The sequence below is a fragment of the Loxodonta africana genome, chromosome 2 (genome assembly GCF_030014295.1).
Source record: "Loxodonta africana isolate mLoxAfr1 chromosome 2, mLoxAfr1.hap2, whole genome shotgun sequence".
Taxonomy (NCBI): domain Eukaryota; kingdom Metazoa; phylum Chordata; class Mammalia; order Proboscidea; family Elephantidae; genus Loxodonta; species Loxodonta africana.
The window spans coordinates 131,846,465-131,990,643 of record NC_087343.1 but is presented as its reverse complement, the minus strand read 5'-3'; the positions used below and the strand labels follow the sequence as shown (position 1 = coordinate 131,990,643).

The following is a 144,179-nucleotide window of genomic DNA, read 5'->3' as shown; positions in this document are numbered from 1 at the left end:
AGATTCCTCATGAGCACAATTAAGTGTGCTGGAATTCCCATTCTCTGCAATGTTATCCATAATTTTTTATTATCCACACAGTTGAATGCCTTAGCATAGTCAATAAAACACAGGTAAACATCTTCCTGGTATTCTCTGCTTTCAGCCAGGATCCATTTGGCATCAGCAGCGATATCCCTGGTTCCATGTCCTCTTCTAAATCTGGCTTGAATTTCCGGCAGTTCTCTGTTGATGTACTGCTGCAGCCACTTTTGAGTGATCTTCAGCAAAATTGTGCTTGCATGTATTATTAATGATAATATAGTTCAATAATTTTCACATTTGGTTGGATCACCTTTCTTGGGAATAGGCATAAAAATCAATCTCTTCCAGTCGGTTGGCCAGGTAGCTATCTTCCAAATTTCTTGGCATAGATGAGCGAGCACTTCAAGCGCTGCATCTGTTTGTGAAGGTATTGGCGAAAAACAAGCCTCCGGGAATTGATGGAATACCAACTGAGATATTCCAACAAACAGATGCAGCACTGGAAGTGCTCACTAATCTATGTATGGATGCAGTATAATGGGCTCCTTTCACCAAGGCTGATCTGAATGTCTCACGTGGCAGCAATAGAGATCAACTATGAGTCCTTGGATTTGTTCTATTTATTGAGGAGACCAACTAGGCACTTGAATGGCAAGTTGTTTTGAACAAATCCCCTCCACCCAGCATAGACCAAAGATTGATATGTATTCCAGGTACAGGTTTTCCTTCTCTGTCAGCAGTTCCTCAAGCCAGCACCACTATCCAACAACTCACAGAGTGTCTCTTTTTTAATAACATAGAATCCCACTTAACCTCATCTCGAACCTCCCAAATTATAAGCCTAGGTAGGAAAGGCATTAGGTCTGTCACGAACACCATTGTGTCTCCTGTGTCTGGCAGAATTCTAGGTGGTATGTAGGTATTTAATTGATTATTAACTAAAGAAAAAAAGAAAGGAGGCTGAACAAGATCTATCTTCAAGATTATTTAAAAGTACATATCTTGCTCTTCTTCATGAACTAACAATTTATTCCCTTGAGTGATAAACCCACCAAAACTTTCAGGTGTTATTTTTTCAAGAATGTACAAAATAAAAATAGTGAATTTACTGAAAATTGTCAGATATACAAGGTATAGCAGCAGAGTTTTAACATTAAAGAGGGAAGGAAGAAGTTGACTGTGAAGGAATTTCTCTTTAAGGGAGAAAAAACACAAATGGGCTTTAATCTCATCTTCTTGATTACATAATTCTCAGATGAATAATTCATAAAAGTGTGAGCTGATGTTAAGTTTGAGTAAAGACTGAAGTTTAGGTATGTCATAATGGAGCATACTATGAGGTATCATTAGTTTTTAATTTAAAAAAAAAGCTACATAGGAAGGAATTATACTCTATTTAAGCAAAACCGTGTGTACCCTTAAATCATTTTGCTATACACAGAAATTCAAGGAATTGAAGTTGATGAGCAGAATCTTCAGTTATAGCAATTTTTAAAGACAGTGTCAATGGTTCTCAAAGAGAAATAAAATTAGAGCAATATAATCTCTGTTCTTTTAAATTCTATGATAAAACTAGTTTTTATTAGTGGTATGCTATAACTAGCATTTTTCTTGTAGGTCTGCAAACCTTCAAAAGCCACATTACTGCACCTCCACAGATCAGGATGTCTGCATGACATGGTCAAGATGGCTGAAAATGGAGACACGTGTGGACAGAGGGGCAATGCACATACTGAGAGGTAAATTGATCTGAAACCCCATTTGTAAATTGATTGTTTGGTATATTGTTGTTAGGTGCCACGGAGTCGGTTCCGACTCATAGCGACCTTATGCACAATAGAAGGAAACACTGCCCGGTCCTGAGCCATCCTTACGATTGTTGTTATGCTTGAGGTCATTGTTGCAGCCACTGTGTCAATCCACTTCCCCCACGTGTCTGTCAGTTTGTCATACTGTGGGAGCTTGCGTGTTGCTGTGATGCTGGAAGCTATGCCACCGGTATTCAGATACCAGCAGGGTCACCCATGGAGGACAAGTTTCAGCTGAGCTTCCAGACTAAGACTGACTAGGAAGAAGGACCCAGCAGTCTACTTCTGAAAAGCATTAGCCAGTGAAAACCTTATGAATAGCAGCGGAACATTAGTTGGTATAGAGGTTTATAAAAGCAGAGCTGTCTAAACAGAGGCAAGTACGTAAACTATAAAAGAGAATATACTAAAGACATTTCCGGTAAAAACAGTATAAATGGATATTGTTGTAACACCTCCAGCTAGTTGGTGCTCTAATTCCACTACATCTATGAGCTCCCTCCTGAGAGTCTTATTTTCCTTCTTATTTAGCCTAAATCCTACAATGCATCAATTCTACCACTCTTCAGCTCTCTGTCCCTTGGTCACATCCACCTAACAAAATCTCAGCCTGGATGAATCTTTCTTGCTGCATTGTCTGTTCCTACACCAAGGTTGCTGAGTGTTGCTGGGAAAAAAAAAAAAAAAATCATGTGACTGGGTAGATTGTTGTGAGTGCAATTTCATGTCCATTAACATCAAACAGGGATTAAGGCTACCAGATTTCCTCCACAGTTTCCTTATTTATCTCACTGACCCTCCTTATAGTGGCTATTTCAGACAGTCTTCATTCTCTCCAAATCCCCATACCATCTCCTTCCTCCTCACTCTGAGCAGGGAACTTTGCCTTCTAATTTACACAGATTTTAGAAGCTGTGTAGGAAGACTGAAGTGAGGAGGGAAGATGGGCAAGACGATTCCCTCAAGTTTCTTTGCCCAATCTGTAAAGTCATATCTTCATCCCCAATCTCCTTTCATTCCTACCCAACCATTTCATGGAAGAAATCCCCCCTATGCATTTACTGATGGTGGGATAAGAACAGGGCTGTTTGGCAATTTGTATTAGTAATTAAAATGTTCTTGTTCTTTGACCCAGCCATTATACTTTTAGAAAAGCATTCCAAGAATAACAGGGCAAATATAGTTATTGTGGTGGGTCTCCTTAAGAGTAAAAATGGAAAGCTTTCTGTGTGTTTGCACATAAGGAATTGGTTAAATATATCCTACGATGGAATACTATGAAGACCGTGAAGACTACGATACTATGAAGTTGCTCTCTGTTACTAACATGCAGAGATATCTATCCATGGCATATTTTTTAAAGGTGAAAAGATCTGCTTGCATAGTAGTATTTATAGTATAATTTCCTTTTTATTAATAGATACATTAATAGAATTATGGGTTCATTTAAAAAGCTTAGAAGAATAAATGATTTTTTAAAGTAACTATCTCGGGTTAAGGTTGAACAGAGGTAATTTCAGATTCTAATTTATATATTTTTGAATTATTTGAATTTTCTAAAGGCTGTAGTGTTAAATTCATGATCAAAATAAAAAGATATATTCAGTTTTAAATGCCAAAGGTTAAACCTACTCCAAGGATATTGTGGTCTTCCTCAGCAATATGTTACAATTATGCCCTTTCTGAATTCACTATCTCATCCTACCTTCATAACCTAGCATCTTGAATTGATTGCATACACTCATTGTCTCTATGTCTTCACTGCTCTTTCATTTAACAGCCACAGTGACCTGCCTCAAAGACCTCTTGTGGATTTATCCAATAGACAATTTTCTATTGTTCTCTTATTTGAACTTTATGTAGTATTTGCCACTCTTAACTGTTCCTTCCTTGAATTTGTCTTCTCTGGTAAATTGCATGACACCTCAATCTTTTGGTTTCCTTCTACCATTACTGCTACTCTGTATCATTACCTTTTAGGAATTCTTTTCATCTGCCTGCCAGTTAAATTAATTCCATCTTCAGCCTACATTCTTTTATCTTGGAGGAGAACAAAATGGGTCAAGAATTTATTATACAGTTGGGCAAAACCTGGACTTGACTCTTGACTCTGTCACGTGCTTATTAGGAGACCCATGGAAAGCAGCTTAATTACTTTGGCCTTTATTTTCCCTTCAATAAAACAAGGAAACAATATTTTTCTTTTAAGGTTGATGTGAACATTAAGGCACTGTATATAAAGCAATATACAACCATGAATGCCACATAATAAATATTTAATAACTGGTAGCTGCAATTACTCTGATTTTATCATCTCTCTTGGGGTATATTCTATTCTTCAACTATGACATATAAATGACCAACTCTTTTTTTTTCTCCACTGTCAAATTCTCTCCAGAAATCTAATCTAGACTATTGGATATTTCTACTCGCTATCACACAGTAATCAAAATCAACATCCAAATTTAATCTCAGTTAGTTCCCTGCCATTTCTCCCAAAAATCTGTTTCCCCCTGAGAATGGATGGCATCAGAGCCACTCAGTTCTCCCAGATGGAAAACTCAGAGATACCTTTAACATCACCATTTCATCTCTTTACATATCTAGTCACTAAATCCCACTGATCTTTCCTCCAAATATTTTTAGAATTTATCAACTCTTGCATTTTCATACTGTCACTACTTTACTTTGTGACATTATCATGCCTTACCTCAGTAAGAGCAAGTGGTACTTAATTGATCTTCCTGACTCATTTTTTACATTTTTCTTTCTCCTTCTTGCTTTCATCATCTACTCCCACACTGTAGCTAATAATCATTTTTATGTGCTTAAAACATTTCCATGACTCTCCTACATTTTGGCCTCATCTGTCACCACCACCATTACAGGCTCCTCACTGCCATCCCCAATCTGTGCTTCATGCATATTGAACATAGCTAAATTTCTCTAACGAAGTGTGTATGTCCAACTGTAACATACTGCTTTCACTCTTCATTCTGCTCCCGGACTTCTTCCCTGATCAAATTGCACTTATCCTTCAGATATAACCTCCTCCGAAGCTGTATCTTTCTCCAAGTCTTAGCTGGTCCCCCACCGAAACTCCCAACTCATTTGCTTCCGTAGCAACTGACACACCTCTATCACAGCACTATCACAGGAAATGTAATTTCCTGTTTTCAGGTCTGTCTCTTTCTCTGGACCAGTATTTCCCAATTCATGTCTGTTTCTCCTCTGAACCAATTTCTCAAACAAATATGAAATGGCATCACCTAGGATGATTACTAACTGTCGATATTCCTGGGTCCTACTTCCAGTTACATGTTGCAAAGGGATCATACACCTTCATCTTTTCTTCCTTCACAAGGCCCAATAAAAGGCTGATATAAGAATTAAAAAATGGAATTATTACATGATTAGCTCACAAGGACAGAAGGACTATAGAGAATAAAATGGAAGGTGAGTTTATTTCAATCAGTTTGGGAAAGATGGGAAATAAATGGTAGAGTAATAGCTATCTTAACAGAGTGGAAAATTTTAAAATTGTAGGTACCCGCAGAGGGGGATGCACCATAACTGAGCCAATTTGTTCAAAAAAGCTGCCTGATAAGTTAAGAATTTTGATGTACCAGCTTATTGCATAAGACTGGCCTAAAAAAAGAAGAGCATTTGAAAACTTGCATACAAAGCAGTTGAATAACACAGGCTATATGGTCTCTACGAGTCAGAATCAACTTGATGGCAACAGGTTTGGTTTTCGGTTTTTTTTTAACTCCACTTGCAACCAGACAAGCACCAAGTCTTCCTTCTCACACCCCATACATTCTTCTTAGATGGTATAATTAGACTCTGGAGACATTGAAAATGGGAGACTCAAGGTTCAGAAACCTCATGTACTTAAGAGAGAGCTTTTGGCATGGGCTGAAAATAGAGGTTAAATAAAAATCTGCATATTATACTGTGAAAGCCTCAACCAATTTCCCTCACTGTGTTCTCAGAATGCCTGGACCAAGGCATATATCAGCTGCCATGATTGCCTTCCAGTCAAGATACAAGAATTTTTATTTCTACCAAAAAATTTAAGGGCCTCATTTTCTTTCTGATATTCAAGTTATGGCCATAGGAAGGGTGGCTCACTACTTGATCACCACACAGGGATGCCCCACAGCCCACAAGTCCCATTCACATACAAATATCTTCAAATCCTCTCTTAGGTATAAATGCCTACCAAAGATCTACATATATTCGAAGGAAGACTTCGACAGAACAGAGAAACCAAAACAGAGTTAGAGAACCCAGAGAAAACAATGCAAGACACAGGAGAATTTTTTGTTTTTTACAAAAGCTATATTTATTATCCTTAAGGAGTTAGAAGAGAAATGCATTTATGAAACAATAGTATCAAAACCAAAGACAAAATAGAATTTTATGATTCAGACTTCAACAGCATCACAGATGCTGGTAGATAGTAGAACGGTGCTTACCAAATTGTGAGAGAAAATGGTTTTCAACCTAGAATGTTATATCAAGCCATACTTTCAATCAAGTGGTAAGGCAGAACAAAGGTGCTTTCAAACATACAAGGACTTCTTTCTCAGGAAGAAATATGCTTCAGTAAAATAAGTTTATAAACCAAGAAAGGGAATATCCTGCCAACCAGGACTCAGAGTATGCAATTCAAGAGTGGTACAGGGCTGTCTCAGAAAGCACAGCATTTAGTGGACGCCATGTCCAGACTAGACAGCACCTATCAGCAACAACATGCCCAGACTGAAGCCAAAAGAGAGGGTACTGTGGGATGTAGGTCTTTTTAGCTAAAAATTGAAATTCCTACATTTTCTGAAAATATGGAAAAATTATTTCTAGTGTTTGATGGATCTGAAAAAGAATTTTGAAATATGAGTGACAGGAATACAGAAGCTATACAAATTAAAGAAAAAAGTCAACTATGAACTATACAGAGAACTGACATTTGTACAGTAAGGAAATATATATATATATATATAGTATACTAGTTACATCAATATTTTTATAGGCATATAAAATAAGCTGTTATTCTTCATTTAACTAAAATTTCTTACATATTAACATTAGAAGTTGGAGAGAGGCAATGAGGCTGTGTTGGTTTAAGAGAGCTATAGCTTCAATCAAAAGAGCAAGAAATCAACAGATCCTGTCCAAGACTGGTAGATTAAGAAACAGTAATATAAAACTGTTATTTATAAATTGTTGTTGTTAGGTGCCATCCAGGTGGTTCAACAGAATGAAACATTGCCCAGTTCAGTGCCATACTCACAATCTTTACTATGTATGAGCCCATTATTATAGCCACTGTGTCCATTCATCTCACTGAGGGTCACCCTCTCTTTCACTGACCCTTGACTTTACCAAGCATGATGTCCTTCTGTAGGGACTAGTCCCTCCTGATAACAAGTTCAAAGTACATGAGACAAGTCTCGCCATCCTTGCCTCTAAGAAGTAGTCTGTCTGTACTTCTTTCAAGACAGACTTTTTTGTTCTTCTGGCAGGCCATGGTACAGTCAATATTCTTCACAAATTCCATAACTTAAAAGCATCAATTCTTCTTTGGTCTTCCTAATTCATTGTCCAGCTTTTGCAATAGGTGATTGAAAATAACAAGGTTTGGGTCAGGCACAACCTCAAAGTGATATCTTTGCTTTTTAACACTAAGAGGTCTTTTGCAGTAGGTTTTTCCAATGCAATATATCATTTGATATCTTGACTGCCGCTTCCATGGGCATTGATTGTTGATCCAAGTAAAATGAAATCCTTGACAACTTCAATATTTTTTCCATTTATCATGATGTTGCTTATTGTTCCAGTTGTGAGGGTTTTTTTGTTCTTTATGTTGAGGTATAATCCATACTGAAGGCTGTAGTCTTTGATCTTCATCAATAAGTGCTTCAAGTCCTCTTCACTTTCAGTAAGCAAGGTTGTGCCATCTGCATAATGCAGGTTGTTAACAAGCCTTCCTCCAATCCTGATGCCGGATTATTCTTCATATATGCCAGCATCTGGGATTATTTGCTCAGCATAAAGATTGAATAAGCATGGGGAGAAAGGATACAGCCCTGCTGCCCACTTTTCCTAATTTTAAACCATGCAGTATCCCCTTGTTCTGTTCAAGGGTTTCTCATGACCACAGTTAAGTGTTCTGGAACTCCCATTCTTTGCATGTTATCCATAATTTGTTATGATATACACAGTCAAATCCCTTTGCATAGTCGATGAAACACAGGTAAACATCTTTCTGATATTCTCTGCTTTCAGCCAAGATCTATCTGACATCAGCAATAATATCCCTCATTCCATGTCCTCTTCTTAATCTGGCTTAAATTTCTGACAGTTACCTGTCAATGTACAGCCACAAAGGTTTTTGAATTATCTCCAGTAAAATTTTACTTGTGTGTGATATTAACGGTATTGTTCCATAATATCCCCATTCTGTTGGATCACCTTTTCTTTGGAATGAGCGTGAATATGGATGTCTTCCAGTCAGTTGGCCAGATATCTGTCTTGCAAATTTCTTGGCATAGACAAGTAAGCACCTCCAGCTCTGTATCCATTTATTGAAACATCTGAATTGATATTCTGTCAATTCCTGGAACGTTGTTTTTTTTCCAATGCCTTCAGTGCAACTTGGACTTCTTCCTTCAGTACCATAGGTTCGTGATCATATACTATCTCTTAAAATGGCTGAATGTGGACAAATTCTTTTGTGTCCAGTGATTCTTGTATTCCTTCATCTTCTTTTGATGCTTTCTCTGTCATTCAGTATTTTGTCTATAGAATCCTTCAAAATTGCAACTCGTGGCTTGAATTTTTTCTTCAGTTTTTCAGCTTCAAAAGTTCTGAGCATGTTCTTCTCTTTTGATTTTCTGACTCCAGGTCTTTGCAGATTTCATTATAATATTTTGTCTTCTTGAGCTGCCTTTTGAAATCTGTTCAGCTTTTTTACTTCATTATTTCCTCTATTCATTTTAGCTACTCTACATTGAAGAGCAGGTTTCAGATTCTCTTCTAATGTCCAATTTGGTCTTTTCTTTCTTTCCTGCCTTTTTAATGACCTTTTGCTTTCTTCATGTATGATGTCCTTGATGTCATTCTACAACTTGTCTGGCCTTCAGTCATTAGTATTTTATGTGTCAAACCTGTTCTTGAGATGGTCTCCAAACTTAGGTGGGATATACTTAAGGTTGTATGTTGGTTCTTATAGACTTGCTTTTTCTTCAGCTTCAACCTAAACTTGTATATGAGCAATTGATAATCTGTTCTGCGGTCAGCTCTTGGCCTTGTTTTGACTGATGATATTGAGCTTTCCCATTGTCTCTTTCCATGGATGTAGTCAGTTTGATTCCTGTGTATTCCATCTGTGAGATCCAAGTATATAGTAGCTGTTTATTTTGCTGATAAATGGTACTGGCAATGAATAAGTTGTTGGACTTGCAAAATTCTATCATGCAATCTGTAGCGGTGTTTCTATCACCCAGGGTATATTTTCCAGCTACCCATCTTTCTTCTTTGTTTCCAACTTTTACAGTCCAGTCACCAGTAATTATCAATGCATCTTGATTGCATGTTTGATCAATTTCAGACTGACTAAATGGTTAAAACCCCTTCAATTTCTTCATCTTTGGCATTAGTGGTTGGTGCATAAATCTGAATAACAGTCAAATTAACTGGTCTTCCTTGTAGGCATATGGATATTATCCTATCACTGACAGCATTGTACTTCAGGATAGACCTTGGAATGTTCTTTTTGACAATGACTGTACATCATTCCTCTTCAATTTGTCATTCCTGGCACAGTAGACCATATGATTGTGCAAATCAAAATGGCCAATATCAGTCTATTTCAGTGCACTAATGCCTAGTATATCAATCTTTATGCGTTCCATTTCATTTTTGATGACTTCTAACTTTCCTAGATTGATACTTCATACATTCCACATTCTGAGTATTAATGGACATTTGCAGTTGTTTCTTCTCATTTTGAGTCGTGCCACATCAGCAAATGAAGTTCCCGAAAGCTTTTCTCCAACTGCTTCATTAAGGTTGACACTACTTTGGGGAGATAGCTCTTCCCCAGTTGCATTTTGAGTGCTTTATAATCTGAGAAGCCCATCTTACAACAATATACCAGAAAATGTTCCAGTGCTATTCATAAGGTTTTCACTGGAAGATTGTTCTAGAAGTAGATTCCCAGGTCCTTCTTCCTAACCTGTCTTAGTCTGGAAGCTCAGCCTAACCCTATCCACCATGGGTGGCCCTGCTGGTATTTGAATATTGGTAGCATAGCTTCCAGCATCGCAGCAACACACAAGCCACCACAGTAGGACAAACTGATAGAGGAGTGGTGGTATTTATCAATTTCGAGTTAAAATTCAGAAGAAACAGCTAAACGAGATGAAAGTAGCTACTCCTGGTCACCAAATCTGGGGGATAGGGGATGAAGGGTCTGGGAATTGCTATTATTTAATAGAATAATGTAAGCAATATTTGACATCTTAAGCTATATATCCTATTAATTAAAGACAAAAATTAACCAAATAAGTGGGTGGGTGAAAATGTAACACACTGTTTCTATTGCAATCCAGTATTCTGAATGATATGCCATTAAAACCCACAAATCAAACCAGAAAATGCTAACATAAACTGTTGTTTTTCAGTGTCATCAGTTCTCCGTATATTGCAAGAGACCTGGGGAAGATCAAATAACCAAATGGATTTACTTCCCACATGTTTCCTTTGACTCATGCCATTTCCCCTACTGGACATATCCTGAGCCTCAAACTCACCATGTCCTTATTCTCTTCTCCTTCAAGGATAAGTTATAATATCTGTGTCTCCACAAAGCTCTCCCTGAACTTTTCTCTCTTTTCTTGAACTTTTATAACTCTTTTTAAAAAATTTACTTGGAATTTTTCTCATATTACCTTATGAGACAATTATTTGTCTATATATTTCTCGAAGTAGGAATTATCAACTAAATAAATGCATATTATAAAATACATCTATAGAACACTTCACAGATGTGAAGATGAGGTGGGTTTTGTTTACTTTTATTAATTTGCATGTGAAAACCGTTAGACTTACTATGAATTACAAAATCCATCTCTAATCTATAATTCCAATAAACATCAGATCACCAGTTCTTTCTAGCTGCATGAGAGAGTAAAAAGAGAATAAAACTTTTATAGGCAAAAAGTTGGGTTCAAATCTTAATTTATCATCCACTCATGAAAATCATTGACTATTAGCTTTAATAACTGAAAACTGGTAATACAGGATAATAGGTGATGGAGTACAGTTCTACTCTGAACACGGTATTGCCGCGATTCAGCATCCACTTGACAAGAACTGTTTGGTATCCTATCACTAGATTGTTGGGAAGAATAAATTAGATCTGTGAAGTACCTAGAACACAGGAGATATTAGAGTAAATATTAGTTAATTTCCTTTAGTATTTTATAAGCAAAAGAAGAATACATAGAAAAAAGCCAGCTTAAATAAAAACCACTTAGTCATAGCATTATAGTGGAATTTAGAGATTATCTAGTCTCACACTGTATTTGTTAGGACTCCTTGTTTGAATGCAACAGAAACTAGCTAAAACAAGCTGTATAAAAAGTAAAACAAAGGTAAGAAAAATGTATAATTCATTCCAAAAATATTCACTGAGCACCTCTATTAGCCAGGCACTGTGCAAGGCTGTGGAATACCACAGTAATAAGACAGACATATTCTTTGTGTTAAGGTAATTTATAATCGGAATCTCAAAGGAAACGAAGGTCATGTTCCCAGCAGGCCTAAGTATGGGCTTAGAAGCAGCATTGAAAAGGCACCTGGAACCCTGGTGACATGTCCTATTTCTCATCTCTCCTCTGTGTGTATCTTCTTTATTCTTAGTTCTCTCTGCAGATCAAATTTCTATTTTGCAATATATATCATAGGATATAAACATTCCACACCTTATTAACAGCTATCTATGGATTTCCTCTCTCAGTCTTTCTCACCTTTACGCTTTCTCTCTCTCAACAGCAGGTCCCTTGCAGCTAGAACCTGATAGGCTTAGCCTGAGTCAGAAATGAACTTCCACTCCAATTGCTCATAAAAATGGGAGGCATGGTTATGGTACATAATTGAGTGCAGTTCCACTCCTGTGATTTTTAGATCGATAGCATAAAAGAGGAAAGAGTTCTTTTTGGGCTGGACAGGCAAAACCACATGATTTTGAGAAAAGAATTTGAATCCCAAAATGGCAAGTAGCTTGCTCAAGCTCATACAATTTGAGAGCAGTGGTGCCAGGGCTGGGACTCCCATTCTTTGACTCCTAATTCAGACCTCTTTCCATTCTGCTAGAGTCAGAGCACAGTATGCCACCCTGCTGAATATTTACTGCTATTAATTAAACCCTAGCCTGATAATAAGTATTAGGTTAGATGTAAAAGAATTATAAAACATAGTACATATTCAGATATAGCTGTTTGCCCGGCATTGTAGTTTGTCTCTTTCACATGTTTTATCAAAAAGTTTACCATTTCCTGGGTGATATTCAGGGCCAAATTAGGTAAAACCAAGAGAATGTAATTAAAGTTAGTATTTATAGCATGTACTTTACTACTAGAAGAATAATATAAAAGGAAAAATTATCGTGAACCAAAATAATTGTAATTAGCTTAAGTGAAAGGGTAAATTTTGATCTGAGTTTAGAAGTGTTGATAAGATTAATCTAGTGGTAGAGGAGAGTAAGGGCAACCTGGACAAAGGAATCTTGAACAATGGTGCAAAGAGGGGCATGGGTTCTATGGTAAAGGAAATTGTTGGAATTATAATTGTATACAGCATGGAGAGTCTGTCAGAATTTTTTGGCTTAAAGGTACCAGAATTTAAATGAAGGAAATAGGTCACACACATACACCCACATACACACATTACACACACACATACAAAGCTTTAGATTTCTGTGTGTTTAGTTAAACCCTATTGCATTCAAGTTATGACGACATGTGCTTTTGCCAGCTCCTTGTGGTTTTCCTGAAATTTTGTACAGACTAAAAGCTCAAAGTTTTCCGAAAGCACCAAAATGTTATTGGAAACATATGGCAATACAAATGGCAGGAGCCGCAAAGCGTGTTACCCTTTTCCATCTATTTATGCATTAAAAATAGCAGAAACTGATTTTCAGACAAAGCAATAATCCTTACCATGAAAGCAAAAAGGAGTAAGCAGATCCTTATATGCCAGCTGTGTAAATTATTACTGTGTTAGATAGACCTTCAGTCTTGGACAAGAGGGAAAAATCAATATTAATCCACTCATACTTGTAATGGAAGGATGTGGTCATAGAAAGTATTACTGGCTAGTGCCAGATCACGGTCTGAATTTGAAGACAGATGCTATACGTTTGCTATGGAAACAATAGAGCGTTAACATTGTATTTGATACGGAAAAATCAATCACAGCGTTACCAGCTAGAAACTGCTCCACTCTGAGGCAAGAATACCAAGTACCTCAAGCAGTTGTTAAATGGAAGAGGCTTCATAATTATTTAATCACCTGAGAGGCCAAACCAATTAAAATGTCATCTGTCAGTACTTTCTCCAGGATTTGTTTTCAGGAGTAATAAATGTTTTCTCAACATCTATTGTCTTAACTTAAGTGATGACAATAGAGAAATAAAAACAATCAGGATCAGATGCATGTTTTCCAGCAGGAAGTGGATAGAAAATGCCAAAGTTCCTTCAGGCATTTTTCTGGAATCTATCAGGTAAAAGTAAGGGCTCAGGGGGGTTGGCAGTATGGATCTGAGTCATCGAATAACTAGAGAGTAGGAAGCCTTTGGGTTTCAGGAAGCTGGTATGAATTCATTTCTATCTGTTACCACACACATGTGGTGATATGATACTCCCCTGGAAGGATTCAGACATTTAATTCCCAATGGCTCATGGAGAAGCCTCTGAGCATTTTCAGTGTGACTGGAAAATGGGTGGTTTAAGTAGGGCAAGGCGGGCCCTTAGGTTGAATGCCTTCCCAAGGACTCTGAACTTAAAATTTCAGAGGCAAAGCAGGGCCTTCTAAGATTTTAAAGCAAGGAAATAATATAAAAAATATATATTTTTTAGAAAAATAGCCTTGATGGTGATATGAATAATGAATTATAGAGGGAAGATTCTAGAAACAGGAACCATGTAGAAGATCATAGCAATTTGCAAGGAGTTTGACTTTATGCAAGGGAGTTAGTATGAAGAGGCAAAGGTAAAATTGGGAGTAGGGAACATAATAAACTAGAAAAAATTCATGCAGGTAAGAGAGCAAGGAATTGAAATGACTTTGAGGGTTTTTTTGTGGGCTTTGTTTATAGCAAAGTCTTTACACATTTGGAGAGGCACAATAATGAGAATCATTGCAAACAAATCCTACATTTTAGGGATTCAAAGTTAGCTCTAATAATGCACACTGATGAGCTAAAATATAATAAAAACAAAAACCAAACCCAGTGCCGTCGAGTTGATTCTGACTCATAGCGATCCTATACATACTAAGGAAAAAAAGTGGTTAGGTTCATTTACATTTTGTTTTGAATTCCTGCTCAAGCATTAACTTGCCTTCAGATCTTAGATATATTATTTAACATGACTGAGCTACATTCCTTCATCAATTTAAAAAATAGAAAAATAATATTTGATATCATTATTGTGAATCTGAATGACATAATTAATCATATGAATCGTATTGAGGTAGAAGTTAAATACATAGTAGTATTACAATACTATATTATCAAACTCTCCAATTAGAAAAGTAAGCAAGGTGTTGAATGTAGTTTTTTTAAAAATAATATATGATTTAAAAATCTTCTATATATCAATTTATTTATTTTTGTATCTTCTTAAAAAAATTTTTTTATTGTACTTTAGATAAACGTTTGCAGAACAAACTAGTTTTTCATTAAACAGTTAGTACACATATTGTTTTATGACTTTGGTTAGCAACCCCATGGCATTTCAACACTCTCCCTTATAAGCCTTGGGTTCCCTATCGCCAGCTTTCCTGTCCCCTCTTGCCTTCTAGTCCTTGCCCCTGGGCTGGTGTACCCCTTTAGTCTCATTTTTTTTTTTTTTTAATTTTTATTGTGCTTTAAATGAAAGTTTACAACTCAAGTTGGTCTCTCACACAAAAACTTATATACACCTTACTATATGCTCCCATTTATTCTCCCCTAATAAGACCCCCACTAAGTCCCTCCACTCTCTCTTTTTGTGTCCATTTCGTCACCTTCTACCCCCCTCTACCCTCTTATCTCCCCTCCAGGCAGGAGATGCCAACATAGTCTCAAGTGTCCACCTGGTCCAAGAAGCTCACTCCTCACCAGCATCTCTCTCCATCCCCTTCTCCAATCCAATCCCTGTCTGAAGAGTTGGCTTTGGAATGGTTCCTGTCTTAAGCCAACAGAAGGTCTGGGGGCCATGACCACCGGGATCCTTCCAGTCTCAGTCAGACCATTAAGTCTGGTCTTTTGATGAGAAGCTGGGGTGTGCATCCCACTACTCTCCTGCTCCCTCAGGGGATCTCTGCTGTGTTCTCTGTCAGGGCAGTCATCAGTTGTAGCCAGGCACCATCCAGTCTCAGGCTGATGTAGTCTCTAGTTTATGTGGCCCTTTCTCTTGGGCTCGTAATTATCTTGTGTCCTTGGTGTTCTTCATTCTCCTTTGGTACAGGTGGGTTGACACCAATTGATGCATCTTAGATGGCCGCTTGCTAGCGTTGAAGATACCAGATGCCACTCTCCCAAGCGGGATATAGAATGTTTTCTTAAGAGATTTTATTATGCCAATTGACTTAGAAGTCCCCTGAAACCATGGTCCCCAAACCCCCTCCCCTGCTATACTGGCTTTCAAAGTATTCAGTTTATTCAGGAAACTTCTTTACTTTTGGTTTAGTCCAGTTGTGCTGAACTCGCCTGTATTGTATGCTGTCTTTTCCTTCCCCTAAAGTAGTTCTTATACACCCTCCCTCCCTCCACACTCTCGTAACCATCAAAGAATATTTTCTCCTCTGTTTAACTATTTCCCAAGTTCTTATAATAGTGGTCTTATACAATATTTGTCCTTTTGCAATTGACTAATTTCACTCAGCACAAAGCCTTCCAGATTCCTCCATGTTATGAAATGTTTTATAGATTCATCACTGTTCTTAACATGCTCAGTTTTCCATTGTGTGAATATACCATACTTTATTTATCCATTCATCTGTTGATGTGTACCTTGGTTGCTTCCATCTATTTGCTATTGTAAACAGTGCTGCAATGAACATGGGTGTGCATATATTTGTTCCTGTAAAGGCTCTTATTTCTCTAGGATATATTCCTAGGAGTGGGATTGCTGGATCGTATGGTAGTTCTATTTCTAGCTTTTGAAGGAACTGCCAAATCAATTTTCAAAGTGGTTGTACCATTTAACGTTCCCACCAGCAGTGTATAAATGGTCCAATCTCTCCACAGCCTCTCTAACATTTATTATTTTGTGCTTTTTTGGATTAATGCCAGCCTTGTTGGAGTGAGATAGAATCTCATTGAAGTTTTGATTTGCATTTCTCTAATGGTTAATGATTGTGAGCATCTCCTCATGTATCTGTTAGCTACTTGAATATCTTCCTTAGCGAACTGTCCGTTCATATCTTTTGCCCATTTTTTAGTTGGGTTATTTGTCTTTTTGCAGTTGAGTTTTTGCAGTATCATGTAGATGTTAGAGATTAGGCGCTGATCAGAAACGTCGTAGCTAAAAACTTTTTCCCAGTCTGTAGGTAGTCTTTTTACTCTTTTGGTGAAATCTTTGAGTGAGCATAGGTGTTTGATTTGATTTTTAGGAGCTCCCAGTTATCTAGTTTTTCTTCTGCATTGTTAGTAATGTTTTGTATACTGTTTATGCCATGTATTAGGGCTCCTAACATTGTCCCTATTTTTTCTTCCATGATCTTTATCGTTTTAGATTTTATATTTAGGTCCTTGATCTATTTTGAGCCAGTTTTTGTGCATGGAGTGAGGTATGTGTCTTGTTTCATTTTTTTGCAGATGGATATCCAGTTATGCCAGCACCATTTGTTAAAAAGACTGTCTTTTCCCCATTTAACTCCTACGGGGGCTTTGTCAAATATCAACTGCTCATATGTGGATGGATTTATGTCTGGATTCTCCATTCTGTTCCACTGGTCTATGTATCTGTTGTTGTACCAATACCAGGCTGTTTTGACTACTGTGACGGTATAATAGGTTCTAAAATCAGGTAAAGTAAGGCCTCCCACTTTGTTCTTTTTTTTTTCAGTAATGCTTTACTTATCAGGGGCCTCTTTCCCTTCCATATGAAGCTGGTGATTTGTTTCTCCATCTCATTAAAAAGCGTCATTGGAATATGGATCAGAATTGCATTAAATCTATAGATTGCTTTTGGTAGAATACGCTTTTTTATAATATCAAGTCTTCCTATCCATGAGCAAGGTATGTTTTTCTACTTACATAGGTCTCTTTTGGTGTCTTGCAGAAGTGTGTTGTAGTTTTCTTTGTATAAGTCTTTTGCATCTCTGTTAGGATTTATTCCTAAGTATTTTTTTTCTTGGGGGCTACTGTAAATACTATTGATTTCGTGATTTCCTCTTCAATGTTCTTTTTGTTGGTGTAGAGAAATCCAACTGATTTTTTTATGTTTATCGTATATCCTGAAACGCTGCTGAACTCTTCTGTTAGTTTCAGTAGTTTTCTTGAGGATTCCTTAGGGTTTCCTGTGTATAAGATCATGTTATCTGCAAATAGAGATACTTTTACTTCTTCCTTGCCAATCTGGATGCCCTTTATTTCTTTATCTAGTCTAATTGCTCTGGCTAGGACCTCCAACACAATGTTGAATAAGAGCAGTGATAAAGGGCACTCTTGTCTGGTTCCCAATTTGAAGGCGAATGCTTTCAGGCCTTGTCCATTTAGGATGATGTTGGCTTTGTATAAATGCCCTTTATTATGTTGAGGAATTTTCCTTCTATTCCTATTTTGCTGAGAGTTTTTATCATGAATGGGTACTGAACTTTGTCAAATGCCTTTTCTGCATCAATTGATAAAATCATGTGATTCTTGCCTTTGTTTTATTTATGTGATGGATGCCATTAATTGTTTTCCTAGTGTTGAACCATCCCTGCATACCTGGTATGAATCCCACTTGGTCTTGGAGGGTTATTTTTTTGATATGTTGTTGAACTCTATTGGCTAGAATTTTATTGAGGATTTTTGCATCTAAGTTCATGAGGGATACAGGTCTGTAATTTTCTTTTTTTGTAGTGTCTTTTTTTTTTTTTGGTATCGGGGATATGCTGGCTTCATAGAATGAGTTTGGAGTATTCTGTCCTTTTCTATGCTCTAAAATACCTTTAGCAGTAGTGGTGTTAACTCTTCTCTGAAAGTTTGGTGGAACTCTGCAGTGAAGACATCCAGGCCAGGGTTTTTTTATTGTTGTTGGGAATTTTTTGATTATCTTTTCAACCTCTTCTTTTGTTATGGGTCTATTTAGTTGTTCTACATCTGTTTGTATTAGTTTAGGTAGGTAGTGTGTTTCTAGGAATTCATCCCTTTCTTTTAGGTTTTCAAATTTGTTAGAGCACAATTTTTCATAGTAATCTGATATGATTCTTTTAATTTCAGTTGGGTCTGTTGTAGTATCACCCATCTCATTTCTTATTCGGGTTATTTGCTTCCTCTTCCATTTTTGTTTTGTCAGTTTGATCAATGGCTTATCAATTTTGTTGATTTTTTTCAAAGAACCAGCTTTTGGTCTTGTTAATTCTTTCAATTGTTTTTCTGTTTTTGTTTTTTTATTTCATTTAGTTCTGCTCTTATTTTTATTATTGTTTTCTTTCTGGTAACTGAGGGTTTCTTTTGTTGCTCTCTTTCTTTTTATTCAAGTTGTAGGGATAATTCTTTCATTTTGGACCTTTCTTCTTTTTGGATGTATACATTTATTGATATAAATTGACCTGTGAGCACTGCTTTCGCTGTGTCCCAAAGGTTCTGATAGGAAGTGTTTTCATTCTCATTGGATTTTATGAATTTCTTTATTCCATCCTTAATGTCTTCTATAATCGAGTCTTTTTGAGAAGGGTATTGTTCAGTTTCCAAGTGTTTGATTTCTTTTCCTTGCTTTTTCTGTAATTGATTTCTACTTTTATGGCCTTATGGTCAAAGATGCTTTGTAATATTTCAATGTTTTGGATTCTGCTTAGGCTTGCTTTATGACCTAATATGTGGTCTATTCTAGAGGATGTTCCATGTGCACTAGAAAAGAAAGTATACATGGTTGCTGTTGAGTGTACTGTTCTGTATATGTCTATGAGGTCATGTTGGTTGATTGTGGCATTTACATCTTCCATGTCTTTATTGAGCTTTTTTCTGGATATCCTGTCCTTCACTGAAAGTGGTGTGTTGAAGTCTCCTACTATTATTGTGGAGCTGTCTATCTCACTTTTCAATGCTGATAGAGTTTGTTTCATGTACCTTGGAGCCCTGTCATTGGGTGCATAAATATTTAATATGGCTATATCTTCTTGGTGTATTGTCCCTTTAATCATTATATAGTGTCCTTCCTATCCTTTATGATGGATTTAACTTTAAAGTCTATTTTGTTGGAAATTAATATTGCCACTCTTGCTCTTTTGTTGTTGTTGTTGTTTGCTTGATTTTTTTTTTTTTTTCCATCCTTTGAGTTTTAGTTTGTTTGTGTCTCTAAGTCTAAGGTGTGTCTCTTGTGGGCAGCATATAGACAGATCTTTTTTTTTTTTAATCCATTCTGCCACTCTCTGTCTCTTTATTGGTGCATTTAGTCCATTTACATTCAGCAAAATTATGGATAGATATGAATTTAGTGCTATCATTTTGACGTTTTGTGTGTGTGTGTCTTGTTGACAGTTTCTTTTTCCCACTTAATTTTATGTGCTGAATAGATTATCTTTATATACTGTTCTTTCCTCATATTCATTGCTGTCGATTTTGTTTCTGCTGAGTCTCTATTTTTATCTTGTATTTTATTTTGATGTGTAGGATAGTTTGTCTCCTTTGTGGTTACCTCATTATTTACCCCTATTTTTCTAAATTTAAACCTAACTTATTTCTTTGTATTGCCTTGTCTTCCTCACCATATGGAAGATCTATAACTACATTTCTTAGTCCCTCTTTATTGTTTTAATGTTGTCTTCTTTTACATAATAACATTGCTGTTTCCCTCTTTTGAGTGTTTTTTTAATCTTGATTTATTTTTGTGACTTCCCTGTGTGGGTTGACTTCTGATTGCTCTGCACCATGTTCTAGTCTTGGGTTGATACCTGATATTATTGATTTTCTACCCAAAGAACTCCCTTTAATATTTCTTGTAGTTTTGGCTTGGTTTTTTCAAATTCCCTAAACTTCTGTTTATCTGGAAATGTCCTAATTTCACCTTTATTTTTGAGAGACAGTTTTGCTGGATAGATGTTTCTTGGTTGGAAATTGTTTTCCTTAAATTTTTTATATAAGTCATCCCATTGCCTTCTTGCCTGCATGGTTTCTGCTGAGTAGTCTGAGCTTATTCTTATTGACTCTCCTTTGTGGTGACTTTTCATGTATCCGTCGCTGCTCTTAAAATTCTCTCTTTATCTTTGGTTTTGGCAAGTTTGATTATAATATGTCTTGGTGACTTCCTTTTGACAGCCACCTTATGTGGAGTTCGATGAGCATCTTGGATAGATATCTTCTCATCTTTCACGATATCAGGGAAGTTTTCTGCCAACAAATCTTCAACAATTTTCTCTGTATTTTCTGTTATCCCTCCCTGTTCCGGTACCACAATCACTCGTAGGTTATTTCCCTTGATAGAGTCTCAGATGATTCTTAAAGTTTCTTCATTTTTTAAAATTCTTTTATCTGACTTTTTTTCAAATATATTGGTCCCAAGTGCTTTATCTTTAAGTTCAGAAATTCTGCCTTCCTCTTCCTCAGTGCTGCTCCTCTAACTTTCTATTGAGTTGTCTACTTCTGTAATTTTATCGTTAATCTTCTAAATTTCTGATTGCTGTCTGTCTTTGGATTTTTCCAGCTTATTAAATATTTTATTATCTTCCTGAATAATCTTTTTAATTTCTTCAGTTGCTTTACTATGTGTTCCTTGGCTTGTTCTGAGTATTGCTTCATTTCCTTCCTGATGTTTTGAAGGGTTCTGTATATTAACTCTTTGTATTTTGCCTCTGGTCGTTCCAGGAATGCACTTTCATCTAGAAGATCACTTGATTCTTTGTTCTGAGAGCTTGTGGAGGCAATCGTGGTCCGTTTCTTTATGTGACTTGCTATTGACTGTTGTCTCTGATCGATCTATAATTTATTGTACTAGTTTATTTTATGTTTGCTTACTGTGTTGTAGTTTCTTGCTTTGTTTTGTTTTGATATGCCCAAATGGTTTGCTTGAGTGAGCTCGCTTGATTGTTTTCACCTTTGGAGCTCTGACGTCCTGTCCCCAGATCACTAGAGCTGTTATCAGTTATATCAGTCTAGGAGTCCATTCACTTTTCTTGTATGAATTCAGCTCAGGTGTCCAGGTAGCTGATCATCATGTGTATGGTACAGGTTCTGTCCTACAGTCTTAGAGCAATGGGGTGATTGGTGTTGGTACTGGTATCTGGTTGCAGCAGTCGGTCACACTTTGAATAAGGCAGGGGGATGAGAATCGTCCCCCAAGTGTCTCTGAGGAAATCGTGTCCCTGATCCCTAGAGTGTACAGGTGGGTAACTTCTGAATACAGACCATGGGCACCCAATATTTTTGGTCGTAAGGACTGGGAGGTACCAGTTATCCTTGGATCCCTGTCGCAGGTGGCTGGGTGACCTCAGTGGAGCCACTAGTCCTTAGGCCTCTGATGTGGATAGGTGAGGACCCTGTTTAATAGGCAAAGCAATGTCAAACATCAAACACCCACCTCTCCTCCACACAGCTGAAATATTTGGATCTTTGCCAAGTGCCTATTCTCCTGAAATAGGCCCACACAGGTCCATGCAGGGGGGAAAAGTACTCAAAGCCCACAGACCATTTATTCCTTGACAGGAGCTGCTTCTGTCCTGAGCTCTTCTGATTAGTGGAGCTGGCAAATTATCTTTTCCCCCAGTTGCAAATTTATTCCTTCTCCAAGGCTGGGCAGGATGGCTCTAGGTGCTCAACAGGGCCTGTCTCAGCTGCAGGGAAATCAGACTCTGAAGCTGGCTTGGGAGCGGGGTGGGAGGGGTTGTGGTAAAATACACGCAAGTACTTAGCTTTTGATGAGAGTGCCATTCTTCTCTGGTTCTGGAGGTGTGAGTAGGTTGTGTGGGTGATTGCTTCTTTCTGAGGAAACTATGGCCAAACACTAATACCAGCCTGCCACCACTCCTGGGAATGGTGCCTGAGGGCTCCCTACAATTCAAGTCTAGTAACTCCTCTCTGCTTTCTCAACCATCTCTTCCTCCCCCGGCCCCTTGGTTCATTTTCTAAGCTTGCCTTTGATGTTCAGGGCTCCTAGTTTGTCATAAATATACTCGTTTCACTTGTTTTTTTGGGTCTTTGTTGTAAAAGGGCTTGCCAGAAACATCTGTCTATTCTACCATCTTAGCTCCACCTCCAAGAATTTATTTTAAATAGAATGATTTTGACCACTTAATTAAAAAAAAATTTTTTCTCCTGAAAGAGTTGCACAAAATACAAAAAAAAAAAAAAATCTTAGCAGCTATTTTCAGCAGGATATAGTTTGAAAATGGAACTGTCTTACTTTGTATGGAATTCTTTACAGTATATAATATGAGGTCCAGGTTTTCTATGCCAGCTAAATGACTTGTCTTAATATCTGGATACTCGTGAGGCCTTACAGAATCAACTAGACCCTAAAATTCAAGAATGTTCAATAATGCTCAGTAATCACAGAAAAGTTTCTTATGTAACCTCCCTTATCTCTTGCTCACTCCCTAGAGTTTGCAAAAAAATCAAATAAAAGGAAAATGTGTTTCCCCTCTATCCATTTACCTCCCTCTACTTTGTAGGTCTCTGACCTGGAAACTTCTTTGGCCATGATTAAGCAGTTTTTTCTCATAGTTGAAAGAATAGCTATGAGTTACCACAAGTGGCGTAAGAAACAAATTTAATAACTATTCTTCAGTTACCTCTCTTGGTCACTCTCTCTCTCTGTCCCTTTTCCTAATTCTGATTTTTGTCCTAAATCGACTTGACTCAGAAGGAGTGTTCTGTGCTCCACAAAATACTTTCAGCTCTGTGTCTCAGTCTAGGCCCACAACTGCTGCAGGATTCTTCCTATACCGAAGATGTATAGGCCTGCAACCTTATATTTGAAAAGAAAGGTTCTTCTAAATTAAATACTCCTGGTGCAGTGCTTAAGAACTTAGCTGCTAACCAAAAGGTCAGCAGTTCAAATTCACCAGCCACTCCTTGGAAACCCTGTAGGGGCAGTTCTACTCTGTCCTATAAGGTCAGTATGAGTCAGAATTGACTACACGGCAGTGTGTTTGGTTTTTTTGGTGAATCTCTTAAGAAGCCCCTGTAGTGCAGTGGTTAAAGAGCTCATCTGCTAACTGAAAGCTGTTCTGTGGGAGACAAATGAGGCAGACTGCTTCTGTACAGATTACAGTCTTGAAAACCCCATGGGGCAGATCTACTCTGTCCTATTAGGTCTCTATGAGTCGAAATCGACTTAATGGCAGTGGGTTTGAGTTTCAGGCAATCACTTACATAAAATACTTCCTCCTCAACTTTCTTACAAATACAGATATACTTAAACCATTTCTTACCATGGAACATAATAGGGAATTCATGTGAGGATTTTAATACTTTATCTACTAAAATCTAACATACCTAATCAAGTAGAGTTTGTAAAAATTAATTTGACTCTTCCCAAGTCCACCTAGAGCTACGCTAGCATATAAATATCACAGAGTAAACAGTTATAGTGCTGGTCCATGCATCGTAAACTGCCTGACACATGGTGCTATGTAGAACTCAAAAAACTCCTCTTTGACTCAATGGGCTGATTAGTGACTATTATTTTGCTATGAAAGCAATTAATTATTAGAAGAGTAGTGAAATAATTGATGTAGATAAATAATCCTGTGTATTTACCCTTCTTGCTTGAAATTCCTTGTCTATAAAACAGAGGCAACAATACCTGTCTCAAGGGTTATTATGAGATTAAATTATATAAGACATATCAAGTGAATGGGATAACATTTGGCACATACTTAATAAATATTAACTTTTATTATTGTCTAGATCAATACTGTCCAATAGATAATGTGAGCCATATATGTAATTTTAAAATTTCTAGTAACTACATAAAAAAAGTAAACAGGTGAAATCAGTGTTAATAAAATGTTTACCAATATATCAAAGATATTATTATATCAACATGGAATCAAGATAAAAATTTATTAATGAGGTATTTTGCATCCTCTTCCTCATAGTCTGAAAAATCCAGTATCTATTTTATACGTATAACTGCACATCTTAATTAGTACTGGCCTCATTTCACAAGCTCAATTGTACACATGGCTAATGGTTACCGATTTAGATAGCACAGAGCCTAGATACTCATTAAGTTTTTCTGGGAGTGATATGTAAGGCTTGGAGAGTCAGTGTCTTTTACAAGGGTACAAAAAAACCTCAAGAAAAGGAAGAAGAAAATATGCTCCAGGAAACGTATCAGTACCAGGGTTCTGATCTTAATAAATACTGTGTTTCAAATAAGTGAAGGGATAATAATTTCTGAATTTAGAAAAATTAACAGTACATTTTTAATATCACTTAAAAGAAATGTTGGAAGGCTTTGCTTGTTTAAAAAAAAAAAAGTATATTTTGAAATTGGTAAACATACATAGAATTCCAGAGTAAACTTGTTCTCCAAACCAAAAAAACTAAACCCATTGCCATCAAGTCAATTCTGACTCATAGTGACCCTATAGGACAGAGTAGAACTGCTCCATAGGATTTCCAAGGAATGCCTGGTGGATTCGAACTGCCAACCTTTTTGGTTAGCAGCTGCAGCACTTACCCACTATGCCACCAGAGGGGCAAAAAAAGACTGACATGGTATTCAAACTGTTCTTAAAATATTGTAAAGTATATTCTCAGTTCTCACTGTACTAAAAGCACAAAAGCTCTCCTAGGGGACATCGAAGACCTGCCAGCTCAATGCACTCTCTTAGGCAGTTAAAAAAAAAAAAAAAAAAAGCACTCTTCACACTCTCTTCCCCACTACACATAAGCTGACTTCTCAAGCTCTTTACATGCTTTATTTACTATTCATTTTCATCCTTGGGAGAGAAACTTGAAATATTTATTCACAGGATGTTATTCTTTTAAAATGCTTTCCTAAGCCAAGGATTTGGTAAATGGCAAAAAGAAACGTGTTTGCAGCACTTAGTGTAATTATTATCCCTGAAATTGCATTTTAAGATATTCTAATAATTAAAGCAGTTTTCTGCAAAACCGGGCAAAGACGTAAGGGACTATAGAGTCTCAAACATCCAGGGCTGTGGGGTTGTGTGTGTACACATGCTTAATTCTTACATAAAGCCCAACAACATTAATCACATCTGTAAAATGATAAACAAAACGACAGCTCTCGCTCTGCAGTCCACTGTACAAGGAAGCCGTCTCTGACCATAACCTGCCTCTGTGAGCAAACAACTGACAGGCAGTGGTCCTTTTGTCAGATTCTGACAAGTGAATCAATAAAAAGACACAGCAAAAGTTCAATCAGAACAGACACCACTAATACGGCTGGCCTTTTGGGACCCACAGAAGCGTGGAACTGCTTTTCCATGTTAATTTCTCTTCACTACCCCTTGGGGTTATCACCTCCTCTGGCCCCTGTTAATTAAAAACTGCCTCCTACTAAAGTTCCTTGGCAGGCATTTCCCTTGTGTCAGCCGGTTCTGCTGACTGCTAAGAGAAGAAATGGAGGAAAGTAGTGTTCAGATGCTCAGAATGTCATGATGGCAAAACTTTGCTCCTGTCCTTCAAAACACTGTATAGAATCACATTGTTTGTTTCTTCCCCCATGGAGTCTTTTATGCTATAATTGTGAACTTACAAAAGACAGAAACAAAAAACACAAACAATTAAAGACAACAATATATCAGAGACAAACAGCGAAATTACTTTAGCTAGGTAGGCGAATTGGTAGGTAGCCTTGGCACACTGTTTTTTGGCGTAGTTATATTTTGGAATTTTTGATTTTAGGGAATGTTAACCATATATACATTTGTATTTGCTAATTATTTGCTAATTCAGTCTAGCACCCAGTTTGTGCATTCTTTCTTTTCCCATAGCTAATTGGCTAATCTCCAATCAATATCAGGATTGACTTTAAGGACCAGTTTAGTTTGGGTCTGTGCCTTTAAGAAGAAAGGTTTAGACTTAAAAATGGTGACTAGGTAATTTCGGCCATGTTAGTGACAAACTTTAATTACCTGTATGGCTAAGCGTTGAGATTATTTCAAATCAGTTATTTGATTAAACAAGCTTTTATTTATTTTATACTAACAACACGACAGTACGTTCAAGCAATACATGAGTACATATAGTAATAACTAAATGTCTCTGGGTTCGCCAAGACCATCCTAACTCCTGTCCCATTGTTATCTATTAATGAGTATCTTTTAGATTTGTTCATTTACATATACATATAAAAATATATGATATTGTTTTGTTACTTATTACATGTATTATTAAATCATAATATATATATTTTTCTACTTACTTTTCCACTTAATAATATGTCTGCCATTCGTTTGCATGTAGATTTATCTTACTCTGTTCAACCGCTAATTAGTATTTCATAATATGTAGTCACAAAAAGGAGCCCTGGTGGTGTAGTGGTTAAGTGTTCAGCTGCTAATCAAAAGGTCAGCAGTGCGAATCTACCAGCCAGTCCTTGGAAACCCTGTGGAGCAGTTGTAGTCCATCCTATACGGTCGTTGTGAGTTGGAGTCAACTCGACAGCAATAGGCTTTTTTTTTTTTTTAATTCACAACAAACAGCCCTGGTGCACCTCAGCTAATAAATGAGAGTTTTGTTTTTCAAACCCACCAGCCACTATCTATGCAGCAGTCAGCTTCCATGAAGATTATAGCCTTGGAAACTCTATGGGGCAGTTCTGCTCTGTTCTATACCGTCACTATGAGTTGGAATCCACTTGACAGGAATGGGTTTTTGGGTATTCACAAAAAATCAGTTAACATACATGTAAGTTTCCTTTTATTTTTCACATTACGAAGAATTCTTCAATAAAATATTTATTCATATCTCTTTATATGCAATTCCAAGTATTTTTTTCCAAAGATGGAATTGCTAGGCAGAAATATATGTATTTTAATATTTGATTAATATGTAAAAGCGTTCTGCAAAATGGTTTTACCAATTCTACTTCAACTAACAGTGTATGAGGTCATCTACTATCTCATATACTCTCCAGAACTGTGTATTATCATATCATTCATTTTAATAGTTTGCTCTTTGGGATTTGTAGGACTTTACTTAGGATCTGTACTATATAATCTCAGCCTATAATCTCTGCCATACGTATAGACTTCTATTATGCTATTGATGTTTTTTGTTATTGATATTTAGAATTAAATCACATCCTCTCCACTGAACAACACAATTCATGCTGTTTGCTCATCCTTGTAATCAACCTCTATTCTAGAATCACCTTGGATTTTCATCCCAGCTTGTTATTAAGTTTCCATTAGTTATCAATGTTTATTTAAATTTATTTATGTATTTTTTTTTTAATTTGCCACTCTTCTTTGACTTCCCTTCCCTGAATTATTATTTTCATTATTTTATTAAGTTTTTGGTTACGATATCTTTCATAATGTTTTCTAGGGAGGGATTATGAGTGGTAAACTTATTGAGTCCCTGGAAATCCAAAAAAAGATTTTGTTTTAATCTCACAATTGAGTGTTTATCAGACTAGGTATAGAATATTGACTAAAGATACTTTTCTAGAATTTATTTTATGCTACTCATTGTTTTCTATTACACAATGTTGTAGAAACACTTGATGTCATGTGATTGTTTGTAGGTAAGCTTTATTTCCCTTTGTCATTTTTCTGAAAGCATTTAGGATTTTTTTGTTTATACACAGAGTTCCAGGATATGTCTTTTTTTTTTTTTATGCATTTTGCTAACACACCAAGTGAGTCCATTCAGTTGAAGGCACATGTGTTCCTTTATTTTGTACATTTTTTTATTTTTTTTTACTTTGGTTATTTTTCCTTTTCAACTTACTGTTTTCTTCTTTTAGAACTACTGTTACAATGATCCGATCTCTTACAGTTTCGATCTTTTTGCCTGTTTGTGCATATTTTGGAAGAGTTCCTTGACTTTATCTTCCAGGTTATTAATACAGTTTTTAGTGATATCAAATATTTTATTTAGTACTGTTGGGTTATATTTGCAATCATGTTGTTTTTCTTAGAACTCTTACTATTCTTTAACTTTCTCTTCTTTTTCACAAGTTCCTGTTCTTGCTTTTGAATAGTATGTATCCTCTCAAAGTTTTCTGAGTATAATTACTAGAATTTTTTTTTTTTTTTTGTCCCTTGAATTATATCTCTTTCCTCCTAAGTAATATGATCTCATTGTTTATCTTGGTGCTTCCCTTTTGTGCTGTGGATTTCCTCAAATAACTTGGTCATACCTTCCTATTTTGAAAGAAGATTAAGTCTGGCTTATATACATAGCTGGTATGGATTTTCTCTGCAGTTGTGTAAGGTTTATTTCTCCAGGTTGCCTGGGTTATGAGCGGAATGGTTCCTTGCAAATGACTTAAAAGTGGTGTGACTTACTGATTGCTAGAATTCACTTTAGAGTTTGGAGTCCTAAAGCAAACAAACAGTTTTTCTCCCCAGTAGCCAAGAAGGGGAGAGCTTTCCTCTGGGAGTGGAGATGTTCAGTGCATTTTGCTTTTGAAAAGAATTGCCTGTCTTTTTTTCCCGTCAGGTCTATATTCATGCTCCTGAGTTCCCTCAGACTCTGCTTGGCTGGTCTCACAGGCCCTGACCTGGTCCTAGGCACTGATCCCAAGGGGAAATCACATCTTATAGGGCGAGGTTCTCAAATTTCAGCCTGGGGTCAAATGTACAAAGTCAGATTGGAGATGTGGCTTACGCATAGTTTTCCCCATGCTTTGAACAGATTTAAATAATTTATCATTCTGACAATTGTTCTAGAGTGATCTAGAAAATCCTCTCCGAGAAAAGAACCCTTGGGCAGAGATTTGAATGAAGTGAGAGAATGCAGTTATAGAGATCTGAAGGAGGAGCATTCCAGCAGAAGGAACAGCCTGCCAAGGACGAGAGACAGGAGTGAACTTCTCATGTTTGAGGAAGAGCAAGAAAACCATGTGGTTAGAGTGGACTCGGGAGAGCAGGAGCAGATGGGGTTACAGAGATCAGCAGCGGCCAAATCACATAGAGCCAAAAATAACTGAGTAGTTAGAGACTGAGTAGTTAGGGAGGCGTCTCTGGTCTCAGGCAATTCTGTCCTTCATGGCCTCCAGGGAGATAGCTTGTCCCTGCCTTCAACTATTCCTTCTCTGGAGTATCTCAGCTAGACCAGTACACAATGACAGGCTCGAACACCAGCACTCAAATGCACTGCTAATTATCTGAGACAGAGCCATGCCCACATGTCCTCCTTGTCTCTACTCTGGGAACCTTTTCTTCAAATCTTGGGGAGCAGCTAGGCATTTGTTTCTCCTTTCTCTCTGGTAGCCATGGGTGGTTTGTCTTATGTAATTTATACCCCACTGAAGGAAAGGAAAATTTAGTGGTCATCTCAGGCCTACTCGGCCTAGAGGCCCTTTGCCTTCTGCCTTCTGCTGAAGCCTGCCATAAGTGCTGCTGGGTACTAGGTGAGTTTGAGTCCTGCCAGGGGTATGGTTAGAAAGCAGGACGTGAGTACTTTTGCCCTCAGTCTCAAACGCAGTAAAGATAACCACTTTTACTCAAATCACCCCCTCCCCCACCGCCAGGATTCCAACTCTAAGAGGGAGAAGAGTGGGGACGTCTCAAAGGCTCTCAGCTCTGCAAGATCCTGATGTTCACCCCTGCAGTGCTTTCTCCTAACACCTCATCTAATTCTTATTTCATTCCAGAAGTGGAAAAAATGGAATGTTTTCATGTCCTATTCTAATTCATTCCAACTTTATGTTTGGTTTTTATAAACTTTATGCTCTTAGAACACCAGACTTTGGTTCTTAATATTAGACATGATTATTTTGTATAATCCCAAATTTTTTTTTTTTTCAAATTGGTGGCTTTTATGACTGCTGAAGAATGTAGACTTCAAGAATTTTTCTTGTTTTCTCCTGCTACACTTCAAAAAAAAAAAAAAAAGAGAGAGAGAGAAAGAAGGAAAGAAAGAAAGAAAACTTCCCTAAAATTAAAAGGTGGCCAATGACAGATTTGTTTTCAGCTATGCCAGTACTTTGCCTAAAAATATAAGTAGGTAGGGCATAGTGTCACTGGGGCAGAAGATATGGAAAAATTAAACAACACATGACTTAATAGACTAAACATTAGCTAGCTCTGTGTGTAAACTGGAACCCTGGTGGCGTAGTGGTTAGGTGCTATGGCTGCTAACCAAAGGGTCAGCAGTTCGAATCTGTCAGGCGCTCCTTGGAAACTCTATGGGGCAGTCCTACTCTGTCCTATAGGGTCGCTATGAGTCGGACTCGACAGCACTGGGTTTGGTTTTTTTTTTTTTTGGTTTTATGTGTAAACTATCCAGTGAGTATTTTCTCCCTTAAATGGATAGAAAGATTGGCAGATTGATATGTGACTAGAATGGTAGATCGATATGTAGATAGATAAATATAGAAACACAGGGAGCCAGATAACAATCGAAATGGCAAAGGGAAGAAGGAAGGGGAGAAAACTCACTTTTCTTCTTTAACCATTTATCTCCACAACAATGCTAGTGAATAGTTATCATTATACTTACGTCTCAGCTGAAAATTGATGTTCAGAGATATTAAACAACTTGCTCAGAGTCACACAGGAAATAGATGATACAGCTAAGATCAAAGCCACTGTCTTTCTCTGTTTGCCACATTATGGTATGCATCAGATTAAACCGTGTTTATTGACTACTCAGGACAATTTTTCAAACGATGAGGGAATTTAGAAAAAAATAATATAATTTTCCTTTATAAAATTTATCAGTAGGAAGACATCTGAATATTATTAAATACTTGCCTGTTTATATCAGTCAAAATGGGATATTTGGTCCCAGTATACATAAACCTTTATCATAAGACTTGTTTGTTTTATGCCTAAGTAAGCAAAAATACCTTTAATGAATTAGAGAGCTCTCATGTAGCATTGTCCTCAGCACTTGACCTGTCATCCAAATGATGCTTTACTGGACAAATGTGAACTTGGTGGGTATTAGTGGCCAAGCAAGCTGGTGTTGGGAATCAGTGTCAAGAAATTGGGTTGAGGCTCAGTGTCTTCCCCAAAAGAGTATGGTGTCCTAAGAACTACAGGAATTAGGAGAGACAAGTCTTTGAATTAGAGTCTGGGTTGACCAAATGCAAAGTCCAAATCCAAAGTGCAGGAACAATGCTGGAAATAGGAATTAGATCTGAGCTAGAGATAGGCAGAAACTAGATTGAAAGCTTGGTAACTCCAAAGAAGCGGCTCCGGGTAGAGTGACTATAGGTCCTGATTTCATATTTTTTGCCCATTATCTTGGTATAATTATTAGTGGTTCCCCTTTCACATTCAAAAGTGTCCTGGTTTAGGGGCAAAATATATGGTCACCTTCCCTTTGGTGATGACCAGAAGCTATTTTGGAGCATCTGCAAATACTCTAATATTGTGGTAACAGGCTGAGTAGGAAAGCTCATTGACATGACTTAAGGTGCATGGCCATGTTGGATTCCCAGATAATATTAAAATTGATTACTGGGATAGGAGTGAAAACAGGTATAAAATAACATGATTAATTGCATTTGTAATATAGAAATCTGTGGGAGAAAGATGTGGCAACTTGTTTCTGTAAAGTTAGAAGTTAGCATTGGACACCCTATGGGGCAGTTCTACTCTACCATAAGGTCACTATGAGTCGGAATCGACAGGACAGCGAGGGTTTTAATATAGAAGTTGGGTTGCTCTGTAGTCCATTCCTATTCAGTATCTCTGTCATTTATTAAATAATTTGTACCAACAGCTGTCTGCCATGCCAAATTAAATGATCTTTAAGGTCAGTGCTATGGCTTATTCACTTTTGTATCCACAATTCCTAAGTCCCTAGGTAGCTCAAAGAGTTTGTGCCCAACTATTATCCTGAAGGTTGGCAGTTTGAACCCACTCAGCAGTTTGGCATAAGAAAATACCTGGCAACATGCTTCTATTAAGATTACAGCAAAGAAAATCCTACTGAGCAGCCCTACTTCATAACACACAGGATGGGCATGAGTCAGAATTGCATCGATGACAACTAACAACAGCAACTGAAAACACCATGGCTTGGGTCAGGCGCCACCTAGTCCGTGAAGTGACATCTTTGTTTTTTAACACTTTGAAGAGATCTTTTGGAGCAGGCTTTCCCAATGCAGTATGTCATTTGATTTCTTGACTGATGCTTCTATGGGTGTTGACTGTCGATTCAACTAAACTGAAATCCTTGACAACTTCAGTCTTTTCTCCATTTATTGTGATGTTGGTTATCACTCCAGTTGTGAGGATTTTTGTTTTCTTTATGTTGAGGTGTAATCCATGCTGTAGGCTGTGGTCTTTGATCTTCATCAGTAAGTGCTTCAAGTCCTCTTCATTTTCAGCAAGGAAGGTCATATCATCTACATAACTTAGGTCGTTAATGAGTCTTTCTCCTATCCTGACACCATGTTCTCCATTTGGTCCAGCTTCTTGGATTATTTGCTCAGCATATGGATTGAATACGTATGGTGAAAGGATACAATTCTGATGCACGCCTTTCCTGATTTCAAACCATGCAGCATCCCCTTGTCCTGCTGAAACAGCTGCTTCTTAGTCCATGTACAGGTTCCTCATGAGCATGGTTAAGTGTTCTGGAATTCCCGTTCTTAGCAACGTTATCCATAATTTGTCACAATCCATACAATCGAATAGTAAAATTCTTCTGAAGATAATTAAAAAACTGTTGCAGCAGTACATGGACAAGGAACTTCCGTAAATTCAAGTTAGATTCAGAAGAGGACTTGGAACAAGGGACATTATCACTGATGTCAGATAGATCTTAGCTGAAAGCAGAGAATGAGTCATTACTTTCCTTTATTGCAATCTATTTGTTTTTTTTTTTATGTGTATATGTTTAGTTAACCAATCACTCAACAACAACGAAAACCAAAAACTATAATTTTCTCACTCATAATGTATCATCTCAAAGGCTCACTGTTGTTGTTGTTAAGTGCCATCCAGTAGGTTCTGACTCATACCAACTCTATGTACAACAATAGGAAACACTGCCTGGTCCTGTTCCATCCTCACTATCATTGCTATATTTGAGCCCATTATTGCAGCCACTGTTTCAGTTCATCTCGTTTGGGGCTTTCTACCTCTTTTCCATTGACCCTCTATTTGCCAAGCATGGTGTCCTTCTCCAGGGACTGGTCCTTCCTGATAATATGCCCAAAATAAGTGAGACAAAATCTCACCATCCTCTCTTCTAAGGAGCATTCTAGTTGTACTTCTGAGACAGATTTGTTTGTTCTTTTGACAGTCCATGGATATACAATATTCTTCACCAATACCATAATTCAAATGCAAAGGGCTTAATTTTATGTAAAAGTATATGAAAGATTTGATTCCAAAACATACATTTATAGAAAATAAAAATAATGAACTTAGAGTTAAAGAATAGTTATAACCACTGTATATGGATTTCAATGTGGATTATGCTTACCTAGTATAATTTTATCTTCTCTAGCATTTGATCAGGAAACAAACAAAAACTTCAGTAGGCTGTTGTTGTTAGGTGCCATTGAGTCAGTTCCAAGTCATAGTGACCCTATGCACAACAGAATGGAACACTGCCTGGTCCTGCACCATTCTCACAATAGTTGTTATGCTTGAGCCCATTTTTGCAGCCACTGTGTCAATCCATTTCACTGAGGGTCTTCATCTTTTTCGTTGACCCTCTACTTTACCAAGCATGATGCCCTTCTCCAGGCACTGATCCCTCCTGACAACATGTCCAAAGTATGTGAGATGTAATCTCGCCATTCTTGCTTCTAAGGAGCATTCTGGTTGTAATTCTTCCAAAACAGATTTGTTCATTCTTTTGGCAGTCCATGGTATATTCAATGTTCTTTACCAACACAACAATTCAAGGCATCAGTTCTTTGATCTTCCTAACTCATGGCCCAGTTTTTGCATGCAAAAGGAGGCTAGAGGCTATGAAAACTTGAAAAATATTTTATCCCCAATACCTTCCTTCTGCTAACCATTAATACACAATAAATGACCTCTTCACACTATAAAATCCTAGAGGCTTTGCATTATGTCTATAGATCTGTGTTCATATCCTAGATATCTAGCATGGGTCACTCAATGACCCTTGTTGATTAATAGCATTTTTTTTAGCATATATTCAATTAGATTTCAATAACTCTGGATCCAGCAGCCAATTCAGTGTATTTTAATGAGTGTCCAGTCAATTTAGTAAAATTAAGCAATCAGTTAAATGCCAGTCAATTCACATACTCACTTATCTGGTAAATGTTCTTCTAGCCCTGGTGTATTCCTGGATCCCTGATAGACATAGTTGATACTCAATTATTAATCTAGTTGGAAAGCTTCTGAGGAAACCTACCTTTCTAGAAAACACATTTTCAAGTACATCTTGATGCAGTTGTATTTAATACTTCCAGGCATAAAAAATGTAACATCCCAATTTCATTAAAGAAATCGTACCTAAATTTCTCTTTGTTTTAAATATAGAATTGCAATCTTCTAAGTGTTTAATGAAGATCTGAAAATCAAAGATTAAAAGGAAACACATTCAGAAACAACATATCAGAGAGACCAAATCAAATCTTGGGTGTTATACTTCATTTCACCCCAAGAACAGTAATTTTTGACATGAACAAATGTATAAAAGGCTATTTTTTATCAGAAAGCCTCTACAACAGGAAAGTAAAGCACATTGTTTAACCTTTCTGTGTTTAGAATTAATATAATGGCAAACAGAAATGTGTTTTCTTTGCTAAAGTTTCGTATTTTCAGGCAGATGGAAAAACAAAATTCATTTGTCCTCCTATGACAACTAGCTTCTTTGTCTAATTTCCGTTTGTTTCTTTGGCAGCTAAAACACCTTGAAACTACCTTCTCCAGCATGGAAGAATGATTTTTTTTTTTTCCTACCTCTAGCTGTCAGAGTGATTAGAATTTTAATTAGCAAAGTACACTGTGGGGAGGAAAATGACTGAACACACACACACACACACACACACACACATACACACAAGATTCTCAATTGAAGGAAAAACAAAGGGGCAGCCCAAGCTGCCTCACAGTTTGTTTGTTACATCAGTGATTCTCCTCCGTCCTGGATTCTCTGTGACTTAGCACACTGCTGCCCTTTAACCACACCAGCTCTGGGCAACCAGGGCACTATTAAATGTTATTCTTAGTTGTCACTCAGAGTAAAGCAAGCCCCTTAAAGCATCTGAGCTATGAGCAGCTCTATCTAATGCCACTCTCTCTTAACCTCCATGGCCCTCTCTCAGTGGCCTACTGCAGGTCACAAGCCCAACCACAAAAGGCGGAGTCCACCAAGTATTCAAATTAATGAACCCTGTTACTTATGTTGGCGATGACACTCCTCAAGTTTCAGAGGCTCTCTTTCATATGGAGTGTGAGGCACAGCAGGAGTCTTTCACTGAGGAGGCACTTAAATATGAAAAATAAATGAATTGTTAAATGTGCCCTTAATTGGTTCGTTAGGAGTCAGAATATTTCTGAAAAATCCTAGACAAGCCAAAGCAGACTAAATTTGTATTACAATAGCTATACCTATGTGTGTATCTGTGTATCTATCTTACTGCAATAGTAATATATATGTAATGTTATATCCATATATATTACACCCAATTCAAGTAACCTTAGGCAAAGTAGTATTATAGAATTAGTTATGGAAGGCCAAAGAATATCAGGGCCAAGTGTGTGGCTTTAAAGTCACTGTATCAAGCTTTGATCCTGGCCCTGTCAGTGCTGGCTGTGTGAATTTGGGAAGTTCTTTAAACCCTCTGTGTTTAAACTCTCTAAAGGGGCAAACATAAAATATATGTCTCATGAAGGCATTGTAAAGGTTGACTGAGACAATGGACATAAAGTCCCTAACACAGTGTCTAGCACACAGCACCCTGAATATCCAGTTAGGTAAGAAGTGTGCACAAATAACTAGCAATAGATTATAAATGATGTGATAACTGCCATACAAGGATATAGGGGTATCAATTATTTTTAGTGGATAGTTTGAAGCTGACTTTATGGAAGTTGCTTTTAAATTGAGCTGTGAAATAGAGGAAAGATTTTGATGGGCATAAATGGGATCTGATAATTTCAGAAATTAAGTAAAACAAAAAAAGGGCAGAGCATAACTTGAAGGTGATGAGTAATCTAAGAAAGCGCAGAGATTATTAGAACCCTAGTGCAAGAGAAATTTGGTACAGTAGGTTGGAATGTGAATGTGGCATACCCTCACTTCCATGCCGAGTGAATGGAACTGTAGCCTATGGGTAACAGGTTGCTATAGAATGTTTTTGAGGAAGGGAATGACATGAATAGTCCTCTGATATCAATGTGTATTATGGACAAAAGGCAGGAAAAACCAGTTAGTCATCATAATGAGGGGAAAATGGAGCTCTGATACTGGTAACTGACATGAAAAGGAGGATATTGATGGGGTGGGAGAATAATGTTTAGAAAAACAGGTCTTGGCATGACATTGAGTGATGGGGCAAGGGAGAAGGGAAGTCAATGAGAACTCTAACATTGCAAGCCTGGGAGAATCGAAAAAATGTGATGCCGTTTGTGTATACGGGGGTTATTGTGGTTTTCAGAACAAAGAAAGAAGGTTTGAAGTAAAAAAACACGAGTTTTTTGAGCTCACAGTCACAGAATGGAGTAATATCAGAATAATTTGATGAATATTGTTCCAACCAAGCTGCTGCCAAGCAGGATACAAGCTCTGCTTTGAGACTTTAATTAGTCTGCTCTTGCACTTAAATTCCATTTATTAAATTCATTTTTTAATTGATTACTAAGGACCACTCAAAGCATGGGGACTTAATTTTCAAGCTGCCTACTGTGTAATATTTAGTTATTTAAGATAAAACTAAGCCATTAGTATTCCTTTTACTAAACTTGTCATTCGAAATGGTGGAATTGGTTTGTATATTCACATTAGAACTAATTTGGAATCGCTGTATTTTAGAGATACTGAAGGCTATTGCAAAATACTATATATTTATTCTTTATCACAGAAAATTGAGTTAAAAATACACGTGTTACAGGCAAAAGACAAATTCACAACTGCCACAACTGCCATTTTCAAACTATTATGGTAACAAGTGATTTAAATTCCATTTTAGATACAATTTGTGTTTCAGTCAAAGTTAAAGTCGAAAGAGTTAAAACCAGAATGCTTTCAACAAATGGGTGGTTGTCCAAGCTCTAGTAAATGTGCTAGTGGTGTAACAAATTGGTTTGCTGACCTTTTGTCTCGTAACATAACGCATGACATATTTGCAATTTATGGAAATCAATCCATAGAGGATTTTTAGTTTCATGTAATTATAGACCAGTGAAAGATCTAAATAAAGGTGAAGGAAATGTCTTTAGGAAAGTAATGGTACACTGTTGATAAAAACCAAAAAGCAAAGTTCAAAGCACTGATCCATGCAATGCATCTTTAAATACTGGTAAGAGGGCAATAATTATAGTTAAACTCTGTTACCAGCTGTGTTTTACTGCACACGCTTTAAGGCACCATTGAAACTGTAACCCTACACTCAGGAAGGTAGTGGGGAAATCACAAGACCAAATCTATTGCCTACCTACAAATTGCAATCGTGCAAGGCAATGTTCATTTGCTTTACTTAAGTGCTAATTTTAACAGGTAGTTACCAACTGAATCAGACTATCTCTTTTTAGCAGTGGGCCCAGTCTCCACCTGACTAAACAGTGTGAGCTCTGCTTTCAGCAGATCTCAGTTCAAACCTGCCTCTGGGACATCACAAAAGTACCAGTTGGACAAGCAACTCAAATTCTCTACACACACATCAAGATTGTCTTGAGGATTAAATTCGATAGTGTATAATGCTTAGAATAGAGAATGATGCCTACTAAGCTCTACGTTAGCATGTTTACCATTATTATCTTAGAGGGAGAAATAGAGAAGAAATTCCTCTCTCTAGGTCTCTCCTCGTTTCTATCTCCCACTGAATAAAATTTGCCCCACAAGAAGTTAACTCCCCTGTACTTCTAGGTTGGTGACCCAGGCAATAATGCAATCTCTAGAAAAGCCAGATTTTGTGCCCACCAGTGTGGCTAAATAGTCATGCTGTACTTCTGGTTCCTCAAAAATATCAGGCTGTCTCTTGCTTCTAGAACACCACATATATTGCTCCTTAGATCTAGAAAACTCCTCCTTTTCTTTGCTTGGCTAACACCTATTCATACTCTACATCTCAGCCTAGACAGTGCTTTTTCCAGGAAGCCTTCCGTGGTGTCAACAGTCAATACTAGATAGTCCTTTTATGGTTGCCTGGGCACTTGCTCCTTCCCCTTCCTTTAGACCCACCAATCTTCACTGGAATTGCCTATTGTTTTTCCTATATTCCCCTTAATGAGCTCTTGCAGTACAGGCACCTTGTCTGTTTTGTTTACTGCTATATCCCTAGCATCTACCACATTTCCCAGCACACACATAGAAGGAACTCAATAGAAACTTGTAGACTGCCTGTTTTGCAGAATCATCGTGACTATTAAATGTTAGTAAAATGTCTGCCACAGCTCAACATGTATTAGGTGCTCATGTCTCCTCTCCTAATCCCAGAGCTTTGTAGGTGGTTTGGCACAAAGTATCTTCATTTTCTAGTAGTTATTCTCAAGAATTTTTTTTCCTGCCAGCAGGAAGAAGGCAAAACGAGTGGTTAAAAGAAGAAGAGAGAGAAAGAGAGAGGGGGAGGAAGGGAGGAAGGAAAAAAGGAAGGAATGAAGGGTAGGTGAGTAGGCCAGGAAAGTATCACCAAGAAATAATCAACATTCATACCTGATTATGAGTACTTCCCAAGAAAAATATCAGGGACATCTAAGTTTAAAGGTGCTGGGGCCTTAGGGTTTCTTTCAAGAAAATTAGAGTCCCATGATCTTTCTAAGGTTATCTCTTCAAGATAGTATATTCACACTGGATATTGGCAGACAGTTTAATAAAGAGACTATTAATAAAGGTGTTGCAGGTTGTGGAGGCAAAAACAGTGAAAATTCCTGGTCCCAGCAATTGTGAGAAGTCATTTATCTACCCTATCTATCAATGGACAAGAGGAGAAAGCAGTTACACAAACCTGAGGTGAATAGCAATATAGAGAGCACCACATGATGGTAACTGCAGTCTTTAGCAAAGGAATGTTGCCAACATCCACAACCCAGCAAGGAACAACCTGAAAGAATAAATACCCTCACTTAATTTTCATTCCACAAGCCAATCATCAGCCCATAGTCCATTAGCCAACTTGTAGCCAGGCTACAAGGGAACCTGTTGATACAGTCCATGAAGATCTACCTCCCAGAGCAAAAAATAGGGTGGCAAATGGTGGAATGCAGATTAGGAGGGGCAAGCAGAGAATCTACACAGCTTGTAAATCTTATAATGCTTCCTTTACTTCCTGTCCAACTCTCAAAGATTACAACAGATAATTCATCTGGTATGAAAATTTTATGTCACACAGGTATCTAAAATATTTCTCTTGAGAATAACAGGATTCCTCTCAGGTAACATCCACCATGATTTCACAGACTTGCCTCTTGACATTGATCTCAGTATTCTAGGTATATATGACACTTGATGATGTTGTCATTTTCAGTGTTAGGGAATGATGTTTTACCAATAAATATTACTACTGAAGAAAGGCAAATGTGCCATTAGCTCCTCATCTTTGCCAGTAATGGAGAAGTTTATCAACTCCCAGCAGAGAAGCTGGATCTGTGTAGATCTGACATGCTAAAAAGGGCCAGTAGATTTCTAGACATAAGCCAGGCAGGGGAGTCTGGTTAGTCACAAACTAAATAGCAAATAAATGTTTAACAATGGTTGGAAGGGATTCCATGCCAGGATGTTGATACAGAAATGGATATTCATTTAGTAGAAAATTCCTTGAACAGGTTTGCATACGTTCTTCCTGATAAAAAGTGGTTTCAAATTTTGGTGGAAGCTAGGTGGAAACTGTTAATGACAAGGCAGATAATAAATTGCTGGAAAGACAGAAAATTTTAAGACAAATGAGTGATATCAGCCTTGCTTTCTTTTATCCCCAGTTGTCTTGGACATTGCTAGTTCTAACACATATTTCTCAGTGGGGGAAATAGATGTGGACTCCAAATTAGACAGACTCTGAAGCATCGTCTGAGCATACCAATTAGGAAGAATGGGATAAGCCCACATGGAAATACAGAAAAATACCATTGGTTTGCTTTTCTGAGAAGACAGAAAATCTTTACAATTTTGAGTGTATAGGTGGGAAAGAAATGTGAAGAATTCAAATTTATGCATTTCGTCTCAATATATAGCACAAGTTTTTGAATTCTGGCAGCATATTAGAATCACCAGGAGAACTTTTAAAAATGCCCATGTCCTGGCTCAACCTCCACAGATCTTGATGTGATTGGTCTCATGTAGGATCAGGCACTGGTTTTGGTTTTGTTTTTTTAAGTTTTCCAGGTGATTCTCATGTGCATTCATGGTTGCAAACCACTATACGCAGGAATGGGATTCTGTCAAGGTCATCAGACTGTTTGTTAGGTATTTGTTACAAAGACACTGCAGAAGGCAGAGCTACTCAGTAAGCAAGAGTCACACGAAGACTTGAAAGGTTTTTAAATGGGGGAATTCTGCAAAAGTTTTGCAATGATTTATAAAAGGTAATAGAGGATAATGTTTAAGATCTTGGACTTTGGAATTAGAATGATTTGACTTTGACCTTCATCTCTGCTATTTAGTAGCTCTAAAAATTGATACAGTAATATCTGCCTTATGGAGTATCTGTGAGGTTGTACATGAGTGTTAGGTGAAGCCATGCATGTAAATCAGCCACCGTCTAGCAATTGCTCAGTAAGGGACAAAGTTCTTTTTCGGGCCTAACCATGCTCTAAGTCCAGTTCCTTTATCATACTCCAAGCCTGGTTCCTTTACAAAGATACCTATGTAATCCTGACAGCCACCTAAAAGAGAAAACCCAAAATAAACAGAGGAATTTAGTAATAGAACTGAGAAGTAAAATTTGTGATCAGACAGAAGATTACAGCTGAAATCAAGTTATCGTTTTCATGGTGTGCTCATTTATTCAAAAGTAAATTTAGTCTTCAGCTTACAAATTCCTTAAACATCCCTCTTTGGTATAGAATGAATTTTACAGAGAGAAAGAAATTAAGAGATTTTATGCCAATCCCAAAGTGCTAAAATGAGACCAACTTGAAATAAATCCAAGAGAAATATAAACCTCATAAAGTATTGAAAGATTATCCCTGATCTCATTTTCACAACCTGAGAAGGAGTTCAAGAAACCCTAAAGAACAACTTTTTCCAAAGAAAAACACTCATGTTATAGCTCTCCTTCCACAAACTAAATCCAAAGAGGCGGGGTTTAACTTTATTAAAACTCTCAGCCTCATGGAACTGGTTGCATAGAACTTGAGCCCTGCATATATTGTGAACGATCTTAGTTATATCAATAAAAGATCTCTCGGGCCACCATCTTTTAAATTTTACAGCTGGAGTGAGAGGTGTGCTAGCCGTTTTCCCAGCTTCTAGAAATCTTTCCTTACAGAGCAGTCTCTGTAAAACCCATCTGTTTGCTTCAGTTTCCCCCTGCTCTCTGCCTCACGTGGGAGTACTTGCAAATAGAGCGCCTGGAGGGATCAACACAGAGTTTTCTAAAGCAAACATAACACAAGTGCTATTCATGGGTTACACACTCCACAGCTGTAATATGAAATGTGTAGGAGCAGCCCCTAATGGCATTCAAATCATGTACTAACAGTTCTCAAGTGTCAGGTGTTTTTCATTTTATAGCTGGGGGAAGAGATATTCACGTGCTGATTTCCTACACTGAACAGCTTTGTAACCCCTGCAGAGTGAAGGCGCACTGTGTTTCTGAGTCTCTATTATGTCAGATGAATGCCACAGTTAGAGGCCGGAAAGGACATGTGATCCCAGTTCAGATTTTTTTCTTCCAGCCGTCTCTAAGGATTTCAGTGGCATGGATTTTGTGTGTGTGCATGGGACTGAAAACTCCTAGAGCATGTATCAATGTTAAACTTCACATAAAAGGCTGCAGACACATATTTTTCTATCTGGGTATAATTTAATACTTCTGTACACACTTTGATCTTATTGAAGGTTTGCATTTCCAAAATGGCCTCTTACGGTGCCCCAGATGGCTGCCTGTCAAACCCAAGCATCAAGCTAACTATAAATAATGTGGGTTCTTGCTGGAACAATGAGGTTCACATTATACATGCCAAGGAAATTAAGATACATTTTATTTATTTAAATAGCTTTTTTTTTTCTATAAATGTGATGGTCATAGGATATAACACAGAATGTTTTAACATATTTAAGAACATCAAAAGGTACATTTATTATATATATTGTATCAATAATTTCAATTAGAATGAAGGAGTGTGAAGCTATGTATCTGGAGTTGGGCATTCACCATTATATTATCTAAATATTTGGGGTTCTATAAGATTGAAAACATATTTTATCAAATACTTTTTCCATTACATTTTCACTGTGTATTTCAAGGCTGTTCAGTCCATTTGTTCCAAATTCATTTATATTAACCTCATTAAGACACTGCTTTGTAAATAAAAAATCCTGGCATGTAAGAAGACTTATGGTCCCTTTAAAGGCACTTATTTTAATTTCAGAAGGCAATTGGAACTTTAGGTTAAAAAAGAGCTTCCTTCCATGTTGAATTTTGAACATCTCCTTTAAGGAGAAATAAACAAAATTCCTTGTTGTCTGAACACAAAATGTAGATATGTTCTACTTCATATTCAATTACACATGAAAGAAATAAAACAGTTTAAAAGATTTTGAAAAACTGCCGAGCCAAGTATGTAAAATGTGGCTACGTAGGGGTGCTATGTCCACAATTTCAGTTAAAAATTATTTATTCAGATGGCAGTAAGTACACACTTCCCAAGGCAAATGAAACACTTCGCTGGTGATTTTTTTTTTTAATACTTAAAGTCTCTGTTTGCTGCCCTCGTTGTCTAGGCCCAAGCAAACTCAATCTCTGAGGAGTAGCCTGGAGAAACACATACTAAATAACCAACAACTGTGTTTGCAAACAACTACATAACACTTGCATTTTATAAACAGCTCCAGTGAAAAGGTAGTAAAAATCTGAACCACAGGAAAAAGTAATATGTAATCTGGTTTAGCTGTCATTGCATAGCTAAAATCCATATTCTGTGAAAAAAGAGTAAATTTGGTAAGGACTGGCATAGAACGTTCTCGATATTTTAATAATAACATGGATGCCATGATAATAATACACAGTTAAGGGTTCTCTTCACTCCCCCTGTCCCCATTCCAGGCCCACTCACACCTCCCCCCGGCCCCGCCACACACCCCCAGGAATTGAGAGGATATCTGACGTAGTAGTCTCCCGGCTCTGCCTCTTTTTAGCTTTATGATCTTAGGTAAATTAACTAACTCCCAGAACTGTGTCCTCAAACATAAGCATAATGAAGATACATACCTACATTTGCCACCTTGTTATAAGAAATTGACATACTGCATACAATGTATCTATCACAAAATAGTTGAAGAAATAAACACTAGCTATTACAATTTTATTACGATTATGAACTAAGTAACTTTTCCCTCCAACAGTTACACTATAAATAACCACAGAACAGATCAGAGAGGAGATAGAGTGGCCTTAGAGTTCACTTCAAAGGGGATGAATTTTATTCAGCATGAATTTTTCAGGAGGAAACGTGGCTAGGAAAAGCAGCAAGGGATGAGGGAGAAGACTGACTCAATGGAGCTTTTGAGTCCTTAGACCATCAGAGAATTCTAGTCAAGATTTGCTTGCATTATGTATACTAATATTTGCATTGCCATTTATCCATGTATTATATTTTTTTAATGTGCAATCGACCATGAATAATTTCCATCACTACCTCCTACCACCAAAATTTTCAATGTGCTTTCTAAAGAAAAATCCTGATTTAACAACCCTTACCAGGACTATTATGTAAGTGTAGAACTATATAGTATATTAGAGATAATATAATAACTAGGTTCCAAGAAAATTCACAGGAGGCTGCAACAGGGGGTGAGAAGAAGACAAAATTAAGGTGTGGGAAGTCCATGATTTTCCTACTCCACCTAGTCAGAGTAACATTTTTTAATATATTGTTGTTTGTGTAAGGGGACTATGTTTAATAAATTGCTTATTCTGTATATAAAAAAAGGAGTTTCAAAACCGTCAGCCGAGTACCACCTTTCATGCTACAGATGCTTAAACTGACCCTAGAGGTTGGGTGGTATCCCCAAGTTCCTGACAGCAAGTGGCAGACTCGCTACGATTCTGGTTTCTTGATCTGGATTTGGTCAACTTTTCTTTATACTACGCCATCTCCTTGCCTCTTCTTTCCATATGAGAGGAAATATCTATATTTCTCTTAATAGCATCAAAATTATTTTTCCAGGCATCTATGCTTAAAATCTGAATTTCAAGCCGATAATGAAAGTTTTCTATCATTTCTAAGGAGTGGCCTATTTTTACCCTAAAGTTAAGGGTGAAACCAAAAATAGCACCTCTTAGAACCTGCTTGTATTCTATTGTATTCTCTAAGAGGCATTATTAGTTCTCCCACCTCTTTCCTTCCCTCAGACTTGTAGATACAAAAACAGTATGGGATTCAAGAAGCAAGTTGATACTTGCTGGGTTTTCCGCTGGCTTACATGATCTTAGCCAAAGAAAGAGCTCCTTTCAGAGGAAGGGTATTTTAAAATATTTCACAAGGGGGTGGATTTAAAGAAATGGTATTTATTGCCTTGCAGATTTGGAGGCTAGGAGTTCAAATTCAGGGTGTTGGTGCAGGGCTAGACTCTCTCTTTGTGGACTCACAGGAAAGATCCTTGTCTTTTCCCATTTCTGTAGCCCTAGAGTTTCTTAGCATCCTTGGCTGCTTGTAGATGCATCTTCATAAGGCTTCTTTCTTCCCTTCTGTGTCTGTGTCTATTCTGCTCTTTTTATAAGACATGGCTAGGAAGGGATTAGGTCTAGGACCTGCTCCAATATGAACTCATTAACATAATAGAAGAAAACCCCTATTTCCAAACAGGATCATATTCACAGATACAGGGATTAGGGCTTCAACATAACTTTTTGGAGGAAACAATTCAATCCATAATAGAGGACCATGTCCAAGAAACCCTAGGCTCATAGTGGGCACTTCTGAGGATCATACATGAAGCATATATCCATTTAATTAGGAGGAAAAAGTAGGATAGCCAGTAACTTCCACTACTGGTCCCAGATGTCAGACCCTCTGTCCAGGGTCGGTGTCTTATTCATTATATATGTCACTTGAGCCCCCCTCCCACCTGTTGTCTCTTTTCTCTGAATTCCTTGAACTAAAAAATAGTTCTTTCATACACTTTGGATTTTCCTTGGGCACCATCTCAGTTTCCAACTTATGTTTCAACTCACAACTCATTTAACTAGTGACCTGACTTTAATAGCTCAGAGATGACATTATATTTTCTTTTCTTATGCACATATATTATCTCAATTCTTACAACAGTCCTGCTAAATGGGGATTATTATTACCATTTCTACTAAATGAGGAAATAGAATCCTAGCAAAGCCAAGCAGCTTGACCAAGGATACATTGTTAGAAGGATATTGCACCAGGATTTTAAAATGTTTAGAAAGAGATCCCTACTTTATATTCTTTGCTCATTTATTAACCCATGCTAACAGATAATATTCCCACAGTTCCCCTGAAAGAGGTATGAAGGGGAACTTTGGCAGAAGAGGATCTCTTCCCAAACCCTTGTTGCTGTTGTTGTTGTTGTTAGGTGCTGCCTAGTCAGTTTTGACTCACAGGGACCCTATGTACAACAGAATGAAACACTGCCCAGTCCTGAGCCATCCTCACAATTGTTGCCATGTTTGAGCCCATTGTTTCAGTCACTGTGTCAATTCATCTCGTTGAGGGTCTTCCCCTTTTTCGCTGACCCTCTACCTTACCAAGCATGATGTCCTTCTCCAGCAACTCCTGATATCATGTCCAAAGTCTGTAAAACAAAGTCTCACTATCCTTGCTTTCAAGGAGAACTCTGGCTGTACTTATTCCAAGACAGAGTTGTTCGTTGTCCAGGGAGTCCATCGTATATTCAATATTCTTTGCCAATACCATACTCCAAAGGCATCAATTCTTCTTCCGTCTTTCTCATTCATTGTCCAGCTTTTGCATGTGTATGAGGTGATTGAAAACACCATGTATATGAGGCAATTGGGTCAGGCACACCTTAGTCCTCAAAATGACTTCTTTGCTTTTCAACATTTTAAAGAGATCTTTTGCAGCAAATTTGCCCAATGCAATATGTCGTTTGATTTCTTGACTGCTGCTGCCAAGGGCATTGATCCAAGTAAAATGAAATCCTTGGCAACTTCAATATTTTCTGTTTATCATGATGTTGCTAATTGGTCCAGTTGTGAGGATCTTTGATTTCTTTATTTTGAAGCGTAATCCATACTGAAGGCTATGGTTTTTTATCTTTATCAGTAAGTGCTTCAAGTCCTCTACACTTTCGGCAAGCAAGGTCATGTCATTTGTATATCACAGATGGTCAATGGATCCTCCTCCAATCCTGACCCCCCACTCTTCTTCACATAGTCCAGCTTCTCAGATTATATGCTCAGCATATAGATTGAATAAATGTGGTGAAAGGATACAACTCTGACACACGTTTCCTGACTTTAAACCATGTAGTATCTGCTAGTTCTGTTCGAACGACTGTTTTTTGGTCTAAGCATAGGTTCCTCATGAGCACAATTAAGTGTTCTAGAATTCTCATTCTTCACAATGTTATCCATAATTTCTTATGATCCACACAGTTGAATGTTTTTGCATAGTCAATAAGATACAGGTAAACATCTTTCTGATATTCTCTGCTTTCAGCCAGGATCCATCTAACATCAGCAATGATATCCGTTGTTCCATGTCCTCTGAATCTGGCTTGAATTTCTGGCAGAGTTCCCTGTCGATATACTGCTGTAGCCATTTTTGAATGATCTTTAACAAAATTTTGCTTGCATGTGATATTAATGATATTGTTCCATAATTTCCACATTCAGTTGGGTCACCTTTCTTGGGAATAGGGATAAATATGGATCTCTTCTAGTCAGTGGACCAAGTAGCTGTCTTACAAATTTCTTGGCATAGATGAGTGAGCACTTCCAGCACTGCATCCATTTATGGAAAAATCACAATTGATATTCCATCAATTCCTGGGCTTTGTTTTTCGCCAATGCCTTCAGTGCAGCTTCACCTCTTCCTACAGTCCTTTAAAATTGCATCTTGAGGCTTAAGTTTTTTCTGCAGTTCTTTCAACTTGAGAAATGCCAAGCATGTTCTTCCCTTTTGGCTTTCTAACTGCAGGTCTTTGTACATTGCCTTATAATACTTTGTCTTCCGGAGCAACACTTTGAAATCTTCTGTTTAGCTCTTTTACATTATCATTTCTTCTGTTTGCTTTAGCTACTCAATGTTTAAGACCAAGTTTCAGAGTTTCTTCTGACATTCATTTCGGTCTTTTCTTTCTTTCCTGCCTTTTTAACGACCTTTTGCTTTCTTCGTGTGTGATGTGCTTGATGTCATTCCACAATCCATCTGGTCTTTGGTCATTAGTGTTCAAAGCATCAAATCTATTATTGAGATGGTCCCCAAATTAAGGCAGGATATACTCAAGGTTGTATTTTGGTTCTCATGGACAATGCCAAACCCTTACTTTTACTTTTTACCTTGTGTCATTTACACAGTGTAATAAACATTTATCATTATTTTTTACTTTCTGGTTATGAAGTTGTATGTTCGTTTCAATGTTTGAGGAGCTCTTCTTCTTATAAAACTTGGTGGAGGCTGCCACCAAGGAACTGAAAATAGACATCCACAACTTCCTTTGAAGCTCTGGCAAGTGACCCAGGATCCACAAATCAGAGGCATACACTCTGGATTTTGATCTGCAAGCTCATATAGTGACAACTTGCCTTTAGAAGTAATGGCTGTAGCAGTGGCAGGATGATGGGGCTCCTGGGTCAGAAGTATGAAGTGTTAAGTGAAGCATCTAGTTCTCTGAGGTAAGCCCATAGCTGCCTCAACAGACTACTTCTGGGTTGATGTTCTGGACATTCTTCCCAGGTGTTTAAGCTCTATCCTGGTTTTTTGGTTCTTCTGGTCAGGGACGAATTACCCAATAAATAAGGTATGCATGAGCTTACTTGTGCTTACTTGTTAATCTGTAGTGCATAATTTCACTGTTCTTTACCACATCAAAGATGTTGTTATTACGTTATTATACAAATTATTAGATGTTGTTATATAAATTATTATTGTTGCTACTGTTGTGTGCTGAGTCAATTCTGACTCATAGCAACCCTACAGAACAGAGTAAAACTGTCCCATAGGGTATCCTAGGCTGAAATCTTTATGGGAGCAGAACACCAGGTCTTTTTTCCCATGGAGCCACTGGAGGGTTTGAACCTCCAACCTTTTGGCTAGCAGCCAAGCACTTACCCATTGCACCACCAGGATTCCTTGAATTATTATTACCATTTTACTATCGAGGAAATAGAGTCCTAGAGATGCCAAGTGGCTTGCCCAAACTTACATTGTCAGAAGGCTATTGAGCCAGGATTTGAAAACGAATCCATCTGAATCCGTTCTTCTCTACTACATTATTTCCCTAGATTAGTAGTTGGTAAAACTGGATTTCCTTTCACAAGTCTTTCCTTTAGAAGATACAAAAATAAATCTGATAGGGGCAGGACCCTATCCATCACCTAGAACAATGCCATATGTGTGAACGAGAAAATAATGAATCAAAGATGATTATTGTTTTAACATTTTAGTTGTCAAATTAATTATATATGCCTACAGCTTCCATTCCTTTTTAGTTGTTTCTAGAGCACCTAACACAATCATATGTTCCTTTTAATAAATAATTGAGTATGTATGTATAATAATGCCAGTATCTATTACTTTATAGTTATTAGACTAGACCAAATATAAAGTAGCAAGTACTGTAAAGTACTTTGTGTATTAAAATGACACTCAAAGTAAAAATAATTATTGAGCAAACACCTGATATTTGGAGTGAATTAAAAAGTGCAAGTAAATCAAGTAAGTTGTATATTTTATTTAATAGTTTTGGTTTATGTTAGCATAAATAAAGCTCTAAGGACTGGGAATTAGTATCTTGAACTTATTTAGCTTATATTTAATATTTATTTTAGATCATGGCTCAGGAATAATTTGTATCTAAAAGGGTTTAGAAAAATTAGAAAGTCTAGAAAATTAAATCAGAGAGGATTAAAAATTGAAAAATTCTTTACAGGAGCTGATTTTGGCTTTCTAGAGGGAAAGACAGCTATAGAATCACTTAGTAAGTGACTTCAAATAAAAAAACCTTTATTAAGTGACAGGCATTGGTCTCTTCAGAGCACTCACCAAGGCAAAACAGACTTGACTGGCAGCAAGTGAAAGCCTGGCTAGTGAGAAAAGTAACGCCTCTTCTCCAAGTTAAGGAAGGGCAAGTAATAGCAAGATGTTATGGAATAAATTATGTCCCCAAAAAGAGAAGACATGTTGAAGTCCTAGCTCCTGTTACCTATAAGCATACCTTGTTTGGAAATAGGGTCTTTGAAGATGTTATCAGTCAAGTTAACGTGAAGTTACATCAAAACAGGGTGAGTTCTAATCTAATATAAATAGTGTTCTTATAAAACAGGAGAGACACAGAGTCAGACACAAGGGAAGAGGGCCATGTGAAGATGGAAGCAGAAATGGATGTATGCTGCCGTTGCAAGTCAAGGAACTCCCAGGGCTACCAAACCTGGGGGGAAAGAATCTTCCATAGAGCCTTCAGAGAAAGCATGACCGTGTGGCACCCTGGATTTGGACTCCTAGCTTCCAGAACTGTGAGACAATAACCTTGTGCTCTTAAAGTCAACCAATTTGTGGTACTTTCTTATGGCAACCCTAGGAAACTAAAATGGAGTCCCTGGCAGGTGCAAACAGCTCAGTGCTTGGCTACTAACCAAAAGATTTAGAGGTTTGAATCCACCCAGAGGTGCTTGGAAGAAAGGTCTATCTTATCCCAAAAGATCCTGGTCATTGAAAACCCTATGGAGCATAGTTCCACTCTGAAACACATGAGGTTGCCATGAGTCAGAATCTACTCAATAACAACTGGTTATGAAACTAAGACACCAGGGTAAACTGCAGTCAGCTTTTGGCCCCCATGCACATTGGTGCCACAATCTCCCAGGTTTCTATCTGTCTCTGGTAGAATTCAAAAATTAATGTAGTCTTCTTGGGTGTCCTGCTATTTCAAATATCCATGTTAATCTCCATTCTACACATTCTACACACTTGGAGGTCTTAATCTGTAACCACTTCTAGCAAGTCCTGATTTGGGATTGGCCCTAGGTGTTGCTTCTGGAAAGTTGTGTTTTTTTTTTGCTTTTTTTTTTTTTGCCGTTACTGTTCGCGTTGATAGCACTCCTTCAGTCTCACTGATGATGTTTCTTACTCCTTACATTGCAGTCATTGCTACTCTCACAGAGGCGAGGACATGTTCTTTCCCCAGCTTTTACTGGGATCTTCAAAGAGTCCTTATATCTTTTTTCTGACAGTATCCTCTAGTGAGTCTCCGTTTCTTTCAGATGCTTTCCTGAAACTGAGATAATTAATTATTAAAAGCCAAGCAGTGTTGTAAGACAGAAAAGAGAACATTTAATAAGTCTTTAACTCTTCACTACATTAGGATAATTTACATACCTACTCAGAAGACTCACTGTTCTACACTTTTTGATAGTCTTCAGCTGTAGTTTCTAAGTCTTATTTATCAATCCTCTCAGGTTGCCTATTATTTGATTTTGTTAGAAAGAATAATTGTTCAGTTTTACATAGTTTTCAAAATGATATGCAAGGCTACCTCCTGCCAACTTCAGATAAAACTTTTTAACAATGTAGTTCATATGACTTTACTACCTTGGGCCACAAAACAAAATCATTTTCTTCTTTTCCTTTTTAATAGGGTGTACTATCCATTGAGCCTATCGTGGAATGCGATTTTCTCTGGCAGGGTCTCACATCCTACAACCCAGTGTTCCCAGTGTATTTATTATACTGGTTAACACCTGATTAGAGCTAGACCCAGCCAACACCAGGGCTGATTGTGTTGGGACTCGAGTACCATTTGCTGCAGAAGCATGGCCATTCCAGTTTTCAATTTGTGATAAAATCAGGGTGTGGGCTTCATAGACTAACTGCTGGGTGGTTGGATGACCCTGGACAATTGTCTTAGCCCTTTCTGTTTGCCACAGCAGTTCTACTTGCCAACCCCCTCCTCCCCACTCCCTGTCCTGGGAAACTGACCTTTATTCAAGATGTGTGCTTTGACTTCCTGCTGGGATTAGCCAATGGAGAGCCCAGGAAGAATAGCAGAGGATGGGAAGAGAGTAAAGTCAGGATATTTATTTCCCTTCTGCCTCCCTACAATGAGGTTGCCTTGGTACGCTGAGTCTTTTCACTCATAAGGTACCCTTTCTTTGGTAACAGCTCCCTTCTCTTTGGTAACAGCTCTCTTTCAGTTATTTTGGCTCCAGGTCACTGCACTATCCTTTGTGCTTGCTCTACTCCCAATTTAAACCAGTTACTGTGGAGTTAATTCTGACTCATAGCAAGGACACATGTATCAGAGTAGAACTGTTTTCAGTGGGTGATTTCTCAGAATTAGACCACCAGGCCCTATTTCTGAGGCACCTCTGGGTGGACTAGAACCTACAACCTTTCAGTTAGCAGCCATGCATATTAACAATTTGTACCACTGTCCCTGGGTCAAAGTTCAGTGAGGGTTAGTTATTGAGGTGGAGGAAGACTGGAGCATGCCCCACAATCTTCACCTTTCTCTGCTGTTAAAGCAAACAGTCCTGCAGGCTGATTCCATCCCTCTGAGGCAGAGTCAAACCTTTGCTGCTTGGTCTGGAAACAATTTCTCTGTATACAGTGGAAAAGGAATAGGATTCTCCTTTCCAGTATTATTCTCAATTATGGTTACCTAAGTTTTTTTTTAAGGCCAATATAGGCCCTTATTTTTACTTTCTAGCACAATGATTCTTTCCAAAGATACACACTGTCCAAACATGTCTGATTCAGAGGAGGCTTCTAGCATCAGTTGTATGATGTGTCCGAAAACAACCCAATCTCATGTGTGGCTAGTGATATTGGCCCCAGACCATCATTTAGGCTCTCTCTTTGCCCATGGTGTTTTCTGGAGTGGGTGAGAGAGCTATTTATCCCTGCCAACTGACCTCATTTGGAAAGAAGTGAATTCATTAGGAAGGCTCTAATCACTATAAAAAAACAACAAAAAGTGAAGCAGTGTGTGATTCCCTTTTCAACTAGTGGCTTCCGGGCTCTCCATGCAGTTTTCCCGTTGGTTCCCCGACAACCTGGGAAATGGGTGTGGCCACTCTAGGACAACTGGTGCTTTAGAATTACATAAGTGAAAGGACCATGTCAATAACTCTTTCTGGTACCAGAAGGCCCTCCAAGGCTGTCTGTAGTTGTTTCTAAGGATAGACGTAGACAAGACTGGCAACTCTTGAGAGGTAGTTTCTCTGCCCTTCAGCCAAAAAAAAAAAACAAGTAACTTCCCCTTCATCAGGCGTCCCACTACACTACAATTATAAGGCTGATTAACACTGAAGCTGGCTACAAACTGTGGAATCACCTTCCCACTAGATATTTGAAAATGTAACAGAAAACCATTCATCTTCGAGGGTTAGCTATTGGTATGCCTGGAGGTGAGGGCTTGGACCAAATGACCTCTTGGCCTTTCTTGTCCTATGATATTAAATGGCCAAAGCCTGGAGGAATACAAAATAGTTCTAACTCCAATCCTGTATTAATCAGCATGTGGCAAAAATGCTTATGCCTGCTAATGAGATGACAGAGGCGATATTGCACAAACTGTCACAGTGAAAGCATCCCTGCCTGGCACCTATGTCCTTGGGCACTTGTCCAATCACCATGTGAACAGCAGTGACAGAGCAAGACTGTGGCTTTGGAGATGGGATTCATGTGCATAAAACCCCCTCGCTAACACGATTACTTCCACTCACTGAAACACTGAAACACTACTTCCTGCTAAACACACTAACAAGGAAAATTCCAGTCTGCGTAGAAATAACATTAGAAAATAAGAAACAGCTTCTGTAGCCATATAAGAGCTCCTTTATAATAGCCCAGAGAAAAAGAAATTAATGCTCATGCCATCTCTTCCCTGGAGTGTTCTGTGACTTACGAAGCCTGGGCTAGGAGTTAAAAAATATTGCATATTAAATCTTGCTGAACATTAGGAATGAAGTAATGGAAACAGAGTGCTATATCTTATATCTATAATTTCCTTTCATAGAATTCTGTCTTATCGTTTTAGGGAGAAAGGGCAGGACAATCCCATAATGAAACTATTTATTACACCATTCTATTTTCATAACATCCTTGTTCTCCTTGCCTTCTACATAAATGAAAACTAAATAAAATGCTAGTTAAAATATATATTTTGATTTAATATATAAACAGATGAGACCATTCAATTCAATGAAGTAGGATGGAGCATTAACCTTTAGAGAGCAAGGGTTCATGACTAAGGATTGATGGAGTGATTCTGTGTTTTATCAAATCACTTAAGTCAAAATGGAGTGTAAGTTAATTGGCTATTGCAAAGCAGTGAAAAGACAGTTTCAGGGTTTAAAAAGCATCCGTTTCCATTACCATCAATGTGATAAGTAAAAAGCCATTTTACATTGTTTCTACACGCTTTTATTGTATGGAAAGGGAAATGCATTATATCATGTCAAGGTAGATGGGATTTTTTCCAGCATCGCTTCTTTGCAAAAAATTTACAATTTGAAGTAAACATTTCAAAAAAAAACTTTTAACTGTAATAAATCATATAGGCGGCATAATACTTCTCTACCTTCTAATCACAAGTTTGTAAGAAAAATAAAATTAAAGCAGACAAAATTGCAGTCAGGCATCCAAAAAATAAGAAAACATAAGGAAAAAAAATAATTATTTACTATCTGTAATAAAGAAGGCAAACTGATTTCTTTTATTAAAGCAATTTTAAAAATTTACTAAATAAGTATTATCAATACAGGCAGTGCTCAGGTTATGAATATCCAACTTGAGGACAACTTGTACTTAAGAATGGACTGCCATAAAGCCTATTATATTAAAAATTTGAGTTAAATGCAATGTTTTGCAATAATGAACCCACACATAGTGACGATCAGGAAAAACATTGTGCGGTTTGAAAGTGTTTAAGTTTTTCATATGCATTAGAAAGGTAAAATGTATACTATATACTAAGGCAAACAATTGGTGAATTGATACTAAATAAGAACCATATGTACCTGTTCCAACTTACCCACAAATATGACTTAAAGACAAACTTAGGAATGGATCACATCCAAAACCCAGGACTGCCTGCATAATGAAAAATAATACAGTACGAAAGGCCTTAGAGTGCAAGAGTATTCTCTTTCACATGCCCATCCCCCAGGCAACCAGTCTCCCTAACTACAGTCAACTAGTCTCACCAGTTGTTTTTTTGTTTGTTTACAAATATATATTATATGCATATTCAAACATATGTGTGTGTTTTTCCACAAATGGAAGGATAATATACACCTGTTTATACTTTGCTGTTTTTTTTTTCATGAATAATACATCTAGGAGATTGTTCTCAAGCAGCACACGTGTGCCTGCATGCAAAGACACATATATATCTACCTCATTTTTTAATAGTCTCATAACATCCCCTTTATTAATGTACCACTATTTAACCAGTCTTCTGCTGAAAGGCATTTTATTTGTTTTCACTGTATTACTCTTATAAGCAGCACTGCAATAAATTTATGTAACTATGTCAGGTCTATTTGTAGAAATAAATTCATATACTAAAATCCTAGGTGTGGAATTGCAAAATCAAAAGTTTATGGATATAAAAGGTAGAACTAGCCGATGAATGAATAAACAACTGATGAATGGATAAACAAATGTGGTATATACATGAAATGGAATATTACTTGGTGGTGCAGTGGTTAAGAGCTTGGCTGCTAACCAAAAGGTCAACAGTTTGAATCCACCAGCCACTCCTTGGAAACCCTACAGGGCAGTTCTGCTTTGTCCTATAGTGTCAGGACTATGAGTCAGAATTGACTCGATGGCATCAGGTCTGGTTTTTTTGGGTAGAGAGGAACAAAATCTTGATTCATGCCACAACGTGGATAAGCCTAGAAAATATTAAGTCACAAAATTACAAATGCTGTATGATCTTATATGAAACAAGGAAATATTTAGAACCCATACATTATCAGTGGTTACCAGAGGTGGGAGGGAGGGCTAAAAGGCAGTTTTTGCTTAGGGTGCATGGAGTGCATATTAATAGTGGCAGAATAATTAGAGAAAGGATAGCAGGAACGGCGTGGGGGCAGAACTTGAAGAATATAATCAGTTAATCAGTATTTCTGAATTGTACCTGTAGAAATTGTTGGGTTGTCGTATGTTTTATTGTGCATATTTTCACCACAATTTATAAAAGTATAAAAGATTATGGACTTTATTTACTTTGATAAAAATGGAAAGATTCCCCATAGATGAAGGGATTTTTGATAGATATTAACAAATTATTATCTAACTAAAAAAAAAAAGTTGCTGTCGAGTTGATTCTGACTCATAGTGACCCTATAGGACAGAGAACTGTCCTGTAGGGTTTCCAGGGAGGGGGTGGTGGATTTGAACTGCGGACCTTTTGGTTAGCAGCCAAGCTCTCAACCATTGGCCACCAGGGCTCCACTATCTAATTAAGTTACACCAATTTATACTCTTTCCAGCAGTGAATAAAAGACCCTATTTGTTCCACTCTTACCAATCTTGTGCATCTGTTATTCAGGGAATATTGAGTGCTTGCTCTGTGCCAGGTCCTTTGTTAGGTACTGGAAGTATTGAGGGAATGATAGATACAACATCCCCGATGTCATGAAGATTATATATTCTTCGTTTTATTTGAAAAGAACCAGGCTGAAAATTAAATAAGCAATAATTTTCAGATACTAGAAAGCAGGGTAAGGAAATAGAGAGTCATAGGGTAGAGGGATTCTAGAAAGGATATTCACGGAAGGCCTTTCTGGGAAGGTGACATATGAGCAGAGGCTGAAAGAAGGAGGCCCAATGGTCTATGGAAACTGTGATCCCTGTGGAGGAAAAATAAGTAAAATGGTCTGGAGGTTCCTTGCTGGGTGTGTTCAGAAAAAACACAGGAAGGCCAGCCTGGCTAGAGCAGAGAAGGAGCTGGAAAAGTGGAAGGATAGGGTGTCCCAGAGGCAGGTATGAGCCGATCAAATAGGACTTTGTAAGCAATGGGAAGGGTTTACATCCTCCTTACACTGAAGGGAGATCCTCATCAGCCATATTGGCCTTTGCAAATTTGACAGGTTTAAAAAAAAAATCTTACCTCATTTTAAATGTTCAATTATTTAACTATGAGTAAAAATGAACAGCTTTTAGTATATTTACAAAGACTTTATTTTTTTTTCTCTAAATTATTTCACGTCCTTTGCCAATTTTTAAGTGTTGTTGGCTCTTTTTTGTATACCGAGGAAATTGGATCTTTCAGTGTCATTATTATTCCAATTTGTCTATTGACTTTTTAATGTGTGTAATGTGTTTTTAATTTGTTATATATTCACATGTACCCCGGTGTTCCTTTATCCTTTCTAAGTTTTGTGACTTTTACACTCTGGTTCAAAAAATTATGCCCTATCTTTTCTTCTATGGCTTAATTTTTATGTTTAAATGTAATATATCCTGAATTTATTTTAATCTACCCAAGAAGGTAAGAAATATGTTGTTTTTTTAATTTCTCCAACTGCTTTATCGTGTGTTCCTTGGCTTGTTCTGCATATTGCCTGATTTCCTTCCTGATGTCTTGAAGTGTTCTGTATATTAATCTTTTGTATTCTGCCTCTGGTAATTCCAGGAATGCACTTTCATCTAGAAGATCACTTGATTCTTTGTTCTGAGAGCTTGTGGAGGCGATCATGGTCTGTTTCTTTATGTGATTTGATATTGACTGTAGTCTCCAAGCCACTATAAGTTATTGTATTAGTTTATTTTATGTTTGCTTACTGTGTCGTACCTTCTTGCTTTGTTTTGTTTTGATATGCCCAAATGGGTCTCTTGAGTGAGCTCGCTTGATTGTTTTCACCTTTGGAGCTCTGACATCCTGTCCCCAGCTGGCTAGAGCTGTTATCAGGTATATCAGTCTAGGAGTCCATTCATTTTTCTTGTATGAATTCAGCTCAGGTGTCCAGGTAGCTGATCATCAAGTATGTGGTACAGGCCCTGTTCTACAGTCTTAGAGGGGCAGGGGTGATTGGTATAGGTACCGGTATCTGGTTGCAGCAGGGTGTCATGCTCTGAACAAGGCAGGGGGCTGAGAATCATCCCCCAAGTGTCTCTGAGGAAAGCATGTCCCTGTTCCCTAGAGCGTACAGGTGGATAGGTTCGGCAGATGGACCATGGACACCCAATGTTTTTGGTTGTAAGGATTGGGAGGTACTAATTATCCTTGGACCCCTGTCATGGGTGGCTGGGTGACCTGAGTGGAGCCACCAGACCTTAGGACCCTGATGTGGGTAGGTGAAGGTCCTGTTTAATAGGCAAAGCAATGTCAAACATCAAACACCTACCTCTCCACCGCAGAGCTGAAATGGTTTTAGTCTGCCAACAAGGGCCTATTCTCCTGAAATAGGCCCACACAGGTCCATGCAGAGGGGAAAGTTACTCAAATTCCACAGACCGTTTATGCCTGGACAGGAGCTGCTTCTGTCCTGAGCTCCCCCGGTTAGTGGAGCTGGCAAATTATCTTCTCCCCCAATAGCAAATTTATTCCATCTCCAAGGCTGAGAGGATAGCTCTAGGTGCTCAACAGGGCCTATCTCAGACCCAGGGAAATCAGCTGCTGAAGCCAACTTGGGGGCAGGAGCACGGTAAAATATACACAAGTACTTAGCTTTTGCCGAGAGTGCCATTCTTCTCTGGTTCCGGAGTTGTGAGTAGGCTGCGTGCTGGCTGCTTCTCCCTGAGGAAACTGCGGTCGAACGCTAGTACCAGCCTGTGGCAGCCACTCCCGGGAATGGTGCCTGAGGGCTCCCGGCAATTCAGGTCTGGTAACTCCTCTCTGCTTCTGAACTGTCTCTTCCTCCCCCTGCCCCTTGATTTGTTTTCTAAGCTTGCCTTTGATGTTCAGGGCTCCTAGCTTGTCGTAAATATACTCTTTTCACTTGTTTTCTCGGGTCTTTGTTGTAAGAAGGCTCGCTGGAAGCAGCTGTCTATTCTGCCATCTTGGCCCTGCCTCCCAGAAATATGTTACTTTTTTTTATTTCAGGTTTCGAACCAAATGTTCCAGCAGGCAGTGTTAAAAAAAAAAAAAAAAGGAAAAAAAATTAATAAAGCACTCAATTTTTCTTACTGAATTGAAAGGGGAAATGTGTCCCCTGAATCTGACAAGCATGATGCTAGTTTTTGATTTAAGACACATTCTTTTTATCTTAATATTGGAGCATGTGTTCCCGTTTTATTGAGTTTTTTTTATGAAGGAATTTGATTTTTGATGACGTTATTTTCTTGTATCTCTTTTCCCTATTAACATGGTGACTAGTTAATATAATTCATCATATTCAGCCTCAAAAGATCCCATTTGGCCAAGGTATACTAATTTTCAGTGAAAATTTTGTTTACAGTTTTCTTATTCTACATTTGTACTCATGAGTTAAATGAGTTTAGTCTGGAGTTTTCTTTTACCTTCCTGTTTTTTGTCAATTTAATAATGATGTTGTGGTATTTCATAAAAAGAAAGTTTTATTTCATAAGTAAATAAAACTTGATTTCTCTCTCAATGATATAGAATGTTTTAAGAGTTTTTAAGTTTTCTATATATAAAATGCTCTGTAGAATTCACCTGGAAACCATATGAATTAACTTTTACTACATAAGTGGTTCTCAGACTTTGGCATGAGTCAGCATCTTGCAAGAGGTGTTAAACAGAGTTTTGTTTTAAGAAGTTTGGGGTAGAACACAAGAATTTGCATTGTTAGTATGCTCCCAGGTGATGCTGATGCTACTGGTCCCAACACCACACTTTGAGAAGTTATGTTGCAATAACAAACAACCCCAAAATACAAGTGGTTACAACAACAAAGTTTTGTTTTCTTGGTCACAATTCATGTTGGCTATGGATTAGCTGATATCCTCTGGCTCTACTCTATGTGTCTTCTCCAGCCCTGGATCCAGACTTCCAAATTCTCATGGCATCAGAAAAGAAGAAAGGCAAAATTATGCCATGATTCCTACAGCTTCTACTCAAAAATTGACTATCCCCATTCTACTCTCGTTGCATGGACCAAAACAAGTCACATGCTTTATGTCAATGGAGTTGGAGAAGGAGAGAAAGTAATTGGTGACAATAGTACAAACGATCACAGACACCACATGAGAGATTAACTCCTTGGCAACTTTTCTTTAATAGCATGATGGGTACGCTTGACTTTTTTTTTCTTTGTCTTCTGCTCCTAGAAAAGTAGTCTATTTAATTCTCTGATTCCATCTTTTTTGCACAATATTGAGCAAAATATTTTCTCATTTATTGAGTCAGAATTAAGTTCCACTGCATATAACAAAAGAAAGTAATAACATCATTAAATAAAATAGAAGATTACAGATTAAAAGTTTACAAACATGCTCAAATGAGGTAATTTTTTAATTTTCTTTGTTAAATTTTAAAGGTGAGCAGTCAGGGACTTATATAATGACTCTGCTATATTTTTATGGACCAGGCTTACTCCAGCTCATAATTCTTCCATTCTTTGGTTGTGGCTCTTATTCTCATGGATTAAGGTAGTGGCTAGAGCTCCAACCACCATCATCCAGGCAGCATGATGCAAGAAAGAATCACTGGGATTTGGGAACCCACCGGTTGTTTTTAAGTAAAGTTCCTAACAGCTACAACATGATAATTCCACTTAACATCTTATGGGCCAGAATTTAGCCACATGGCTAAAGCCAGCTGTAAGGAAGGAGGCACTAAAGCTTTCTGGGTGCCCTTGTGCCTAGCTAAAAATTTAAGCTTTTATTACTAAAGAAGAAGGAAATGACAGATATTGGGCATAATAAATCTGGGTCTGTGTTACATCTAATTTCTCCAGAAGCAGAGGTAATTGTCTACTCTTATTATTTTTTAAATTATACTGTTTCTTTCTTTTTTTTTTTATTTTTCATTTCTTTAAGATTAAGTTATTCATTTTGCAAAGAGCTAACTTTGGAGCTCTTCATTGGTTACACTCTTATTCTGTTTTCTGATATATTTATTTCTAACTTAGTGATACTATTTTATTCAGATAAGAGTCCCTTACATATAGTTATCTTTTTTCTATTTTTGTGTTAGGTGCTAACTTCATTGTCACTCTTTTAAATTTAATAATATAAGAATTTGAGCTATGAATTTTCCTCTGGTCACTGAATTAGCTGTATCCTTTATAAAGATGTATTTATCACTGAATTAACTGTACCCTATAAAGATAAATATATATAAATATATGTTTATAAAAAAAATTTTTTTTAGTTAATTCAGTAATCAGAGGAAAATTCATAGCCTCAAATTTTTATATTATTAAATTGAAAAAGAGTGACAATGAATTTAGCACTTAACATAAAAATAGAAAAAAATCAACCAACTAAATGTAAGAGACTCTTATCTGAATAAAATAGTATCTTCAGAGCCCTGGTGGCACAGTGGTTAAGAGACATGGCTGTTAACCAAAAGGTTGGCAGTTCAAATCCACCAGCCATTCCTTGGAAATGGCTGTCCTATAGGGTTGCTATAAGTCAGAATCGACTTGATATCAACGAGTTTTATAAATATGTATAAAGATTTCATAATCATTTTCCAAATAAGAATTCCCAATAATGTTTTTTTCCTTTAACAATAAGTTTTTTATTCATTAGAAAAAACAAATTTTCAGTTTTATATATATCATCCCTAGCTTTCATGTTCAATTGTGGATTTGTTTATAACCTAATATATCATCAGCTTTGAAAATGATACACAGGCAGTTGGATACCTTTATATTACTCCTTTGAGGCTAATATTGTAACCATGTGAATTAGAACCAACTTTTTAATTCTGTAATTTGTGTCCTATACATCCCTACTTACCTGATATGATAAGTTGTTTTCAGTAATTTAATGATTTTACTACTACATTTCTTTTCTGTACTACAAAGCCAAAAAAACCTGTTGCTGTCGATTTCGACTCAGAGTAGAGGACAGAGTAGAACTGCCTCACAGGGTTTCTAAGGAACAGATGGTGGATTCAAACTGCCAACCTTTTGGTTAGCAGCTAAACGCTTAACCACTGTGTCACCAGGGCTCCTTTCTGAACTGTAGTAGATCAATTTTCTTCTCCATCTCATGTCTCTTTATATCTCTCTCAAATCTTTGTATTTTTTTTCATTCAGTTTTTGGTTCCAGAGTGTATGTTTCCTTTAATGTCTTGGATTTTATGGAGAATACTCTGTTTCTGGTGTGTACCTGCGTAATGGCATAATCTTATTCTTGCTCCGCCTTTTGTATGCCATATCCCTTTCCTCATCTTTTCTTCCAGTATCTTTGCATAGGTCGCTTGCTGGCTGTCCAATCATTTTTTTAATAAGGAGAGTTCTTCCTGGCACATCTATATTCAACAGTGTAATATTAAGCGGGTATGGGAGTTATTACGGATTGAATTGTGTCACCCAAAATTACATGAATTCCTGGCCCCTGTGCCTCTGGATGTGATGCTGTTTGGAAATAGAGTTTTTCTTTCATTGTGTTAATAAGGTCATACCACCTAGAGTGGATCCTAACCTAATCACTTCTGAGTTTTAAAAAGACCAGAATAGACACACAACAGGGGAAGACAGATACCATGTAAGAATCATCTGCAAGAAAAGGAACACCAAGGAACCAAAGAACCCCCAGGGATACCAACAAGGAAGGACTCAACACAGCTGAGACCCTGATTTGAGCTTTTAGCCTCCAGAACTACGAGGAAATAAATTTCTGTTTTTTAAAGCTACCCACTTGTGGTATTTGTGTTATAGCAGCACTAGATAATTAAGACAGAAAAGCTGGCCTGAGCAAGAAGCCAACTCAAGTAACAGGCAGCTTGAGTTTGCTTCCTTTAGGAATTTTCTCATCAACATTTTGCCTAGGGGCATAAATTTCTTTCAGCCTGAAGACAGATCTGTAGGATTCATAGTAATGAGCTTAATACAGAAGTGTGTGTTGTTGTTTGTATGTGTGTGTGCATCTTGATTTAGCCATTACTCATCCTTCAAACTGAGCAAGATCAGTAGTCTCAGGGCTGCTTGTCACCACTTTTTTCCTCCTTTTAATAGTAGTAGGAGTTTATGCCATGACATCTGTTTGTTACTTTCCTCATCCCCAACTTCCTTATGACTCTATCTTGTCCAATAGGATTAGGGAGCCTCCTGCTTCTATTCTTCATGCCTAAACATTGTTGTTCTAAGACTGGGTTTTAGACTTTTCCTCTTAGGATGTGCGCCCAAATCTGGGGAATTTTTGTTCCAAAGAAAATCTGCGGAGACAGCTATCCAGTCAGTGTTTCCTACGATCAATCCAATTACTATAACGCATTTTCTTCACATATTGCTGTTTGAAGGAGACCTGGTGGTGCAGTGGTTAAGCATTTGGCTGCTAACTGAAAGGTGGTGGTTTGAACCCACCAGCCACTCTGAGGGAGAAAGATATGGCAGTCTGCTGCCATAAAGATTATAGCCCTGGAAACCCTGTGGACAATTCTACTTTGACCTATAGGGTCACCATGAGTCAGAGTCAAGTCGAGGGCAATGGGCCTGGGGTGTGGTTTGAGATTATAAGTTGTTCCTACTTTCCTTGGAGATTGATTTACCTTTTCTGTTTCTCAATCTTTTGTAACTGGGGTTAGCTTCACAGAGAAGGATGGTTGGGGCAAAGATAATTTTACCCTGCCTTCTTAGACAGGGAGTCCTGCGTATTTTTTCCTTAACTGAAACCCACTATACAGAGAAGAAAAATGGAGGAGCCACGTTTCTATATGGCAGTAGGCATATTATTCATTTAGATATACAGAAATACATAACATAGTAAATGAGAAAAGGGGTATGGTATACTTTAGTGTGAAGGCAAATCCTGAAGTAATTTGACAAATTAATGACAAATACCTCAATGTGGAAAATAGACTAATTGGTTTTTTTAGTTTGTTCTTCTTGTGAGGAATTTCACTACAATTGAAGATAAGGACGTATATTATTATTATACTGTAATACCTCCAAAGATACTTAAGCAAATCTAGTATTCATATATTCAGTCCTGGTCAAAATTTCACAGCTATTTAGGACTTCAGATAGATTCAATTAGGGATAAGGAGCTTCCTTAAACTACATTTCCATTTCATTTAAATACATCTGATTCTTTAGACAAGTCACCTGATTTGTTTTCACTGTGATATCACTGTTATCATTTGTGATAGTAGGTCTTGTAAGGAGTGAAAAGGAATATATAACCATTTTTATCAGAGCATGGATAGATAATTCACAAATGTAGCCCCTATGATTATTAATAGGAATTTAAATAGTCGTGACTAAGGTAAAAACTGTATCTCTCTGTTTCTGAACTCAAAATCATACACACACACACATATATACACACACACACAACACAATTATGATGAACAACATCATTATAATCCAAGGAAAGCTTACTGGGGTGTTGCGTTTTTTTTCTTTAGCAAATATGTCTGCAATTTCAAAAGAGAAAAGATCTTGCTTTAACTAAATTATTAATGTTATAATAATCTATCATTAGAATCAATAACTGCTTTATTATTCATAGGGCACATAGTGCTAAAATGGACCCTCTCTGAAATAAATTTAGTGCTTTGTCACAATACAATATGATTTTACACTATTGCTAATGTGCACAAAGCATTCAAATATAGAATATCGGCATGTCAGAGATTTATGACAAATGTGAGGAGAAGATGAATCTAGGTTAAGATTTCATGTTACTTGGTTGAGGTCAAAAAAATCAATACTATTCATAATGTATCTTTCACCCACAGTCTTAAATGAAAAACCTTCTGAGCATGGAGACACTTTTATTTATCCTTCAGTCTTAGTGGTAGAAATATTCTAGAATTGGGGTTAGAAGAGCAAAAAATGAAAACTAATTGGCAGTATAGTAATTTAATCACACTTTTGTAATTTTTTTTTTTGGTAATATACAGTGACTTAGGACCAGATAACTGGATAAAAATTCAGTGTGTTTTCTTCACTCTGATTCTCACTGTTTCTGTAGGTTTGTTAAAGTTTAAAATCTAAGAGGTACAATAATATAGGTAATCTAAGAGGTACGATGATATATATTCACACCTCTCTTCTCCACTTTGGCTTTTATGGATTTTATCACACGTGAAATAGCCAGCAACTGCATTTTGATTTATTTTATTAATTTACTGTTTCCTACTTCTATCAATACAGCATAGTTCTGAGGTATATAATGATACAGTGTTTGATTCTTCTAATTCTTTTCACCCCTAATGATTAGAGTAGACTAAATGTTGGTGTCCAGTTCCCTTGCAGCGAGTGGTTTAGGGATGGGCAAGACACTGGTGCTGGCCAATAATATACAAAGGGAAGTCTGTTAGGAGCTCTTTGAAAAGGATTCCTCCTTCTTATAAAGGAGACACGGAAGAAAGAATAGAAAGCCACTTTTTCTCAGTATTTCATTCAGTGATTCAGGAAACTGCTGGGGCCATCTTGCAGCCCTGACTGAAGTCAGAGAATGGATGCAGAGTTAAAGGATGAAAGAACCTGATTTTGTCATGAAATTGTCATCAGACAAACCTGGAAACACCTTACTTTGAATTACTTTTATTAAAGATAAATTTTTATTTTAAGGTGGTTCGAGATGCAGTTGTATGTTGCAGTCAAAAATATCCTAAGTGATGCTATCAGTGGTTATTAGGAATTAACGGTCATCTTCATAGTTTTCTTCATGTGAGCACATTACAGTCTACAAATGTTTTATCAATGGAATTAAAATGGCTAATGAGCCTGATTACAAATAACTGACTCTATTCTAGCTCAGACAAATAATAGTAGCCCTGAGTTGTAGGTTTGATCTATTGTTAATTATTTTTATCTCTGAAAGGTATTCAAGTGTTGGAATAATTACAAACAACTCTTTTTATATATCATTTGGTCCTGAACAACAGCTATCCTTATGTTCTTTCAATAAATATTGACGCAGTGCCTAGTGGGGTAGGTAGACACATAAAACTGGGGTAAGTGACATGAAAGGCAGATGCTACCTAGCTTAGCCTGGAGGAAGAGGAGATATCAGGGAAGGTTTTCCAAAAGACAGATGTGATGCCTGAGTTGTATTGCTAAAAATGATTAGTCATTAGCCACATGAAAGGAGGCAGTGGGAGAATATAAAGAAAAAAAAGGGAAAGCAGAGCAATAAAAATAGCGAAGTGTACGTGTGAGAATTATGAGTCCAGGAAGTGGAACAAGGAGTGACAATAGATGAGGCTAAATACAGCAGCACAATATAGAGGTTAAAAACAAGGACATTGGAGTTACAGAGTTCTGCGTGTCAATCACTCAGTCAACCAATACTTTCCAAGCTCAGTGATATGTCTTGTCTCTAATAAGCATTAGTGGTACAGCAGTAATCTTTACCTCTTTGCCTTCCTGGAGCATACATTCTAGACAAAAGGTGATAACAAAACAAAACAAATGGGCATGTAAAAAAGGACTGTAAGTTATAATGTGTATTGTGGAGAAAACAAAGGGCTGAGGTAGGAATTAACAAGTATCCTCTTTAGATAGAGCGGTCAGGGTGGACTTTCTAGGGAGGTGACAGTTAGGCTGAACTTAAAAGTTGACAAGGACCCAGCATTCTAAGGAATGAGAGAAAGAGCTTTGTCAGTCACTCCAAAGACCTTCCACATTCTCTATCTAGTCACAACCCCTACTCTCTTCACAAAAGTAAAGCCACTTTCTAAGCCTTTTTACCAGTTGCCCTTGAGTTGGCTCTGACTCATGGTAACCCCATGTGTGTCAGAAAATAACTGTGCTCCATTGAGTTTTCAATGGCTGATTTTTAAGAAGTAGATCACCAGGCACCTTTCTTCCAAGGTGCCTCTGGGTAGGCTCCAGCCTCTAACCTTTTGATTGGCAGCCAAGCGCTTAACTGTTTGCACCACCCAGGGACTTCTCAAACATTTATACTAACTGTTTTCTTATATCACCCGTGTGTACCCTAAGCACTATAGTGTAATTTTTCCCGTTTCTTTTTGTTTTATATGACTCTTAAGTGTCCTTTAATGTATAGCCTCACCCTCAATCTATTGATTTTCCTTAAAATTTAATTTCTGAAGAATATGGGCCATTTAATCTATAAAGATACCCTCCAAGAGAGAAAAAGAAATATCTTTTGCCTGTCTCGTTTTAGATAGCTTTTTTGTATGTACCATTTATCTGTTCTTATGCCCTTTAGAAAGGTTAAGAAATAATATCACTAGAGTGCTAACTTCTAATATCCACAAGGAAAGACACCCTCTCACCACACTCCCATTTTAGGGTGGAATACCTTATTTCGTTGGGAATTGGGGAAGAATAATTTTTTTTTTTTAATTTGGCATGGTGACTCAGTTTCCCTTCTTCCTCTTGAGAACAAGCTGCCAGAGGAACTGTGAATTCCTTATTCTTCTGGCCCTCTACCAATGAGCCAGTAGGGGGCAGTGGGGCTGGTGGGGAGAACTACCCCTCTCCAGCACTGCCCTGACTATGTGAGTTAGGTCATCTAATTCTGATGAGTGGTATTAATAGGCCCACACAGCTAACTGCGTTTGAGCCATGTTCTCCAATTGGGCCTCTGACAGTGATATAAATGATATTTGGGCCCCACTGTGGTACTCCTTTGTTTCATTTCTCAGATTTTTCAAAGGGCAAGTGTGGTGCTTTGAAATCCCAACAAATACATGTTCACTTCTTTTGAAGATCCACTTTATAAATATATGGTAATCATTACGAATTACGTCTTATTTAAGTAATAAACACATTTCAAACAAATTTAATTGAAATGTAGACTTTGTACTTCTAGTCATTCAACTTTGTACTTTTAGCCATTCAATATTTAAAATGTTATTGGGGATGGCATAACATTTTTTAAAGTAATCCTTTGGTGAAATTAGTTATGTTACTTTTCAGCATGTTTTATACCTTTTGGTTCCTTCTGTAAGATTTACTTCATGAAAATCTTTACAGAGGCTTCGTGAGTGCAAAGGCAGATATTCAGAAGCACCTTTTAAATGACATTGAGTTCAGGAAACCACATAGCATATGTAGTCTTGGCAGGAATTCCAGAGGATGATGGAAACTTGAAACAAAGGGACACTATAAATAAGATACACTGTTTAGTTAAGCTATCCCTGCTCTCCACACTTCTAAATGAATGAACGACTCCACTTGGAAGTGGCTCTGACAGTCCAATAATGATGACTAGCAAATGGAAACATTTGGTCATTGTTCCTGTTGTCGTTCCCTGGTGTGGTCATAATATGAGTCTTTACCCGAAGTGTTTCACATATATAAAAATATCCTAAATATTAGCCAGAGAAGTTTCTATAATTCCATAAGATGAGTTGGGAATAACTCAGTTTCACGGAAGACTTTGTATTTTCCTGCCCCATCCCTTAGAATCTTTAGATTTTTTTTTTAGAGTTTTATTCCCATAAACAGTGATTTATTTGATGCATGCAAATAAAAAGGCTAAACTTCTTTTGACTAAAGACTGCTGTATAACCAATTATTTCATTACTTATTATATGTGTGATGAAGATTGCCACTCATAAAGTTATAGGTAAGAAGAAAATCATTTTACTCTTAACTGCTTTATTGAAAATCTATGTTTAATAGGTATAATGTAATCCCCTTGTTAGTAATTATAATTTATAAAGTTCAAACCAAACTGTGTATATCATTACTTTGGCCAGAAGTGCTTTGGTCTACCTTTGCTCTTTTGACCTGAATGTCTACACTTAATCCTTGGAAGTCTTTGGCAACCTCAAAGGTTAAAAAAAATCATAATATCTCATTTTCATTTATTGATCTTCTTTGTGTTTATGTATCAATATTTCATTTACTAAAGCTTTGCCCCTTTATTGAAAGAAAGAGGGCCTTCTCTTTGTCAGCATGATAGTTAATATTTCAATAGCCAGAGAGGTGATAGTGCAAAGATATCTTAATTTGAAAGACAGAAAAAGCCTGTATGGATTTCCTCTGTATGGTTATTAGTAGATAGAATGGGAAAGAGGCAATAGCAAATGCATCAGTGAATTTTCAGTGAAAAGAGTATTAGAAAGATGATTTAAAAGAGCTTCATTCAGTGCAATTCTATTTTTAGACAAGTCAATTCCATAACAGAGAAATTATCACCATGTCAACCGGTTTTTAAGTTGCCCGTTGACCAGCTCAAACAAATGGTTTGCATGGCAACCAGATTACCAAATTTAGTTGATATGGATTCATAGTCCGTTGGATATTTTTTTAGCCAATTTGAATTAAATGCATTTTTACCTCAATGTGAAAATAGGAACTGATGCATTTCTTGTAAATGTCATCTGGAAAACTATAAGGCTATATATGTGTGTGTGTATATATATATATATATATATATATAGCCAGTGTGAATTTAAAAATAAATAATTATGGATATTATTTTGTATATATTTCTGATGCCATCAACATGATCTTGACTTTCAACCTTTTTTTTTTTACTAGTAAGAATAAATTTTGCAATAGACAAATCCACAACTAAGTCAGATATTTAAATAACCATCTCCAATAATTGATGAAACAAGTAGACAGAAAATCAGTACACAGACAGAACACACACAACCAACTTGACCTAATTGACTTTTACAGAACACTCCATCAATGACAGCAGAATACACATTCTATTCGAGTGCATCATAACATTTACCAAGACAGATCATATTCTGGACCAGAAAGCAAGTCTCAGATTTTAAAAGGATTCAAGTCATACAAACTATTCCCCAGAATGAATACAATGGAATTAATTTAGAAATCAATAACATAAAGAACTCTGAAAAATCTCCTAATATCTGCAGTGAAATGACACATTCCTACATAAGCCATGGTATCACAGAAAAAAAAAAAATCAAATGGGAAATTAGGAAATATTGTGGACTGAGTAAATATAAAAAATACAAAATATCAAAATTTGTGAGATGGTGCTAAAGCACTACCTAGGGGGAAATTTACAGCCCTGAATTCCTATGTTAGGAAAAGAAAGTTTTCATATCAATGACCTCAGTTTCTACTTTAAGAAATTAAAAAATAAATAAATCAACAGCAAATGAATCCCAAAATAAGTAAAAAAAAAAAAAAAAGAGCAAAAATCAATGAAATAGGAAACAGAAAAACAATACAGAAAAATTAATGTAACCAAAAGCTTGTTCTTTGAGAAAATCAACACTACTGATAAACCTCTTGCCAAATTTGTCGGAAAAGAGAGGAGACACTAATAACCAACATCAGGAAAGAAAAAGGAAACCTCACTTATTGACCTTAGATTATTTAAAAACTATTTGATATTTTTTCATTTAATTTTTCTAGCATTTCTTAACCTTGCCCTCCAAGCCTCCAAGTCTGCTTGCAAATTAGCCTTGATTTCTGTAATTTTTTTCTACCATTTTAAAAATCAGATTTCTACAAACTCAGATTACATTTCTTTTCATTGTCGTCTCATTTTCCTCCTTGAACTATCATTTCTGTGCTTTGATCCCTTGTATGGTATGGAAAGTTGCCTCTTTTTTCTTTTTTTAACCATTTACATAGAAAAGTTATGTTATCTTCTGCTCCTTGACAACATACTTAGGTAATTGGTCTTTATCATTTATTTCTTATCTTTTTCTATATTTTCTTATTGTTTGTATTTTTAGATCCTGCTTTCAAGGCTTTTTGAATTATTACTCAACTTTAACCAACTGTTAATAAGGTGATTTCTTCCAGAGGCAGCTATTTGCAAGAAGTTCATGTAGGTGGAAAGCGAAGGCTGGCAGAAATTTGCCTTATGATGGTGATTGGTGAGAAGGTTCTTACACTTTACTTTTTCTCAACAGGAGACTGGCAGCTTTAGTGATGCTCACACTAGTCCTTCTCCTCTGCACTCCCTCAATGACAGATTACTTCCTGCAAATATGGCTCTAAATATGCTTCTTCCTTCAGGAGCTTCTTCCCTGCTCCTCAAGATAGTGTGACAAACCTGGTTCAAAAGAGCTTTCAGCTTCAGCCCACAAAAATATTCCCAGTGATTTAAATAAGGGAAGGTTGATTTTGCTCCACAGGATGTACTTGAAATTCCAGCTATGTAAAAAAAAAAAAAAAGTTTTTTTTTTTTTTTTTAGGTAGGTTCTGTCTATATTCTACAGCCATGAGCAACCTTCTTCAGTACCCACTAATCAGTATTTGACCTTTTTGTAGTTGGTAACTCATTCTCCTACTTTGTAGTTTGGGGTTACTTAGACCTCCTAATTTCATTGAAAATGGAATCTGAGAGTTTGTTTTGTGTTCTTCACGTTGCTTTTAGGTGACTTTTAAAAAGAGAAATTCAGTTTTAAATGGGTTATTTCTTCTATTTTAAACTATAAGTTTATGGAGCACATCGATCTTATAGGCATAATACGGTTTGTTTATTTTTGGAAGTATTAATGTGGTTTTAATCATTAGGAGTTTAGAGACATAAAAACCTTAAAAAATAATTGGCAAAACTTTTTTACTAGTTAAGCTAAGTTATTGTTCAGTTTTATGGTGACTTTGGGGAATACTTTTGGTTTAAGGTTTAAAGATTATTTTAGGGCAATAGTTTCAGCAGTTCATCTACCTACCCTCCATGGCTCCAGAAAGTCTAGATTCCATGGTAACTTGAAATTCTCTTCTGCATTTTCCCCCTTTTGATCAGGTTTCTTCTATGAATCTTTGACCAAATGTTCAGTAATGGTATACTAATGAGGGAGGAACAACTCAGAAAAGAAGGGTGAGAATGGTTGCACAACTCTAAGAATGTAATCAGTGACACTAAATTGTACATGTAGAAACTGTTGAATTGGTGTATGTTGCTGTGTATATTCTCAACAACAAAACAAAATAAAATTTAGAAAAACTAAGTTAATTGACATTCCAAAGAATTATTGGTGACACTTTGATACAATACCATATCAGTAAATATAATCAATGTAAATAGTCCTGAGAGTTGGTTTTATTGTCATATGATTTGTTCCAATATGTAGCATTAAACTGACATATTCATCATCCCATCAGAAAATGAACATATGGAAAGTACCTATAACATCAGATTTGACTATGAAAATCATCAGGCTATCTTGACTCTAAACAAAACTCAGAGAAAAGAAAAATAAAACAGTTATTAAGTAGTAATTAAAAAATGTATGAAACCTTAGACATCTAGCTGCACTGCAGAAAAAAATTGAGAATTTTAAAACTAAAATCTTAACCAGGTGTAAGCTTATTTTGCTATTCCCTGCTTGGGGATAATGAGGCCAAGCCAGGAATCTGCTGGCTTGGAGAGAAAAAGTACAGAATAAGCAATAGGTTTTGGAATTATACCTTTTCTTACTTCAGTCTCAGCTAAAATCATCAAACCAAGCTCATACTCCTGTGAGCTGTAGGAAATCCATTATCACACTTCTTTTAATCATTTCAATATACTGGTAGTCTTTTCTGTTTCAGTTCTAATTCAAAGAATGCTTTTAACTTCAAAAGGTTTCTAAGATTACTTTTTGAAATAAAAGAACCTTTTTTTAAAATAAAATGTTAAAAGTTTTATAGTACAGAATAAGTTTCTAAAGTTTTATAAATATAAATTATTTGGGAATATTAGAAAGTTCTGTCAATTTACTAAGTATTCCAATAAAGCCTCTCTGATATTTAGTTACTGTGCTTGAATACATTACTTTTGTTGTTTCTGTATAAATCCCTAACAATAATTTTGAAAGTATTTTAGTTTTAAATAAATAACGTAGCCCAAGGTACAAAACAAACATGAATCAACTCAACTCAACCTGCCAGGTTCCCCCTCTCCCTACCTAGAGATAATCCATTGTCTCCAATTTCTCATAGAGCTTCCAGAGGTGATCTATGCGTATAAACCACACATACGTACATGCACACACTTGCTTTAGAACACAAACGATAGCAATCTATATACATTCTTCTGTACTTTGCATTTTTTATTTAACCATATATTCTGACAATTACTCCCTTTCAGAACAAATGGAGATGCCTTATTTGATAGAACAGCTGGGAAGTATTCTATTGCATGGATGTGTCATAACTCATATAATTAGCTCTCCATTGTTCATCTAGAGAATTTCTAATCCTTTGCTAGCACTATCATTGCTGACATTAATATTCTCGTACATTTCACATATGCTTGAATATATTTGTAAGATAAACTCCTAGGAGTAAAATTAGTGAATCAAAGGGTATATGCATTTTGAATTTTGATAGGTATGATGAGCCCTAGAGATGTATCAAATTTCATTCACAAGGTCAGTGTGCGAGAGGGTTTATTTCCCCAAACTCTCACTGATGTGTTTTCAAATATATGTACCTTTGTTAATCTAAAAGGTGAAAAAATTATCTTATTTTGGTTTTAATTTCATTTTTTTCTTTTAAATATAAAAAATAAGTATAGTTTTCAGTGCCGTTCCTTTTATCCTTCACTTATAAAAGCCTGAACCGTAAGAACCTGCCAACAATTTCCATGCCCTTTCTTATTTTCTTATTTTCATCATCCTCTTATACAGATACATGTGAATATATGAATATACACCTGAAAATGTACTACTATATATATATAGTCATTTTTGTTTTTTAAAAATGTGATATTATTTATTCCTGTCTGCATCTTGCTTTCCTTAGTCATAGCTCAAAGGGATTGCTCTAAGATAATTGGTCCAGCTTTAATTTGTATTTTCACTGGCTACAAAATATAAATATAAATTATGCAATCATTTCTCCGTTTTTGAACATTTACTTTGTTTCCAGAATTTTTACCTTGATAAACAAGGATGCTACAAATATCTTAGTTCACATAATTTATACACTAAAACATTAATTAATTTATTTTTATTGATTACAATTTGTAATATATTAATTCTAATATATTGGAATCTATGCCTTAATTTCCTATTTTGTTTTGCTGAGTGATTCATCTATTCCTTTTCTTACACCACATTGATTACAGAGGCCTTACAGTATATCCTAATACCTGGAAAGGTAAGTTCTCTCCTACTGCTCTTTGCTATATTGCTTTGCTCTTCTTGAGCATATATAGTTTCATATCTATTTAATAATTATGTCCATTACAAAAGAATTCCTTCTGGAAATCTAATAAGATTTACCTTACCCCAGAATAAGCAAAGCATTATTGAAGAAAAAGAACAAAGTAGAAGGCCTCATACAGCCTGATCTCAGAACCTACTATACAGCCACAGTAGACAAAATAGCCTGGTACTGGTACAATGACAGATATATAGCCCAGTGGAACAGAATCGAGAACTCAGATATAAATCCATCCACTTGTGGTCAGCTGGTCTTTGACATAGGACCAAAGTCCAATCTTTTTCTTTTTTTTAAGATAACCATCATCAAATCCTCCCAAGGGGACAGCAATGAATAAAATTAGCAATTCCTCCGCCTTAAAGAGAGTACTGAATTTATATTTAAGGATGTAATTAACAGTTGTCCTGAACTGGACAATGATGGTCATTTAACCTCCTGCCTTTCCCTCATTTCCACATCCATTCCTTTAGCAAAACATTCAGTAACACCTTCAAAATATACCTTACATATGACCGTTATTTATTTATTTCAGTATTACCTCTAGTCCGTCTCCTCCATGGGCTTATGCTTAATACAATAACTTTTCTAATTTGCCTTCTAGCTTTCACTCTTGATCCCTATTCTTCCACTTAGAATTAAATCCAAAGCTGCTGTCATAGCCCCACATAATTTGATCCTGGCTATCCCTCCAAACTCATTTTCTACCACTACTAGAGATACACTGGCTTCTTTGATGCTCCGGACCATGTCAAGCTCATTCTGATTCTTGGGCTTTTCCTCTTGCCCTCCAGGGCCTCTACCTGGAATGCTTTTGCCTCTCATATGTACAATGTTTGCTCCCCATTTCATTAGTAATAACTAATTCATTTCATTTGAAAACTGAATGAAATTCATTTCATTTAATAACTACTTTGTCTAAAAATATTCCTCTACAGTTACACTCTATTCCCTTACTCTAATACGGCATTTTAAAAAAAATTTTTTTTTTTTTTTAGCATTTATATATTGATTTATTTACTTATTGTTTGTCTTTTACTAAATGTAAGCTGAGATCAAGAACTGTTTTGTTCAGCACTTTATCCCTAGCACATAGAAAAGAATCTGGTATATCAGAGATATATTTGTTGAATAAATGAATTCAATTTAGCTCTAGACCAAAAATATATGTTTTAGGTAGCATTTCTTCCTAGTTCTGTGAAATTTGAGTGGCTCAATTTAAATAACTACAAGTAAGCTTTTAAGACAATTCATGAAGAAAAGACATGACAAAAATGGTCTGGTAAAACTGGATGGCCATCTGTTAAAAAAAAAAAAAAAAGAAACAAGGCCCATACCTCATGCCAGACACAAAAACTAACTCAAAATGGGTCAAAGACCTAAACATAAGCCTAAAACAATGTAGATCATGAAAGAAAAAACAGAGACAACATGAGAAGCCCGTTGCTGTCAGGTTAATTCCAACTCATAGCAACCCTATAGGACAGAATAGAACTGCCCTATAGGGTTTTATAGGGTTTCCAAGGAATGGCTGGTGGATTCAAATTGCTGACCTTTTTGTTAGCAGCTGAGCTCTTAACCACTGAGCCACCATGGCATAAATAGAATACAAACCATAACTAACAATACACCAACACCAGAAGACAAACTAGACAACTGGGAGCTCCTAAAAATTAAACACATGCTTATCGAAAAACTTCACCAGAAATAAGGCTGGCCTCCACCTAACAGCCAGCAAGAAACTGAGGCCTTTAGTTCTTTAAGTCACAAGGAGCTGAATTTTGCCAACAATCACATGAGTGTGGAAGTGAATCCTTCTCCACTTGAACATCATATGACATCATAGCCCCAGCCAATACTGTTTTCTGCAGCTTTGCAGAGGATCCAACTGAGCCGTGCCTGCCATACGAAACTGAAATTATAAATGTGTGTGTTTTAAACTGGTGAGTTTGTGGGAATAGTTATACTCCGTCCTATAGGGTCACTATGAGTCAGAATCGACTCGAGGGCACTGGGTTTTTGTTTTGGGTTAGTGTTATGAAGCAATAGATCAATTAATGCAATTATCAATATATACTTTCATTTCATTGTTACTAACAGATGCCAAATTATTGTTTATTTATGAGAATTTACTGTTTTCTTTGATAAATTCATAGAACAAATAGAACTTTTTTTTTTCAAATGCTGTATACACATTTGAAAAGAATATTTTTAAGGTACTGATTTTAGTGCAGGCCAATTAGATCTACCATGTTGTTTACATTAGTAAATTTTTCTTTATATTTACATATCTTTTTGTCCACTTAGTTTATTGAATTTAAGAAGACGAACTGAAGTTTTACTCATTATATATTTCTTTATAGGTTTCTCACTTCAAGTTTCTATTTCTTCTTATTTCTGATTCAGGATTTTTCAGAAATTGTTATTTGGTTCATATATGTTTATAAACAAAAAGCCTTATTTTATCTTACCCTTTATTATTATAAAGTTTTCTTTTTCTAGTTTAATGTTATTTACCCTGACTTTTAAAATTTGTTACCTGTCTTGAATGTTTCCCCTACTTTTTTAACTTTAAATATTCCAATAAGTTCTACAGCTGCTAACCAAAAGGTCAGCAATTCAAATCCTTAGAAACCCTCAGAAACCCAAAGGGGCATTTCTACTCTGTCCTATAGGGTTACTGAGTCAGAATCAACTCGGTGGCAATGGGTTTGGTTTTTCAGTTAAGATGCCCTTGCCATACTTTTATTTTTATATTTCTAAGTTATTCTATTTGACATAAGTCACTTATGTGTGTGTATATGCATATATTTATATCTGCACGTATGTATATATGTATACGTATACCTGCGTGTACATATCTTTTAGCTTTTCAATAATACTTCTTTTAAAAGATAAATGTAATTTACACTTAACTGCTATGAATAGTAGGTTTGATTTTAGAACTATCAATATACATTTTTATATGCTTCTCTTTTTTATTGCATTCAAAAACAGTCTATTACTATATGACCTTCATTTTCTTTGTGTATGTTTTTCATTAAAGGATAAGCTTAGAATCAGTATTTTTTCTACGGTTCTGGCATCCTCCCCTAGCCTAATCAAGTATAATTGTCTTTAATTCACAAGGAAAAAAATGATTATCTAATTCAAGCAGATTCCAAAAGTATTTTTTAAGATAAAAAAAAAACTCAAGAATACGGAAATATAAATATCAGAATTTTCTTTTTCAGGACATGTAACAGCAGACCATTATTTGAAACACTAGAAACCGTTGCCATTCCAGAAAAACAAATCATTCAATCTAATTTAACTTTCTCTACAGTACACAGTGAATATATATTTTGCTCTTTGACTTTCCAGTATTTATTGACTTTGTTTCCATACCTTTTTCAACTCTTTCCCAACTTTCTATGTTACCAAAACAGGGTGGCTACGAGTCAGAATTGACTTCACAGCAACGGGTTTGGTTTGGTTTGATGTTCCCAGTTTTCAAGGTCCTATCTCTGTATCTCCAGGAAATTTTCCATTACTATTCTAAGTAGGGCTCAAAGTAGTTTTGATTTCTTAATCTACATTGGTATATTTCACATGAAGTTATATTTATTCTTCACTGATTGAACAAATATTTCTGAACTTTTATTTTGTGCTAGGAATCGTACTAGAACTCGGAGATGACAAGCTAAAATGTTACATGTCCCTGACCTCAAAGAACACATATCAAGTAGAAGAATCTTAAAGAATTTTAATTCTACTGCAAATAACCTCAATTTCAAAACATCTGTTGAATTAAAGGCAGTTAAAACATTTTAACAATGACAGTTTTCTTAACACTGCTAATAGCACTGCTTTGGCTACATTTCACATTTAGAGGAAGTGAGGAGAAAACATTGGGAAATGCTTTTAAATTCCTTAAAATTAGAAATCTATATTTTCTATGCTGTTCTGAAAGTAAAAGCAATGAAAATTAATCATCATTCTCTTCATCGTACTACAGATAACTTTAGTTTTTCCTGTGTTCATTGAAGCTTTGCTGTGATAGGGATTTTAATCCCTGGATTCGGAGTCCTGCAATATCTGAGCCTTCTCTCACTTTTCTAAAGAGCTGGTTGAGTGGGTGGGAGGTGAGCAAGGCAGGCAGGGCCTGTGTGAATAATAGATGACTGATAGAAAAGGGGTGGTGTCCCCAGTAAAGTCTTCCTTCCTTTTATTCTTTCTAGGAAGTAGAGAGAAGACAGTAATGAATATGATAGTTCAATTCCTTCAAACACTAGGTGACCATATTTCTAGATATTCCCTCAATAATCTCCATTTATTTCTGTTGTCCCCAGTGCAATTAGTAGTTTTCCATTATGTTTTCAAATATGTCTGTGTTTGAACAGCAAATACATGATCTCTCTGTTGATACAGAGTTAACAAGAATGGATAGAAATCGGCATATATTCAGTTTACTACCTAAAAACTAAATAGCTTTTGAAGGGAATAATGTTTACATGTGTGTGCTAAGTTCTACCTGTATTTAATGGGAAATTAGAGAAAAGCCAGGAAAATTCTCGCTCAATAATATGCCAACCCAATTCTCTCTTAATTCTCGCTCAGTAATATGCCAACCCAATTCTCTCTTAATGGAAGAATTCTCGGTCCCATGCAACTCAGGGTGACAGCTCAGATGAGGGGTGGTTGATGAAGGGCATGGCTGTTGCACAGAAAAGTAAAAGTGAAGTCACAGGACCCGTTCACTACACAATTAATTCTAGCCAAACAATACATATTTGAGAAGCATTTGCATTCGGTCACTAGCAGAGGAAAAGTGGTTTTTGTAACAGAGCTCCCACAATGGAACCAAAATTTTTTTTTTTTTTTTTTTTTTAATCATAACAGTAGATTAAAGATTGACAGCCAATTCTAGGCTCTGGAGGACAAAGCCAAAATCTTTAACTTAAACTCCTCTTGGTTTTATTTAACTTTAGAATCCGGTATAAACTTTCTCCTCCAGTCAAGACTGCTTATAGGCCACCTACAAGTGCCATAATATTTGTCAAATTTCACTAGGCTATGATGCATAAAGAACAACCTCAAAATCTCAGTGACTTGAAACAACAAAGGTTTATTTCTTGCTCAAGTTATATACTCATGAACTGCAGGTTGACTGGCTCCGCTCCAAACCAGGGGTTCAGCAAGCAATGTATCCATTTTTTTCAGAGGAGAAGAGCCAGAGGTTAAATTGAACTAAAGAATCACATTTAATACTCTTGTTCAGTTGGGACATATGTCACATTGCTCATATTCCATGAGCCAAAATATGTCCCATAGTTAAACCTACCATCAGTGGGGTAGAGAAGTATAACTACCACAAGAGGAAACAAGGAGAATATTTGCCAAACTTAAATATGACAGAACCATGCTCAATCACTACTTTAGTGCCTTTTTCTTTTTTTATGGCATTCTGTTTCCCTGGAATCACTTCTCTAACTCTCCAATCTTTCAGTGTTCACCTCAAATCAAAATCAGATGACTATGTAAGTCCTTTCCTAATGGTTTCAGTCTATCATGTTCTTACTTTGTCTCCTGTCCTGTGCATTTATATTTGTCACTTATTATGACACAAAAATATGGTATATTTGTTTCACTTCATTATGCGCTGTATGTAAAAAGACCTTGCAGTACAATAGTTAAGCACTCAACTGCTAACTGAAAGGTTTACGGTTCAAACCCACCCAGCTACTCCATGGGAGAAAGACCTGGCAAACTGCTTCTGTAAAGATTACAGCCAAGAAAACCCTATGAGGCTGTTCTACGGTGTTACATGGGGTCACAAGAGTAGAAATTGCCTCAATGGCACCCAAAAACAACAACATGAAGGACAAGCACTATATCCTTTTCTGGTTAATATATGTTCTACAAATACAAAAAATACACCATAAACATTTGTTGAATGAATCATTCGCCAATATTTTCCCCTTTTCATTTAAGTATAGATACTGAAGGGTAAATACGATGTATTAAAGCTATATTTATACTTCTATTTCAACTTTGATGACATTTATATTTATTCAACAAACATTTATTTAAACATATATCTACAGCATGTAAAATCTCACATATGAAGATGCTGCTGCTGACTCAACAATATTACTCTACGAGCACTAGGATATTTGCAGCTTGGTTTAATAGAAAAAACATCGGCTTTGGAAGTCTGGCTGCTGAATGTATATATGCCTTTGGGAAAATAGCTTAACCTCTCAGAGTCTTTATATATATACCAAAACCAAAACCAAACCTGTTGCCGTTGAGTTGATTCCAACTCGCAGTGACCCTATAGGACAGCGTAGAACTGCCCCATAGAGTTTCCAAGGAGCACCTGGTGGATTTGAACTGCTGACCTTTTGGTTAGCGGCCATAGCACTTAACCACTACGCCACCAGCGTCTCCTTTATACATATAATGTATATATAATATGTGAGTATTCCCTACCTGACAGGAATTAAATTGTACATGTGACATATCTGAGAGAGTGTCTGCTCCATAGTAGGTGGTCAAAATATAGTAGATATCATTTCTAATATTGGTAGTAAATTTTATGTATCTTTGCTCATTCTCCATATGACCATTCATAAAATTAGGGCTACTTTCAGTGTGCAGTTATGAAACAGAAACAGCTATTCCACCAACAAATAAAACTTGTGATGATAGCCTCAAATGACAGGGCTCAAATCAACCGAGAAAAGTTTGTTTATATAAAATTCTAGCAGCCATTTGTAACAAATGATCTGAGGGCATAGGAATAAACGTGGGTAATAATAACCAGGGCAAGAGCAAGAATTCATAGAATTGTACATACAGAAAAAAATGAAATTATCAATTATATTAAAGTGCCACCATTTGTCTTACAGTTTGTTGTACAGTGGAGGCTTGTGTGTGGCTGTGATGTGGGAAGCAATGCGACAAACATTTCAAATGCCAGCAGGGTTAGCCATGATGTACAGGTTTCAGCAGAGATTCCCGGGTAAGGCGGACTAGGAAGAAGGACCTGATGATTTACCTCCAGAAAAATTAGCCAGTGAAAATCTTATGGATGGTAGCAAAACCTTGTCTGATACACCGTCATTTGCTGATGTGGCACTACTGAAAATGTGAAGAAACAGCTTCAAACATCCATTAGCAACCGGAACGTGGAACACACAAAGTATGAATCAACGAAAATTGGAACTTGCCAAAAATGAAATTGAACACTTGGAAATAAATATCCTAGGTGTTAGTGAGCTGAAATGGACTCGTATTGGCCATATTACATTGGACAATCATAGTAGACATTTTGAACGGTCTATCATGCCAGGAATAACAAATTGAATGAGGACAGCACCACATTCACAGTGAAAAAGAACATTTCAAGATCCATCCTGAAGTACAGCACTGTCAGTGATAGGAAAATATGCATACACACAAGGAAGACCAGTTAAAACTACTGTTATCAAATTTATGTGCCAACCACTAATAGCAAAGATGAAGAAATTGAAGATTCTTACCAACTTCTGTAGTCTGAAATTGACCAAACATGCAAGCAAGATATATTGATGATTACTGCTGATCAGAATATGAAAGTTGGAAATGAAGAAGGATCAGTAGTTGGAAAATGTGGCCTTGGTGACAGAAATGATGCTGGACATTGCATGAAAGAATTTTTCAAGGTCAATGCCTTATTCATTGGGAACACTTTTTTTCAGGTCACTGTGAGTTCAAATTGACTCAATGGCAACGGGTTTTTTTTTTTTTTTTTTTTAATACACGTGGACCTTGCCAAATGGAATACGTACGAGTCAAATTAACTACCTGTGTGCAAAGAGATGATGGAGAATCTCAATATCATCAGTCAGGACAAAGCCAGGGACCAACTGCAGAACATATCATGAATTGCTCATATGCAAGTTTGAGTTGAAGCTGAAGAAAATTAAAACAAGCCCACAAGAGCTAAAGTAAACATTGAGTATATCCCACCTGAATTTAGAGACCATCGCAAGAAAAGATTTGATGTATTGAACACTTCTGACCAAAGACCAGAAGAGTTGTGGGATAACATCAAGGACATTATACATGAAGAAAGCAACAGGTCATTAAAAATACAGGAAGAAGAGAAAAGATCAATATGGATGTCAGAAGAGTCTCTGAAACTTGCCCTTGAATATAGAGTAGCTAAAGCAAAGGGAAAAAACCGATGAAGTGAAAGAGCTGAACAGAAGATTTCAGAGGGCTGCCTGATAAGACAAAGTATTATAACAAACTGTGCAAAGACCTGGAGTTAGAAAACTAAAACGGAAGAACACACTCCGCATTTCTCAAGCTAAAAGAAGTGAAGAAAAAATTCAAGCCTCAAATACCAATATTAAAGGATTCCATGGGCAAAAACCCTGGTGGCGTAGTGGTTAACAGCTATGGCTACTAACCAAAATGTCGGCAGTTTGAATCCACCAGGCGCTTCTTGGAAACCCTATGGGTGCAGTTCTACTGTTTCCTATAGGGTCGCTATGAGTCTAGATTGACTTGATGGCAATGGGTAGTGGTAGTAGTGGTATGGGCAGAAAATTAGACACGGGAAGGAATATACAAAGTCACTGTACCAAAAAGAATTGGTCGATGTTAAGCCATTGCAGGAGGTAGCATATGATCAAGGACCAATGATGTCAAAGGAAGAATTCCAAGCTGCACTGAGGGCATTGGTGAAGAATAAGGCTCCAGGAATTGACAGAATACCAACTGAGATGTTTCAACAAATAGATGCAGCATTGGAAGTACTCACTTGTCTATGCCAAGAAATTTGGAAGACAGCTACCTTGCCAACTGGTTGGAAGAGATCTTAATTTTTTCCCGTTCCAAGGAAAGGTGATCCAACAGAATGCAGAAATTATAGAACAGTATCATTAATATGACATGCAAGTAAAATTTTGCTGAAGATAATAAAAAAATTGTTTCAGCAGTACATCAACACAGAACTGCCAGAAATACAAGCCATATTCAAAAAAGGATGTGGAACAAAGAATATCATTGCTGATGTCACGTGAATCTTGGCTGAAAGGGAATACAAGAAAGATATTTATCCATGTTTTATTGGTAGGCTCAGGCATTTGACTACGTGGATCATAACAAATTATGGATAACATTGAAAAGAATGAGAATTCCAGAACACTTAATTGTGCTCACTTGGAACCTGTACAAAGACCAAGAGGCCTCATTCAGACAGAACAAGGGGATACTGAATAGTTAAAAATCAGAAAAGTTGTACATCAGGGTTGTATCTTTTCACCATTCTTATTCAATCTTTAAGCTGAGCAACTAATCTGAGAAGCTGGACTATATGAAGAAGAATGCAGCATCAGGATTGGAGGCAGGCTCACTAACAACCTGAAATATACAGATGACGCAGCATTCCTTGCTGAAAGGGAAGAGGACTTGAAGCACTTACTGATGAAGATCAAAGACTACAGCCTTCAGTACTACCTTAACATGAAGAACACAAAAATCCTCAAAACTGCACCAATAAGCAGTATCATGATAAATGGAGAAAAGATTGAAGCTGTCAAGGATTTCATTTTACTTGGATACACAATCAATGCTTATGGAAGCAGCAGTCAGGAAATTAAAAGATGTGTTGCACTGGACAAATCTACTTCAAAAGATCTCCTTAAAGTACTAAAAAGCAAAGACGTCACTTCGAGAACTGAGGTGTGCCTGACCCAAGCCATGGTATTTTCAATTGCCTCCTAAACATGTGGAAGCTGGACAACGAATAAGGAGGACTGAAGAATTGGTGGCTTTGAATCACAGTGTTAGTGAAGAATACTGAATATACCACAGACTGCCAGAAGTAGGAACAAATCTGTTTTGTAAGAGGTACAGCTAGGATGCGCCTTAGAAGGAGGATGGTGAGACTTCATCTCACTTCCTTCGCATATGAATCAGGAGAATCTGTCACCTGAAGAAGAACACCTTGCTTGGTAAAGCAGAAGGTCGGCGAAAAAGAGGAAGATCCTCAAAGAGATGGATTGGCACCTAACAACAACATTTCAAATTAAATATTTCACTTAATTACAAAGGTGAAACATAAATCACACATACGCTTCAGAAATTTTATGATGCCATCAAAGGAAGAAATATTTTCTATGCAAAGCATTCCCTCGAACTAATTCCCTGAGAAATCAAAAAGACCTAATCAAGAAATAACCACAGACAATATATAGAAACAAAGCACATACTCACACACTCCTTGAGCTGTGTGCTTCAGTTATAGCTGTCCACTGGGATCAGTCTTTTCCTTTGGAATGTTTAAAGTCCCTGAAACAAACATTAGAACAATTTGAAGCCAACAAGTGTATTTTTTCTCACCTACAAATGGCAATGTACCAAGTCAAACTTATGTTTATATCTACCAGCTCATATGGAATTTGCATCACTTTGCGGGGATGAATAACCATGATGAAAAAGGGCGGGGGGAGTAAATAGACTGATTATCATTTTTTCCCATCTTTGCCTTATTTCTGCATTTCCCCTGCTTTGACTTCTCTGGTATTGGAGGAAAAGTCTGAAAGTGCATTAATAATTGTGTGTGTGTGTGTGTGTGTGTGTATTCACAGGCTGTTATCAGAAATCCTTGGACAAATATTATTTTTACGGAGCCTGAAACTTGGGCATCATGTTATAACAACTAATTATTCTCACAGAAACAGAAGTTATTAACAAACTGAAAATATTCTAAAGCAAGGTGTACCCCCTCAATAAAGATTAAGAAAATGTTACATCTGCAAAACATTTATTTAAAGTCTCTCTCCCTTTAGAAATCATGCTCACTTGCCTTTTAGGTTTTATAAAAGACTGAGGAGAAATCTATCCCTCCCGTCTAAGTTAGTAAAACGAGTGTGACTTAATAAACCTCACAATTTCTGCCTTGAGCAAAGAGGTTCAAAGGTAGCTTACTGAAAAGGTTTTCAAGAGTTAATTATTGCTCACATCTTTATCCACAACAGGTATTACAGCTATGGCAATAACCTAAGAGAAAATATCATGAGCAAAAATGTGTATAAATTATGGACCATGCTTAAAAATGAGTATTCTTCAATGTATAAATCTTTTGTAATCAATGTAAGCAGATTAAAAAAAAAATTTTTTTTCACCTGGAATCCTTCAACCAAAGAAATTTTTAAAAAAATACATGATATTAATAATTATGCCAAGATTTCCAAGGGGAGGTATATGAAAATATTTAAATTGTTTATATTTCTTACGGGAATCATCAGATTCAGAAGAGCATTATCATGGCAGAATTGTGACTATTCTTTATTTAATTATTAGTAAGACACTTGAATTAATATCAAATTAATTAGAGGCCATCAATTCTCAAAGTAATAGAAAATCATCTATTCTATTGCTAATTATAATTCTAAGGCAAAAATAATATCATCATAAATTTATGACAGGTTTGTAAAATAACAGGTTTAACAGACAAATCAAGCTCCCTTTAGCAGGTGAAACTTCTTCGCAATGTTTAAAGTTATATATGTAGGCATACTGGTGAGATTTTCTAGGCATTAAACACAAAAATAAAAATAATATTTAAACAAAGCTGGAAGTCATAAAGAATCTGGAAACAGCCCAATTTCTTTTTTAATAGCAGGGAGAGAGAAGGTTGTGGATATTGTCACTGCTGGGAACACACAAAAGAAAAACTCTAGTCTTTTCACATTTTCTTTTCATTTTGACAGCTTCTTTGTCATTCAGTCCATATCAAGGACCTTGAAGAAGATTGTTGATAATCATTTCTCAAATAAATTTTCATTGTTTCTGGTTTTCAAAGCACTATACATGGCCCTAGAGTAACCCTGGTACCATGTGCAGTTGTATGTTTTAGATCTTCTTTGTTTAATGCATTCATTATCTCTTCAACTATGCTAGACTTGACAATAGGAGTTTTAGTTTACATTATAAAGCCCAAGAAAAAAGTATTAAGGTATTACTAAATTTTATTGCTCACAACCCCACCTCATTCTGTAGTAAAGATTGGAGTATCCTATATCGGTGGTTAAATCATAACCATTTATTCCATCTGTGGGAAGACTATATTAACAGAAAAAACTCAAAATCAAATTCTGTAACACCAAAGCTGAATGGTAAGCCTCAAAACTAAGTACCATAATTAAGTGGGGGCAAACGTAGTAACAAATATCCAATTACTCATATCAGTAGAAGAAATTGAAACTAAACATCATGAAAATTTCTATTAAAGTTTCCAACATCAATATTAAACTCATCTTTACTCTTCTCCCTTCTTGACTCTTGGTCACATCACTACAACCTCTGCTTCCATGGTCAAATAACCTTCTCTCAAAACAAACAAACAAACAAACAAACCCACTGCCATTGAATTGAGTCTGACTCATAGCGACCCTATAGGACAGAGCAGAACTGCACTATAGGATTTTCAAGGCTATAAATTTTCATGGAAGTAGATTGCTACATCTTTCTTCTATGGAGGAGCTGGAGGGCTTAAACTGCCAGGAGAGTGCTTAGCCACTGTACCATCACAGCTCCTTCCAAAACAGGAGTAGAAGAGAAATTTCTCAACATAATTAAGGGGATATATGTAAAGCATTTAGCAAACGGATGCAGCACTGGAAGTGCTCACTTATCTATGCCAAGGAATTTGGAAGACAGCTACCTGGCCAACTGACTGGAAGAGATCCTAATTTGCGCCCATTCCAAATAAAGGTGATCCGATAGAATGCAGAAATTATTGAGCAATATTTTTAATATCACACACAAGTAAAATTTAGCTGAAGATCATTCAAAAGTGGTTACAGCAGAATATTGACAGGAAACTGCCAGAAATTCAAGCCCAATTCAAAAGAAGACATGGAACCAGGGATAGCATTGCTGACGTCAGATGGATCCAAGCTGAAAGCAGAGAATACCAGAAAGATGTTTACCTGTGCTTTATTGACTGTGCAAAAGCATTTGACTGTGTGGGTCATAACAAATTATGGATAACATTGTGAAGAACAAGAATTCCAGAACACTTAATTGTGCTCATGAGGAACCTTTACATAGATCAAGAGGAAGTTGTTCGAACAGAACAAGGAGATACTGCGTGGTTTAAAGTCAGGAAACTCGTGCATCAGGGTTGTATCGTTTTGCCATACTTATTCAATGTGTATGCTGAGCAAATAATCTGAGAAGCTGGACTATGTGAAGAAGAATGGGGTATCAGGATTGGAGGAAGACTCATTTGACAACCTGCGATATACAAATGACATGACCTTGCTTGCTGAAAGTGAAGAGGACATGAAGCACTTACTGATAAAGATGAAAAACCTCAGCCTTCAGTATAAATTATGCCTCAAAATAAAGAAAACAAAAATCCTCACAACTGGACAAAAAAGCATCATCATGATAAATGGAGAAAGTACTGAAGTTGCCAAGCATTTCATTTTACTTGGATCCACAATCAAAGCCCATGGAAGTGGCAGTCAGGAAATCAAGACACATTACATTGGGCAAATCTGCTGCAAAAAGATCTCTTTAAAGTGTTAAAAAGCAAAGATATCACTTTAAGGACTAAGGTGTGCTTTACCCAAGCCATGGTGTTTTCAATCGCCAAATATGTGTGTGAAAGCTAGATAATGAATAAGGAAGACTGAAGTAGAATTGATGCCTTTGAATTTATGGTGTTGGCAAAGAATATTGAACATACGATGGACTGCCAGAAGAATGAGCACATGTCTTGGAAGAAATACAGGCAGAATGCCCATTAGAAGTGAGGATGGTGATACTGCATCTCACATAATTTGGACATATTATCAGGAGGGACCAGTCCCTGGAGAAGGACGTCATGCTTAGTAGAGTACAGGATCAGCAAAAAAAAAGGAAGATGTTCAATGAGATGGATTAACACAGTGGCTGCAGCAATGGGCTCAAGCATAACAATGATAATGAGGATGGTCCAGAACCAGGCAGTGTTTCCTTTTGTTGTGCATGGGGTGGCTATGAGTCAGAACCGACTTGGCGGCACCTAGTAACAACATCAATAATGCAAAGCCGACATTATACTCAACAGAGAAAGGCTGACACCCTTCCCTTTGAGAATGGGAATGAAACAAGCATGCCCATTACCACTACTTCTAGTCAACATGGTACTGGAATTTCTAGTCAGAGAAATAAAACAAGAAAGTTAAATAAGGTTGAAGGGTACAAGATCAATACACAAAAATCAGTTGGGTTCCTCTACACTAACAAAGACTGCTCCAAAAAAGAAATCAAGAAAACAATACAATGTACAATAGCCCCCAAATCAATAAAATACCTAGGAATTAACCTAACTGTGGACATAAAAGGCTTATACAATGAAAATTATAAAACGCTACTACAAGAGACTAAAAGACACCTACTAAAAATGGGAATATATTACATGTTCTTGGATTGGAAGACTTAATATAGTGAAACTGTCAGATAAAATGCAATCCCAATACACATCCCAACAACATTCTTTACCAAAATGAAAATACTAATGACCAGCTTTATATGGAAAAGAAAGAAACCCCGAATAGCCAAAGCAATACTGAAGAAAAAGAACAAAGCAAGAGGCCTCACATCCCCTGATATCAAAATATACTATACAGCCATGCTAATCAAAATAGCCTGATGGACACATAGACCAGTGGAATAGAATGGAGAACTCAGAATTAAACCCAGCCATCTATGGGACAACTGATTCTCAACAAGGGATCAAAGTCCATTCAGTGGGACAGAAACAGTCTCTTTAACAAATGGTGCTGCAAACACTGGATACTCACTTGCAGAAAAATAAAACAGGACCCTACTTCACACCATACACAAAAACTATCTCAAAATGAATCAAATTCCTAAGTGTTAAACCTAAAACCATAAGATTCCTAGAAGAAAACATAGGAATAAAACTACAGGACCTAATCTTTTGTAGAAACAGGATAACAAACATAACAACAAATGCACAAAAAGAAAAAAACAAAAGAGATAGATGAGACCTCATAAAAATTAAAAACTTGTGTTTTTAAACACAAGTAAATAGACAACCTATAGACTGGGGAAAAATCTTTGGAAATGACTTACCCAATAAGGGTCTAATCTCTAACAACTCATTAACAAAAAGACAAACAACTCAATCACAAAATGGGCAAAGGACATGTACAGAACCTTCACCAAAGAGGACATCCAAGCAGTCAACAAACATATGAAAAGATGTTCACAATCATTAGCCATTAAAGAGATGCAAATCAAAACTACAATGAGATACCATCTTACCCTGGCTAAAATACCACCGACTAAAAAAAAAAAAAAGATAAACTTTGGCAATGATGTGGGGAGATTGGAACACTTATCCATTGCTGGCAGGACTGTAAAATGGTATAACCACTACAGAAAATGGTATGGTGCTTTCTCAAAAAACTAGAAATAGAACTATCCTATGATCAGCAATCCCACTCCTAGGTATATACCCTAAACCAAACCAAAAACAAAACACCCCGTTGCTGTTGAGTTGATTCCAACTCATAGTGACCCTACAGGACAGAGTAGAACTACCCCATAGGGTTTCCAAGGCTGTAAATCTTCATGGAAGCAGACTGCCACATCTTTCTCCTGCAGAGCAGCTGATGGATTCAAACCACAGAAGTTTCAGTTAGCAGCTGATCGCTTAACCACTTTGCCACCAGTGCTCCTTAGGTATGTACCTAGAGACCTAAAAATAAAGAGATGAACACACATATGCACACCTATTTCATCGCTGCTTTATTCACAATAGCAAATAAATGGAAACAACTGAAATGCCCATCAACAGACGAATGGATGAACAAATTGTGGTACAGACACACAATGGAGTACTACTCAAATATAAGGAACAATGATGAAACCGTGAAACATATTATAACAAGGATGGACTGGAGGGCATAATGCTAAGTAAAATAAGGCAAGCAAACAAAGATAAATATTGTATGATCCCTCTTTTATAAGAAGACGAGAATAAATATATAGAGAACAACGTTCATTGGTGGTTGCCAGGGAGAGGTGGGGGGAGGGGATGCTAGAGACCCGTTATTTATTTTATTTATTTGGAGATGGGAAAAGTGGTACCGAATGTGGATGTAGTGAGCATAGCACAACCAAAGTAAAAATGAGTGTTTGAGCACATATGGATGGGTATAGGCATATTGATATACAGGTAGGTATGGGTGATAAATGGCAAAAAGATTGACATTGTCAAGGATTTCATTTTACTTGGATCCACAGTCAACACCCATGAAAGTAGTAGTCAAGAATCAAACAACATATTGCATTGGGCAAATCTGCTGCAAAAGTCCTCTTTAAAGTGTTAAAAAAGCAAAGATGTCAGTTTGAAGACCAAGGTGCACCTCACCCAAGCCATGATATTTTCAGTTGCCTCATATGCATGTGAAAGCTGGACAATGAATAAGGAAGAGCGAAGAATTGATGCCTTGAATTTATGGTGTTGGTGAAGAATATTGAATATACCATGGACTGCCAGAAGAACAAACAAGTCTGTCTTGGAAGAAATATAGCCAGAGTGCTCCTTGGAAGCAAGGGTAGTGAGTCTTTGTCTCATGCACTTTAGACATGTTATCAGGAGGGACCAGTTCCTGGAGAAAGACATCACTCTTGGTAAAGTGCAAGGTCAGCAAAAAAGAGAAAGACATTCACTGGCTGCAACAATGGGCTCAAACATACCAACCATTGTGAGGATGGCACAGGACTGGTCAGTGTTTCCTCCTATTGTAAGTAGGGGGCTAGGAGTCAAAACCAACTTGACAGCACTAACAACAACAGGTGTGTACACAGATGAGAACAATTAGAAGTAAAAAAAAAAAAAAAATTTTTTTTTTTTTTTTAATACCGCAACCGAAACCAAACCTGTTGCTGCTGAGTCAATTCCAACTCATAGAGACCCTATAAGACATAGTAGAACTGCCTTATAAGGTTTCCAAGGAGGCGCTGGTGGATTCTAACTGCCAACTTCTTGGTTAGCAGCTGAGCTTTAACCACTGAGCCACAAGGGCTCCAAAGTATCTACACCTGTACCCATTGCCGTCAAGTCAATTCTCACTCATAGCGACCCTATAGGACAGAGTAGAGCTGCCCCATAGAGTTTCCAAGGAGCATCTGGTGGATTCGAACTGCTGACCCTTTGGTTAGCAGCCGTAGCACTTAACCACTACACCATCAGGGTTTCCCAAAGTATCTATAAAAAAAAATATGCATAAATGCAAATACGTGGATGCAGGCTCGTACATTCATTGAAAACACAAATACAGATACTCCACAGACATAACCAAACACCTCCCAAGATTGGTTTTCTGGGTTTGAAAGTTTAGGACCATAGTCTTAAATTCGCATAACATAGTTCACAAAAATCATGATCTGCATCCTAGCGAAGTGAGTAGCATATGAGGTCTTACAAACTAACAAGCAGCCATCTAAGACACACTACGGATCTCTACTCAAAAGGAGCAAAAGACTGAGAAGATAACCAAAAGCTCAGAGAAGAAACAAGTCTACATGAGCCACCATCTACACTGAGACCAGGAGAACTCAATGGTACCTTGCCACCAACACTGACTATTCTGACTAGGGTCACAATAGACGGTCCCAGATAGAATGGGAGAAAAAGGTGGAGTAGAACACAAATTCTCATTAAAAAAAAAAAAGACAAACTGGAACAGTAGAGAGGAGTGAATTTCCTGAGTCTATCGCCCTGAGACACTCTTTAAATGTAGAACTGAGCCTATCCCCTGAGATCACCTCTTAGTGAAATAGTAGAGTGGTACACAAAATAAAGGATATTACCTGTAAGATTGGTGCAGTCCTTAAAAGCCACCAGTATGAGACAAAAAGGTCAACAATTACTCAAAAGCAAAGATGAGAAGACAAGGTAGCAGGGTAACTCCAACCAATCCCACTGCCATCGAGTCGATTCCGACTCATGGCGACCGTATAGCAGAGTAGAACTGCCCCATAGAGTTTCCAAGGAGCACCTAGCAGATTCGAACTGCCGACCTCTTGGTTAGCAGCCACAGCACTTAACCACTACGCTACCAGGGTTTCCACAGGGTAACTAAACCCAGTGTCGTCGAGACTACTAGAAATACAACAAACAGAATACAATTAAAGAAAATGTTGATACACTGTGATAAATGTAACTGAATAGTTTGTCCAGAAATTGTCAAATGGGGACCTAATTTGCTGTGTAAACTTTCGCTGAAAACTCAATAAAATATGTTTTAAAAAATTAGTAGATATCGTCACATTCTTGGCCTTCTCAGTATCTCACTGTCACTTTCTGACAGTAGATCTAATATTAGCATCTTTTGCAATGAGTAGCCTGGGAACTGTGGTGTTTCTTTTGATTGTTTCCTTTCTTAACAATTCTCTCCATTTCTCTCTTTCCTCTAGCATTTTGCTGCAAGTAGTAAGAAGAAGCCAGGCCACACCCTCCACACTTTGCTTAGAATTCTCCTCAAGTAAATATCCAAGGTCATTGCTTCCAAGTTCTGTTTTCCATGTAACTGTAGAGCACAAATCAGCTAAGCTTTATGCCCTTGTATACAGGGGTTTCCCTTTCCTCTAGTTTCCAATAACATTTTCCTTATTTCTTCTGAGCCCTCACTAGCAGCCCCTTTAATGTTCTTATTTCTCCTAACTATTCAAAGCAATTTAGGCTTTTTCTATCATGCTCCTCATAACTTTTGCAGCTTCTACCCAATTTCAAAGCCACTTCCACATTTTAATGTTTTTGTTAAAGCAGCAATCTGCTTTCAGGTACCAAAACCTTCATTAGTTTCCTGTTGCTGCTGTAACTAAATTTAGTGGCTAAAAAATCCCCCGAAATGTATTCCGTTACAGTACTGAAGGTCAGAAGTCTAAACCGATTCAGAAGGGTTGAAAATCAAGGTGTCAATAGAACTAGTTCCTTCTGGAGGCTGCAGGGTAGAACCCATTCTGTGCTTCAGGAGAGAATCTATTACAGCGGCTGCCAGCATTCCTTGGCCCCTGGCTGCATCACTGCAATCTTTGCTCCTGTGTTCGCATCACCTTCTCCTTCACTGTACTCAACTATCCCTCTGCTTCTATCTTTTAAGAATACTTATGATTACACTTAGGGCCCACTCAGATAATACAGAATATTTTCTCCATCCCAAGGGGCTTAACTGAATCACATCTGTAAAGTTGCTTTTACCATATAAGTAACACATTCATAGAAGCTGGACATTATGACATGAACATCTTTGGTGAGACATTATCCTGCCTACCACACCAAGTGTCATTCTAGCTTCTTAAGAGCAGCTAAGAACAAGATGGCCCTTGGGCCCAGTTAATTTTCATACTAATATTTTTGCATATAAACAGATTTCTCTTAAGTTCACCCAGATAAAAAGGATGCCAAGAGGAGATGATGCTGAGGGAAAGAGTCAAGAAGTGAGGCAAACTCAGGATGCATGCAGAAAGTACACAGTGTAGCCTGGTGTGAGAATTCACATCAGTAATCAGGACCCTGAAATGGCAAGAAGCCTAAAGCCTCAATAAGAAAAGAATCAGAAGTTAGACACAAGAACGAGGAATAAGAACTTGAAAGAGAAGAAACCGCCGTATCAGGCAGCCAACCTTCTCATTCCTTTCCTGATGGGGCAGATGTAGATCCTAAGAATAACAGAGGCAACTGTTGGATCAATACAACTGAAATGGAAAGTTCGAGAAGAAAAATAATATATATACACATATACATCTATATATTCATGCATACATAAACTTCTAGAATGCTGAAGGTCTACTCACCTTCCTTTTGGCAATTCTCCAAATTTACAATTCTTTTTTCCTGATTCAATGATAATAAAAGCCTAGTTCTTTTTATAGACCACTATTTTTTTTATGAAGTACTACTCACCTGATTTAATAATCTCTAAACAAGGCTCTATTTATAACTTGATAAAAATGTGTAATACACTTATCCCATCTGTACAGCTCTATCCCTCTGCTTTTGAAAAGCTTTCGAGCCTTGCATTACAGCTTATAGACTCCCATTTCAACATGAATTCTTAGTACTTTATGAGCGTTTCATCTTGGCCTTCCGTATATGAATACAGATAGACCATATTGTTTCTCTGAACAGACACTCACTCTCTTTATGTGAACATTTAACATCTGTCTGGTGATGAGAGTACAGTCTTTATGTGTTAGCCATAAAAACATCAAACTGATGGGAAGTATATGTCTATTCAAAATAGACATTTTGCTACTTTTCCCCAAATCACAAAGCACATACTTATATGGTTTTTCAGGTAGTTATATTCTACCCCCGTGTAAGTTAAAACTTGTAGAATTTGGGACATCATCTCATCCATTTTATATTTTATTATAATATAATTTTGTGGCTGGATCATAATTAGCCCAAGTCAGTAGATGATTGCCATAACTCAGCACAGCTGTCCGCTCCCAGCAAGCACCATGATAACACAATTGCTTCTGACCCCGCTCTTGGGAGAGTGTGAGCATTTAGAATCAGCAGAGAACAAGGTTACTGGCAAACTTCGGTGAGAAAAAGCATGCGCGTGTGTGTGTGTGTGTGTGTATGCTTTTATAAAAAATGAGAGTAATTTCTATCAAAAAAATTGATTTGAAGAGAAAAAATGTAAGTATTTAAAAATGATTGCTAAATTACCTCAGGAAATCACCCAAGGTACCACTTACTAGCTGTCCAGTGCAACGATACAGAGTATTTCACCCTGTTTCGTAGCACTGAAAACATAAAAAAAAACATAGGCTAAGTTCAAATCGCTAGGTCACTGGCAAGTTGCAACTTAACATTTCTTTTTATCCCTGAACCACAGTCAGCTGAATAATACATCTAGCCTTTCATTTTTTATGAAAAGCAACAGCTGGCAAATTGTTAAACGGTTTGGAAAATTTTGGCAAAGTACTGTTAGTTTAAGATAATGCTAGCTGACACAGACTTGTCGCATTAGACAGATTAAAAAGACTGATGGAAATGTAAGAAAAATAAAAGAGGTCATTGCGCCACAGTAGGATCTTGCCCTGGGCTTAGGCTGTAGACAATAGATCTGGAACTGCCACTGACTGATGCCATTAAAGAGAGTATGGGAATCTATCTAAGTGGATCCACACTAATGCGTCGTACAACCTGTCATTCCGTGGAGCACCAGCACATGTATTTGTAAAGAACTAAATACAATTTTTTCCCCAGTCACAATTTGAAACGTCAATCTGCATAGACAGCAGAGCAAACATAGCTTAGAGCATGTTTTTCAATGTGTTTTCCTTTTGTGTCTTTTCATCAATTACCTAACACATGTCCTTTTTCATTACATAAGTGTTTGTGTGTGTATACTATCCAGTAACAACAAAACATTGAAGAATACCACTGGTGTTTTGATACAAAGAAAACAGATTTGTAAGATTTCTTCATGTATGTTATAAGCATACTGCTTTTACATTAAAATAGAAACATATCAGAACTTAACTTAAAATCAGTAGTAGTTTTCAGTTAACCGGGGCATTTCATATAACATTAATTCTTTCTTTGAAATCACAGTGAATTCTTCTTCATTTATTTGCTCAAATAAAACTCATGAAATAAAATCATGCAGAAACTTCAAAAAAAATAAATCAGTAAATATCAAACTCTTAACTGTGTGTTTGCAATAAAATGATCTAGTGTTATTGTTGGAAACCCTGGTGGTGTAGTTGTTAAGTGCTATGGCTGCTAACCAAAGGGTCAGCAGTTCAAATCCACCAAGTGCTCTTTGGAAACTCCATGGGGCAGTTCTACCCTGTCCTATAGCGTCGCTATGGAGTTGGAATGGACTTGACGACACTGGGTTTGGTTTTGGTTTTTTGGAGTGCTATTGGTAATGTACACTTACCTAAATAGCACTTCCTTTCTTCCTGCTTTCTTGTGCTGTGTGTTTGTGTGTTTTCCCAAGTTCTTCCTCCTGACTTAAATATGTTTAATTCTAGATTTAAACTGAGTCAATTCCTGATTCACTATTTTTCCCCCTCCTTTTTCCCTTCCCCTTGGAGTTGATCCAAGATTTGGAGGACATTTCGTTATCTTAGGGAGGAGAGAATCAATCCATCCTTGGTACCTTCCCCTGGGATTTCTCATCCCATCTGGGCCTCTTTGTGATAAGCCAGCAATAATGGCAGATGTCCACAGTCCTGCCCTGTTCTCTGTCCTACTCCTAGTCACTTGCAATACTCCATCCTTTTCAGCATTTCCATGTTCCCCCTGTGGAATGTGGGAAGGCAGAATGCTCTCCAACACCACGCTCAAGTTCTTTGGACTTGATGAGACTGTACTTTGGTCCCTACTGAAGCTCCTTCCTCACCTGAGCTACCTCTCCAGAGCTGTGCTGGATTCATGGTTTCTTTGAGAGGTCTCTCCTCTTTTTGGGCTTCAGCTTGGTTAGCAAAGCATATGTCCTCTCTGCTCCAGATCCTATAAAATTATGTGGGTTTTCTGTCCCTACTTGCTCACCTCTAAGCATTTCAAGGGAGATCCACTACACAAAATCTCAAATCCTTTATATTCTCATTTCCCACTGGCTAGTTGTATTAATCTCTTTTATTAAATAAGAATGACTAATAAATTACCACGTATTCTCCCCCCAGTTTGAAATACAGGCAGTTCCTGGGTTATGAATGAGATCTGTTCTTAACTGTGTCTTTAACTAGAATTTGTAGGTAAGTCAGAACAGGTGTGTACAGTTTTTACTTAGCCTTACTTTAGTGCAAGAAAAGCCTTGAAGACTTTGCAATGATTTAAAAGCTGACCATGCAGCAAGTGAAGGTAACTGTGATGAAAAATTTGTTGTGAGTAGGGGTGGGTTCAATCATTCAAAGTGAGGGCAAATTTACGTAACATTAAAGGGCAAGTAGGAGTTGTCCATATGTCGCATGTTTGTAGCCTCGGGACTGCCTGTATGTTATGTAACTCAATTCCCTTAGTAGTAAAGGCCCTGAGTTTTTAATTAAATTCAGGAACATCATTTTTTTTTTCCATACTCAGCTGCCTGCAATTGAAAATCATGGTATTCAAGGTAAAAAAAATAAATAAATAAATAAATAATTTATAGCCATAAATTTATAAAATCCAAGCACTAATTATGGGGGAAAATATTGCTATGTTAAAAATTAAGTATGCAGCCACCTGTCCCTCGGTTTGCTGTACTATAGTGGCTTGCATGTTGCTATGATGCTAGAAGCTATGCCACCAGTATTTCATATAACAGCAAAGTCACCTGCTGGTAGACAGGTTTCAGTTGAGCTTCCAGACTAAGACAGACTAAAAAGAAAGTTCTGGCAATCTACTTCCAAAAATTAACCAATGAAAACTACATGGATCACAGAATATTGTCCAATTTAACGCTGGAAGATGAGCATCCTAGGTTGGAAGGCATTCAAAATGCACAATAGTCACAACAATGGACTTGAGCTTACCAGCAATGGTGAAGGTAGTGAAGGACCAGGCAACATTTCGTTCTGTTGTGCATAAGGTCGCCATGAGTCAGGGCCAACTAAATGATAACTAACAGCAACAACAATGTAAACACATAAACGTATGCATAATTTCAGTCACTCGAATTACAGAAATAATATGTTTATATTAACAATCATAGTAGAAAGGGTTCTGAAATAAAATTAATAGTCTCTCACTCCTCATTGCAAAGCTCTTTCCTATGTAACCAACTGTGTACAAATTATATATTATTTTCTAAATTTTTCTTCCATTGGAGGAAAAAAAAATATATACACATTTTTGTAAGATGAATAAAGACATAGTTTCATATTATTCAATAAATCATTATATTTCAGTAATAAACATTGGCTATCTAAATTAATAACACACAGTCTTTAAGTCAATATAGATCTGCCTATGACTTTTAACTATAACTGGGGCACCTATTCTCCCTTTATGCAAATGTCAAATTGTATCTTCCAATCGTCCTCAATCGCTCTATTTCTCTCATACCCCATAGGCAATCCATCATTAAATATTTGGGTTCCACCTTCTAAATGTATACAGATAGTATCCACCTCTCACCACTTTCGCCACCTAGCCACCATTGTAATAATCTCCTAATGATTCCCCCTGCTTCCATCTTCACACTCCAATAACATGTTTGCACACAGGACATATAGTCATAATTTCAAAATATTGTCAGCTATAGGTTAGGAAAGACTTAAAAGACATAAAATAATGTTTAAATGGCAAAATTAAACGGGCACTTACAGATCCATCCTCTCAGGCCGACACACACAATGAAAACTCAAGAAAGTAATTACCGTTAAGAGATAGGACAGTGGTTATTTTTGTGGAAGTAGATAAACACATGGCAAAGATTCTATGGTGGTTGACGAAGTTCCACTTCTTAATCTGGGTGGTGGTTTCAAGGATATTTCCTGCCTGACCCAAGCCATGGTGTTTTCAATTGCCTGATATGCATGTAAAAGCTGGACAATGAATAAAGAAGACCAAAGAAGAATTGACGCCTTCGAATTATGGTGTTGGAGAAGAATATCGGATATACCATTGACTGCCAAAAGGATGAACAAATCTGTCTTGGAAGAAGTACAGCAAGGATGGCGAAACTTCGTTTCATATACTTTGGACATGTTAACAGGAGGGACCAGTCCCTGCAGAAAGGCATCATGCTTCATGAAATAGAAGGTCAGCAAAAAAGAGGAAGACCCTCAACAAGATGGATCGACACAGTGACTGCAACAGTGGGTTCAAATACAGCAAGGATTGTGAGGATGGTGCGGGACTGGGCAGTGTTTCATTCTGTTGTACATAGGGTCACTATGAGTCGAAATCGACTTGATGGCACCTAAGAGAACAATATTTCATTAAAGTATTTGTTTTGTGGGGTTTTCTGTTTTGTGATTAGTTTTACTATTATTATTTACAGACTGTTTTAGAGCAGTTTCAGGTTTACAGAAAATTGCATAGAGTTCCCGTATATACCCTCTCCCCAATACCTTGTCCCCAGGTAACAGTTTCCTCATTATTAACATTTGTTACAATTGATGAAGCAATATTGATGTATTATTAACTGAAGTCTAGTTTTCATTAAGGTTCATTCCTTATGTTGTGCAGTTCTATGGGTTTGAACAAATCATAATGTCATATATCTGCCATTACAGTATCATACGAAATAGTTTCACTACCTTAAAATCACCTGTGCTCCAGCTATTTATGCCTCCTACCCTTACCTCCACCCAGCCTCTGGCAACTACTTATCTTTTTAGTGTCTCTATAGTTTTTCCTTTTTCCAGGATGTCACATAGTTGGAAAAATAAAGAATGTAGCATTTTCCGACTGGCTTCTTTCATTAAGTAATATACATTTAAGGTTCCCCTATGTCTTTTCATGACTAAATAGCTCATTTCTTTTATTGCTGAATAATATCTATTGTATGGATGTACCACAGCATATTTATCCATTCACCTTTTTTTTTTTTTAATTGTACTTTAGGTGAAAGCTTACAGCTCAAGTTAATCTCTCATTCAAAAATTTATATACATATTGTTCTGTGACATTGGTTGCAATCCCCACAGTGTGACAGCACCCTTTCTACCCCAGGTTCCCTGTGTCCATTTGTCTAGTTCCTGTCCCTTCCTGCCTTCTTGTCTTGCTTTTTGGGCAGAGTTGCCCATTTGGTCTCTCATATTTGATTGAACTAAGAAACATGTTCCTTATGTGTGTTATTTTTTGTTTTATAGGCCTGCCTGATCTTGCCTGAAAAGTGGGCTTTGGAAGTGGTTTCAGTTTCCATACTTGCTGTTTTTTTCAGTTAGGAATAAAGCTGGTAAACACCCTTATGCAGGTTTTTATGTAGACATACATTTTCAACTCATTAGGGTAAATAGCTGAATTGTATGGTAAGCTATGTTTAGCTTTGTAAGAAACTGATAAATTGCATCATTCTGCATTCCCACCAGCAATGAGGAGTTGCTGCTGCTGTATGTCCTCACCAGGAGTTTTAGTCATTGTAATAGATGCGTAGTGGCATCTCATCACTGCTTTAATTTACAATTCCCTAAAGACATAGAATGTTGGGCATCTTTTAGATATGCTTATTTCCCATCTGTATATCTTCTTTGGTGAAGTGTCTGTTCAGATCTTTTGCCCTTTTTTTTTTTAATTGGGTGGTTTGCTTTCTTATTGCTGAGTTTTAAGAAGTTTTTTTTTTTTAGATACAAGTCCTTTATCAGTTTTTTATAAAATCCTTCCTTCCAGGCTGTGGTTTGTCTTTTCGTTGTATTATCCATTTTGAGTTAATTTCTGTCGTAAGTGTAAGGCCTCTGTCTAGATTCCTTTTTTTTTTTTTTTTTTTGCATGCAGGTATCCATTTGTTCCAGAACCAATTGTTGAAAAGACAATCTTTTCTTCATTTAATTCCTTTGATTATATTATTATGGGTCTATTTCTGGGCTCTCTATTCTGTTCCATTAAGATATTGTCTATTCACCAAAATCTCACTGCCTTGGGATCCTTATGGGGCAGTTCCACTCTGTCCTACGGGGTCTCTATGAGTCAGAATCAACTCGACAGCAACAGGTTTTTTTTTTGTTTTTTTTTTGTTTTTGGTGACTGCTAGCAAGTTCGAATATGCTTTTGTGTTTTTGTATTCCTGTGAATTAATTCTTTATTGACTTTGCTGTTTTTCAAATAGATTGTTTATAATCTTTTAAAAACTTGATTTTTTTTTAACCTCAAACTTTGCCTCATATAAATGATGGAAATACCTGTCTGTCTTTAGTCTTTTAGTTTTGCTGATGACACTTTTGTTTTCTATCTTCTGGAAGATTTAAATTTTGCCATAGTAAAATCTGTCAGTCTTTCCTTTGACAACTGTTGGACTTAGACACAAATTTCATCCTACGTGACAACATACACATACACTTTTCATATCAATATTATACAATTACTTCCTCATATTTTCTTCTAAAACATTTATAATTTTATTTGTTCATTAAGCTCTTAAAAAGGTCTGAACTGTGTGTGTGTGTGTACATAAGATGAAATCTTCATCTAACCTATTTTCCCCCAAATCATTTCTAATTATCTCAGTGCCTTTTTTTAAAAGCAGTGTATCATTTTTTACTGAAGATGCCATCTTTATCACAAACTAAATTTTGCATATATATGGGATTCTTTTCTGGGGTCTTTATTCTGTTCCAATGAACTCTTTCTGCACCAATATTACTCTTTTTAAGTAGTGAAGTGGTATGGTTTGTTTTATATCTGGTGAGGGGGAAAGCCTGTCAAATATTGGTTTTCTTTTTCCCAAAAACTAATTGATTATTCTTGTGTTTTCTTTTCAGTTGTCAATATCCATAACATTCCTTTAGAATTTTCATAGGGTGTGATTAAAGTTATGGGTAAAATTTTAGATTACTTGCATCTCTATAACATTTTTCCTACCTGAATATGTGTATTTATATATACATAGTATGCATTTTTATCTTTTTCAAGTCTTCTGTTATGTTTCATTTTCTAAATTGAATGGAAATACTTCCAATACTTTGCCATTTTCGTTGTTAGCTGCTGTTGAGTTGGCACCTAACTCTTGGTGACCCTGTGAAAAATGGATCAAAACACTTCCTGGTCCTACACATCCCCATGATCAGTTGAGGAACAGACTATTATGATCCACAGAGTTTTCACTGGCTGATTTTCAAAAGTAGATCACCAGGCTTTTCTTCATATTTTGCCGTTCTGTTTCCTATAGAAGGGGATTCTGTACATTATGTTAAGAGAATGTCCTTCTATTTTTAGATCTGGAAGCAAGGGTTATACCACCAATAACACTGAGGATTTGTTTTGTCTTAAATAAAAGAGAGAAGCTAAAATCATCTTATTTATTAGCTATATGCTTTTCCCACTAATTATAAGTTCCATGGCCCCACGTGTCTGTCAGTTTGTCGTACCGTGGGGGCTTGCATGTTGCTGTGATGCTGAAAGCTCTGCTGCCAGTATTCAGATATGAGCAGGGTCGCCCATGGAGGAGAGGTTTCAGTTGAGCTTCCAGACTAAGACAGACTAGGAAGGAGGACCCAGCACTCTGCTTCTGAAAAGTATTAGCCAGTGAAAACCTTATGAATAGCAGCAAAACATTGTCTGATAAGTGCTGGAAGATGAGCCCCCCAGGTTTGGAAGGCACTCAAAAGATGACTGGGGAAGAGCTGCCTCCTCAAAGTAGAGTTGACCTTAATGACATGGATGGAGTAAAACTTTCGGGACCTTCATTCGCTGATGTGGCATGACTCAAAATAAGAAGAAACAGCTGCAAACATCCATTAATAATTGGAACCTGCAATGTATGAAGTATGAATCTAGGTAAATTAGAAGCCGTCAAAAATGAAATGGAATACATAAACATCGATATCCTAGGCATTAGGGAACTGAAATGGACTGGTATTGGCTGTTTTAAATCGGACAATCATATAGTCTACTATGCTGGGAATGACAACTCGAAGAGGAATGGTGTTGCATTCATTGTCAAAAAGAACATATCAAGATCAACCCTGAAGTACAATGGTGTCAGTGATAGGATAATATCCATATACCTACAAGGAAGAACAGTTAATATGACTATTATTTAAATATACACACCAACCACTAGGGCCAAAGATGAAGAACTAGAAGTTTTTATCAGCTGCTGTAGTCTGAAATTGATCGAACGTGCAATCAAGATGCATTGATAATTACTGGTGATTTTAATGCGAAACGTGGAAACGAGAAGGATCAGCAGTTGGAAAACATGGCCTTGGTGATAGAAACAATGCCGGAGATCGAATGATAGAATTTTGCAAGACCAACAACTTCTTCACTGCAAATACCCTCTTTCACCAACATAAACAGTGACTATACACATGGACTTCCCCAGATGGAACACACAGAAATCAAACTGACTACATCTGTGGAAAGAGAGGATGGAAAAGCTCAATATCATCAGTCGGAACAAGGCCAGGGGCCGACCGTGGAACAGATCATCAATTGCTCATATGCAAGTTCAAGCTGAAACTGAAGAAAATCAGAGCAAGTCCACAAGAGCCAAAATATGAACTTGAGTATATCCCACCTGAATTTAGAGACCTTCCGGAAAATAGATTTGACACATTGAACACTAGTGACCGAAGATCAGACGAGTTGTGGAATGACATCAAGGACATCATCCATGAAGAAAGCAAGAGGTCATTGAAAAGACAGGAAAGAAAGAAAAGACCAAGATGGATGTCAGAGGAGACTCTGAAACTTGCTTTCAAATGTTGAGCAGCTAAAGCAAAAGGAAGAATGGATGAAATAAAAGAACTGAACAGAAGATTTCAAAGGGCGGCTCGAGAAGACAAAGTAAAGTATTATAATGACAAGTGCAAAGAGCTAAAAATGGAAAACCAAAAGGAAAGAACACGCTCGGTGTTTCTCAAGCTGAAAGAACTGAAGAAAAAAATTCAAGCCTCGAGTTGCAATAGTGAAGGATTCTATGGGGAAAATATTAAATGACACAGGACACATCAAAAGAAGATGGAAGGAATACCCAGAGTCATCATACCAAAAAGAATTAGTTGATGTTCAAACATTTCAAGAGGTAGCATATGATCAGGAGCCGATGGTACTGAAAGAAGAAGTCCAAGCGGCTCTGAAGGCTTTGGTGAAAAACAAGGCTCCAGGAATTGATGGAATATCAATTGAGATGTTTCAACAAACAGATGCAGCAATGGAGGTGCTCACTCGTCTATGCCAAGAAATATGGAAGGCAGCTTCCTGGCCAACTGACTGAAAGTGATCCATATTTATGCCTATTCCCAAGAAAGGTGATACAACCGAATGTGGAAATTATGGAACAATATCATTAATATCACACGCAAGTAAAATTTTGCTGAAGATCATTCAAAAACGGCTGCAGCAATATATCGACAGGGAACTGCCAGAAACTCAGGCCAGTTTCAGTAGAGGATGTGGAACCACGTATATCATTGCTGATGTCAAATGGATCCTGGCTGAAGGCAGAGAATACCAGAAGGATGTTTACCTGTGTTTTATTGACTATGCAAAGGCATTTGACTGTGCGGATCATAATAAATTATGGATAACATTGTGAAGAATGGGAATTCCAGAACACTTAATTGTGCTCATGAGGAACCTTTACATAGATCAAGAGGCAGTTGTTCGGACAGAACAAGGGGACACTGTTTGGTTTAAAGTCAGGAAAGGTGTTCATCAGGGTTGTATTCTTTCACCATACCTATTCAATCTGTATGCGGAGCAAATAATCTGAGAAGCTGGACTATATGAAGAAGAACAGGGCATCAGGATTGGAGGAAGAATCATTAACAACCTGTGTTATGCAGATGACACAACCTTGCTTGCTGAAAGTAAAGAGGACTTGAAGCACTTACTAATGAAGATCAAAGACCACAGCCTTCAGTATGGATTACACCTCAACATAAAGAAAACAAAAATCCTCACAACTGGGACCAATGAGCAACATGATAAACTGAGAAAGATTGACGTTGTCAAGGATTTCATTTTACTTGGATTCACAATCAACAGCCATGGAAGCAGCAGTCAAGAAATCAAAAGACGCATTGTATTGGGTAAATCTGCTGCGAAGGACCTCTTTAAAGTGTTGAAGAGCAAAGATGTCACCTTGAAGACTAAGGTGCACCTGACCCAAGCCATGGTATTTTCAATTGCATCATATGCATGTGAAAGCTGGACAATGAGTAAGGAAGACCGACGAAGGACTGACGCCTTTGAATTGTGGTGTTGGTGAAGAATATTGAATATACCATGGACTGCCAAAAGAACAAACAAATCTGTCTTAGAAGAAGTACAGCCAGAATGCTCTTTAGAGGCAAGGATGGCGAGACTGCGTCTTACATACTTTGGATATGTTGTCAGGAGAGATCAGTCTCTGGAGAACAACATCATGCTTGGCAGAGTACAGGGTCAGCAGAAAAGAGGAAGACCCTCAAGAAGATGGATTGACACAGTGGCTGCAACAATGAAGTCAAGCATAACAACTATTGTAAGGATGGCGCAGGACCGGGCAGTGTTTTATTCTGTTATGCATAGGGTCGTTATGAGTTGGAGCCGACTCGATGGTACCTAACAACAACAACATAAGCTCCATGAGAAACTTGTTTTTCTTTTCTACTTTTGCAACCCCAGCAGCAATGACATATCCTGTCAATAAATAGTGAGTGAATGAATGAATGAGCAAGAGAATGAATGAATGAATACATGAATATTCTAACAAACCACATTTGAGGGTTTAGCCAATGAATTGTAAGCTAGTATGGGCATATGATTTTCTGCTGTGTTAGAAAATCTTTGAGCTCTGCAGACAGATCCACTGAATCTGAATTCTGGCTCTGTCTCTCAATACCTGTTCCTTTAGGTAAGTTCTTGAACCCACTGAAGTTTCTCAACTGAAATTTGAAGGGATAATACAAACAACCACTGTGAGACTTAAAATGATGTGATAAATTTCCTAATACAGTATCAAGTATATAATAGACAAGAATTAATGCTATTGTCAGTTTCTCCCTTTCTCCATAAACTAAGAATACATTGAAATAACTGTGGGGCAGTTATACATGTTAGTGTTTATATATGTTATTGAAACCTACATGGAAATGAATGTGGGGTGTTTCAGAGAGTTAATATAGCTTCTGATTTTTTTTTTAATAGTAAGACTTAGCTCATATACCTTCAGTACCATAGAACTCTTACCTTCAAGTAAGTATTTTTACACGCAACTGTGACTTCAAACTATTATAACCCTTATACAGAGACAGAATATTCAGTCCAAGTCTCCAAATATTTATTTGACATCTGCCATAGAAGTATTTCACAAGTAACCATAACTTGAAACTCCTCACAATCCTTCTACTAACAGAATTTTCAATCCAATCCCACAACTTTTACTTAACATGTACTCTGCCAGGCATTGTAGGAAATAAAACATGAGTAAGACAAGACCACCGCTTTCCAAGGAATTCTATACCACAAGCAAGGTAGATAAGCAGTGAATTTAAAGTAAACATGAGGAGACATATACAATCTGCAGACACTCCAATATTGATTTTGAATCAATCTGATGCCTAATACGTGCCTATAGAACTTTTACAAAAAAAGTAACCTATTTTTCTTAGTGCCTAATCTCCTGGAAATAAACTGAATAGAATTACAGATTTAAAAGCTTTGAGGGACTTGTATCATTTGAGAACACTGAGAAACAGGTTAAATGAAGTTCAATTTTACCTAGCTAGCTGAGTTAAAGCCAGGTTTTATAAACGCCAAGCTAATTAGCTCTCTCTTTTTGAACATGTGATAGATACTGAGAAGTTGTATTAACTCACTTATAACTTTTGGTTGCTATTTAACTTTCTGAAATGATAATTTATTTGGAAATCCTTATTCTCAAGTCAAAGCTATTTCCTGATTATAAAATTTGCTTTCAATTTTACATTTTCCATTCATTCATTCATTCATTTGAGGAACTATGTGATAAAATAACTGATAGAGCTTTTTAATTGCCTCTCTCATTCCCAGAGGCTAGCTATGCCCTAAGAGCACATTCATTTTGAGTAGTTTGGTTTTGTTAATCTGTTGTAGGTCATGCCCCTATATTTTTTTCTATACTTTGGACTTACTGACCTACTTTTTGTTAAACTTTAAAGAAACGTCTATTAATAATGTAGAGTTTTCCATTTATTAGCATTGAAAAAATAAGTAGTTCCTTATATTACAAATTCAGTAAAAAAAAAAAAAAAAGAAAGAAAGTTATTAAAAGAACACAAGTAAACTAAAATATACAGGCCATCCATTGTTCTGAATGAACATGGTATATGAGATGAAATTAATGACCAAAAGTTTAGCTAAATATAAGTGTCAAGATCATGTACAATTGGATTCAGTGTAGTCTTGGTTCCTTCCCAGACATCTGACTCCAAACACTATAATTCAGTCCTAAATTCTTTGGGGGCAGGGGGGGAATAAATCAATTACAAATAAACTTTTTAGGGTTTTAGCTAAATTTTCTGTGTGACAGAAACTATCAGAGCTACCCAGGTCAACTATTAAACTTGGGTTGATATATGTGTCAGTTTGGGTCTTCTGGGAAGTAGATACCAAGAGATGTGTTGGGGAAATGCCTGCGAAGTATAAAGGGAGAGTAGTCAGAAAGAGCAGGCCTGATGCATGCGAAAAGGGAAAGTGTTGGAGGGATAGGTAGAGCTCAAACAGCAGTACCAACCCATTAAGTTGATCCCTACTCATACCGACTCTATAGGACAGTTCTGAGAAAATCTACGCCAGGCCAATAATGGGGAGTCTCTGAGGAAAAGCTGCCTGGTGTTGAGCTGGATTGGCCCAAAATTAGACCCAACCCCCACCCCCACCACTGCTTTTCTGCTGTACTGAATCACTGACTGGGAAGAGCAAGGGGAAGCCTGGCCTCAACGCAAACACAGTGGGGAACTCCGGGGGCAGCAGCTTGGGCTGTCAGTCAGCTCTGCTCCCCGCAGCAGTTTCTCTTGAAGGGCACATTTCTATGGCTGCCGCAATATATACACACAGTAGCATATGATGAAACTCAGAAAATATTATCTCAAACAAATTTCTTTCCTCACCCTGACTTTATCTATCATGTCGAGTTATACTCTGAACAGAAACAACAACACCCGTGGGAATATATCTTATTTTATGCTTAAAGGAAACACCAGGAGAAAAACATATCTGTTTTCACACTTAGACTTTAAGCTTGTCCTTCTCTTTCAGAGGATAAGAAGTCATTCTGGTCTCTTCGGATCTCTCACACTATGCTTTTGCTGCCTTCTCCCATTCTTCTCCTTGACCTACCAATGTGCTCATTCCCCAAGGGTTAGATCCCAGCCTCCTGCTCTTCTCCCTCTCTCTTTCTCCCTTCAAGAAATCTCATGACATCCACCACTGTTCCAAGGTAGCCACTTCTCACATGTTTTTTTCTATATTTCTGATAAGCTTCAATCCTAACTACCTCCTAGAAATGCTGACTTGGATATTCTGGTACAATTTTTAAGCTTTTTCATTTGTTTTTTAAAGCTTATTATTTCTTTCCCAGCTGGCTCCCACTTTGACTTTCTTACTACCACTAGTTAAACTGCTCTAAGAAAGCCATGCTGGAAAGGTTTGAGTCATCCTCTCTTTGCACTAAGGAATATCAGGGTTTGTCAATCCCTTTTTTATGGGAAGTGTCTTAAATCCTTCCTTCATTTCTACTCATAGTACTACAGTCAATACCCTTATCATCCTAATATTTACAATATTACAATAGTTTCCTTTTGTTAATCTCACTCCTTGAAATAAGAATACAAGTGTCAGAGCATCAGCCAGGGTCAATGTCCCAGAAAGTATGAAAAAACAAATGTAAGACCCAGAGTCTAAGCAGCATTTAGGAGACCAGGAGTTACCTCACCTGTCAGTCAGAAGGTAGTTTAGTTTCCACGTTGTTATAGACTTAATTGTGTTCCCCAAGAAGTTGTTTTGGAGCCCTAACCCCTGAACTTGTAAATATGACTCTGCTTGAAATAGGAGTTTTCTTTTTGTTATGCTAATGAGGCCATAGCAGGGTAGGGTAGATCCTCAACCTAATCCCTTCTAAATGGTATTTTTATAAAAAGAACAGAATCGACACAGAAACAAAGAGAGGAAGACAGACCCCATGTGAAGATGCACCTACAGGCAATAAAGAAACACCACAGATTGCTGGCAGTCACCAGGAATTAGGAGAAAGACCCTCAGGAGGAATCAACAAGGCAGTCCAATCAACCCTGATTTGGACATTTAGCCTCCAGAACTGTACGGCAATAAATTCCCATCCTTTAAAAACATTCACTTGTGGTATTTTGTTACAGCAGCCCTAGGAAACTAAGACACATGTGTATAAAAATATCCTCTTAAGGGTGATAGAGCAAGAGGGGGAAGCAGCTTAAACCTTTTGTGAGAAAGGTACTTTTTTTTTTAATCCATGGCAGCTTTTATACAAAGAAGTATTTTGTTTTTGTTATTTTGCTACCATGGCTTTGAAATATAGCATGGAGTTCCTGAATTAACTCTAATGTAATAACTTTCAAATAGAACGGGGTTCAGTTTGAAATTAAGTCTAAATTTCCATGTCTGAAGGCTGGTCTAATCCTTTCTTCCATTTATGGGAAGCAAAACAAAATTCAAAATATGGATTCTAACATCTCACAAGGAACTGTTAAAAAAATATTACAACCCAGCTTAGGGTCACACACAGGTGAGAATGCTGGAACCATTCATATTGTTTCTGGACTAGTGAAAGCAATGCTTCTCATTGCCAGCAACCCAGCATGGACTGGCCAGGGATGGAATGAGAGCCTCAGTGCTGCAGCCAAAAGTAACAAGTTCCAGTGTCAAGTCTATGAAAAACAGAGGTAATCAACAGTCCTTTTCTTCTCCTCTCTTGTAAGGCTGCCTTTGCTTCTCCTATAGTAGTAAATGCAAGAAGGACACACTGCATGCACCTCTGCACACAGCACAAGGAATGAGCAAAAACACCCCCAAAGGACAAACTCATGGCCTGGAAGAACAGAGTGCAAACCTGCCGTTTGGAACCTGCTGGTTATCCATATCGCACATTCTCTTCCCTCCTAAGAATGATGGAGGCCTTCTCAGCCCTTTGTTACATAAAACACACCTTCAACCCAAACACACTGGACTGTACCTACCTTCAATAGGCCCTTATGCTAGAGAAAACTAGCATTGCAAATACATGCCGCCAAGCCTTTGGTCCTGACAACTTTCCCTTCATTCTTCCTTCCAAAATTGTGAGTCAAGAGCAATTTTTGTGGAACATTTAGACATTAGGTGCTATAAAAATGCAAAGAGTAAAGTGCAATCAAAATAGATTATACCACCATATACTTTCATGCCAATTCTAGCTTCTCAAAAGATATGCAATATATGCCCTTTTTTTTTTTTGGTAATTTAGTAGCATATTGAAATTAAGCACAAGAGTGATTTGCTCTGAGGCCTTTGTCCTACCAGGACAATTTTGCATACTGCTGAGACCAGGATCAGAATATGCAGATTTACATACTCAGGACGCTTTTCATCTGCCAGTGTTCATCATTGCAAAACTTCTACAGAACTCCTAACCACCTTTACACATACTTATAGCTCTTACTAATCTGTATTTGTTTTTGTATTTATTACATTGCTTTAAAATAGCTCTCAGTTTTTTTAATTTTAATTTGTAAATATTTTGCACTCAGCCCTCCTTAAGATTTTATAAAGATGTTTTATTTCTTTTGAATGACTCCTAGTATTTAGTAACAGGCTCCATTTACAGTAAATATTCCTTTCCCTGTAACTACATGAAAGGAAAATTTGAAGAAAATATATTTCTTGAACATAAAGCAAACAGAAATGCTTAAAGCTAAATACAGTTATTCACTCTTAGTCACACTGAAAATGGGGTGAATATACTTTTCACTTCCAGGGTAGTTTTCCTAGAAAATAACATTTTTCTCAGGATTTCTTTTTTTTTTTTTTTACTGTACAGACAAAAGTTTTACTAAAGAACTGAATTTTAAAATAGTTCAAGATGTTTTGCTTGCATCTGAGAAAATGGGAGAAATTAATTAGAAATTTAAATATATACACAAAAGTATTTCTTTTTAGATTAAAAATAATAAATGGTCTCATATTATCATTGACACTAAATGCATCACTTGAAAGGAGTTGAAAAATATTCCACCAAATTAAATGAGCTGGTGTTAATTTTACCTCATTTATATTAATGTAAAGCAAGTCATTAAAGCAGAAGTAAAAATGTGGCAGCATTTGTTAGTAAATTCCACTACTGTTCTGGCAGTGTTATAGACATATTACGAATTACACTGTGCTAAATCACTTATTGAAAATCTTCCTCTTAATGTAGACCTTAATTTTGGCCACTATCAAAAGAATACTTCATCTTAAAGAGCTATCAAAATATTGATCTGACTGTTCCAAGTCTAATTGGCTATTTCACAATTATATTGTCTAGGAAAAAAAATGGTTGGCAACGTTTGTCATTTCTGGACAATTATTCTTATAAGAATGAAGAAGATAAAGCTGCAGATCAATTAACCTGTTGGATATCCTGAGTACTGAGTGATTATCTATCTTATCAACAATTTATTTTCCCCTCAGTAACAGTGCAAAGTTAATTCTTATGCCATACACATATGGTCGCAATTGATAAGGGATTTATGATGTTAATCATAAATCAATTTTTGTACTCACTTTTCTCCAAAGATACATGGTGAAGTAGAAAACATCATTCACAATATGTCTTTGGTACCTAAGATGTAGATACATTTCTATGTTTCATTATCCCATTTGGTAAGTTAAAATATACCACAATTTGGGAAAACCTGACTGTGCTTTTTTTTTTAATTTCATTCTGTATAGAATTAACTTTACACTGTTACTGAGGGGAAAATAAATTGTTGCTAATTGATTCAAAAAGAACCCTGGAAAAATAATTGCAGATTCCCTGGTTTGCTGGTTTGAGGTATATTAGTCAGGAAAAGTTTTGGCTACTAAAAAGGAAATTCTGTGACTTAAACGAGATAGAAATTTCTCTCTCACGTAGAAGTTTTGAGGGTTCTGATCTCAGATTTCTATGGGAGCTCCATGACATTATTGTGCATCTTCGTGGCTTCCAGCTCACTGCTGTCTCACTTCTGGAGTGTGACCCTTCTCTGCATAGTTCTAAATGACGTCTCAAACCCCAGCTGCTACATCTGTGACTAAGGGAGCAGGATAGAGGAAAGGGTAAAGAAATACACACCTCTTTTCTTCAAAGAGTTATTTTAGAAATCCCACGGAACAACTTTCATTGTTTCTCATTAGACAGAACTTAGTCACATGGCCATATTTAGCTACAAGATGGTCTAAAATATGTAGGTTGAAAATGGCTTGGCAATGTGTCTAACTAATATATAAGGTTCTTCCAGTCAGGGAGAATGGATATTCAAAGGCAGCAGACTGAGCCACAATATCAATTTTTCCCTTTTTTTCCCCAATAAAATGGAAAAAGTCAAGACTATGAAATTTAAAACTGCTTCTTAGTCAATGAATTAGAACTCAGTATTTTTTTTTTTATTTGCCACTAAGTAGGTATGGACTTATAAGGCAAGTCCTAATCAGACAGTTTATTTCTTCTTATTCACCACCTACTGGAAATCAGAAATCTAGACTGCAATCTCCTTAAGTGCAGGGGCTGTGTCTTCTAACCGTTAAATTCTCCGTGTTCATCTATTATAAACGCAATGGATATGTATAAGACATTAAATGCATAAACGAAGTGGTTAGGATGACTTGAGATCCAAATAATGAAGAGTAGAAATGTCTTACCTACCAAATACCTGGACATAAGATAGTTAGGACTGAGCACAGTTTATCACTCCACTGGGATGTCACGCAAGTCATCCAAACCCTCTAAGCCTCAGTGTCCTTCCTTTTTGGACTGGAGACAATAAGCCAATTTATTGTAACAGTGAATTATATACTTGGTCTGATGGTACTTAATAGATCTAAACTTAGTGAATGGCACCACTATCCTCTTGATTGCCTTAGTCAGGAACCTAGGTGTTGTCACTGACCATTTTTTCTTTGTTCAGCTATCCCACATATAATTAATTACTGAATTATCTTAGTTATCTAGTGCTGCTATAACAGAAATACCACAAGTGGATGGCTTTAGCAAACAGAAGTTTATTCTTACAGTCTAGTAGGCTAGAAGTCCAAACTCAAAGCGCCAGCTCCAGGGGAAGGCTTTCTCTCTCTGTCGGCTCTGGGGGGAGATCCTTGTCATCAATCTTCCCCAATCAAGGAACTTCTCAATGCAGGGACCCCGGGTATGAAAGACTCACTATTCTCTTGGCTCTTGTTTCTCTGTTGTATGAGGCTCCCTGTCTCTCTGCTAGCTTTTCTCTTTTATATCTCAAAAAGCGATTGTCTCAAGACACAATCCAATCTTGTAGCTAGAGTTCTGCTTCATTAACATAACTGCTGCTAATCCCATCTCATCAACATCATAGAGATAGGATTTCCAACACATAGGAAATCATATCAGATGATGAAATGGTGGACAATCACACAATACTGGGAATCATGACCTACCTAAATTGATACACATCTTTTGGGGGACACGGTTCAATCCATGACATGAATCCTCTAGATTTTTACCAACTATTTGTATCCTGAATCTGTTCAGCTATCTCCAAACATACTGCCACTATCCCAGTCTGAGCCACTATCAGATCTTACTTGAATTCCATCAGCTTGTTAACTGCTCTTATTTCCTACAGTCTTGCTTCTGCCAGCACATCCTCTACACAGAAGAAAGCATTGTCTTTCTGAAACACAAATCTAGTAATAACAATTCCCTAATTAAACCATTCAGTGGTTCTCCATATCCCTTAGGATGGCTATGTCACCCTTGGTGACCTAGTCCCTTAAGTAGCTTCGACTTTTGCTATTGCTTGTTCCTGCCTTTGGTCCATCAATAATTAACTTCATTCAACCTTTTGATTATATAACGCTCTCTCTTACAGGTTTTACGCTTTCTATTATTTTTAATGAGAAAATCTATGCTCCTTCTCTTTCTACCTCTCCCAACATTTGTTTCTATCTAGCCAACTCCTTTTTTTCATTCACTTTTTACTAACCATTTGCTCTAAGAAACACTTCCTGAACCTCAGCCTAGTCACAGACTCAGTAAGTTACCCTTGCCATCTATTCCTACAGTTCCCTGTGCTGTCCTTATTGTGTCACTTCTAGCTCTATTTTTTAATTGATTTTCTTTCTTCCTTTGAAAAAAAACAAACCCATTGCTGCTGAGTCAGTTCCAACTCATAACAACCCATGAATGTAACAAACATGTCTGTTTTCTGCATTTATCACAGTGTCTGCCTAGTACATATGAACTTATTAAACATAAATGGTATAAATTTCAATTAATCACAATCAATAGCTATAAGGTAGACTAAAATAAAGAGCAAAAGCAAAATAAACATAAAGACCTATATAAGTTTTATGTTAAACGTTACTTGTTAAGTCTATTTCTAAATATTTTGCTTTGAATTGAACTTTTCAAATTTCTGTCTTTTAAGTTTTAGTGTCCAGATGCCACAAGTCTTGGATGTGTCCTCATTTTTATTAAATCACAGATACGTAGTATGTTCTGACCACTTGGAGCCTGTAGGACAGAACCAAAGACTAAACTCTCACAGTCTTCTACTTAAAAGGTAGGCCACATGTCTAAAGAATTTTATCAGTGTAACTCACAGTTATTGCTGAACCTTCTAACTATTTGTCTCTAGGAGATAAACTGGTTTTCTCGATACGTGTATTTTTTATGAATTATATGACTTACTTCTGAAACTCTCTTTAGTTTTTCTTATGTGCCCTTCCATTCATGGGGAATAAAAGAGAAAATGGGCCAGACAGTGATCAATTAAAATTTTATGAAGTCTGATGATAATATCTAACCAATGAAAAGATTCTTGGGGCAACCATACTTACTATCATTTTACTCTATCTTATATTTTCCTCTTCAATCACTATATTATTTACACGGGAATAATCTCTCTTGTATGAGCCTTCTAGCAGTTTTTGTTTGTAACTTGGCCTTCTGTCAAAGATGTCTTAACAAGGGAAATTCTTTTCTCCCTCAATATTTTTAAGATGTTTTAAATACACTTAAATATTACCTTTCTAAAATATAAATATGCTATTCAATCATACAAAAACTAAGTAACTATCTTGGATAGGGTCATCTTTCCTTGGAAAGAGGTCTAGAAATTTGAAGGTGAAGATAGTTCTAAAAAATACAGCACAGGTTTTTAAAAATTTACACCTCAGATTGAAAGCACATGACACAAAGTACAAGCATAGACATACAGTCACATAGATACAGCAAGGGAATCATCTACATTGCAATACCCAAATAGACACCCACTTTTAACCTGGACAGTGTTTGAAAAGGTTGCGTGCCAGGAACATCCACTCTTTTTTTTTTTTTCCATTAGCTTACTTCTTGTCTTTTACACTGAAGTGGGGTATGTGTCTTGGGAATACTCCTTTTTTGCTCCTATTTTCCTTTAAGTGTTTTTTTTTTTTCTTCTCCCTTTTAATTCCTAAATATAATTTAGAGTTTTTTTGGAAGACTATAGCCATAGATGATAGTTTAAGCATGACAATCAAGGTATATATTCTATCTTCTCTCTCTCTCACACACACACATACATACACACATCTACACACAAATTCATAAATACATGTTTAATCACACAGATAATACTTATTTCTATAGTAGGATACAGGAGTTCCTGGGTGGTACAAAGTGTTAAGTGCTTGACTACAAGACAAAAGGTTGGCAGTTTGAACCCATACAGAAGAACCTCAGGCCTGGTGGTCTGCTTCTGAAAGGTCACAGCCTTGAAAACCCGAAGGAACAGTTCTACTCAACACAATGAGGTTGTTGAGTGAGAATCAACTCAATGGCAACTAACCACAAAAACAACATAGTTGGATACAGGAATTTATACACATAGAAAAACACAATCCTTAGACAGGTGCATAGATACATGTATAATAGTTTCCTATTAGGAAACTGTTAAGTTCTTATATGTTTAATAATGTTTATGAGGAAACTTTGTATCAAATGGTAAGCTCAATGGACTTACCTCCTATTTACATACTTGTCAACTAAAACCTAATAAAAAGTATTTTAAGGGAATTAAGATATAAAGGAGTTGACAATGAGAAAAAATACAGGTAAATGAACCAAAAATGCTTAGAAATTCTCAAAAACTAGAACACAGATATAATCAGATTGATACTTCAATGCAGAAGTTTGCTGCAACAGGGGAAGCAATTGGAAGATCACACGTGATAGATAAAATGAACAGGAGTAGCCACTGAGGCAAATACTGGGTATCTAATGGAGAATCCATATGTAAACCCACTGGATTGTTCTCCCTCTTCTCCATTCTACTTGAGCTATGGAGTGGACTGGAATATTAATTACCAAATGGCTAAATATTAAAGCCAGGAAACTTTGACACTCTGAGCATTTCTCCAGGAAGTTACTGAACCTCTAGGACAGGCCAGAAGACTCAAACCAAGAAGAAAACAATGACACACACAACCAAATAATATAATATATATTTCCACCAAAATGAGTAGAGGCAGGGTCTTGTCCTCAGAAGCTGCATCCATAGGGAATAATTCAAGAGTTCCGAAATGTAAGCAAAAAGCAAAAAAAAAAAAGTAACTTTTGAAAAAAAAAGACTGAAAAAGCTCCATGAAAGAAGACATCAAATTAAAAGAGGAATTCCCAGTTAAGAAGACAATTAATAGAAGAAATTAAATCTGTAAAATATACACAATGTGAAAAGAAAAAGAAACTATTATAATTTTTGGAAATTGAGAGTTTACAGGAGGGTGAGGAATGGGGAGTGACTACTAATGGGTACAAAAGATGAGGGAAAATATTATAAAGTTATACTAAAAAACAATTGAATTGTATACTTTAAAAATGTGAATTTTATGGTACGTAAATTATATCTCAATAAAGTCGTTAGCAATGAAAGTACTTAGATTAAAAAGACCAATGAATGCCAAGATGAATCAATTTTAAAAAGACTCAAAACTAGATATAATATGGTGTAACAGAAACACTCAGAGGATCATAAAACTCTAGATGAGAAAAGTTAACAGCCACAACAGGTTAGCCACAAAGAAATGAGAATAAGACCAGAATCAGACTTCTCTTTATAAGATCCTTGAACACAATGAAGCAATGGAATGTAAGTACTGAGTGGAAGTCTATATCCAGAAAGAGTTGCATTCAAAAAGAAGGGCAAAATTCAGAAATGTTTAGGGATGTGAAAACATAAATAGTTCATCATCCATTTACCCTGTGAGAAAAATAAGCTGCTAGAGAAGGATATGGAAGTCACCATAGGCATTTTGCTTCTAAAATGTTATGAAAACTCAATTTTCTAGCCTCCCTGGTAGCCACAATTGGCCAAGTGACATAATTCTAGTCAATGAGACTCAAGTGGAAGCTTTTCCCTTTCTTTTTCTTCCAGGAAAGGAGACGCACTATCGAGTGGTATAAGAGATGCTACACAATCAAGATGGCAGAACAGGAAAACAGAAGGAGGCTGTACCCTGGAAGGCAACACTGGCAAGCTATTCTAGCTCTGAAATTTCTAATGCACAAGAAAGATACATCCTTATGTATGTGGTTGAGCTATTATTACTAATGTTTCTTAAGTACTGTCAAATGTATCCTTGAATGACATATTACTGCAAATGAAAATAAAGTTATAAAAAAAATACGATGGAATACAAATTATCATAGCAATTGAAAATTCAGAAAAAGTGAAGGAAGCTAGAATTAATTAAAGGGGTAGCTAATGGTCTTCAAGGAGCCCTGGTGGCACAGTGGCTAAGAGCTTGGCTGCTAACAAAAATGTTCAGCAGTTCGTCTCCACCAGCTGCTCCTTGGAAACCCTATGGTGCAGCTCTACTCTGTCCCACACAGGGGCACTATTGGTCAGACTCGACTCAATAGCAGTGGGGTATGGGTTAATGGTCTCCAGTGCTTGAAAAAATACCCTTGGCAAAATTTAAATGGCACAGAATTACGTTACCTATTACATGACTCAAAGCATAATGAATGTTGCTGTTGTTAGCTGCCTTGGAGGCGGCTCCAACTCAGAGCAACTCTATGTACAACAGAATGAAACACTTCCCAGTCCTGCATGAGCATCACAATCATCTTTATACTTGAGCCCATTGCTGTAGCAACTGTGTCAATCCATCTCATCGAGGATCTTCCTCTTTCTTGCTGACCCTCTACTTTACTAAACACGATGCCTTTCTCTGGGGATTGGTCCATCCTCATAAAACATCCAAAGTGCATGGTACAAAGTCTGCCATTCTCACTTCCAAGGCCCGTTCTGGCTGTACTTCTCCCAAGACAGATTTGTTCATTCTTCTGGCTCTCCGTGGTGTGTTTAATATTCTTCACCAACACCATAATTCAAAGGTGTCAATTCGTCAATTCTTCTTTGGTCTTCTTTATTCATTGTTCAGTTTTCACATGCATATGAGGCAGTTGAAAATACCATGACTTGAGTCAGGCACACCTTAGTTGTCAAAGTGACATCTTTGATTTTTAACACTTTAAAGAGGTCTTTTGCAGCAAATTTGCCCAATGCAATACACTCTTTGATCTCTTTTTCAAGAAACTGATGTTTATTTTTCTGTTGACCTTATTTGTGTTTTCTAAGAAACTGTGGAAGCACAGTTTAAGACGATTTAGTGGTTGTCCTTACCTACTAAGTGCCTGGGCAGTGGGGGCTGCAGACCAGTCTGCAGGTGCAGGCTGAGAACTCTAGTCTTCTGTAGGGAATTGCTGTCTGTGACCTCAGGCTGAGCAGCAGTAAATCCAGGAGCAGGAGCAGTCCATTCATCCTGAAATTCTTCCTTGGTCATGTCATTTTGAGTAGTGGCCTGCTCTTCCTTTTTGATCTCTTCTGGATCTCTGTAAAAGTAGAGGTGAGGTATGACCTCCCACAGATGCTCCTGGGAGATGGTGCCATGCATGTGCAGAAACTCCAGGGCCAGCATATACCACATCAGACCCACTGAGTGAGGTCCCTTGTTGCATAGGATGGCAATGCCCACAGAGTGGAGAGGAGAATCTGTGTTACACACAACAATGGTGGGCAGGTTCATGCAAGAGAGCTCTGTGTGAGGCTGGTGGTCAGCCTTGGGATAAGTGACCGCTAAAAGGCACAGCTTCTGGAAGGCTGCTTGGATTTCGTGACTGAAGGTTCCAGGGGTGAAGCATGCAGCAATAGGAGTGGCTCCAGTGGCAGCAGCAAACTTCAGCACAGTCTGCTGGCCTGTATTCCTGGAGGATATGACACAGACATCAGCCAGCTTTTCAGTGGCAACAATGGCCATCCAAGCTGCCAACAGAAGCTTCTCCCAGGTCCTCTTCAGTGTTGTGATGAAGATGTCATCACTTTCCCTTTTATAGATGTACTGTTCCATTTGGAAGTCAAGTTTGACACCACCTAAGTGGGTTCCTGCTGCAGAGAATTTGAGGACATCCTCCTCCTTCATCTGCAGGACATCAAGGCCTCTGGATATTGTGAAAGTTTACCTTTTAAGCTACGATGGAAACCCAGGACAACGCCATATGGACCCTTCTCTGGATAGTGTGGAAAGCACATTGTTTGACCTTTTGACTGCTGCTTTCATGGGCACTGATTGTGAATTCCAGTAAAATGAAATCCTTGACAATCTCAATACTTTCTCCATTTGTCATAATGTTGCTTATTGGTCCAGTTGTGAGGACTTCTGTTTTCTTTAAATGGAAGTTCAATCCATACTGAAGGCCATAGTCTTTGATCTTCATCAGTAGATGCATCAAGTCCTCTTTGCTTTCAGCAAGCAAGGTTGTGTCATCTGTCTGCAGGTTGTAAGTAACTCTTTCCCCAATCCTGATGCAATGTCCTTCTTCATATAGTCTAGCTTCTCAGATTATTTGCTCAGCATACCGACTGAATAAGTATGACAAAAAGACACTTTTCCTGATCTTAAACCTCGCAGTATCCACATATTCTGTTCTAATGATGGTCTCTTGGTCTATGTCCAGATTCTTCATGAGCGCAATTCAGTGTTCTGGAATTCCCATTCTTTGCAATGCTATCCATAATTTGTTGTGATCCACACGAATGTCTTTGCATAGTCAATAAAATACAGGTAAACATCTTTCCTGTATTCTCTGCTTTCAGCCAAGATATATCTGACACTAGCAGTGATATCCCTTGTTCCATGTCCTCTTCAGAATCCTGCTTGAATTTTTGGCAGCTCCTGTCCATGTACTGCTGCAACCACTTTTGAATGACCTTCAGCAAAGTTTTACTTGTGTATGATATTGATGATATTGTTCAATAATTTCCACATTCTGTTGGATCACCTTTCTTTGGAATGGGCACAGACATGGATCTCTTCCAGTCTGTTGGCCAAGTAGCTGTCTTCTGAATTTCTTGGCATAGATGAGTGAGCACCTCCAGCACTGCATCCATTTGTTGAAATATCTCAACTGGTATTTTGTCAATTCCTGAAGCCTTGTTTTTCTCCAGTGCCTTCAGTGCAGCTTGGACTTTTTCATTCAGTACCATCGGTTCCTATGCTGCCTGCTGAAATGGTTGAACATCCACCAATTCTCTTTGGTACAGTGACTCTGTGTGTTCCTCCCATCTTTTAATGCTTCCTACATCATTTAATATTTTCCCCATAGAATCCTTCAATAGTGCAACTCAAGGCTTGAATTTTTCCTTCAATTCTTTAAGCTTGAGAAATGCTGAGTGTGTTCTTCCCTCTTGGTTTTCTACCTCCAGGTCTTTGCACATTTCATTATATTTTACTTTGTCTCCTTGAGTTGCCCTTTGAAATCTTCTGTTCAACCCTTTTACTTCATCATTTCTTCTGTTCACTTTACTACTCTACATTCAAGAGCTACTCTTCTTCAAGAGCAAGTTTCAGAGTCTTCTGACATCCATTTTGGTCTTTTCTTTCTTTCCTGTCTTTTTAACCACCTTTAGCTTTCTTCATGTACGATGTCTTTGATGTCACTCCACCATTAATCTGCTTTTCTGTCATTAGTGTTCAAAGTGTAACTTACATAATCATAACATAAAAAATGTAGTATGTAGTTGTTGAGTTGATGCCTTTGACTTATGGTTTTGGAGAAGAAAAAGTAGAATATACCGTGGATTTCCAGAAGAACAAACAAATCCGTCTTGGAAGAATGCTCCTTAGAAGGAAGGATGGTGAGACTTCATCTTCCATACTTTAGCCATGTTATCAGGAGGGACCAGTCCCTGGAGAAGGGCATCATGCTTGGTAAAGTAGAAAGTCAGTGAAAAACAAAGATGGATGACCCTCAGTGAGATAGACTGACACGGTGGCTGCAACAATGAGCTCGAACATCGCAACAATTGTGAGGATAGTGCAGGACTGGGGAGTGTTTTGTTCTTTGTACATAGGGTTGCTATGAATCAGAACCAACTTGATAGCACCGAACATATTGTTGTTGTCTGAAGCACCTCTGGGTGGGTTTAAATTGCCACCCTTTTAGCTAGTAGTTGAACACTTTACCATTTGTGCCACCCAGGAACTCCAAATAAGTATGGAGTTTTACTATTGATTACAACAAAAATTTAATCGTAGAAGGCTTGATCATTTAAAAACTGACAATAAAATTTTAAAAATTAATGTGGCAGAATAGAGGAAAGGTTCAAAAATGAAGGTTGTTGTTCTTGTTAGGTGTCATGGAATCAGTTCCACCACTCGTCTGTCAGTTGTTCCTACTGTGGTGGCTTATGTGTTGTTGTGATACTGGATGCTATCCCACTGGTATTTAAGATACGAGCAGGGTCACCCATGGTGGACAGTTCTCAGCAGAGCTTCCAGACGAAGACAGACTAGGAAGAAGGACCTAGTGATCTGCTTCTTAAACAACTGGCCAGTGAAAATCTTATGAAAACGAGCAGAACATTGTCTGATATAGTGTCAGAAGATGAGCCCCTCAGGATGAAAGGCACTAAGAATATGACTGGGGTAGAGCTGTCTCCTCAAAGTAGAGTCAACCTTAATGATGGGATGGAATAAAGCCTTCAGGACCTTTATGTTCTCATGTGGCATGACTCAAAATGAGAAGAAACAGTTGCAAACATCCATTAATAATTGGAACATGGAACGTACAAAGTATGAACCTAGGAAAATTAAAATGAAACAGAACACATAAAAATCTATATCCTAGTGATTAGTGAGCTGAAATGGACTGGTATTGGCCATTTTGAATCAGAATCATATGATCTACTATGTTGGGAATACCAAATTGAAGAGGAATGATCTTGCATTCATCATCGAAAAGAACATTTCAAGATCCCTCCTGAAGTACAAAGCTGTCAGTGATCAGATAATATCCATATGCCCACAAGGAAGATCAGTTAATATGATTATTAATTCAAATTTACTCACCAACCACTATGGACAAAGATGAAGAAATTGAAGATTTTTACCAACTTCTGCAGTCTGAAATTGGTTAAACATCCAATCAAGATGCATTGATAATTACTTGTGATAGGAATGCAAAAGTTGAAAACAAAGAAGGATTGGTAGTTGGAAAATATGGTCTTGGTGATAGAAATGCTGCTGGAGACCACATGATAGAATTTGGCAAGACAAATGACTTATTCATTGGAAATAACTTTTTTTTTAACAGCGTAAATGGCAACCATACCCATGGGCCTCACCAGGTGGAATACACAGTAATCAAATTGACTACATTTTTATGAAAGGAGATGATGGAAAAGCTCAATATCATCAGTCAGAACAAGGCTAGGGCCGACTGTGAAACAGGTCATCAACTGCTCATATGCAAGTTCAAGCTGAAGCTAAAGAAAATTTTTAAAAGCCCATGAAAGCCAAAGTGTGATCTTGAGTATATCCCACTTGAATTTGGAGATCATCTCAAGAATAGATTTGATATACTGAACACAAATTACCCAAGACCAGATGAGTTGTAGAATAACATCAAGGACATCATACATGAAGAAAGCAAAAGGTCATTAAAACGACAGGAAAAAAGAAAAGACCAAAATGTATTTCAGAAGACTGACACTTGCTCTTGAATGTAGAGTAGCTAAAGTGAATGGAAGAAATGACGAAGTAAAAGAGCTGAACAGAAGATTTCAAACAGGGGCTCAAAAAGACAAAGTAAAGTATTGAAATGTGTGAAGACCTGGAGTTAGAGGGGCAAAAGGGAAGAACTGAAGAAAAAATTCAAGCCTCAAGTTGCAATATTGAAGGATTCTATGGGGAAAATATTGAATGCCTCAAGAAGCATCAAAAGAAAATAGAAGGAATACACCGAGTCAAGAATGAATAGGTATTCTAATCCTCTCATTTTCATAGCAGGAAAATCAATATATATTGTTGATAAACCGTTGTTGTTGTTAGATGTCCTTCAGTAGATATTTGACTCATAGCAGCCCCAATTGATAGAGTAGAGCTGTCTTGTAGGGTTTTCTAGGCCAGGTTCTTCTCCCACAGAACTGTTGTGTGGTTTCAAACTGCAAAGCACTAGTATATAACTTGATATAATGTAAACTACTAGAAGAAACTAAAAGTTAGATGAATAACAGAAGTCAGAAGATAGAGAATGGTAAGAAATACAGAAATTGTGTGAGTTACAATCTTCATCTTTTCTAAAGTTGAGGTAATACACATTTTCTAAAGCTAACAAATCAAGAAATATATATACATATATATATATATATACACACATACATACATACAAAGGAAATAATGTTAAGTACAGAGAACTAAAAAGAGAAGCAATTGTACTACTGTTTGCCTCTAGGGATGGGAGCTTGTCATAGGGAGATTATTATTTTTTATTTTGTTTTGACTTCCTGAAAAAAAAAAAGGTTTAATAATTATATTTATTTCATTGTTGTTGTTGAAAACATACACAGAAAAACATACACCATTTTGATAGTTTCTACATGTATGATTCAGTGACATCAGTTATAGTCTTCAAGTTGTGCAACCATTCTTACCCTCCTTTTCTAAGTTGTTCCTCCATCATTAACATAAACTCCCTTTCCCTTGTGGTCCTATCTAATCTTCCGAGTTGCTGTTGTCAATTTTCAAAAAAAAAAAAAAGAACGTAGCAGTGTGTCCAATTGTTTTACTGAAGGGAAATCTGGCTTTAGTGATTAACGTATAGCAGTGTTCACTCAAAACTGGATGAAGTTCAGAGTAAATAAAAACCTTAAGGAATGTCAAGCTACGTAATTTTTCACCTAGACTGCTGTATGAACCCTATGGCTTTGCACCTACTCTTGTTCCTTTCCAGCCCATATTCCATACTTTAACCTGAGCAATCATTTCAGAATACAAATGATCAGGTAATTCCTCCCTCACTTAAAATGCTACATTGATTCCCCATTGCTCTCAGGGAAAAGATTAAAATCCTGTAAGATAACCTACAATGGTAGGCCTCATGTTTTACACCATGTTTTCTCCTACTTTCTATACTTAAGCCACATTAACTTTTCCACCCACTAACATTCTATTGAATGGCTTTTGTCAAGGTCATCCATGATTTCCATCCTACTAGGGTTGCCATGTGTCAGAATCAACTCAATGGCAGTGGGTTTGGTTTTGGGGTTTTTGTTAAGTCTAAAAATTAATCCCCGTCCACGACTTTCCTGACTTCTTAATAACATTCACCACAGTGACCATTCCCTCTTTACTGAAATCTCTCTTCTGACTTCTGTGACATTGGTCTTCCTCCTTTTATTTATTTTTTTATTATAAAACTAGTTTCTCATTAAACAAGTAATCAACATATTGTTTTGTGACATTGGCTGCCAACCTCACGACATGTCAACACTCTCCCCTTCTCAACCTTCTCCATATCTGAGTTCTTTGGTGGCTGTAGCCCAAAATGGTGAATCCAGCCATATTGGCTGGTGTGGTACCTCCAGTCCGTAACTGTCTTCATTCTCTGTTCTCTGTCAGTTTCTTATCCCATTTGGTGCTTGATCTAGTTCTTTATTCCTTCATTTGGTGCTTAGGGTTCCATGATTGACATTTGTATCTGTTTTACTTAGTTTTTCAAGTCTTTGCTGCAGAGGGATGGCACAGTGATTCTGTCTATAGTGCCATGTTGGCTCTGCCTGCTGTTATCAGTTTGATCCCATATAGATGGTTTTTAAAAGAACATAATGCTCAAGGCAGATATTTTTTACTAATTAATCTAAACTATTGTTTTGTTTTAGGAAGAATTCAGAGAACATTTTTGGTTTGAGGTTTAAAGATTATCTCAGGGCAATAGTTTCATGGTTCATTCGGCCCCTACAGCTCCAGAAAGTCTGGAGTTTATGAGAATTTGAAATTGTGCTCTACATTTTCCCACTTTTGATCAGGATTCTTCTATAGAACCCTTGAATAAAATGTTCAGTAATGGTAGTCAGACACTATCCCGTTCTTCTGGTCCCATGGCAAAGAAGGCCATTTTTCATGGAGGCAATTAGCCTTATATTCCATACTCCACCCCTATCCCTGAATCTCCTTCTCCCTCTGTTGTTCCAGGCAAATAGAGAACAATTGTAGTGCCTTGAATGGCTGCTTTTAAACTTTTAAGACATCAGACACTATGCAATGAACTAAGAGGTAGAACAGAAGAACAAAACACATTGTTAGACCAATTAACTGGGACATCCCATGAAACCATGACCCTAAACCTCCAAACTCAGGAACCAAATTCCATGAGGTGCTTGGTTGTATATAAGCAGACTCAGCAGCTACTCTTTTTTGTCATTGTTGTAAATACATATTTCACACAACTTGCACCAATTCAACTTTTTACAGGAGTACACCTTATTGACAGAAATTAAAATAATTGGCTGTGCAACCTCACCCTTAATCAATAAGATATTTTTATCACCATTAACCCTCTCTTTCCCTCTCCCTTCTGCTCCTGGTAACCACTAACAAATTTTGGTTTCTAAACATTTGCCTTTTCTTGTCTTTTTGTATAAGTGAGGTCATACAATATTTGTCCCTTTGTAATTATTTCACTTAGCATAATGTCTTCAAGCTCCATCCATATTGTAGCATGTATCAAGACTTCATTTCTTTTACTAGATAAGCAGTATTCCATTTTTTTTTTAATAACTTTTATTAAGCTTCAAGTGAACGTTTACAAATCCAATCAGTCTGTCACATATAAGTTTACATACATCTCACTCCCTACTCCCACTTGCTCTCCCCCTCTTGAGTCAGCCCTTTCAGTCTCTCCTTTCTTGACAATTTTGCCGGCTTCCCTCTCTCTCTATCCTCCCATCCCCCCTCCAGACAAGAGTTGCCAACACAATCTCAAGTGTCCACCTAATATAATTAGCTCACTCTTCATCAGCGTCTCTCTCCCACCCGCTGACCAGTCCCTTTCATTTCTGATGAGTTGTCTTCGGGGATGGTTCCTGTCCTGTGTCAACTGAAGGTCTGGAGAGCATGGCCGCCGGGATTCCTCCAGTCTCAGTCAGACCATTAAGTTTGGTCTTTTTATGAGAATTTGGGGTCTGTATCCCACTGATCTCCTGCTCCCTCAGGGGTCCTCTGTTGTGCTCCCTGTCAGGGCAGTCATCGATTGTGGCCAGGCACCAACTAGTTCTTCTGGTCTCAGGATGATGTAGGTCTCTGGTTCATGTGGCCCTTTCTGTCTCTTGGGCTCTTAGTTGTCGTGTGGCCTTGGTGTTCTTCATTTTCCTTTGCTCCAGGTGGGTTGAGACCAATTGCTGCATCTTAGATGGCCGCTTGTTAGCATTTAAGACCCCAGACGCCACATTTCAAAGTGGGATGCAGAATGATTTCATAATAGAATTATTTTGCCAATTGACTTAGAAGTCCCCGCAAACCATGTTCCCCAGACCCCCGCACTTGCTCCGCTGACCTTTGAAGCATTCATTTTATCCCGGAAACTTCTTTGCTTTTGGTCCAGTCCAATTGAGCTGACCTTCCATGTATTGAGTGTTGTCTTTCCCTTCACCTAAAGCAGTTCTTATCTACTGATTAATCAATAAAAAACCCTCTCCCACCCTCCCTCCCTCCCCTCCTCGTAACCACAAAACTATGTGTTCTTCTCAGGTTTACTATTTCTCAAGATCTTATAATAGTGGTCTTATACAATATTTGTCCTTTTGCCTCTGACTAATTTCGCTCAGCATAATGCCTTCCAGGTTCCTCCATGCTATGAAATGTTTCAGAGATTCGTCCCTGTTCTTTATCGATGCGTAGTCTTCCATTGTGTGAATATACCACAATTTATTTACCCATTCATCCGTTGATGGACACCTTGGTTGCTTCCAGCTTTTTGCTATTGTAAACAGAGCTGCAATAAACATGGGTGTGCATATATCTGTTTGTATGAAGGCTCTTGTATCTCTAGGGTATATTCCTAGGAGTGGGATTTCTGGGTTGTATGGTAGTTCTATTTCTAACTGTTTAAGATAACGCCAGATAGATTTCCAAAGTGGTTGTACCATTTTACATTCCCACCAGCAGTGTATGAGAGTTCCAATCTCTCCGCAGCCTCTCCAACATTTATTATTTTGTGTTTTTTGGATTAATGCCAGCCTTGCTGGTGTGAGATGGAATCTCATCGAAGTTTTAATTTGCATTTCTCTAATGGCTAATGATCGAGTGCATTTTCTCATGTATCTGTTGGCTGCCTGAATATCTTCTTTAGTGAAATACGTGTTCGTATCCGTTGCCCACTTCTTGATTGGGTTGTTTGTCTTTTTGTGGTTGAGTTTTGACAGAATCACATAGATTTTAGAGATCAGGCGCTGGTCAGAGATGTCATAGCTGAAAATTCTTTCCCAGTCTGTAGGTGGTCTTTTTACTCTTTTGGAGAAGTCTCTAGATGAGCATAGGTGTTTGATTTTTAGGAGCTCCCAGTTATCTGGTTTCTCTTCATCATTTTTGGTAATGTTTTGTATTCTGTTTACACCTTGTATTAGGGCTCCTAGGGTTGTCCCAATTTTTTCTTCCATGATCTTTATCGTTTTAGTCTTTATGTTTAGGTCTTTGATCCACTTGGAGTTAGTTTTTGTGCATGGTGTGAGGTATGGGTCCTGTTTCATTTTTTTCCAAATGGATATCCAGTTATGCCAGCACCATTTGTTAAAAAGGCTATCTTTTCCCCAGTTAATTGACACTGGTCCTTTGTCAAATATCAGCTGCTCATACGTGGATGGATCTATGTCTGGGTTCTCAATTCTGTTCCATTGGTCTATGTGTCTGTTGTTGTACCAATACCAGGCTGTTTTGACTACTGTGGCTGTATAATAGGTTCTGAAGTCAGGTAAGGTGAGGCCTCCCACTTTCTTCTTCTTTTTCAGTAGTGCTTTGCTTATCCGGGGCTTCTTTCCCTTCCATATGAAATTGGTGATTTGTTTCTCTATCCCCTTAAAATATGACATTGGAATTTGGATCGGAAGTGCGTTAAATGTATAGATGGCTTTTGGTAGAATAGACATTTTTACTATGTTAAGTCTTCCTATCCATGAGCAAGGTATGTTTTTCCACTTAAGTATGTCCTTTTGAATTTCTTGTAGTAGAGCTTTGTAGTTTTCTTTGTATAGGTCTTTTACATCCTTGGTAAGATTTATTCCTAAGTATCTTATCTTCTTGGGGGCTACTGTGAATTGTATTGATTTGGTTATTTCCTCTTCGGTGTTCTTTTTGTTGATGTAGAGGAATCCAAGTGATTTTTGTATGTTTATTTTATAACCTGAGACTCTGCCAAACTCTTCTATTAGTTTCAGTAGTTTTCTGGAGGATTCCTTAGGGTTTTCTGTGTATATAATCATGTCATCTGCAAATAGTGATAACTTTACTTCTTCCTTGCCAATCCGGATACCTTTTATTTCTTTGTCTAGCCTAATTGCCCTGGCTAAGACTTCCAACACGATGTTGAATAAGAGCGGTGATAAAGGGCATCCTTGTCTGGTTCCCGTTCTCAAGGGAAATGCTTTCAGGTTCTCTCCATTTAGAGTGATATTAGCTGTTGGCTTTGCATAGATGCCCTTTATTATGTTGAGGAATTTTCCTTCAATTCCTATTTTGGTAAGAGTTTTTATCATAAATAGGTGTTGGACTTTGTCAAATGCCTTTTCTGCATCAGTTGATAAGATCATGTCGTTTTTGTCTTTTGTTTTATTTATGTGGTGGATTACATTAATGGTTTTTCTGATATTAAACCAGCCTTGCATACCTGGTATAAATCCCACTTGATCAGGGTGAATTATTTTTTTGATGTGTTGTTGGATTCTATTGGCTAGAATTTTGTTGAGGATTTTTGCATCAATGTTCATGAGGGATATAGGTCTATAATTTTCTTTTTTTGTAATGTCTTTACCTGGTTTTGGTATCAGGGAGATGGTGGCTTCATAGAATGAGTTGGGTAGTATTCCGTCATTTTCTATGCTTTGGAATACCTTTAGTAGTAGTGGTGTTATTCCATTTTATGTATGTTCCACATTTTGTTTAACTATTCATCTGTTCTACACGCAGAAAAACGAAACAGGATTCATTCCTCACATCATACACAAAAAACAAATTCAAAACAGATTAAGGACATAAATGTACAAACTAAAACCATAAATTCTTAGAAGAAATTGCAGGGACAGCACTGTTGAGTATAGCTTTTAAAAATGAATTATCTAATATAATTACAAAAGCATAAAGACAAAACAAATAAATGAGACCTCATAAAGCCTAATAAATTTTGTTCATCAAAAGACTTTAAAAAAAAAAGTGAAAAGACAAGCTACCAACTGGGAAAATATCTTCAGAAACCAAGTATTCAATAAGAATCTAATAACCAAATTATATATAAAACTTTGACAATTCAAAAACAAAAAGACAAACAACCAAATCATAAAATGGGCAAAGGACTTGAATAGACATTTCATCAAAGAGGATATTTAAATGGTCACCAAACACACGAATAGATGCTCAACGTCATTAGCCATCAGAGAGCTGCAAATCAAAACCACAATAAGGTACCATTTTACTCCCACTAAAAAGAAAAAAAAGGAAATTAACAAATGTTAGCAAGGATGAGGGGAGTTTGAAGCCCTTATTCATTGCTGGTGGGAATGGAAAATGGTGTAGCCGTTGTGGAAGACAGTGTGGCACTTCCTCAAAAAACTAAAAATAGAGCTATCATATGAGCCAGCAATTCTACTCCGAGGTATATAACCAAAGGACTTGAAAGCAGAGACTCAGAGACTTGTACACCAATGTTCATTGCAGCACTATTCGCAATAGCCAAAAGGTGGAAACAACCTAAACGTCCATCAGCAGATGAATGGATAAACAAAATGTGGTACGTTCTTGAAAAAAAAAAATTATGATTTACATTATTTTGTAGAATTTTTTAAAAAATCACTGAAGTACATATGTTGTAGAAAGAATAATTCCAGTGGTCTCTGTTTTGCATGAACGTGGAGAATAGGTTGATGAATATTGTATAATAGGACTTATTTTAGTTTCTATATTTTCTATGTGTTCATTTCATATTTCACTATTTTTAAATATCACATGGTAATTCTGGGAGACATGGCTGAAAGTATTTTATGTTAAATGTCTTTGAATTAACACAATTTAAACCATATTTTTTATTTGAAGAGGACCTTGTAGCTCCTATATCCTTCCTTTCTGTATTTTCTGTATGCTACTGAGGTTTATTCCTGTGGTTTTTTTTTTTTTTTATGTATTTTGTTCCACAAGAAAACTAAAATGCAAAACAAAAAAATGCACAGACTTCTGGAAACCTCAGAAGCCTAGCACCCAAATGCAACTCTTGGGGGAAAAAATGACAAAGAAAAGCACTTAGACAAGAAACAAGAGACAGGAAAAAAGAAGAAGAAGGCTTAGCAAGGACAAACATACCAAAGAAAATGAGGTTAGTACAGTTAGCTGGTGTAATCTTCACAGATAACAAAAGTAAAGGCAGGAGACAGTCAAAAGTAAAATGAGAATTTACGACAAAGAAGTACTGATAGCAAATGGTGAAATAATAGGCAAAAAAAAAAAAGCATTATTTATATAGTCAACATAGACAATCATAGAAAACAAACCAAATTCAGCAATAAATAGAAAAACATAAATAAGAAATAAAAGTCATAAATAGAAGATAGTACAATTAAGAGGGAAAAAAAAATGTGGATTTGGGCTGGACTAAGAGTTATGGAAAGACTTATGTCCTGATGCCAAAGACAGGTTTGAGTCGACTTCCAGCAAAGGGCACTAACGCAAGTTAAGGAATTATTGATAATACTAAATACAACTCAATACTGTTTATCAAATCTACATACGTTAACAGCTTTAATTCATATGTACCATCTTATTCTCGATTTGAAAAGATAATATTTCTTAATTATAATATCCCTAGTAATCACTTGATCTTTAGAACATGCTTATAATAATATTCAATATACAAGGCTGCAGAATGCTAAAGAGTTGGGGCCAGGTGTTAAACACCTTAGAGTTACTGAAGGACCTAGGAAATATTCTATTTTTAAGTATTCTTTGTGCCACTGTTAGTCTTACCAATTTCTTCAGTTTGTGGTTCAAGAATGAAACTGAGTTCTATGATTATTAATTCTTAGACGGTTTTATACTGAAAGGGAAAGATCATACTGACACAGACTAATACAAATGTTGTCATTTAACAAAATGCTATAAAAGAAAATTTTATTATACTACAGTGGCTACTTACCAACTGATTTCTTAATACTCCAAAAGAATAAATGGACCTAACAAAGGTCCCTAAATTAATCCTTAGAGAATAGCTTTCATGGGTATATCTTGCTTTTAAAGTGATGAAATTGCTCAAATGCTACCCTTGGCTTCCCATGGATCATGAAAAATCATGAATTCAAGTTTGTCAGACCCTTCATCCTTAGGTCAAAGGAGATTGTGGAGACTCATGAGGTTATTATTACTTGTCCATTGTTGAAGTTAAAAAGTATTCAGACAGTAACCAGAGTTTAGCAGGAAAACACAGATGTTCTCTACAGACCTCATAATCAACAAACACTCTCAAATCACTTAGAGGTACAGCGTGTGATTTAGATGTATTATTGCTCATGCTTAGAATGAAAACCTACTTGTCTGTACAACATCTTATTTTATGTTTATAAATATAATGTCAGAATGATTCCTTAGATGCTTTGACCTCTGAAATTCTCTTGTCGTGTGATGGCATTCATTAACTATAATCACTGAGTCTCGTACATATTTCTAGAGGTTTTTTAAAGACATGTTGATAAAGCTTAAAAGAGGATTATTCTGCATGTAACTTGCACAGGAACAAGATATACAGTTAAAATTACTATTAAATAGCAATAACATCTTTCTGAAGATGGTTTGATAAGTCATTTGGGTCAAGGATGCAATTAGAAGAGCATTCCATTTGCTTTAGCAAACATCCTTTACAGGCATCTCTTGCTACAAATATGTATATGAATTTAATATGTGAAAGAAAAAGAAAAAAAGATTCTTTGTAAATATTGGTGTTTAACTTCATGAGGCACAGAGCTACTGATCCCAGGTACTATGTAATTTCCTGTTCAACACTCTGCCTCTTACAGCCCTGTCAGGTTGTAAAATCAAAATGTTCTCCAGGATTGCTTTACACCTGAGTTTCTGCTATTATGTACATAATGAATACTGTGCCAGTATTTCTTTGTATGTATCAATGTTTGAGTTTTCTTTTTTTTCTCGTTTATTTAAAGTGCACAGTATATAGGAGGAAAATATCTGTGCTATCATTTTCATACTTTCTGAAATATTAAGGGCTATACTTTATCATTATCCTAATATTTTCTTAGTATACCATATCCAAGACAGGACTATCCAAAAACCACCCAATGCCGTTGAGTCGATTTCGACTCACAGCGACCCTATAGGACAGAGTAGAACTGCCCCATAGAGTTTCCAAGGAGCGCCTGGCGGATTCGAACTGCTAATCCTTTGGTTAGCAGCCGTAGCACTTAACCACTACGCCACCAGGGTTTCCTAAGACAGGACTAGTATTTAAAAATATGTATTTAAGGAAATCAACACAATTAACATGGAATCATGTCTTGGGTGGTTGAGAATTGTAGAATTATCCAAAATCTTTTTTTTCATAATTCATTTAATTTTACAGTTTTGTTTCTGTAGGGTGGCCTAAAGGAATGGAGAAATGTATTCCTCCCTCCCCCCATCTTGTGCTAGGTAGTGATATGTGGCTTCAGATGTTATAAAATCAGTGTTGAGTATGAGTAAGTTATTCAGAGCACAACCTCTAATGAAGTGTAGGCGTGACTTGAATTATAAATATTCCAGCTTTATAATAAGGTACATCTCATGCTCATAATAAAATCCAACACTGTTTCTGTAATCCAGCAGAATTTTACAGAAGTCAAATTAAGACACGTAAGAGCACATTCTTAAAGTGTGTCCCATAATCCTTAGGAAATGACTGTAACTGATTTACAACAAGCCAGCTGTACTAAGAACTTAGCAGCCCCAGGTAAAGGCAGCAGTTGTTTTTGAGTAAACCTGTGTGCACAACACACTATCATGTGATTTTTTATTTGTCAGATTGTAAAATCCAAGGATAGAACACATGGCTAATGGAGAACTTTTTGCAAAAACTACTGGAAAATGATCTTGCTTAGGTAAACACTTATTTAAACACATTAATAAAAATGTCAGGCATATTTAAAAATCAGATACAGAATCTGTTTAAACTATTGTGTGTTTCTAAAAAGGGAGAATTTTTTTTTCCTCTCCTTTTGTAGATTCTGCCTAGTTCAAGTATTCTCTTTTTTATAAAATTCTGGAATATGCAACGTACTGTACCTGAAAAATGATAAGAGTATGCCTCTCTGGTATGGTCTTGTCAATTACATGTGCCTTGTTTCATTAGCTACAACTAATTATTAGCCATAGCGTTCTAGGCTATGAATTTAAATTGAGTAAAATGAGTGGTCATTTTTTATGATTTCCTTCCAGTCATTTCAAATTCATCAGACTATTTTTTATTACATGTGAAAATACTACAAGTATAGTAATCCAAATCTTTCACCGCCTTATTCAGTAACTGAGTAAGTGTACTATTGAAAGTGACAGAGATAGATGGGATTAACTCCATTTTTGTTTGCTTGACGGCTTTTGCCCACAACATATGTTCAGTGGTATCAGGGTTATTACAGAGAACAAGAACTAATCAGGTGAACAGATTCACAAACAGTGCCTAGAACACATGGTGGCCTCCCTGTGTTAACAAGGAACATCCCATTCACTTGTAAATATGGTCAGATAATGTGAGGATTTGTCATTTTGATTGTTGGTTCTTAAGACTTTGGTTAAAATAATCCTCTTGTCTCTAAAACAGCAAGATTGGAAGGTGACATTCTGTGACCTGACCTTATTTGCTGCTGTGTCAAGGCAAGGGAGAAAAATTACGGGCTCTATAACAGTTCTGATATTGATTGAACCATCTACGTGTTTTACCTTTAAAAATAACTTGTGGCTGTGGTTTGTTCTTGAAGCTAAATTTCTTGAGGGAGAATAAATATCAGAAACTCTTTCTGTTCAAAAGTTTAAACTATTAATAGCTACCCACTTATTAACTTCTTCTTCTGTTAGGAGAAAATGTTAACTAAATCTGATTGCAAAAAAAAAAAAATTTTTTTTCAGATTTTCTAATTCTAAGGTAATTTGATGGTCTTGCTGATCTAATTTTACAAGGATTTAAGCTTTACTTGAAAACTGTCCCTCGTTTCCCACGTAGTAATACATCTATGAATTTGTGGATGTCTGCATTCTTTTATCTTTATTTTTAATCTGCTGTGTACTTTAAACACACATGTGACTACAAGAGATTTCCTAGACAACTAACCGGAATCATTCTTTACTTGCAAAGAAAATGAAAAAATTATAATTAAAGGTTGAACTAAATGTAGTGATTTCGGAATTACAAGAAGAATATTGCTGAGAAAAGAACTCAGGATTGTGACATTTTCCAAGTACAGACACCTATTAACAAAGTGAGAAGTCTACAAGGCCAACATTCAAAGAGAAAGCCCAATGGTCTCAGTATTTATTCCATTGACTTCCCCTAGGTTCTAAAAAAATGGAATTTTATCCATTAAGGTATTCTTGGATTTATAGCCTTTTTTCCATGTTCTTTTTTTTCTCCACCAAGTCCTCTCCCCTCAACCTGTTTAATCATAGTCAAGGCCATAGGTAATCTTTACTGCCATATGACAAAATCTTAGAGATAAGAATTATATGAATGAAGTTATAACAGATTCTATCATATTTTCCAATTAGCTTGGCCAAAGTTTAGTACTTGGCAGGTCTTTTCAGATGAAAATAGAACACTGTTCCAGAGTGCTAGTTTTAGAGACACAGAAGCTGTTTTGGAACTTGATGTGACAAATGGTATGTGAATTTGGGCCACTTATTTAACTTCTTTGAGCCTACATTTTCTCATCAGGACAACAGACAATAGATAATATTATTTAATTATTATTATCTTTATAATTATAAATAATTATTATTTTAATAGACAATCATACCTATTAGATTATTATTATTTAATAGATAATAATACCTATTAAATCAGATTGTTAAGAGAATTAAAGACCTATTTTGGTAGTTAGTGGGATGGCTGACTCATGGAAAGTGTTCAATAAATGGGGTCTGCTGTGATTGTGAGACGATATCCTTTGTTTCTTTCATTTTGAATTTTCAGGCCCAATCTCTAGGCTTTAGCCTGGGGAAACCATTCCTATTAGTTCTTTCTCTTCCTGTCAACTAGTTTAAGTTCCTCTCTTTTTCAGCTCCTCAGAATAAAAAGCAGTGACTTTTTTACACCTAGTACGGTGATGCTCTTTGCAACTTGAAACTGCACTTTTATCAACCACTTGAACAGAGAACTTTAACCTCCTACCATTTGCCTCTAGAATAAACATAGCTACATTCACATTCATTTTTACCCACCTCAGAGAAGAGCTTTTCCCTCTACCTGGTTCATGGTTATTATCTCAAACTATCCTATGTGTCCCATTTTATCATACTTTTATAGTAATCTCATTCCATCAATTATTGTTTTCTCTGCAATTTGTGTTTCCCTGGATTGCCTTTTATTCCCTCAGTCTATAGACTTGTTTAAGTCTATACCATCTTAAGAAAAAAAAAAATCTTCCTTCAACCTCCATCCTTCCTTTACTTTCCTCCAGGTATAGCCTAAAATCTTGAAAGAAGCCACACTGCTGTTCCTATTTTCTCACTTTTCTTCATTCATTAAGTACTGAAATTTAGCTGTTAAAACCACCCCTCCATTGAAAACAGTATTCCCATGATCATCAATGACCTCTTACTTGGAAAGCCTAATGAATACTTTTCTGTCTTTATTTGAAGCAATTGAAAATGCTGATGACCCAGTTCTGGATGTTCTCCTCTCTGTAAGTTTCTATAGCATCACTCTCTCTAGCTCTCCTCCTGCCTCTCTGGCTAGTTCTTATAGAAATTCATGGGAATAGTCTCCCCTACCTGCTTTTGCATCATACATATTCTATCCTTAGTCATCTTCTCTTTCATTCTAGAAAAGACCATTGGCTTTTCCATATATATCCATTACAATTCTCAATCTACATCTCCAGCTCAGGATCTTACTTAAGGTGATGGCCCTTGTAACGAACTGTCTAATAAACACCATTTGGACAATATTTACAACATAATTTGGCTGAACATGACTACTCTATAACTTGACCCCTGAAAAATATGCTAATCTTCTTAATTCGCTACCTTGGTGATTTGTACCGCCATATTCCCAGTTTTCCAAGATACTTGAAGATTATCTTAGATTTCTCATTTTCCCTACATTCATTCCATTTCAATATTTTGTCAACTCTACCTTCATAATGCTTAACAATTTCTTTTCCATCTCTGCTATCCCTTCCTTTGCTTTACACTAGAACTTCATTTTTTTTTCTTACCTGGATTTCCTAATTATATTTTCTTCTTATAATCTTCCTTTCCTCTTTCCCAAATCTATTACTCACACTCCCACCAAAGCGATTTTTCTAAAGTAGAAATTAGATCAAATCATTCTCCTAAATCATTCCAAGGCTTTCTATTACCTTCTTAATAAACTCTAGAAGGGAATACAACATCTTTTATGGTCTTCGTCTCCCACCACTTTCCCATACATATTTTGTGCTACTGTCATGCTGAAATATTTGTAGACATTAGAATATCCAATACATGCTCACCTCTGGGTTTTGCCTATACTTTTCTAATTTGCCTAAAATATCTTTCACGTTCTTCTTCAATTAATTCCATTCTCCTGGTCCTTCAAAACAGTGTAGATGTCACCTATACTGGGGAGCCTTCCTTCATCTCCTGAGTCACGTGTCCCTTCTCTGTGCTTCTATAGCAGCCTATATGTATTTCTACTACAGCTTTTATCACTCTATATTTTAGCTGTATATTTATCTGAGTGTCTTACTCATTCGACTATGAGATTCTGTAAGAAGAAACCATGAGTTTCACATTGTCTGCTGCACAAACCCCTTTACCTGATACACATTTGGCATTCTATAAAGCTTCATTGACTTAATAGCTAAATTGCCAGCTCAGTTCATGCTCCTTCATCTCCAAGATTATCTCCCCTTATTACTTTATCTAATCATCTTGCTGTATGAATAGTGGGCTCTTTTCTCTCTATCTTTGCTTTCCTAATTTTCTTTTCTGCCCTTACTTTTCAGGTTTTCCAGCAGGTCACTTGCCTCAGAATATCCACGTTAAAAATCTCTACCTATTCTTTCTGTGTTATGATTTTCTTTTACATTCCTCGCTGAAACCTAGTTCACTAATTACAGGCTCTTAGCTCTTCAAAACATAATTATCCTGTATACAAGCAGCACAACCAGCCCTGCCTGGAGAGTCCATTCATCCCAAGAAAGTTTTGTTACATCTCTCTCAAGAAGTTACTAATCTAAATGGTCTGTTAAATGTTGAATTGGATCAACATGTTGTCTTGGAAAATTATAGCATTGGTTTCATTTAAAACATGCAGTATACTTAGGGCCTAACATTCATATTTTAGAGTATCAATGGCGTTCCCATCTAGGGGTTATATCTCAAACTACAATAACTCTTTAGAAAGAAGAGTGCTTTAGTGGCAGCCAAAAAAAAAAAAAAAACCCAAACCTTTTGCGAGGGGATACCAACTCATAGTTAGCCTATAGGACAGAATAGAACTGTCCCGTAGGGTTCCCAAGGAGTGGCTATAGATTCCAACTGCCAACCTTTTGGTTAGCAGCTGAGCTCTTAACCACTGCGCCACTGGGGCCCATATAAATACCCTTCAAGCAAGGGTAATTATAAGTAAAAATATACACATAAAATTTGAAATTAATACAAATTTAATATAGGCGTTTCAAAAAATGAGATATAGAAGCCTTATCCTAATTGCCTATAAAAGTATTTTTGTGTTTTTTTATAGGTTGAAAAATGGACATTGCTCTATGGCAGTAATAATAAACAAAAAATACTTACAAAAAATATGATATGATTTCAGAGCCTCATCTAGATTACAATTGGAAATGTGACCCATTTTCTTCTTTCTTTGGGATCAAACTTAATAAGGGGTCCTTTAAATTGATCAGAGAGGAAACCTGGTGGTACAGTGGTTAAAGTGCTCTACTGCTTACTGAAAGGTTGGTGGTTCAAACGCACTAGCCGCTCCATGGGAGAAAGATGTGCCAGTCTGCTTTCATAAAGATTTACAGCCTTGGAAGCCATATGTGGCAGTTCTACTCTGTTTTATACTGTTACTGTTAGTTGGAATTGACTCGATGGCAATGGGTTCTCCCCCGCTTCTTGGTTTTAAATTGATCAGACTTGATACACCAGAAGAATTTTCCAATATGTTTTAGCCATAGTATATATAACCAAAGAAGTGTTCAGCCAAACTAAATTTTGAGCTAAATTGTTATTGGAATTTTTTTTTTTTAAACCTGAGTTTCAGCATCACTCCCTTGTCTAAGAATATAATCAAGAATAATTTCTCCCTTGAAATATTGAAATAACATGCATTTTGTTTAGATGAATATGTTCTAAAAGCAAAGTGTCAATATTAAAAGAATATGCATTTTTCTCTTTATGTGAGGTAACATTAATACCTGAGACCCATAGTTAATCACTACAAATTGTTATCATTTCTAAAGTTATAAGTCTATTTGCCTACGTTCTTTTACTTATTTACAGTGACTTTAAAATGGCATATCAGATTTTAAAGCTCTAACCTTTTTTTGTTATTATAACAAAAAATGTCTCTTCATTTTGCCAATGTCAAGAGAAGTCATTCTCAGTATTGAATAAACTATAGTTGTTCTTTGTGTGTATATGTAAATATATAGATACTTCACATAACATGAAGGACTGCAACCAAAATGACAATGCAAATGGGGGAAAGGTAAAACAGTGCATAAATATGTTACTTATCCACCCATTGTCACCCGCAAAGGTTTGATGTTTGTTTTTTCTTTCGATCCACCCCAAACTGCCCAGTTTGACTAAATCATTTAAACACATTTTTTTTATAGTTAAGAGAAATATGCTACATGGGAAGCATAACTTAATATTTAAAGTATTGTATAAACTGTAAAACTGCTTTTAGAGGTATTAATTCAATAATTGCTCTAAATAGCCCATTCAAGATACTTCATGAAGGTTTTCAACCATGTTTTACAATCTGAGCAAACAAATTAGAGCAGACACATTTTTTTCTTAAGGTCATATGTTTAGCAGTGTTCTGTAATGTAAACCGTAGTTAAAAAAAACTTAGTCATTTTATAATCGCCAGTAAAATGAATTAAAAGAACATAATTCCACAAATTTGAAAGCTAAGTGCTTTATGTAATCATAAGAAACTTGATACATATTGTAGCTTCAAAATCCACTTTTTCCTGAAAAAGCTGTCTATATTAGCATGGTATATGAGTAATTATTTTTAAAATAAATCCTACTTCCAAACTAAAAAAAAGAATATATATAAGCAATTAATAATAAAGAGTATACAAATGGTCTGTTAGCATTAGTAAAATATTCAACTTCACAAAATAATCAAAGAACTTTGGTTATTAGTTGCAAATTTAAATAAAAGATCCAATGTATTGATGAGATTTTGGGGAAACAGGCATTCCCATTTTGTTTTGTTAACTGATGAAATTTAAATTTGTAGGGCCTTTGTACATGGCAATTTGACAACGATCTAGAGAAAATCATAAAAACATACATTTCCTTTGACTAGAAATTCACTTTTTAGAATTTACCTTATGAAAACAATCACAACCTGTACGTGTTGCCCTTGAGTCCATTCTCACTCATAGCGACCCTGTAGGACAGAGTAGAACTTCCCCGTATGGTTTCCAAGGAGCAGCTGGTGGATTCAAACTGCTGACCTTTTGTTGAGCAGCCAAGCTCTTAACCACTGTGCATAGATGTTTGCAAAGACTTAGCTTCAAATATGTCCTTAGCTTTGTGGTTAATAATGGCAGAGGCACACACAAAAATGAAACAATCCAAGACTCCAGCAGTAAAGGGTTGGCCAGTTAATGATTTAATAACATAGTGTTACCAAAATCCGTAAACCAAACCAGTCAGAATCGACTCCACAGCAATGGTTTTTTTGGAACTCGAGGATATTTTTTAATCTTTCCAAAATTCCATTTCCTTTTCTATAAAATGGGATTAGGAAACTTCCAAATTTGCAGGGCTTTTATAAGCTTTCAGTGAGAAAACACAAGCAAAGCTCTTAGCACAATGCGCGAATTAAAGTAGTCAGGCATCACTTAACACCCACAATACCAAAAAAAAAAAAAAAAACCAAACCCATTGCCATCGAGTGGACTCCAACTCATAACACCCACAACAGGCTCTGTGAAATAGGATGTGATGTGACTTAGACATTGTGCGAACACCCTATTATACACAGGTAGTTCCCAGGTTACAAACATCCAAGTTACAGACAACTCATACTTAAGAATGGACTGCCATAAAGCCTATTATATCAAAGATTTGAGTTAAATATGTACAATGGTTCATAGTAATGGACCCTCGCACTACTTTGTGATGCTCATGAAAACAGTGCGTGATTTAGAAGTGTTTTTAAGTGTTAAGTCTCCCGTGTCTGACATTGCCCGAACAGTAGTTATTCGGGACAGGACTGTATTCATAAATTTTAATAATTACCATAGTTCTTATTATATAACATATTTTTTTTGTCACATATTGTCCATTATATTTTTTATATTCCCCCACGTGTCTGTCAGTTTATCGTACTGTGGGGGCTTGTGTGTTGCTGTAATGCTGGAAGCTATGCCACCGGTATTCAGATACCAGCAGGGTCACCCATGGAGGACAGGTTTCAGCTGAGCTTCCGGACTAAGACAGACTAGGAAGAAGGACCCGGCAGTCTACTTTTGAAAAGCATTAGCCAGTGAAAACCTTATGAATAGCAGCGGAACATTGTCTGATACAATGCTGGAAGATGAACCCCCAGGTTGGAAGGCATTCAAAAGATGACGGGAAGAGCTGCCTCCTCAAAGTAGAGTCGACCTTAAAATGACGTGGGTGGAGTAAAGCTTTCGGGATCTTAATTTGCTGATGTGGCACAACTCAAAATGAAAAGAAACAGCTGCAAACATCCATTAATAATTGGAACCTGGAATGTACAAAGTATGAATCTAGGAAAATTGGAAATTGTCAAAAATGAAATGGAACACGTGAATATCGATATCCTAGGCATTAGTGAGCTGAAATGGACTGGTATTGGCCATCTTGAATCAGACAATCATATAGTCTACTATGCTGGGAATGACAACTCGAAGAGGAATGGTGTTGCATTCATCATCAAAAAGAACGTTTCAAGATCTATCCTGAAGTACAACGCTGTCAGTGACACGATAATATCCATACGCCTACAAGGAAGACCAGTTAATACGACTATTATTCATATTTACACACCAACCACTAGGGCCAAAGATGAAAAAATAGAAGATTTTTATCAGCTGCTGCAGTCTGAAATTGATCAAACATGCAATCAAGATGCATTGATAATTATAGGTGATTGGAATGCGAAAGTTGGAAACGAAGAAGGATCCGTAGTTGGAAAATATGGCCTTGGTGATGGAAACAATGCCAGAGATTGAATGACAGAATTTTGCAAGACCAACGACTTCTTCACTGCAAATAACTTCTTTCACCAACATAAATGGCGACCTCGCCAGATGGAACACACAGAAATCAAACTGACTACACCTGTGGGAAGAGACAATGGAAAAGCTCAATATCGTCAGTCAGAACAAGGCCAGGGGCCGACTGTGGAACAGATCATCAATTGCTCATATGCAAGTTCAAGCTGAAACTGAAGAAAAACAGAGCAAGTCCACCAGAGCTAAAATATGACGTTGAATATATCCCACCTGAATTTAGAGATCATCTCAAGAACAGATTTGACGCACTGAACACTAGTGACCGAAGACCAGACGAGCTGTGGAATGACATCAAGGACATCATCCATGAAGAAAGCAAGAGGTCACTGAAAAGACCGAAAAGAAAGAAAAGACCAAGGTGGATGTCAGAGGAGACTCTGAAACTTGCTCTTGAGCATCAAGCAGCTAAAGCAAAAGGAAGAATTCATGGAGTAAAAGAACTGAACAGAAGATTTCAAAGGGCCTCTCGAGAAGACAAAATAAAATATTATAATGACATGTGCAAAGAGCTGGAGATGGAAAACCAAAAGCTGAAAGAACTGAAGAAAAAATTCAAGCCTCGAGTTGCAATAGTGAAGGATTCCATGGCGAAAATATTAAATGATGCAGGAAGTATCAAAAGAAGATGGAAGGAATATACAGAGTCATTATACCAAAAAGAATTAGTCGATATTCAACCATTTCAAGAGGTGGCTTATAATCAGAAGCCGATGGTACTGAAGGAAGAAGTCCAAGCAGCTCTGAAGGCATTGGTGAAAAACAAGGCTCCAAGAATTGATGGAATATCAATTGAGATGTTTCAACAAACAGATGCAGCAATGGAGGTGCTCAATCGTTTATGTCAAGAAATATGGAAGACAGCTTCCTGGCCAACTGACTGGAAGAGATCCATATTTATGTCTATTCCCAAGAAAGGTGACCCAACTGAATGTGGAAATTGTAGAACAGTATCATTAATATCACACAAAAGCAAAATTTTGCTGAAGATCAGTTAAGAACAGCTGCAGCAGTATATCAACAGGGAACTGCCAGAAATTCAGGCTGGTTTCAGAAGAGGACGTGGAACCAGGGATATCATTGCTGATGTCAGATGGATCCTGGCTGAAAGCAGAGAATACCAGAAGGATCTTTACCTGTGTTTTATTGACTATGCAAAGTCATTCGACTGTGTGGATCATAACAAACTATGGATAACACTGCGAAGAATGGGAATTCCCGAACACTTAATTGTGCTCATGAGGAACCTTTACATACATCAAGAGGCAGTTGTTTGGACAGAACAAGGGGATACTGATTGTTTTAAAGTCAGGAAAGGTGTGCATCAGGGTTGCATTCTTTTACCGTACCTATTTAATCCGTACACTGAACAAATAATCCTAGAAGCTGGACTATATGAAGAATGGGGCATCAGGGTTGGAGGAAGCCTCATTAACAACCTGCGTTATGCAGATGACACAACCTTGCTTGCTGAAAGTGAAGAGGACCTGAAGCACTTACTAATGAAGATCAAAGACCACAGCCTTCAGTATGGATTACACCTCAACAGAAAGAAAACAAAAATCCTCACAACTGGGACCAATGAGCAACATCATGATAAACGGAGAAAAGATTGAAGTTGTCAAGGATTTCATTTTACTTGGATCCACAATCAACAGCCATGGAAGCAGCAGTCAAGAAATCAAAAGACGCATTGTATTGGGTAAATCTGCTGCGAAGGACCTCTTTAAAGTGTTGAAGAGCAAAGATGTCACTTTGAAGACTAAGGTGCACCTGACCCAAGCCATGGTATTTTCAATCGCATCATATGCATGTAAAAGCTGGACAATGAATAAGGAAGACCGAAGAAGAGTTGACGCCTTTGAATTGTGGTGTTGGCGAAGAATATTGAATATACCATGGACTGACGGCACTGGGTGGGTTTTTTTGCCAAAAGAACGAACAAATCTGTCTTGGAAGAAGTGCGGCCCGAATGCTCCTTAGAGGCAAGGATGGCGAGACTGCATCTTACATA

At 36.9% G+C, this 144,179-nt stretch overlaps 1 protein-coding gene across 1 annotated transcript; it reads right to left on the bottom strand.

Moving 5' to 3' along the window:
- Positions 1-118,560: 118,560 nt before the first annotated feature.
- Positions 118,561-119,387, bottom strand: LOC135230429 (small ribosomal subunit protein uS2-like; the record flags this gene model as incomplete). Its single annotated transcript, XM_064279701.1, is given in 2 exon segments — positions 118,561-118,646; positions 118,649-119,387. Coding segments are annotated over 2 exon segments (825 nt in total), but the record flags the coding sequence as incomplete, so codon positions are not given.
- Positions 119,388-144,179: the final 24,792 nt, after the last annotated feature.